This window comes from Aquarana catesbeiana, linkage group LG04 (genome assembly GCF_042186555.1).
Source record: "Aquarana catesbeiana isolate 2022-GZ linkage group LG04, ASM4218655v1, whole genome shotgun sequence".
In the NCBI taxonomy this organism is placed as follows: Eukaryota; Metazoa; Chordata; class Amphibia; order Anura; family Ranidae; genus Aquarana; species Aquarana catesbeiana.
This window is the reverse complement of record NC_133327.1, coordinates 568,839,032-568,983,210: the sequence shown is the minus strand read 5'-3', so window position 1 is coordinate 568,983,210 and position 144,179 is coordinate 568,839,032. Positions and strand designations below refer to the sequence as shown.

Below are 144,179 nucleotides of genomic sequence, written 5' to 3'. Positions count from 1 at the left end.
ATTTGTTGTGGGCCGGGCGGGCGGATGAGGGATCGTGCGGCTCCCCAAGCGGATGCGGGAGCGGGCGGCTCCGCAGGAGGACCGGGCGGCTTGGGTGGGTGAGAGCAGGCTAGGTGTGAGTGGGGGTGGCTAGCCAATCAGCGAGCCAGCGTGCAGGGGAGCAGAGAGATGACATCATCTCTCACTGCCCCGCATCCCTGCAGTAACTGTTCAGGCAGTGTGGGCAGCAGAAAGATTACATTATCTCTCAGCTGCCTGATCTGGGACAAGGAAGAAAGAGGCAAGCAAAACACCACCTTAGCAGCTATGTGACAATCTGCAAGATGTGTCAGGTGACATGGCAAGTGACAATCCTCAATGTGTGGCAAGTGACAATCCGCATCTGGTGGCAGGTGATGTGACAATCTGCAATGTGTGGCATGTGACGTGGCAAGTGACAATGTGCAAGGTGTGGCAAGTGACGTGGCAAGTGACAATCCACATCTGGTGGCAGGTGACGTGGCAAGTGACAATCCGCAACATGTGGCAGGTGACAATCTGCATCTGGTGGCAGGCAAATGACAATCCGCAATGTGTGGCAGGTGACGTGGCAAGTGACAATCCGCATCTGGTGGCATGTGACGTGGCAAGTGACAATCCGCAATGTGTGGCCGGTGATGTGGCAAGTGACAATCTGCATCTGGTGGCAGGTGACGTGGCAAGTGACAAGCCGCAATGTGTGGCCAGTAACGTGGCAAGTGACAATCTGCAAAGTGTGGCAGGTGACGTAGCAAGTGACAATCCGCAACATGTGGCAGATGACAATCTGCAACTGGTGGCAGGCAAGTGACAATCTGCAACATGTGGCAGGTGACCTGGCAAGTGATAATCCACAATGTGTGCCAGGCGACGGTGGCAAGTTGCACGCTCAGGGCTCCCTCTGATTCTGCATTATGGTGAGTTGAACCATTACATTTTATATTACAATATATTAATAGAAATAACAACCATGGTGCTGGGATAATTGAAGCGCCAACACCAGCCATTTCCTCGATAAATTGCCCACAAAAAAACGTATTTTCTGGCAGTGCCCCTCCCGAGACTAGACTCTGGATCCGCCCCTGCCTCCAACCCAGTCTCAAGTCTTTTGCAGACTCCTATGCCGCGTACACACAGCCGGACCTCCCGACAGAAAAAGTCTGATGGGAGCTTTCGGTCGGACATTCCGACCGTGTGTATGCCCCATCATACTTTTTCTGTCGGCTATTCCGACGGACTCACATATAGAACATGTTCTAAATCTGTCCATCGGATATGCCGACGGAGTTTAGCCCGTTGGCAAGTCCAGCCTTGTGTATGCTGCATAACAGGTTTTCTTCGAAGATTGCCCTGTATTTGGCTTCATCCATCTTCCCATCAACTCTGACCAGCTTCCCTGTCCCTGCTGAAGTAAAACATCCCACAACATGATGCTGCCATCACCATATTTCCCGGTGGGATGGTGTGTTCAGAGTGATGTGCAGTGTTAGTTTTCTGCCACACATAGCGTTTTTCTTTTCTCCAAAAAATTCAATTTTGGCCTCATCTGACCAGAGCACCTTCTTCCACATATTTGCTGTGTCCCCCACATGGCTTCTCGCAAACTGAAAACGGGACCTCTTATGGCTTTTTAACAGTGGCTTCTTCTTGCCACTCTTCCATAAAGGCTAGATTTGCGGAGCACACGACTAATAGTTGTCCTGTGGTTCTCCCACCCGAGCTGTGGATCTCTGCAGCTCCTCCAGAGTTACCATAAGGTAATGGGGAGCCACCTATAGATACTAGTCTGGAAACCTATGTCACATCCCAAAATACAGAGAAAAAACAGAGGAGGTGCCATTTGGGATGTTATGGTCAAAGAATAAAGATCCTTCTCAAAGCTGGCTGCTCAGCTGTCGGTTATTTGCCAGCTCGTATCTCTCCACAGTGACTCACTTGTTGATGATATCCTGCTTGTCAGTCCTGCCTACTTAAGCCGTCCAGCCAAGATGATCTCTGCCTTCGCCTTGGTCACATCTCTAGAGATGTTCTCCTGTGTTTCTGTTAAAAACTTGCTTGGCTGATATTCCTTTTGGCTCCAGATCCTGCTTCCTGTTCTACTACGCTCATCTTTGGCTCCCTGACGTTTTGGCTTGTCTGGCTATCCGTTACGGTTCCTGAACACTGGCTATGTTTTGACTACGTTTACTCTGTTTACCTTTTTTTAATTAGGTTTTTAGTAGGTTTCATAAAATCTTTGCTTTCTAAGAGAGCTTTGGCCTGGGCAAACCCTCTATGGGAGACGCAAAAACCTGTTGTCTTGAGTTACCCTGAGTTTGTAACTTCTTTTAAAAGGGTATTTGACGTTCCTGCATGCTCCGCTTCTGCTGCCAAGTGCCTCATGTCCATCAAACAGAGTATGAGAACTGTTGTCGATTACGCCATTGAATTCCATACTCTGGCAGCAGAGGTTGCTTGCAACAATGAGGCCCTCGTGGCTGCTTTTTCTCATGGTCTCTCTGATACCATCAAGGACAAGCAGCCAGAGATATACCCACTGAGCTGGAGAGATTGATCACGTTTGCCATCCTCATTGACTCCAGACTCAGAGAAAGACTCCCTTTTAAGGAGCGCTTTCGGAAGCCTCCTGTACATATGTCTCCAAACTTCACAGTCCCACCCTTGCCTCCCTCACGTCTTATGCCTCCTGGTACTGAGTCGGTCTGTGAAGATGGACCCATGAACTTGGGCTTCATGCATCTCTCTGCGGATGAGATAACCCTTAGGAGGAGGTAGAGATTGTGCCTTTATTGTGGCCAGGCAGGTCACTTTTTGAAGTCTTCTCCTATCCGACCAGGGAACGCCCGAACCTTGAGGTCCTGTCACAGACAGACCTTAGGTGGCCATGTTTCGTCCCCAGTTATCCACAAGGATAAGCCCCTGATTTCGGTTACCTTTTTTGGGTTGAGTCATCCGTCGAGATACAGGCTCTAATCAACTCTGGGGCTGCAGGTCTGTTCATTGATGCTGCCTTGGTATCGAAGCACTCAGTTCCGCTGCAGCTGCGTGACACTCCACTTGCCATTGAGGCTCTTGATGGAAGACCTCTACAGCCTGCCCATGTGACTCATGAGACTGTTCCATTGTCCATGGCCGTAGGAGCTCTTCACCATGAGATAATTCAATTCCAAGTTATTTCCTCATCTAAGTTTCTGCTGGTTATTGTTTATCCTTGGTTACAGAGGCATAACCTCTCTTTTTATTGGCTCCGTGCTGAGGTTCTCTGCTGGTCGCCACAATGCAGTCAGACATGCTTCCAGAGGGTAGCCAAGGTCCTGTGCACCTCTTCACTCTCCTCCCTGCCAGAGGAGTACCGGAATTTTAGCAATGTCTCTAAAAAAGATCAAGCTGGTAGTTTGCCTCCACACCGGTCCTATGATTGAGCAATTGACCTTCAACCTGATGCCATACCCCCTCGTGGCCGGGTTTACCCTATGTTGCAGACGCACTTTCTCAAAGTTTCATCCGCAAATCCTCGTTTCCTGCTGGTGCTGGTTTCTTCTTTGTGAAGATAAAAAGTGGTGAACTGAGACCTTGTACTGATTATAGGGGTCTAAATCATTTCATGATTAAGAATGCCTATCCGATTCCATTGATTATGGAGTTATTTGACCGCCTCAAGGGAGCAACGGTTTTCACAAAGCTTGGTTTGAGAGGGGCATACAATCTCATGGGGATTAGGGAGGGCGATGAGTGCAAAACTGCGTTTAATACCAGAACAGGCCTTTATGAGTACCTCGTAATGCCTTTTGGCCTTTGTAACGCCCCGGCAGTTTTCCAGGAATTTATTAACAATGTCTTCTGAGATTTGTTGCAGTTATGTGTGGTGGTTTATCTCGATGATATCCTCATATTTTCCAAGTACCTGGAGAGCCACCACACAGATGTCTGTCGTGTGCTTCAGAAACTAAGAAATAATAATCTCTATTGTAATGTCATTTCCACTGCTGGTTTTTGTTGGACCCAGAGAAACTTTCAGCAGTCCTACAGTGGCCCTGCCCCATGGGTTTACGTCCTCTGCAGCGTTTTCTTGGCTTTGCCAACTATTATCGGAAGTTTATTCATAACTTCTCGTCTCTAGTCAAGCCCCTGACTGATATGACCAGAAAGGATGGTAACACACAGAGTTGGTCTCCGGAGTCCATTTGAGAGTCTCAAGGCTGCCTTTGTTTCTGCTCCTGTGTTGGCACATCCTGATCCTACGTTACCTTTTATCCTTGAGGTTGATGCTTCTGAGACTGGAGTTGGCGCCCTTCTGTCTCAACGTCCTACCTCTGAGAGTGCTATGCATCCTTGTGGCTACTTTTCCAAGAAATTGTCACCTGCACCTGCAATTACGAGATTGGTGACAGAGAGCTGTTAGTGATCATTTTAGCCCTGAAAGAATGGAGACATCTCCTCGAAGGTACCACTGTGCCGGTTCTCATTGTTAATGACCATAAGAATCTCACACTCTGTCTGAGGCTAAATACCTCTCTCCCAGAAGGGAGCAATTGGCTCTTTTCTTGTCTAGTTTCTAGTTTAATTAAATTGTCTCATTCTTACCCGGTACTAAGAATATAAGCGCTGACACTTTGCCACAACAATTTTCCTCCACTTCCAAGATGGAGTCAGTTCCAGTTCCTGTGATTCCTCCTGATCATATTCTGGCTACGATTTGCACCAGTCTCACTTCTCCTTTGGGTGACAAAATTCTTGCTGCTCAGGTCCATGCTCCTGCTGAGAAACCTTGTGACCGCTGCTTTGTCCCAGAGAGTCTCTGTACTGCCGTGCTTTCGACTTACCATTCTCCCAAGGCTGCTGGCCACTCTGGGAAGAATCAACTCTTTTGGGCCATTTCCAAAACAATTCTGGTGGCCTAGTCTATGTGCTGATGTAACCGCCTTCATAGCTGCCTGTTCCGTGTGTGCTCAGAGTAAGACTCCATGACACCTTCCAGTGGGCCTTCTACAACCCATACCCAATGGAGAGAGGCCCTGGACCCACCTGCCTATGGATTTCATTGTGGAGTTACCCAACTCCCAGGGCAACACAGTTATCCTTATGGTTCTCAAAAATGTCTCATTGTATTCCACTTAAGAAGTTACCCACTTCTAAGGAACTGGCTTCCATTTTTACTTGGGAGATCTTTCACTTACATGGGCTACCCTAGGTGAATGTCTCGGACAGGGGTAGTCAGTTTGTGTCCCGGTTCTGGCGAGCCTTTGGTGCACAGTTAGGAATTCAGCTTGCATTCTCCTCTGCATATCACCTGCAGTCTAATGGGGCTGCAGAACGAGCCAATCAGTCCTTGGAGCAATTCCTACGTTGCTATATTTCTGGCCATCATAACAACTGGTCAGACCTATTACCATGGGCGGAGTTTGCGCACAATAGTGCCTTGAATTTTGCTTCCCAATTGTCCCCGTTTCTGGCAAACTATGGTTTCCAACCTTCCATGTTGCTTGACTCATTTGTTCCGCAGAGTATTCCTGCGTTAGAGGAGCATCTCCGTGGCCTTCGTTCCACTTGGGCACAAGTCCAGGAGGCTTTGCGACATGCTAATGATAGGTACAGACCCAATGCTGACTGCAGACACCTGCCTGCACTTTCCTATCAGGTTGGGGACAGGGTCTGGCTGTCATCTCGCAACCTCTGACTCTCCCTCTCTGAAGTTCGCACCTCAGTTTATTGGGCCTTTCCGTATTCTTCGCAGGATTAACCCAGTGGCTTACGCATTAGACCTTCCTTCTAATATGCTTATTTCAAATGTATTTCATGTCTCCTTAATAAAACTTTTGGTCTGCAACCGCTTTACCACCTAGGTGCCTCGTCCTCACCCTGTACAGGTTGAGAACCATGAGGATTATGAAGTACAGTCCATTCTTGACTCCCATAGGTTCCGTGGGCGTATACAGTATCTGGTGCAATGAAAAGGGTGCGGTCCAGAGGAACACTCTTGGGTCTCATCGTTGGACGTACATTCTCCTGTCCTCCTCAGTGATTTCAATAGATGTTTTCCCCTCAAGCCTTGTGGTCTTCTGAGGGGGAGGAGTCAGTGAGGAGGGGGTACTGTCAAGGCTGGGCTCAGCCCTTCCTTCTCAAAGCTGGCCGCTTAGCTGTCGGTTAATTTGCCAGCTCCTATCTGCTCATCAGTCCTGCCTACTTAAGCCGTCCAGTCCAGATGATCTCTCCCTTCGCCTTGGTCACATCTCTAGAGACGCTCTCCTGTGTTCCTGCTAAAGACTTGCTTGGCTGACATTCCTTCTGACTCCAGATCCTGCTTGCTGTTCTACTATATCTGGATCCCTGACGTTTTGGCTTGTCTGACTATCCGTTACGGTTCCTGAACACTGGCTATGTTTTGACTACGTTTACTCTGTTTACCTTTTTTTAAATATTATTAAACAAGTGTGTGAGATTTAACTGTACTTCTGTCTCAGTCTGATTCATGGTTTCTGACAGCCCCCTGATGTCCAGCTGCGCATCGCATCTGCCCTGCCCTGGCTGGCCTGGTGTCCGAATGCAGTTGTGATATCCCTCAGGCATCAGGGAACTACTTAGCGTGTGGCTGTAGAGAACGGAGGGGTGCGCGGCAAGGTCTCAGAGAGACAGAGAGAAGAGAAGACAGTGAGTGTCTCTGAGGTCCACAGTGCCAGCACTTACCTTCAAAGGCGCCGCTCAGGTCTCTCTGAATCTACCGCAGGCGCACACTAGTCGACTCCACCCCCACTGTTGCCAGGAAACCGGAAGTGAAGCCCGGCCGCAGTGGCGAAAAAACACCGCCCACTGTCCCCTCCACTGGACCTTGCCGCGCCAATCCATAACCAGCTACTGTATGACAATCTAGCAGACAAATGACAGCAGAGTGGGAGTGTTTGCGGGCGCATCGTGTGCACCCCGACCATACCCTAAACACAGGCAAATCAGCTTCCCAGCCTGCAATCAGCTGATCGCAGGCTGGGAAACTTCCCATAGACAGTCGTGTGTCCAGCGCCTGGTCACTCTTAAGGTGACCTCTATTTTTTTAACAGCTTGGGGGGGCGGCGCCTGTGTGCCCCCTTTGAACGGGCCGCCACTGGTAAAGAGGATAGGAGAGAAGCAGCACCAATCTAAGTGAAGTATGTAAAGCAAAAAGGAACATTTATTAGGTGTTGTACTTACAGGATAAGACCAAGTAAATGGCATGTAAAAGAGACCAAGCAGTGAAGTCCCTTTGGATGGAGAGCTGACCTTTTAGACCCTGTCCATTGTTTTTTGTTTTTTATTACTTTTTATTTTTATCATTATTTTTTTTTTATCCTAGTTTTTACTCCTTTTTATTTTGGACAGATAATTTTATGACATTATCTTTTACTCCTATATATTTTTAACTTTTTGATCCTATGTTTTTATACTATTATTCCTTACAGTTTGTGTCATGAATAAACCGTTTATTTATTGCATTATACCACTGGCATGTTCCCACAGCCGCCACTTACTGTGCCGTTTCTGTGGGGTTATAGCTGTCCTTGCTGTCCACCAGCACCACTGCCCCTATTCAACCTCAGCTGAGATGGCCACTCGGGAGGCCTGAGGAAGTTGCACGCATGCTCAGAACGTGCAGCACGCCCACTCCCTGCCAGCGTCATTTATACAGTGTCAGTGCATTTTTTTTTAGCACTGATCACTGTATTGGTGTCACTGGTCCCCAAAAAGTGTCACTTAGTGTGCAATTTGTACGCCGCAAAGTCACAGTCCCGCTAAAAAAAAAAATCGCTGATCGCCGCCATTACTAGTAAAACATAAATATAAAAAAAAAGTCCTTAAATCTAGCCCATAGTTCAGGGATGGGCAGAATTAAAAAGGTGGAGATCTACCTGAACAACATGGGAGAAGTCAAAAGATCACCATGCACAGTGTCGACCAGTGTCCTCCTCACACCTGATTTAAACCTCTAATTGTCATACTACCTTGTCGTGCATTGCACGGCAATCATGGATTTAAATCAGTTGGTGAGGAGACAACAAATCGCCTCCTCAACACTTGTCAATACACATTTGTATCGCTTTTCAAAGGAGCAGCAGTGCCTGCTGCACATGTGAATGAGCCCTTAATTGCACTTGGCAGCGGCACCCTTAGGGCTCCTTCACACCTAAAGTTGGGGGGTGGTAAAACAGCAGAATATAATAGACGTTTATGGCTAAGCGCAGCAAACCTGCAGGAAAGCTGCAGGTACACTGCACTGCACCTGGGGTGTGGGTAAACCGCAGCCCACCAGTGTAAAAGCAGCCCTATACTATTATGCCCAGTGTATTGCTTTACACTGACCTGAAGATCTCTCCTTTCCTGCTGCTGGCACCACTCTGGAGACCGCTAGCTGGGATAAGAGGTGGAGTGCAGTTGGTATCACTCCGCATGGGACAAGAGCCAGCACTACAGAGGAGCATAGTTGCCAACTGTCCCGGATTTCCCAGGACATTCCCGGGACTTAAAATAGAAAAAGAACTGCGCTAAGTGCATAAAAGAATGAGTGAAATGTGAAATGACAATGTAATGAAACGTCCTGCTGCTAAACACTAAACCTCGATATAAGGCAAAAAACAAAGTGGATAAAAAACAGTGCAGTGCTGGATAAAAATAAGAGTTACTCTAAAAATGTGTTAAGCTCAACCCCTAATATCACCAGATGCCTAGTGAGTTAGGTATCGGCAATGGAAAATGATGATAAATACACAGTGAATAAACAACGTGACATTAAATAAATAAATAAATAAATAAATAAATAAATAAAACAGTGCAGATAAACAATATAAGCACACCTGGTTTACTCATCAAAAACTATGTAAACTTAAAATAAAATCCATATAAGCAATAATGACCATTAATTGTGAAATTATACCCACAGGGTATATATGAAAAAAAACACAAAATATGTGAAAAAATGTTGTGAAATTGATATTAAGTTCATAAGTGTCCCAAATAAGGAATAAGTGATAATTCCAAAGAAATCCAGAAGATCCACAGGGTTCAGGATTGTTTGGTACACCTCGAGTGCGGCCCACCACCAGATGTAAGAATTAAAGGCTTACCAGAAAGCCAGCGACCACCCTTACTCAGGGGGGTCAGGTCAGGCTTAGTAGTGGAAGGTAACCAGGGATGGTAGACCTCTGGACTCACAACACACTTTGTTCATCCGACCGGTAGTCCACAGCGATAAGGGCTCCAGTGTGGAAAAAACCTGGGGTTCCTTCAACTCTCCATCCCAGGAGGCCAAAGCCACGGGTTCCAAAAAAACACAAGAGGGAACTCCAATAGTGCAGATTGAAAACGGAGATTCAATTTATTAAACTTAATATGCCAAAGCAGCACTTACAGCAAAATGACAGTAAAAAATTCCTAAGTTGTTTTAAAAGCGGTTCGCGCATGCGCGATGCATGACAACGTTGTGACCCTACGGCCGTTTCGTCACAACTGACGTCATCAGGGCTGACGTCATCAGGGCTCCACCGGGGACACCTGATGTGAGGGGGGCTCCGCCGGGGACTCCTGATGTGAGGGGGGGCTCCGCCGGGGACACCTGATGTGAGGGGGAGCTCCGCTGGGGACACCTGATGTGAGGGGGGCTCCGCCGGGGACTCCTGATGTGAGGGGGAGCTCCGCTGGGGACACCTGATGTGAGGGGGGGCTCCGCCGGGGACTCCTGGTGTGAGGGGGGCTCCGCCGGGGACTCCTGGTGTGAGGGGGGCTCCGCTGGGGACTCCTGGTGTGAGGGGGGGCTCCGCTGGGGACTCCTGGTGTGAGGGGGGCTCCGCTGGGGGCACCTGAGGCAAGGACGGACTCTGCTGGGACACCTGATGCAAGGACGGACTCTGCTGGGACACCTGATGCAAGGACAGACTCTGCTGGGACATCTGACGCAAGAGCGGACGGCTGGTGGCAGGCGACGTGGCTAGTGACACGCTCAGGGATCCCACTGATTCTGCATTATGGTGAGTTGAATGATTTCATTTTATATTACAATGTAATAATAGAAATAATGCACTTCAATCATCCTGACACCATAACAACCATGGTGCCGGGATGATTGAAGTACTAACACCAGGTGCTTGGAGTATCTTTATCTGCTGATTATTAAATTTTCTAGAATACACATATTTTTATTGTGTAGGATCTGGGGCTGCTGTCCTGTCATTTCCCTCTCCCCCTTTCCCCCTCTTTCCCTTTCCCTCTCCATCCCTCATTCATCTCAGACTCTAACCACACCCTCTTGAACCACGCCCATTTAAGCCACGCCCATTTAAGCCACACCCAGTATGTCACGTAAACCACGCCCATTTTGTGCGTACTTGTATATTTTTCCTAAGCCACGCCTACAAACGAATGCCCCGCACCCTAATTATTGTACGGCTCCGCCTACAGCCACAAAAGTGTCCCACTTTTTTTTTACAATGTTGGCAACTATGGAGGAGGCATTGGCTTATGCGGCTCTTGTTCCCTACTACAGCTCCAACTTTACAAGTAGTCCCTCTGCATTGCACTCACTGTTTGATGCTCTGGAATGGCAGATCAGCAAATGCAGACCTCGATCTACCGGTCACCTGTCCGCAATCTACAGGTTGCTGACCCCTGCCATAGTTTGTAGACACAATAACTTTTGCGCAACCAATCAATATATGCTAATTGGGATTTTTTTACCAAAAATATGTAGCAGAATACAAATTGGCCTAAATTGATGAAGAAATCAGATTTTTTACATATTTTTACTGGATATGTTTTACAACAGAAAGTGAAAAAGGTTTTATTTTTCAATATTGTCACTCTTTTTTTTATAGCGCAAAAAATAAAAACTGCAGAGGTGATCAAATACCACCAAAAGAAAGCCCTATTTGTGGGAAGAAAGTATATCAATTTTGTTTGGGTACAGCACCACATGACTGCACAATTGTCAGTTAAAGAGATGCAGTGCCCTATCGCAAAAAAATGGCCCGGTCATTAAGGGGGTAAATCCTTCCCGAGCTGAAGTGGTTAAAGGGACATTATCCTGAGTGCTCCAACATAACCATTGGACCCCAACAAGCTGGCCAGCAGAAGTGGGTTTATTACAGACTGTAAGCGTGAGTGGCAAAAGTCAGTATAGGGTTTAGAAGATGTTTCTCTATACACCCTTTGCTTTTATTACAGTATATTTATTTCTACTGCTCACCTATTTGCAATATATTCATTGCTATAACTTACCTGTTGCTGTATCATTCCTGTTGTTTCATATCTCTTTTGCTACCAGGGTACTGCATATATATCTGCAATAAATATTCCCCACCCAGCTTGATGTATCAGAGTTATGGGCACAGGAACAGGGGACCCAAGAAACAGTGGCTCTTTTCTGGAGTAAGCGCTACACACATATGGTGTGAATGAGGTCTTAGGATATGCCTGCCAACTTGTACAACTTACAACAAGCAGACTGCACACATTGTTCGTTCTGCATTTCCTCATTACATTAGCAATGTTTACTATGTGCTTTGAAGCATTGTAGTAATCTGAAAAAAGAGCCTCTATGTAAACCATTTCTTCTTTCTGGCACAGAACCCATTGTCTTTCTCTTCCCTCAGTGCCAAATCCAGACTTGTTGTAAAATCCCCTACAGTAGCAGTTCCTGGTGCTTTTGTTCTCTTGTACATCACAGATGACATTCTGTATTTACACTTCTCCCTAGACACCCTTAAGTGTATTTATGGTCTAAATGTTACATTTCCGCATTGTATTTCATGATTTCCAGCCTGCTCTTATTAAAGCAGTACTTTACTCTCTTAATCAACATTAAATATTTTTAACCCCCCCCATGCTACTAGTCTTAATAACAAATAAGAAAGTAAATTATATTTGTATTCATTTTTTTTTTACATTTCCTTTAGGGATGCACCAATACCACTTTTTTAGCAACACGTACGAGTATTGATACTTTTTTTTAAGTACTCGCCAATACCAACGCCGATACCAATTATCGATAACTGTGTTCGGCATTTAATGAGATCAAGATGAGGAGGAGGAAGAGGAACAGGAAGGTGTGTATCCATCATCTATCAGCACGCTGTGTAATATTACCACCTGGATGAAACCAAGTGATGAAGAAACACAGCACTCCCAACACTCAACACTGCTGGCCCCAATCTAGGAGGTCCATACTTTCATCCTACGTCTACCTCTTCATCCAGTACCATCTCCTTTGTCCTCCTCCTCCTGCAGTCCATACAACACTGGCCACTGTTCCCTATCTCATAAGGCCAATGAAAAGGGACTAAAACACAAAAAGGGGAGTGCTGTTCCAAAGTAGTAGAAATAAGGATCTCTACTGAAGAAGTCAATGCTTTGACGATATGCGTCTAGGGGACGGAGCTTGCGTATTTGCGTATTGACTTTACATCATGGCCATTTGGCTTAATCTTGATTTGACTCAAATGTGAGGTGAGCAGCCTGTGAGACTGGTGGAGGAAAGCACAAGCATTTTGGATTTTTGCACGGTTGATGTATTGATTTTTTTAATTCACCTCAATTAGTCACAGATACTATATATGAACTTTCAGCAATATATGTTTATTGATTACTATTTTTAGTTACACTTTTATTATCATTGATGTTTTTATAGCGCAGCACTGTCTATTGATTAGAAATAAGGATACATCCATGAAATCCAAAGCAAATATACAATTTATTGTTAAAAAATCATCATCACGGTCAGATAATTGTGTGGATGATAACAATGGGTGCTTGGAGCAAATAAAGGTGGAGATGTACAGGAGTGTTCAATAACTCACATAGATGGTAAGGTGCACTTCACTGCCAGGTTGAATGGGTGGATGGCTCAGCCCCTGGACCTTCTGAGAGGTCTTGACAAGGGACAGAGTCGGTGAGAGACCCGAAGGAGACATGCTTACGGCCGGAGGAGACCCGCACAGACTCAAAGGGGACATCAGATGCCAGCAGATGTTGATTCTTATAAATTGATTCTTATAGAAATAAGCATTACTCTCGAGTATTGGTTTAGTTATGCTGTGCCCTGTGGCTGTGCTTGTAGCTGTAGAATTTAAAAAAAAAAAAAAAAACTTCCTGTGAATGGCTGAGCAGTTTTTAGTCCGAATTTTGTTCTGGGAGTGGGACAGGAAGTACATCTGGCTGCTGAAACACAGCAATGAGACTGAACTCTCACCAAGAGCCCCAGGTCCCATACTAATGATTGGGAACCAGGAACCTAAACACCTGATTGCTGTGATAGCCTCTGATTGGCGATCAGTCACTATACAGCCCACCCCTGTTTTTTTTTTTATCCTCTTGAATAGAGAAAAAGATACATTGTACTTTTTTCTCCTTGCTCTCTGGGAGATAAAATTACAGCTAGTGAGTTTAAGGTAGGGAATAATAAGACACATTGTAAATATAAGGGGACATTTATGTGTGGCAAATGTAGATACTGTAAATATATGCTTACAACTAAAAACCCGATCCTTCCAAATGGTCAATCCTTCCACCCCAAACATTTTGCCAATTGCAGGACCTGCGGGGTGATTTACCTACTTCTATGTGAATGTACATGCTTCTATATAGGAAAAACTAAGACAGAATTTTGGAAGAGGGCATATAGACATATAGTAAGCATGGAAACTGGTGACCCGGACCTCCCACTGGGAAGACACACCCTTACAGTACACAATGGCATATGCCCAAAAATCAAATTTCTTATCTTGGATCGGGTACATCCAGAGTCGAGGGGAGGGGACTGGAACAAGACACTGCTGCAACTAGAGTCCCGGTGGATATACAATCTAAGAGCCACCGAACCCCCAGGCCTAAACGAAACCATTTGGTTTAAACCCTTCCTCGAAGGCTTTTCATCCGGTGGTAGAGAGCAGTAGGAAAGATCACCCCATAGACAATCATACGTCTAGGGATGGACTGGAGACTAGTCGTTTATCCCTAGTCCATCCATTACTACCCTTTATATAGGGGACACCGCCATTGGCCATATGGCCGTCTATACATCTGGTGAACCCCCGCCCACTTGCTATCTACACCTACTTATAGGTAAGGAAAGGCTCTAAACTTAACATCCTATGCAGCAGGTGAGCTTGACTATTATACACGGGCCCCCCCCTTAGTCTTCTTAGAAAAGGAAACCTCTACTGTACTACAGGACGTACGGTCGATATACTATACATTGTGCCACTCTGGGACATAAATAAAACTGTTGTTATCTATTCTGTATATTGCATTATATGACACTTAAGGTTATTAATGTCTAGATCATATGTATATATACCTGGTGTCATGTATGACTCTTATCCATGTAACATGCCTTCCAGCTGCACATCCCCTATATCTGTATGTAATTACCGTTTTTGCTATATGTCCCTCCTTTAGGTTACCTTCCTAACCCGTATCATACTGCCCACCAGTTCTGCTTCTCCGCTATAGCAACAAAATTCAGCATACTATTACTTTTATCTTTTTCTTTTATTAGATGCACATAATATGTGCTTTAACTCATTGCTTATTGGTCCTACATTACGATCTGCCATCCGCCCGGCACGAAAAGAGCCGCCTGAGCGAGTCTGGACTCATGGCGGCGCTGTGTGAGGTACAGTATTTACTGTCCTCCATCTTGCGACCCCAACGGACATGCGCAATCCGTTGGGGAAGCTAGACGTGCCGGCGGGTGCAGTGGGCGTGGCCACGCCTCATGACGTCGGCGCACGCACGCGCTGTGGGAGCCTGGCGGCGCGCACTCCACCCGGGGGGCCGGCTAGAGTGTGTCCGTCCCTCCCTCACCATAATCAGCTGTTGCCTTTTTTCATCAACAGCTGATGGATGGGGAGGGCTTTATATGTCCAGCTGTAGCTCACACCAAGCGTCATCTGCTGCAGACAGGACGCTATTGGTGTGAGCTGCTGTGTTATACGGTTAGTAACTTATTACATACTTATGGACTTAGACCTCTTTATTGACATCCCCAGCCATTACCCTATCTGTTACCTGTCTTGCTCTATTTATTTCATCGGTCACCTGCTATGTCCTATGGTTCTTCCTTCCTTTACAATACACTTAACGATCCAGTCTTTTCTCCACTAAAATCACAAGCCATTTCTGCTACTTGGATGTCCTTTACTTTTCTCCTGTTCTCGGTTTCTTCGCCTACTTTCTTTCTTTATTCCTCTCCCCTTCATTTTCCCTTTCTCCCCTTTTCCCCCCATTTCCCTTCCCTTTCTGTTTTTCTTTTTTCTTTTTCCCCCCCCCCTCCTTGTTTTTCCCTCTTCCCCTCCTACTTCCCATTCCCAAAAACCCCCTCCCCCCCCCCTCTCCTTTCCCCCCCCCCCTTCTTTTCTTCCCCCCCCTCTCCCCTTCCTCCTTTCCCCCCCCCCCTTCCCTTCCCCCCTTTCCCCTTCCCCCCCCCCCGCTGTTTTTTCTTTTCCCCCCCTTCCCTTGCCCCTCCTTTCCTCTTGTCTCTGTTTCTTTTCTTTTCCTTCCTTCCCCCCCCCCCCCTCCCCTTTTCTTTCTTTATCAATCAGGGTAGTGATATATTTTCTATTTCCATGTTGACTCTCCAGTGATCTGGGCCTTACCTGATCCACACCCACCATCAGCCACTGTCCTCCATACTATAGGCGGACCAGGTAGGATACACTTTTTTGGACTTTCCATGTACTACTCTGGCTGTTCATATGCATGCACATTTTTTTATATATATATTTTCATGACTTACAGGACACACATTCGGCCCCAGTGTGATCTCAGATCTAAACTGCTATACGCCCTCGATTAATGGGCCTCTCTTTCCATTGGAAGGAAGAATAAATTACTTCATATATTCATACCTATCCATTTCCACCTTGACAGTGGCTATATGAATATTTTTGCTATACTCTACTAAAGCTCTACACACTATGACCGGGGAATGCGTCTGACGGGCAGTATGTGTCAGTACATTTATGTTCTTTTAAACTCTTTCTGGAATGCATAAACCAATATCTATAGATACCATTGTAAGTATAAACAGAAAAATATATTTATACAGATTTATGCAATCATAGGTTTTCTGTTCATGATTTCTATTGTGTACTTACTATGTTTATGTTATATATACCATTTCCCATATAGATAATTCTATTGCAAACCCTACAATCACCCCTGAAGAAGGAGGCATAAGTAACTCCGAAACGCGTCGGGTACTAATGTATTGGTATCACTAGTTTTGTATCTATGGAACTGCATTCCGTGTTTTTAATTATGTGATTGTGTGATATTCACTCGATGATTTTTTGTAATAAATAAACTGTTATTTACTTTATATATTTTTCCAAATGTTTTTTTTGAAAGTGCCTTTAAAGTCCACTAGGGGATTTCCTTTTGCTTCAAATTTGAATTTAGGATGTGGCACAATTAGCAGATAATTGGTCGATCAAAACTTTTTGCTCTTAATTTAATTGGTAGTAGATACCGCTCCCCGCATCAGACCGACAATTATCTGTGCATGGCCGTCCAGAACTCTGATTGAGTACTCTGGACCGCCAAAAATCTACCTTTTTGTCTTTTATCTCTCTTAGTTTTAATAATATTATACACTTTTCCTTAAAGTACTCTTCTATTTGTTAATAGACAAAAATGACTAACTTTACGGGTGATGGATGGGAAACACTGATGGAGGGCTACCTAAAAGACTTTGGAGACAAGGAATCTGTTGACTCCGAGATATCTTCTCTTTTCTCCAGACTTTCTAAAACTCTGGAGAAAAAATCACTATTTTACTGGCATGTCAAATCATTCCAGGACTACATTAAAGAAGACATCAACCCTGCAGGATTGCGAGTCCAGATCTTCCCGACACTGGAGGGCCTGGACTCGGAATTCAAAAGCAGATGGGAACAGGCACTACGGGCATGTTCACAAAGCCTGATGGAAATTCTGATTGAGGAATACAAAAAGAGATCCAACATCCTAGACTCAGATATTGTAATTCTCTGCAACAAGCTACAGCAATTAAAAATGCAGAGATCACTTACTAACAAAGAAGATAGACTGAAAACACACTTAGAAACATTCAATAAGGATGTACTCATCAAAAAAAGACAGAAACTCATCCGTGACAGGAATGCGTTTAAAGATGGAAGGGCTTATAGATGGACCCAAAATAGGACTAATCAGAATAGAAACCATCAATATCAGGGACACCAAATCAACCCCTCACAATCCACCCCTAATCCACCCCAAATCCACACCCAAACACTCCAGAAACCCAACATGGGACACAGTATTAAACGCACATTCCGGGGTGACCCCAATGAGGGGCAACAAGCAAAGAAACTAACCCTTGAAATTCCTAAAAAAACCTATCCCCCCACAGGTACACAGGAACCAATTCCTAAAACACTTAATGCACAGAGCAATACACACACCCCGATAAGGGATACGAATCCCCAATCAAACCCCTCGACAGTCACAACATTGGACACAATTTCCAATGACCCATCTTTTTTAGAGAAAATCCTGATGGGTGTACAACCCACACAATCCAACCCCAATACCTACACTCAAATAGCACTTTAACTGTCCCTGACACTGATCAAGAATCGAAACCCAACAGTCTCAATATCATCAACCTTTCATCATATAGACTCTCCCATGACGAAACCAATGTCCTGCAAAAAGGCTTAAACTTTTGCCCTAATCAAAATTTGGACAAGTTTGAGATCTATAAGGATCTGCAACTGTTTATACGTAAGCTTATTCTAAAAAAACTATACCACAAGCAGGAAAGACCCACTAATTTGACGCCACAGGAACACCAAGCATTAGAGCAACTGGTATCCCTTCTTGACGAGAACGATCCAACTGATCTCATAGATGAAATTAATCTATCTCAAATACTAGATTCCATCGAAAGACCTAATGAACCCCCGAAGGGAAATACCTCCACACTTAAAAAGAAGTCTGATTTCTGCCCTGCGCCAAGTATCCATCCGAACGCAGCAGCCTTTTTAAGGTTAGTTGGCAAAGAATTGGATAAATTAAGAATTTACAACAAATCCCCTGAAAATCTCACTAAAAATTAGAAGATAGCACTCAAATCATTGTCAAAAAATGACAGTATTACGATCAAAAATGCAGATAAGGGTGGGAACATTGTAGTATTTGACAATAAAGATTATATTAAGATGTGCAATAGATTACTGGACAACCGAGAGTGGTACCGCCCTATACCGGTGTACACTGATAGATACGGCATATTCCAACTCTACTATCACTAAATCCCTATGGCAATTTATCAGAAATGATTTTCCACGTATACCGGTCTTCTATGCATTACCCAAAGTCCATAAAGACATCAAAAATCCCCCCGGTAGACCGATTATCTCCGGGATAGGGGCCATTAGTGAGAATGCGAGTAAGCTGATAGACGAAGTACTAAAACCATTCGTCCACGCCCTCCCCTCTTTTGTAAAAGACACAGTACATTTTCTACAAATTATCGACCAACAAACAATTCCCGAACATGCCTTGTTCGTTACGATTGATGTCGAATCTCTCTACAGCTCTATCCCCCATGAGAAGGGTGTAGCAGCCATAAAACATGTCCTTCGCACAGCACAAGATCTGGACCCTACATACAGTGAATTTATCACCTCACTTTTGGAACACATTCTTAACCACAATGTTTTTGCTTTTAACGGCTCCCACTACCTCCAGGTGCAGGGGGTTGCGATGGGGACATGTTGTGCCCCATCGTATGCCAACCTGTACCTGGGGGAGTGGGAGGCCATGTTCCTCAATGATGAGGGCTTGTCGATGTACACGGACCACATATTGTGTTGGTACCGGTACATCGACGACCTCTTCATCGTGTGGGACGGATCGATCGACCTCCTGAGGGAGTGTCTACTGAGGATGAACCGCAACGACTTCAACCTCAGTTTCACTATGTCATTCGACAAACAGTGTGTTACGTTCCTCGATGTAGAGGTCTGCAGAGGTGAGGAAGGCAATATCACTAGCAAATTATATAGAAAATCAACTGCAAGTAATGCCATATTACATGCAAGTAGCTTCCACCCCAAACCCCTCCTCAACTCTATTCCATATAGTCAGTATTTGAGAGCAAAACGAAACTGCTCCGATATTAATACCTTTAAATTAGAGGCAGATAAGCTACGTGATAGGCTACTACTAAGGGGGTACTCCCATGCATCTCTGAAACGCTCTTTTAAAAAAGCCCTCGGGCAGTCAAGAGAGGAGCTATTATACTCCAAAAAAGCAAATAAATCTGATAAGAATGATATCGATACTCTTAGAATTATTACTAAATTCAACAATCAACATAGACAGGTGAGGAACATTGTGACGAAATATTGGCACATGTTACAATGCGATCCAGCATTAGGACCATTGGTTCCACAGAGACCTCTTTTTACATTCAAAAGAACTACCTCTCTGGGAGATAAAATTACAGCTAGTGAGTTTAAGGTAGGGAATAATAAGACACATTGTAAATATAAGGGGACATTTATGTGTGGCAAATGTAGATACTGTAAATATATGCTTACAACTAAAAACCCGATCCTTCCAAATGGTCAATCCTTCCACCCCAAACATTTTGCCAATTGCAGGACCTGCGGGGTGATTTACCTACTTCTATGTGAATGTACATGCTTCTATATAGGAAAAACTAAGACAGAATTTTGGAAGAGGGCATATAGACATATAGTAAGCATGGAAACTGGTGACCCGGACCTCCCACTGGGAAGACACACCCTTACAGTACACAATGGCATATGCCCAAAAATCAAATTTCTTATCTTGGATCGGGTACATCCAGAGTCGAGGGGAGGGGACTGGAACAAGACACTGCTGCAACTAGAGTCCCGGTGGATATACAATCTAAGAGCCACCGAACCCCCAGGCCTAAACGAAACCATTTGGTTTAAACCCTTCCTCGAAGGCTTTTCATCCGGTGGTAGAGAGCAGTAGGAAAGATCACCCCATAGACAATCATACGTCTAGGGATGGACTGGAGACTAGTCGTTTATCCCTAGTCCATCCATTACTACCCTTTATATAGGGGACACCGCCATTGGCCATATGGCCGTCTATACATCTGGTGAACCCCCGCCCACTTGCTATCTACACCTACTTATAGGTAAGGAAAGGCTCTAAACTTAACATCCTATGCAGCAGGTGAGCTTGACTATTATACACGGGCCCCCCCCTTAGTCTTCTTAGAAAAGGAAACCTCTACTGTACTACAGGACGTACGGTCGATGTACTATACATTGTGCCACTCTGGGACATAAATAAAACTGTTGTTATCTATTCTGTATATTGCATTATATGACACTTAAGGTTATTAATGTCTAGATCATATGTATATATACCTGGTGTCATGTATGACTCTTATCCATGTAACATGCCTTCCAGCTGCACATCCCCTATATCTGTATGTAATTACCGTTTTTGCTATATGTCCCTCCTTTAGGTTACCTTCCTAACCCGTATCATACTGCCCACCAGTTCTGCTTCTCCGCTATAGCAACAAAATTCAGCATACTATTACTTTTATCTTTTTCTTTTATTAGATGCACATAATATGTGCTTTAACTCATTGCTTATTGGTCCTACATTACGATCTGCCATCCGCCCGGCACGAAAAGAGCCGCCTGAGCGAGTCTGGACTCATGGCGGCGCTGTGTGAGGTACAGTATTTACTGTCCTCCATCTTGCGACCCCAACGGACATGCGCAATCCGTTGGGGAAGCTAGACGTGCCGGCGGGTGCAGTGGGCGTGGCCACGCCTCATGACGTCGGCGCACGCACGCGCTGTGGGAGCCTGGCGGCGCGCACTCCACCCGGGGGGCCGGCTAGAGTGTGTCCGTCCCTCCCTCACCATAATCAGCTGTTGCCTTTTTTCATCAACAGCTGATGGATGGGGAGGGCTTTATATGTCCAGCTGTAGCTCACACCAAGCGTCATCTGCTGCAGACAGGACGCTATTGGTGTGAGCTGCTGTGTTATACGGTTAGTAACTTATTACATACTTATGGACTTAGACCTCTTTATTGACATCCCCAGCCATTACCCTATCTGTTACCTGTCTTGCTCTATTTATTTCATCGGTCACCTGCTATGTCCTATGGTTCTTCCTTCCTTTACAATACACTTAACGATCCAGTCTTTTCTCCACTAAAATCACAAGCCATTTCTGCTACTTGGATGTCCTTTACTTTTCTCCTGTTCTCGGTTTCTTCGCCTACTTTCTTTCTTTATTCCTCTCCCCTTCATTTTCCCTTTCTCCCCTTTTCCCCCCATTTCCCTTCCCTTTCTGTTTTTCTTTTTTCTTTTTTCCCCCCCCTCCTTGTTTTTCCCTCTTCCCCTCTTCCCCTCCTACTTCCCATTCCCAAAAACCCCCTCCCCCCCCCTCTCCTTTCCCCCCCCCCCCTTCTTTTCTTCCCCCCCCTCTCCCCTTCCTCCTTTCCCCCCCCCCCCCTTCCCTTCCCCCCTTTCCCCTCCCCCCCCCCCTTTCCCCCCCCCTTTCCCCCCCCCCGCTGTTTTTTCTTTTCCCCCCCTTCCCTTGCCCCTCCTTTCCTCTTGTCTCTGTTTCTTTTCTTTTCCTTCCTTCCCCCCCCCCCCCTCCCCTTTTCTTTCTTTATCAATCAGGGTAGTGATATATTTTCTATTTCCATGTTGACTCTCCAGTGATCTGGGCCTTACCTGATCCACACCCACCATCAGCCACTGTCCTCCATACTATAGGCGGACCAGGTAGGATACACTTTTTTGGACTTTCCATGTACTACTCTGGCTGTTCATATGCATGCACATTTTTTTATATATATATTTTCATGACTTACAGGACACACATTCGGCCCCAGTGTGATCTCAGATCTAAACTGCTATACGCCCTCGATTAATGGGCCTCTCTTTCCATTGGAAGGAAGAATAAATTACTTCATATATTCATACCTATCCATTTCCACCTTGACAGTGGCTATATGAATATTTTTGCTATACTCTACTAAAGCTCTACACACTATGACCGGGGAATGCGTCTGACGGGCAGTATGTGTCAGTACATTTATGTTCTTTTAAACTCTTTCTGGAATGCATAAACCAATATCTATAGATACCATTGTAAGTATAAACAGAAAAATATATTTATACAGATTTATGCAATCATAGGTTTTCTGTTCATGATTTCTATTGTGTACTTACTATGTTTATGTTATATATACCATTTCCCATATAGATAATTCTATTGCAAACCCTACAATCACCCCTGAAGAAGGAGGCATAAGTAACTCCGAAACGCGTCGGGTACTAATGTATTGGTATCACTAGTTTTGTATCTATGGAACTGCATTCCGTGTTTTTAATTATGTGATTGTGTGATATTCACTCGATGATTTTTTGTAATAAATAAACTGTTATTTACTTTATATATTTTTCCAAATGTTTTTTTTGAAAGTGCCTTTAAAGTCCACTAGGGGATTTCCTTTTGCTTCAAAGAAGAAAAATGTAAACAAGTGTGCATGTAAAAAAAATTTTAAAAAATGATTAAAAAAAATAACCATTTGCTGACCAGGCTTTTTCTGGCACCTTTTGCTTACAAATTTAAATCAGAATTTTTTGATAGAAAATGATGATGATGATGATAACTCACAAACATTATACTTTTTTTTTTTAGCAAAGACCCTAGGCAAGGCTGGCCCAAGACATTGTGCTGCCTGGGTCCAAGAATGAAATGCTGTCCCCCCCCCCCCCCCAAAAAAAAAAAAAAAAAATCACGCCCACCAAAAAGCCCTCACATCCTCTATTTTATATCATGATAATTAAAATTAAATTTATCAGGAATTCAGTTTTTGCACTAAACAGAAGTGTGAGCCTAGGTTAAGGGCTAGTTCATACCAGGCTCACATGGGAACACACGCTTTCCTGTGAGGAGCATTTTGACAGTCCGTTCATTTGAATGGGCTGCAAAAAGTAACAGACCTCGGAAAAAGTTGTGTTTGCACTACTTTTAAAAACACACTGCACCAAACCGCAAAGTACTGTGGTACCATGCGATTTTGTGCCTGTAAACACACTGCATTTGCGATCTGCGTTTGGGGTGCCATTAACAATACGATGGCACCCACATGCAGTAGATCGCAAGGGTCGTGTGTTCACCTGCTACGTAAAAAAGTGCACATAGCGCACCTTAGCCACAGTGACCATGTGCTGGTATGAATCGGCCCCCAATCAACCAGGTATAATAGGGAGCCCCCCCCCCAGACCCCTACATATGACATAGGCATGACATTTACAGTCGACTTTACAATTTACTACCCAGCGATCCCCATGGACACATGCAGTCTCCCTCCCAGGAAGGAGGACAGGCCAGGGTGTCCGGACAGGGACTCACCTGTGACCTGCAGACAGTCTAGCCGGGGTGATCCCTCTCTGGCTGGCCTGGGTGGTTCCAGACTAGGGTAATATATGGATAGGCTAGGGCAGGATAGATAGATAGATAGATAGATAGATAGATAGATAGATAGATAGATAGATAGATAGATAGATAGATAGATAGATAGATAGACTAGGGCAGTATATATAGACAGGCTTGGGTAGTATATACAGACAGGCTAAAGCAGTATATATAGACAGGCTTGGGCAGTATATACAGACAGACTTGGGTAGTATATACAGACAGGCTAGGGCAGTATATACAGACAGGCTAAAGCAGTATATACAGACAGGCTAAAGCAGTATATACAGACAGGCTAGGGCAGTATATACAGACAGGCTAGGGCAGTATATACAGACAGGCTTGGGTAGTATATACAGACAGGCTAGGGCAGTATATACAGACAGGCTAGGGTAGTATATACAGATAGGCTAGGGTAATATATACAGACAGGCTAGGGCAGTATATACAGACAGGCTAGGGTAGTATATACAGACAGGATAGGGCAGTATATACAGACAGGCTAGGGCAGTATATACAGACAGGCTAGGGCAGTATATACAGACAGGCTAGGGCAGTATATACAGACAGGCTAGGGCAGTATATACAGACAGGCTTGGGTAGTATATACACACAGGCTAGGGTAGTATATACACACAGTCTAGGGCAGTATAGACAGACAAGCTAAAGCAGTATATACAGACAGGCTTGGGCAGTATACACAGACAGGCTTGGGTAATATATACAGACAGGCTAGGGCAGTATATACAGACAGGCTAAAGCAGTATATACAGACAGGCTAGGGCAGTATATACAGACAGGCTAGGTCAGTATATACAGACAGGCTAGGGTAGTATATACAGACAGGCTAGGTCAGTATATACAGATAGGCTAGGGTAATATATACAGACAGGCTAGGGCAGTATATAAATACAGGCTAGGGTAGGATCTCTACACTTCTCCCTGACCCCCTCCCCTTCAGTGATATGCACTCACCTGGCGCCATGCCTGTTTTTTAGGATCTCGTGTGAGAAATTTCCTCTATCATATGAATGGAGTAAGGAGGAGACTCGCTCTCACACTGATCTCTGGCTGTGTGTTACTGAAGCATCGATTGCAGACTCAGTGAGAGTGCCGCAGCTGTGCTGTGACAGGCAGCCCACGACACTCTCATTGAGTCTGCACCTGATGTGGATGATGTAGGTAGCACCAGGCTCTGCTCTGCCACCCCTCTCAAATTGCCGCCTGGGTCCCATAGACCCACTGGGACCCATGGTAGGGCCGGCCCTGACCCTAGGGAATAAAATGGAGATCATTGCAAATTTTTGTGTCACACAGTATTTGCATATTTTGGAAAAAAATACACATTAATTAATAAAAAAAAACAACACACAATATTTACCCCATTTTTTTTTTTTTTTTCAAAAAGATTTGATTTTGATTTTCCAACGTACAATATAGTATAGTACTGTACACAGCCATTTTGTAAAACAATTTACAGAGATAAATGAGCTTCGGTACATACTGGTACTTATGTCTAACTGGGGGATATTCACAAGTGTATATACCCGGATGGGAAGGCTGGATAAACGAGTAACAACAGAACATAACACTCTAATAGTTGTCTATTAGTAGTGGATACCTGGATGGATCTGTTTAGGAAATCCCTTTGATTACTAGATTGTTAGATAACATTAGAGGCAAGGGATAACGGAAAGCAAAACAAGGGGGGGGGGTGTAAAAGTAGGGAATAAGAGAGGGGGGGCTACATGGTTGAAACATATACGATCGTCAAGATACATTTTACCATATTGGATAGCTGGTGATGGTAGTCTAATGATAATCTAATAGTGCTCTTGGTGAGGCAAGGAAAGCGGCCTGAGCTATGGTCGTTTTGACAAGAGAAGACCTTTTTATGAGGAAATTGCCTCTTTTGGTATTGGAGAATAGGAGTCATAGTAAGAAAAAGAGGATTGGTTGAACTTTGCTATTTCCTCCTGGGAGAGAGATGAGAGTATGAAGGAATGCCATTTGGAGTAGAAGCGGTCTTTGGATTTTTCCTGTTTGAAATTCGTGTTTAGGCGGTCCTTGATGAGTAGATGCAGGAGCTCTCGCTTGATGTGGGTGATGTTAGGGCTGAGAGGAGAGATCCAATATTTCAAAATGGTTCTTTTCGCAATTAGAAGGCAAATCAGAGACCACTCTTTGTGTGATGGGGTATCTTTTGAGAAACCTGCGTGACTTGTATTTGTAGTGGTGGTTTGGGACCAAGGCAACAGTTTTGGGTCCCAGTGACCAAAGATGAGGAGTAGTGGATCCGTTGGTAGTTTTAGTAGAGTCACTTCAAATACGTAGGAAAGTACTTGATCCCAGAAGGTAGAGATATAGGAGCAGTCCCAGAAGCGATGGGTCAGAGATGGTTTCGGTAGGTTGTAGAGGAGGCAAAAGGCTTTGCTCTTATCTGTTTTTGAGGTTAGGAAAGGCATGTATGCTCTGTGTACTATTTTCAGTTGCGTTTCTCTCCATATTTCGTTGGCTGTTAGTTTTTGTACTGTGTTGAGGCCTTGTAGGATTTTTTCCACTAGGTTCGGGTCAGGGAAATCTTTGCTCCAATTGTTGACTGATGATGATGAGAGAGGTAGAGAGGACTTGTGTAGGAGAGGTTTGTATATGTCCGAGATTTTGTAAGAGTTATTCAGGATCATTTGGTCTGTGACGTTAGGCTGGAACCTTTTGTTATCTTGTTTGCATGCGTCTTTTAGGAAGCTGATGCATTGACCATAGTAGAAGGTATGTGTTGTGGGTAGGGAAAAGGTTTCCACTATGTTGGCAAAGGGTAATTGCCACCCCATCACTGTGTTGCAGAGGGAGGAGAAATTCGTTAGGCCTTTCTGTTCCCATACTGTGAAGGGTTTGTGTTCCATGCCTGGTGGGAAGACCGGGTTCCCCTGAATAGGAAGGTGTGTCGACACGAAGGGAGATACCTTGAGCAGTTTCCTAGCTTCTCTCCATGCTACTGCTGTATCCCTTAGTAGGAGGTTATGTTGATAGAGATGGGGGACTGACTTCCATTTGCAGTGGAGGAGGGCCACTAATGAGTACGGATGAGCCATGTCAGATTCCAAAGAGAAGTTGGAGTAGCGAGAGGACTGCGTTATCCAGTCTAGGCTAGTTCTAAGCAAACATGCTAAGTTATAAATTCTAATATGGGGGAGACTGATGCCCCCTTCGCGCCTGGAAAGATACAGTTTTTTGAAAGCTATACGTGGTCTTTTGCTTTGCCATAGGAATTTAGATATAGCGGAATTGAGCGAAGTCACATCCTTGTGATAGAGAAGTAGTGGAATAGTTTGTAATGGGTATAACAATCTTGCAAAACTGACCGTTTTTATCAAGTGGCATCTTCCCAAGAGCGAGAGGGGTAGATCCATCCAGGCAGTCAATTCCTGAGTTATTTTTGACAACAGAGGAGGGTAATTGAGGTGGTATAGTGAAGAGGGGAGTTTCCCTATTTTTATTCCCAGGTAGGTAATATGGGATTTTGCGACAGGAAAGATGGAGTGTTGGGCCCAAGATGATTTAGAGTGAGTGCCAATGGGGAGAACTTCGCTTTTGCTATAGTTAATGCGGAGACCAGAGCATAAACGAAATTCGTCAAATACATTTTTACAGCAATACAACATATCTGATGGGGGGTTGGCTGAAAATTTAAGAACGTCGTCTGCAAATAGGGAAGTGCGCAGGTCGTGCGTACCGACTTTTATGCCATGTAAGGGAGCTGTTAATGTTAGGTACCTGGAAAGGGGTTCTAGGGCGATGTTCAAGAGGAGCGGGATAGGGGGCAACCTTGGCGTGTACCCTTGTGGAGGCGGAATTCTTCCAATGGAAGACCTGCTACCACTAATCTTGCTGCCGGAGCAGTGTACATGGTGGTAATAAGATGGTGGAAGGGGCCAACGAATCCCATTGCTGACATAGTCATGGATAACCAATCGAAACTAACGTTATCAAAGGCTTTCTCCTCGTCTAAAGTGATAATGGCATGATCTGTATCTGGGTGTTGGATGGCATGTTCTAAGGCCAGCATGACTTTGATGTTGAGGGTGGCGGTTTTGCCTTTTACAAAGCCAGATTGGGCGGAGTGGATCAATGAGGGGATGATGTCAGCTAACCTAGTAGCTACGATTTTAGAAAGAATTTTCACGTCTAGATTGAGAAGCGAGATGGGCCTGTATGATCCCGGGTCCTGGGGGTCTTTGCCCTTCTTAGATAGTAATGTTATAATGGCCTGGTTCCCCAACTGTAAGTGTCACGTACCTGAAGGGAGACTGAATTGACGAGGTCAGCCTCTCTTGTATCTCCAGTCCAGGTCCCGCTGAGAGTGAAACAGAAGGAGCCAATGAACAGGAGGCACACGAGTGCCTGCAGGTGGAAGCCAGGAACCCTGTTGCAGGAAGTCGCAGCTGGTCGCAGGACTGTGATTGCTGAGCAGGAAGTCCCAGCTGGTCGCAGGACTGTAGTTGCAGAGCAGGAAGTCGCAGCTGGTTGCAGGACTGTGATTGCTGAGCAGGAAGTCGCAGCTGGTCGCAGGACTGTAGTTGCAGACACTCAAGCAGTTGTGCTGGGCCAAGCTGGGCACCAGGGCCAGGTCACAGGGATAGCCAGGTTCGTCAACAGGTGGGCAGCAGGGTACCGGAACATCAGGCAAAGACGGGTCAGATGGGAAGCCGGGTTCGTCAACAGGCGGGCAGCAGGGTACCGGAACATCAGGCAGAGATGGGTCAGATGGGAAGCTGGGATCAGGAACCAGAGATCAGGTATAACGGAGTTCAGAGCCGGGTAAACGAGAGCCAAGGTCAGCAACGATCAGTAGCTGGGGCCTCCTTTAAATAGGCCCACTGGCGCCAACTGGCGCTAGGGCGCGCTCCTGCGCGTGCATGCCGCGCGTAAGCACGCAGGGGCATCTGTGGTCTCCCGTGTGCACGCACATGCGCACAAGCGCGCGCCAGGCGATTTCTGCTGGTTTCCTTACATTGCCCCCCCCTTAAGGGCAGCCTTTCGGATGGAGGCGAAGGTAGGCTTGAACCAATCATGGAGCATGCACATCGGAGCTGGGTTCCCATGAATTATCTTCAGGGCCGTAGCCCTTCCACTTAATAAGGAACTGGGTCTGGCCCCTTCTCTTCCTGCAATCCAGGACAGCCTCCACTTCGAACTCCTCATTCCCTTCCACCAACAGAGGAGCAGGAGTCTCGGATTCTCGGTCAGGAAAGGGATTAGTCACGGATCGTTTCAAGAGGGACACATGGAACCCCGGATGAATTCTTAGATTCTCTGGTAGGCTTAACTCGAAAGCAATGGCGTTAATCCTTCTTTTAATAGGGAATGGGCCAATGTATCTTGGTCCTAGCTTCCTTGAAGGGCAGGCCAGCTTTAGATTTGTGGTAGATAGCCATACCTTCTCTCCGAGTTTCAGATCCAGATTACCTCTTCTTCTTCTGTCATAGAATCTCTTGTCATCTACTTGAGACTTGGAGGAAGAGGTTGTTAACTTTCCAGAACTCCAGACGATCCTGTAATTGCCGGTACTGAGGATTCTTGGGGGACATCGGGCAAAAAAGATGGATGGAACCCATAATTAGCAAAAAAGGGGGTTCGCTTGATAGAAGAGTGTATTAAATTATTGTAGGCGAATTCTGCTAACGGCAAAAGAGACGCCCAATTGTCCTGTGCAAAAGAAGAGAAACATCGGAGATATTGCTCCAGCGTCTGATTTGTTCTCTCTGTTTGGCCGTTAGTCTGGGGGTGGTAAGCAGATGATAGGCAGAGTTTAATGCCTAAAACCTCACACAAGGATTTCCAAAATCTGGACGTAAACTGAACTCCACGATCCGACGTGAAGTTGACAGGGATACCATGTAGGCGTACCACTTCCAGCGGAAGGGGTACCCTTTAGGGGTACAAAGTGCGCCATCTTGGATAGGCGATCCACAATAACAAAGATGGTGGTAAACCCCTCGGATGGGGGTAACTCGACAATGAAGTCAATGGAGATCATGCTCCATAACTTATCTGGTACAGGGAGAGGTTCCAGCAGACCCCAATTCTTAGATCTGTCCGTCTTGTTCCGTAAGCACGTAGTGCAAGATCTTACATAGTCTCTGCAGAATTGTATTAAGTCTAGCCACCAGAAGGAGCGAAGGACCAGTTTTGAAGTCTTGTTTTCCCCCGAAATGCCCTGCCAGAGGATGATCGTGACACATGTAAAGGACTGCTGTCCGTAATTGCTCTGGAACGAAGACCTGTGTACCATGGAAGTAGAGTCCCTCTTTAAGCTGGAGATGGAGTTCTTGGGAGGGAGGTTGAATCAGGACTGCTGTTTTGATTTGGGAGATGAGATCAGTTTGTAGTAACAGGAAGTTCTTAGCGGGTAAGATGGTATCAGATTCAGGAGATGCCTCAGTATCTTGAAACATGCGGGAAAGAGCGGCAGGCTTCCCATTCTTTGACCCGGGCCGGTAAGTGATGTGGAAGCAGAATCTTGCAAAGAAAAGAGCTCACCTGGCCTGGCGAGGTCTTAATCTTTTTGCTGTTCTTAAGTACTCCAGGTTTTTGTGATCCATGAATACAAGAATAGGGTGCGCAGCTCCCTCTAGCAAATAACGCCATTCTTCAAGGGCAGACTTAACCACTTGAGCCCTGGACCATTATGCTGCCTAAGGACCAGAGGTCTTTTTCCAATTTGGCACTGCGTCGCTTTAACTTTTAATTGCGCGGTCATGCAATGCTGTACCCAAACGAAATTTGCGTCCTTTTCTTCCCACAAATAGAGCTTTCTTTTGATGGTATTTGATCACCTCTGCGGTTTTTATTTTTTGCGCTATAAACGGAAAAAGACCGAAAATTTTGAAAAAAAATGATGTTTTCTACTTTTTGTTATAAAAAAAATCCAATAAACTCAATTTTAGTCATACATTTAGGCCAAAATTTATTCGGCCACATGTCTTTGGTAAAAAAAATGTCAATAAGCGTATATTGTGATATATAGTGATATATTTCTCACACAGGCTATGGGCATATGTGGAATTGCACCCCAAAATACATTTAGCTGCTTCTCCTGAGTATGGGGATACCACATGTGTGGGACTTTTTGGGAGCCTAGCCGCATACGGGGCCCCGAAAACCAAGCACCGCCTTCAGGATTTCTAAGGGCGTAAAGTTGTGATTTCACTCCTCACTGCCTATCACAGTTTTGAAGGCCATAAAAAGCCCAGATAGCACAAAACCCCCCCAAATGACCCCATTTTGGAAAGTAGACACCCCAAGCTATTTGCTGAGAGGCATGTTGAGTCCATGGAATATTTTATATTTTGACACAAGTTGCGGGAAAGTGACAATTTTATTTTTTTTTTTTTGCACACAGTTGTCACTAAATGATATATTGCTCAAACATGCCATGGGCATATGTGGAATTACACCCCAAAATATATTCTGCTGCTTCTCCTGAGTACGGGGATACCACATGTTTAGGACTTTTTGGGAGCCTAGCCGCATACGGGGCCCCGAAAACCAAGCACCGGCTTCAGGATTTCTAAGGGTGTTAAGTTGTGATTCCACTCCTCACTACCTATCACAGTTTTGAAGGCCATAAAATGCCAAGATGGCACAAAACCCCCCCAAATGACCCCATTTTGGAAAGTAGACACCCCAAGCTATTTGCTGAGAGGCATGGTGAGTATTTTGCAGCTCTCATTTGTTTTTGAAAATGAAGAAAGACAAGAAAAATGTATTTTTTTTTTCTTTTTTCAATTTTCGAAAGTTTGTGACAAAAAGTGAGGTCTGCAAAATACTCACTATACCTCTCAGCAAATAGCTTGGGGTGTCTATTTTCCAAAATGGGGTCATTTGGGGGGGGGTTGTGCCATCTGGGCATTCCATGGCCTCCGAAACTGTGCTAGGCAGTGAAGAGTGAAATCAAAAATTTACGCCCTTAGAAAGCCTGAAGGCGGTGCTTGGTTTTCGGGGTCCTGTGTGCGGCTAGGCTCCCAAAAAGTCCCACACATGTGGTATCCCCATACTTAGGAGAAGCAACAGAATGTATTTTGGGGTGTAATTTCACATATTCCCATGGCATGTTTGAGCAATATATCATTTAGTGACAACTTTGTGCAAAAAAAAAAAAAAAAAAAGATTTGTCTCTTTCCCGCAACTTGTGTCACAATATAAAATATTCCATGGACTTGACATGCCTCTCAGCAAATAGCTTGGGGTGTCTACTTTCCAAAATGGGGTCATTTGGGGGGGTTTGAACTGTCCTGGCATTTTATGCACAACATTTAGAAGCTTATGTCACACATCACCCACTCTTCTAACCACTTGAAGACAAAGCCCTTTCTGACACTTTTTGATTACATGAAAAAATAATTTTTTTTTGCAAGAAAATTACTTTGAACCCCCAAACATTATATATTTTTTTAAAGCAAATGCCCTACAGATTGAAATGGTGGGTGTTTCATATTTTTTTTTCACACAGTATTTGCGCAGCGATTTTTCAAACGCATTTTTTGGGGAAAAAACACACTTTTTAAAATTTTAATGCACTAAAACACACTATATTGCCCAAATGTTTGATGAAATAAAAAAGATGATCTTAGGCCGAGTACATGGATACCAAACATGACATGCTTTAAAATTGCGCACAAACGCGCAGCGGCGACAAAATAAATACATTTTTAAAAGCCTTTAAAAGCCTTTACAGGTTACCACTTTAGATTTACAGAGGAGGTCTACTGCTAAAATTACTGTCCTCGTTCTGTCCTTCGCGGTGATACCTCACATGCATGGTGCAATTGCTGTTTACATTTGACGCCAGACCGACGCTTGTGTTCGCCTTTGCGCGAGAGCAGGGGGGGGACAGGGGTGCTTTTTTTTTTTTTTTTTCTTTATTTTTTTTTGCTTTTTTATCTTATTTTTAAACTGTTCCTTTCATTTTTATTTTTTTTTAATTAATTTTATTGTTATCTCAGGGAATGTAAATATCCCCTATGATAGCAATAGGTAGTGACAGGTACTCTTTTTAAAAAAAATTGGGCTCTATTAGACCCTAGAGCTCTCCTCTGCCCTCAAAGCATCTGACCACACCAAGATCGGTGTGATAAAATGCTTTCCCAATTTCCCAATGGCGCTGTTTACATTCGGCGAAATCTAAGTCATGAAATGCTCGTAGCTTCCGGTTTCTTAGGCCATAGAGATGTTTGGAGCCATTCTGGTCTCTGATCAGCTCTATGGTCAGCTGGCTGAATCACCGGCTGCATTTTTAGGTTCCCTGTTGGGACAGAAAAGCCAGAGAAAAACATGGAAGACGGTGGGGGGGGGGGGCATTCCTTCCCACTGCTTGCAAAAGCAGTCTAGAGGCTAATTAGCCGCTAGGATTGCTTTTACATGAAAGCCGACCGCTGGCTGAAAAGAATGATACCAAGATGATACATAAACCTGCAGGCATCATTCTGGTATAACCACTCGAAGTCCAGCAACATACCAGTACGTTGCTGGTCCTTGTTAGGCATATATTGTAAACTTTTTTTTCATGCAGCCTGTGGGCTGAATGAAAAAAAGATATTGATCGGTGGGTATGCCCACCATTAGAATACCTCCCTTCATCCACCCACTTCTAATGATGGGCATACATGCACCATTTATATATGCCGAAGCATGGGGGCATCCTCCCGCAAAAGGCAGGAGCAAATTGCTCCTCCACCCACTGCTGCCCCCACGCTTCGGCATATATGCTGAAGTATGTAACTGTGGTGGTGAAATCACCTCCGACAGCGCTGGAGTCACGGCTTTATATATCGTGGGAGCAAACGCTGTTGCTGTCAAGATAAATAAATCCGCGCTGCAACTGAATGGCGTACCTGCTAAGCAAATGATGGTTAACAATAAACCAAAGTAACATTACAGTATAACAGTAAGACTTACCATACCTGCAAAGCAAATACAAAAAAAAAACATAGTAAAAAATAAAACATTTAACGCAACCTGTGCCTAAAATATATATATGCCGAAGCATGGGGGCATCCTCCCGCAAAGGCAGGAGCAAATTGCTCCTCCACCCACTGCTGCCCCCACGCTTCGGCATATATGCTGAAGTATGTAACTGTGGTGGTGAAATCACCTCCGACAGCGCTGGAGTCACGGCTTTATATATCGTGGGAGCAAACGCTGTTGCTGTCAAGATAGATAAATCCGCGCTGCAACTGAATGGCGTACCTGCTAAGCAAATGATGGTTAACAATAAAACAAAGTAACATTACAGTATAACAGTAAGACTTACCATACCTGCAAAGCAAATACAAAAAAAAAAAACATAGTAAAAAATAAAACATTTAACGCAACCTGTGCCTAAAATATATATATGCCGAAGCATGGGGGCATCCTCCCGCAAAAGGCAGGAGCAAATTGCTCCTCCACCCACTGCTGCCCCCACGCTTCGGCATATATGCTGAAGTATGTAACTGTGGTGGTGAAATCACCTCCGACAGCGCTGGAGTCACGGCTTTATATATCGTGGGAGCAAACGCTGTTGCTGTCAAGATAAATAAATCCGCGCTGCAACTGAATGGCGTACCTGAAAACAATAAAATGGTTACCAACAAAACACAGTAAACGGTAAAGTATAAAAAATCTGAAAAGCAAACATGGTAAAACATAATAACAATAAAACATTGCAGAATAGAATAGAGTAAAAAAGAGCAGAACAATAGAGAGAGAATAGAGAGAGAGAGAACAATAAAACAACAACTATTTTTGTTTTTTTTTATTTTATATTTTTTTTTGTGTTTTTATTTTTTTTAATTTTTTTTTAATTTTTTTTTTTTACACTTTTTTTTAGTAACTTTTAACTTTTGTAACTCGTTCCAGGTTTGGGTCTCTCAAAATGCAATGGCATCTTGGGAGACCCTGTGTTAGTGTGCCTAGTCTGTGCAGTGCTGAACCCTACGCTAATACTCAACTAATGTATGGTAGCGTTCAAAGCATTCACCCATGCAAAGACCAGGATTGCCAGGACAGGAGGGACAATAAGACCGGGTGTCACGCCTAAATCCGCGCTTGCTACAGACACAACATCTTTTTTGGGGGGCTCGTTGGGTAGGGGTACTCGGGATGGCATAAAGAAAATGCCGCTCATGCAGCCGGCTTACTGCATTTGGTTGGGGAAGGTGAGGTAGAGCACCGTCTGGAAACAGAAGGGCTCTGACGATCTCTTCCTGGAATTTAAGGAAGGATCCAGTCTGTCCTGAAGCTCTGTATAGCACATGAGCGTTCAGCAAAGCCAATTGAAATAAATAAACAGACACTTTTTTGTACCAGCGTCTGGCCTTACGGGCAATTAGGTACGGCGCCAACAACTGGTCGTTGAGGTCCACCCCTCCCATATTAAGGTTGTATTCGTGGACACAGAGGGGTTTCTCCACAACACCAGTCGCCGTAGGAATTTGGGTCGTCGTGTCTGCATGAAGGGAGGTGAGAACGAAAACATTCTTCTTATCCCTCCACTTCATAGCGAGCAAATTATTATACTTCAAGCAGGCTCTCTCCCCCAGCCTAAGACGGGAATCTACAAGCCGCTGGGGAAAGCCCCGGCGATTAGGTCGCACGGTGCCACATGCTCCAATCTGCTGATCAAACAAGTGACTAAAAAGTGGCACGCTCGTATAATAATTGTCCACGTACAAGTGGTACCCCTTTCCGAATAAGGGTGACACCAAGTCCCACACTATCTTGCCAGCGCTTCCTATGTAGTCAGGGCAGTTTGTCGGCTCTACGTGACTATCTTTGCCCTCGTAAACCATAAAACTATATGTATAGCCTGTTGCCCTGTCACAGAGCTTATACATCTTGACCCCGTATCTGGCACGCTTGCTGGGAAGGTACTGTTTGAATGACAAGCGGCCAGAAAATTTAATCAGGGACTCATCAATGCAGACAACTTGATGGGGGGTAAACAAGTCTGCAAAACGTTGGTTGAAGTGGTTTACGAGGGGCCGAATTTTGTAGAGCCGATCGTATGCAGGGTCTCCACGAGGACGACAGAGTTCATTGTCGTTGAAGTGCATGAACCGCAAAATCTGCTCGTATCGTGCCCTGGCCATGGAAGCAGAGAACAAGGGTGAATGGTAAATTGGGTCAGTGGACCAATATGACCGCAACTTACTCTTTTTATTCAACCCCATGAGGAGGGAAAGGCCCAGAAAGGTCTTAAATTCGGAGACCGTAATTGGTCTCCAATCTCTGGCAAGGGAGGACTGGGGATTAGCGGCGATGTGTTGACCAGCGTATAAATTGCTTTGGTCCACAATAGATCTATAGAGATCTTCGGTGAAAAACAGTGAATAAAAATCCAGTGGCGTAAAGTCAACTGTTTCCACCTGAATTCCGGGTTGGCCAGTGAAAGGGGGAAGTACGGGTGCTGCAGAAGTGGAGGATTCCCAATTTGGATTGGCCAATGCAGCAGGAAGGGCACTATGGGCACGACGGGCCTGTCTTTGTCTTCTTGGTGGCAGCGGGACACTACTAGTGCTTGCCACCTCGCCAGCTTGAACTGCACTTATGGGACTCGCCACGTCACCACGTGATACTGCAGTGCTGGATGTACGACCAGGGTGTACTAGGCCGCTGGTGCTTGCCAGTTCACCAGAAGGAATAGCGGCGCTAGTACTTCTCTGCTCCATACGAGAGCCCTGCGGTTCTTGCACTTCAAGGACAGAAGAAGATTGGGGTCTGGTACGCCTGACCTTAGCAGGGACCACAACTCTGTCGTCAGAGCTATCTGTCATGGAGCCGCTGTCCTCTACAGGTTCGTATTCTGAGCCTGAACTTGACAGATGAGTGACTTCCTCTTCACTATCTGTCATACTCAGAAACGTGTAGGCCTCTTCACTAGTGTACCTTCGATTTGCCATTTTGGACTCTAAATTTAGGGGTACACTAGTGAGACACACAGGCAAAAAAGCTCCTGACTGTCAGCGACTGTATCAAAACGCTACCAAAAAACTGTTAGCGATCGCAGGGATCAGGCCTGACTCTGCGAACGCTGCAGTTATGTGTGCTTAGTGTTTTGTAAGTGTCAGTTATCGATCGATACTGCACTTGGGTGGGCTGGGCAGGGCTGAGCCGAGGAGCAAAACGCAGGTGCTAGCAGGTATCTGGGCTGATCCCGCTAACACTGCGTTTCAGGGAACCCTAAACTGCTGGGGAGTATAGATCTGATCGAATCAGATATCGATCCGCTCAGATACTATAGCACTAAGGGAGGTGTATGCTGCGTGCGTGGGGTTTTAGCGGTACTGGCGCTAACCTGACGCTGCCTGGGGCGACGCAGACCTTATCTGACCCTAAAAATGTAACTTATATCACCGCCGGGCAATTAGGGGGTTAAACCTTTATAGGGTAATAAACGGCGGGTGCCCTAAAACTATAATAAACTGTAATAAACTGTAATAAACTACAAAAAACAAACTAGCTAACCAGCGTCACCCGTAACACTTATACGGTGATCGCTGGTGAAAGGGTTAACTAGGGGGCAATCAGGGGGTTAAAACCTTTAGCAGGTAGTATATGGGGGTCCCTGTCGCTATAAAACACTGACAGCGAACCTATATACTTACCTCCCTAACTAGCGTCACCTGTGTCACTAATACAGCGATCAGAAAAACGATCGCTTAGCGACACTGGTGACGGGGGGTAATCAAGGGGTTAACTTTTATTAGGGGGGGTTAGGGGGGTACCCTGGACCTAAGGGGGGGTACCCTAGACCTAAAGGGGGCTAACCTAACTGCCCTAACACTTGTAACTGACACAAACTGACACCAATGCAAAAAAAATAAAAAATGCTATTGGTGACAGGGGGTACAGGGGGGTGATCGGGGGGTGATCGGGGGGTGATGGGGGGTGACAAGTGTGCCTGGCGTGTTCTACTGTTAGTGTAGTGTTGTGCAGACTTACTTGATGTCTTCTCTCCTCGGCGCCGGATCAAAAAGACCGACTCGAGGAGGGATGACATCACTTCCTTTCCCTCTGTTTACATTACAGAGGGAAAGGAAGCATTCTCATTCGCCGGGAGCGATCGGGAGGGGGTGGCCAACAATGGATGGCCTCCCCCTCACCTCTCATCGCCGGGAAGGAATGGCGACCGCCTCGGGCACCGGGGGGGGGGGACCGATCGGACCCCCCACCCGCGGAAGGCAAATCACGTATATGTACGTGATTTTGCCTGTCCGTGCCACCTTGCCGACGTAAATCGGCGTGAGGCGGTCGTCAAGTGGTTAATAGCGAGTAATTCCCGATCACCAACATCTTAGTTTCTTTCAGGATTACTTCGTTTTCTGAAGAAGAAAGCGACAGGATGGAGTAGCGATTTTGTCCCCTGTCGTTGGGACAATATCGCTCCCACAGCTATTTCGGATGCTTCAAGGACATAGGGCAGAGCAGGATCTTGGTGTTTCAGGATGGGTGTGGATGTGAAGAGGCCTTTCAGTTTTTCGAATGCTGTTTGAGCTTCAGAGGTCCATGTGAAGGTCGTACGTAGCTTGGTTAGCTGGGTGATAGGGCATACAATACTGGAAAAGCCTTTAATGAACTTCCTGTAAAAATTAGCGAACCCCACAAACCGCTGTACCGATTTCTTATCAGTAGGGGCAGGCCAATCGAGTACTGCAGATACCTTCTGTGGGTCCATGGCAATTCCGTCTGCAGAGATAACGAGCCCCAGGAACTGGATGGTGAGTTTTTTGAATTCACACTTCTCCACCTTAGCATAGAGATGGTGTTCCCTTAGTCTGTTTAACACTTTCTTCACGTGAATTCGATGGGATTCTAAGGAGGTGGAAAAAATTAAAATGTCGTCCAAGTAAACAATAGTAAATAAATCAAGAAAGTCCCGGAACACATCATTTACAAAATGCTGGAAGGTGGCTGGAGCATTACAGAGTCCAAAGGGCATCACTAGGTACTCAAAATGTCCGAAACGAGACCTGAAGGCAGTCTTCCATTCATCCCCTTCTCTTATTCTGATCAGGTTGTATGCTCCTCTCAAGTCTAGTTTTGTAAATATACAAGCTTCCCGAAGCCTCTGGAATAGTTCTGGAATAAGAGGTAAGGGATATCGGTTTTTGATGGTTACCTTATTTATGTCCCGGTAATCAATACAGGGCCAGAGGGAGTGATCCTTCTTCTCCACGAAAAATATTCCTGCTCCTGCAGGGAAAGAAGATGGCCGAATAAACCCCTTATCAAGGTTCTCATCAATGTACTTCTGCAACTCCTCCAGTTCTGGTTCTGAGAGTGGGTAGATCCTGCCAAAGGGAATTTCTGCACCGGGTAAGAGATCGATAGGGCAGTCATATGGTCTATGAAGAGGGAGAGTGTCAGCGCTCTTTTTATTGAAAACGTCCAGAAAGTCATGGTAAATAGAGGGCACAAGTTTAACGGTTTTGGGGTCTGTGTTAATGCAGAGGAGCGGTTCTTCAGACTTGGGTAGAGGAGGCATACAGAATTCATTACAGTATTTAGAAGAAAAAGTAACTTCCCATGTGATCCAGTTGATGAGGGGGTTATGTGCCTTCAACCAGGGTTGCCCAAGAATGACAGGAAATAGGGGAGATGTAATGACATTTAGACGTAGCAGCTCACGATGCCCAGAAGCTGTGAGGCACAGGATGGGTTCAGTCTCTAGAGTAACGGGCCCAGATTTGATGCCTGAACCATCTGCCAGGTGGACCGTGAAGCTGTTCTTCTTAGCACGCAAAGGGAGTGCGTGCGTATTTGCAAAGGCAGAGTCCACGAAACAGCTACAGGCCCCAGAGTCCACAGTAGCAGAAATAGTAAGAGTCTTTCCGGTTAACTGAAGGGAAACAGGCAGCAGGGTGTGGTTTTGACTAGAACTTAATGCCACGACTGTAGAAGATGGATGGAGGGGTCTTTTACGATGCCTTCTGGAACAAGTCTATAGGAAGTGCCCCTGCTCGCCACAATAAAGACAGAGATTATTGCGGCGATGATGAGACCGCTCTTGTTCGGTCAGAGGGGGCCTGGGAAAGCTGGCATGTGGAATTTCCCTGATGTCAGAAACTTTACTTGGCACGCTTGAGAAGGAGGCAGGTGATGGGTCCATCGAGCTGGTAGGTATTAGATGAAGATTTCCGGCTTTCTCGAACCGTCTTTCACGTAGGCGATGGTCAATTTGTATGCTAAGGTGAATTAAGTCATTCAGAGAGGTAGGTATTTCTACCCTGGCGAGTTCATCTTTGATGGCTTCTGACAGGCCAAGACGAAATCGGAAGTGTAAAGCTGAATCATTCCACTCAGTATCAGTGCTCCATAAACGAAAGTCCGAGACATAGTCCTCCATAAGCCTAGAGCCTTGTTGCAAATGACTCAGCGAAGTCTCTGCTGTCTGGTGGCGGAAAGGATCGGCATATAATTGAGCCATGGCACTGAAAAAGGATTTGACCGAAGCCAGGACAGAGTCATGTTGTTCCCGAAGCTGAAATGCCCAGGCCTGGGGTTCCTCCAGAAACAAGGAGATAAGAAATCCCAGCTTCACTTCCTCTGTAGAGAATGTATGGGGTAGCAAAGAAAAGTAGAGCTCGCAGGCATTCTGAAAAGTCCTGTACTTTTTACGGTCCCCAGAAAACTGTTCGGGCAAGGGTACCCTGGGCTCAGGAAGGTAAGACAGTTCAGTTTGGGGCGAAAGTCATAGTTTGAGTAAAGGAATCCTTGAGTCTTGGATGCTCGGAAGTGGGAGTAAAGCTGGATGTATACTGAAGTTGGTTATGGATGCGGGCAAAGTCCATATGCAACCCTTGCACTACGTGAGAGAGTGCGGTAACAGTTTGGCAGAGGGTTGACAGCAGAGAGGCCTCCCTTTCAGACTCCATTACTGGCTGACTGGTACTGTCACGTACCTGAAGGGAGACTGAATTGATGAGGTCGGCCTCTCTTGTATCTCCAGTCCAGGTCCCGCTGAGAGTGAAACAGAAGGAGCCAATGAACAGGAGGCACACGAGTGCCTGCAGGTGGAAGCCAGGAACCCTGTTGCAGGAAGTCGCAGCTGGTCGCAGGACTGTGATTGCTGAGCAGGAAGTCTCAGCTGGTTGCAGGACTGTAGTTGCAGAGCAGGAAGTCGCAGCTGGTTGCAGGACTGTAGTTGCAGAGCAGGAAGTCGCAGCTGGTCGCAGGACTGTAGTTGCAGAGCAGGAAGTCGCAGCTGGTCGCAGGACTGTGATTGCTGAGCAGGAAGTCGCAGCTGGTCGCAGGACTGTAGTTGCAGACACTCAGGCAGTTGTGCTGGGCCAAGCTGGGCACCAGGGCCAGGTCACAGGGATAGCCGGGTTCATCAACAGGCGGGCAGCAGGGTACCGGAACATCAGGCAAAGACGGGTCAGATGGGAAGCCGGGTTCATCAACAGGCGGGCAGCAGGGTAACGGAACATCAGGCAGAGACGGGTCAGATGGGAAGCTGGGATCAGGAACCAGAGATCAGGTATAACAGAGTTCAGAGCCGGGTAAACGGGAGCCAAGGTCAGCAACGGGAATCAGGCAGAGTAACACAGGTTCAGAGTAACAGGGACACAGCTGAAGATCAGTCAGCACCGATCAGTAGCTGGGGCCTCCTTTAAATAGGCCCACTGGCGCCATTCTGCTGGTTTCCTTACAGTAAGTAGGCGCCGCCTGACCATATACCCTTATATACTTGAAGGAGAGTCGGTTCTAGGAGGGTTTGTAGGGTCTTATAAAATTTGCTAGTGAATCCGTCTAGACCCGGGGCCTTGGAGAGGGTTACGTTGCGAATGGTTGTTGAAATTTCCGGAAGGGAAATAGGGGCATTAAGGGCCTCTAATTGTGATGGGGAGATTTTGGGCATGTTTATATTCTCTATGAAGACGCGCGCTGTTTGTATATCTATGGGATCTGAGGCGTATAATGTGGAGTAGAATTTAAGCATGACCTTATTGATCTGTTGTGGAGTGGAGTGGAGGGTACCTTTGTTGTCACGGAGAGATGTGATATGTGTCGGGCGGAAAGGGCCTTTGCAGAGTCTGGCTAAGAGTTTTCCTGCCTTGTTCCCAAACTTGTGGAAGGTGGCATCCAAGTGGGCCTTTTTGGTGAGTTCGAGGGTGTTTACCCAAGTATCGAATTCTCTTTTTGCTGCCTGCCATTCATTTCTGGCATCTGGGGGGTCTTTAGTGTATAAGGAGCGTTGTGCCTGGTGTAGGCGTGAGCTGGCTGCTCTATATTTAGTTAAAGTGATGCGCTTAAAGGAGGTAGCATATGAAATAATACGGCCCCTTAGGAATGCTTTGCCGGCGTCCAAGAAGAGGTCATTTATGTGGGGGGCGTTATTGGAGGAATATTCAGTCCATGCATTGGACATGTACTGTTGGAAGTCAGTGTTGTTGTGTAGGTAGGAGGGGAACCTCCAAATATTGGGGTGTGGGGTAGGTCCAGATTATCCAAGCTACAAAACTCTCAGGTGTGAATGCAGCCTTAGTAGTTGAGATGATATGTACGGTTTTACTAACATGTGTCAAAGTTGCAAAACTGTGTTCAGGAGTTAAGACCCGTACACACGATCTGAAAATCGTATGAAAAATACTGCTTTTGAATCGATCGTACGATTATCTGATGGTTTGTACAGAGCTTTCGACAGCCAATCACGACAGTTCATTTGATATTATCTGATGGTGCAAATACGAAAATTTTCCTTGTATCATATCAGATCATACGATTTTTGTTTAACCACTTCAGCCCCGGAAGGATTTACCCCCCTTAATGACCAGGCCTTTTTTTTTGTAATACGGCACTGCGTTATTTTAACTGTCGTGCGATGCTGTACCCAAACAACATTAATACCCTTTATCTCCCACAAATAGAGCTTTCTTTTGGTGGTATTTGATCACCACTGCGTTTTTTATTTTTTGCGCTATAAACAAAAAAAGACCGCCAATTTTGAAAAAAAAAACAATATTTTTTACTTTCTGCTATAATACATATCCAAAAAATATATATATATATATATATATATATATATATATATATATATATATATATATATATATATATATATATATATATATATATATATACACACATATGTATATATATATATATGTATATATATATATATATATATATATATATATATATATATATATATATATATATATATATACTGTAAATGTATTCATCAGTTTAGGCCAATATGTCTTCTTCTACATATTTTTTTTGGGGTAAAAAAAAAATTCCAATCAGCGTATATTGATTGGTTTGCGCAAAAGCATTTAGTGTCTACAAATTAGGGGATAGATTTATGGCATTTTTATTTATTTAATTTGTTTTTACTCGTAATGGCGGCGATCAGTGATTTTTAGCGGGACTGCGACATTGCGGCGGACAGGTCGGACACCTAACTGACATTTTTGACACTTTTTTGGGAACCAGTGACATTATTACAGTGATCAATGCTAAAAAATATACATTGTTACTGTACTAATGATACTGGCTGGAAAGGGGTTAATATCAGGGGCAATCAAGGGGTTAAACGTGTTCCCTGTTTGTGATTATGATCAGATTTTCAGACGAACGCTCTTCCATTTTTTGTTGCATGCTAGTCTCATGTCGAAAGTGAAGTTACTCACCATACGAAAATTCTCGTACGACAGAATTCAAGTGACGTAATGTGTTGAATAGTTTTGTATGTGTTCTTTCCTTTCTGAGCATGCGTAGTTTTGCTCTTACGATTTTTTTTCGGATGAAAACTGTACGATTTAAATATGATAGTCGGCACATCCAGTTTTTGTCGTACGAAAAATGGGAATTAACTGTCGAGAGCACCATACTAATGATTGGAAAGTCAGCAGATTTGTTCGTGGGACGAAATTTTACTTCCCATTTTCATATCATGTGTACGGGCCTTAACTGTATGGGGTACTGTGTGACTGGGAAACACACAGATCCATCTTCCTGCAATCTCAGTGTCATCCCCTGACAGAATGGGCCAATCAGAGCGCGCGCCCACGAAAGCTAGTGCACGAATTCCCGTACCAGTATGACAATTTGCACAGCAGAGTCAGTACATCTACAGCGGCTGCTCGGCAAGTGGCTAATCAGTACAGTTGTCGTCCGAAAATACAAATACACTACAACACATGACATCACTTCCGAATTTTTATTCTGTCCTACGAGAATTTTCGGAACTTTAGTAACCTCTTTGTTTTCTACTTACGACTAGTAAGCGAAAAAAGTTGGGCGTCGTCTGATTTTCGTATCGTGTATACAGAGCATAAGGATTTGCTCTCCCCTCCATCATCAAGATCTCCTTCAGCTGGAATGAAAAGAGGGGGAACGATTAAGTTTTCCCTTCATATGGGAATGAGACAGACATATGAACAGATAAAGCTGTTAGTGATAAAAAAATAAATAAATACATTTTAAAAAGCTTTGAAATGATTGGTTACGTACCTGTATGCATGAGTCCTTTCTAGAATATTCGTCCGTTGGGTCAGCTGACCTGGAGTACCTATATATAGGAGAGAAAAATTGGTTATTCATTAGAGCGGCGGTGAAGAAGAGAAGACACGCCCTCCCTCCCACCTGGTTGTCGCAGCCCGATGTTGTGTGGTTTGGTTAAGACCCCATACACACTATTAGATTTTCTGCAGATTTTTGTCTTCAGATTTACCAAAACCATGTAGTGCAAGGGCTTGCCTGATTGCATACAAATTGAAACTCTTATGCCGCGTACGGACGATCAGAATTTCGGCCCGCAAAAGACCGATGAGAGTTTTTCGTTGGAAAATGCGACCGTGTGTATGCTCCATCGGTCTTTTGCTGGCAGAATTCCAGCCAGCAAAAGATTGAGAGAAGGTTCTCAATTTTTCGGTCAGGAAAAGTTCCTATCTGAAAATGCGATCATCTGTGGCAATTCCAATGCGCAAAATCCCTACGCATGCTCAGAAACAGTTCGACGCATGCTCGGAAGCAGCATGAAAATCTGCAAAAAAACGAATGCCCCGTACACACGATCAGATTTTCCGACAACAAATGTTGGATGCGAGCTTGTTGGCGGAAAGTCCGACCGTGTGTATGCTCCATCGAACAAATGTTGGCTGGCAGGTTCTCAAGTTTTCCGCCAACAAATGTTTGTTGTCGGACTTTGCGATTGTGTGTACACAAGTCCGTCGGACAAAAGTCCAAGCATACTCGGAATCAAGTACGAGTCGGAAGCACTCGGTCTTGTAAAACTAGCGTTCGTAATGGAGATATCGCATACGTCTTGTACGTCACTATGTTCGTAATTGTTGGCCAACATTTGTGTGACCGTGTGTGTGCAAGACAAGTTGGAGCCAACATCCTTCAAACAAAAATCCACGATTTTGTTGTTGGAAAGTCCAATCATGTGTACAGCGCATAAAAGTGTGTATGGGGTTTAAAGCCTCATACACACGATCGGATTTTTCCACAGACAAAACCTCTGACTTTTGTCCGAAGGTGTGTGCCTGGATTTTGTCTTGCATACAAATGGCAAGGAATTGTCGGCCAACAAACACGAATGTAGTGACGTACTATGTGTTTTTTCAGCTCTTTAGCGCCACCCTTTGGGCTCCTTCTGCTAATTTTTGTGTTAGTAGAAGTTTGGTAAGTGTTGATTGGCGCTTTTCATTTTGCGCTTTTCAGTTCGTTTCTGAACGGCCGTTCGTCAACCAGCCATGTTGTATAATCGGAGGAGATTACGTGTTATTTATTATTGGCCTTGGAGTTATTGCTTTGACCCAAGTCCAGTGCAGAAACAGGAGGAGGAGGATTTCTTGGACCAAAAATTGGTTGCTTTATTAATCGTGACCAATTATGTCATATGCCTTTGCTGCGGGAGCTCCAGGAGAATAATCCAGATGTTTTTCAGAATTATCTCTGGATGACGGACCCCTGCTTTCACCAACTCTTGGCATTGTTGACCCCTTATATTAAGAAGCAGGACACATGCATGAGGCTTTTATTTTATTTTTTGGTTGAATAATAATGATTTGATTTGTTATATTTTCTATATTTTTGAATGCATAGAATGCACTTTTTGGTTAAGTTCTATTGGCAGATAGCATGTCTAATTTTATTTGTTTTCTTTTTTTTAATGCACAATAAAAAAAAATTGTGCAGAATAATACTTAGCTATGTGTTTTACTTCAAATGACAGTTTGGGAGTAGGCAGTTACATTTAAAAAAATACAATGTAAAATTGACAACATAGTTGTATCTTTGATCTTAAAAACTAGGGGATAATGGTGTTGTGGTAACTTGCACAAAAAAAAAACAACCCAAAAACCTAATAATATTATTCTTAATATCACTAGAAATAAAAAAGCCTTTGAAAATTTGTTTGCAATAACTTCATCAGTATCACCAGCAAAGCAGCTTCATTATTATCCCATTCAAGAAGAAAAGAATGTGTGCTGCATTTGGAGATTTCATAATTTGCCATGTCACAAATGTTAATTTTCCATTTCGAATGCTAGTTTACAAGACTGACTGCTTCCGGCTCGTCCTTGCTTCCGAGCATGCGTGTTTGTACTTTGGACTTTTGTCCGATGGACTTGCGCTTGGAAAGTCCGACAACACACATTTGCAGAAAATTTTAAAACCTGTTATCCAGCATTTGTCCGGGGAAAATCCGACAACAATTGTTCGATGGAGCGTACACACGGTCGGATTTTCCGCCAACAGCCTGACATCACACATTTCCCGTCGGAAAATCCGATCGTGTGTATGAGGCTTAAGTCTCTTCGTCTGAAAGGAACAGTTTATTGTTAAGTCATAGTATTATTCATTTGAGCTGTGGTGGCTGGACTAATTTATGTGTAATAAATAATTCAGTTATGGAGTATATGGTTGATAATATGCTGACGAGCCACCGCAGTTATACTGCGGCAACATGGCTCGGCTGCGCGAATCGCCGTCATGGTACGTCGGTACCATAGACGGCCCCCTGCTCGCCCACGGAGCCGATGCGAGTGCCCGGTGGTCGCGATCGCCTCCGGGCACTCGGGGGTGACCCCGCCCCCCTCAGATAACACGGGGAAAGCCTCAGGGTGACCCCGCCCTCCATTATATAAGAAGTGTCAGAAGAAGTGAAGTGTCATACGGCTGAAGATTCCCACTGAGGCGGATCGTGCGTACGGAGCAAAGAAGAAGCCTGGAGGAGAATGCGGGATGAGAAGAGCAGACGAAGAAGAAGAAGATGGAGAAGAAGATGAAGAAGAAGATGGAGGATGAAGAAGAACACCGAAAGAACACCAGAAGAAAGAAGATGGAAGAGGCAGAAAAAAGAAGAAATTAATAAAGGACTTGTCAAAAACCGTCTCTTGTGTTTTTGAACCTTTTTGACACTTTTGTTGTGAAATGGTAGGGGTACATTTGTACCACATTAACAATTCACACGGGGGGCCAGGATCTGGGCGTCCCCTTGTTAAAGGGGGCTTCCAGATTCTGATAAGCCCCCCGCCCGCAGACCCCCACAACCACCGGTCAAGGGTTGTGGGGATGAGGCCCTTCTCCCCTTCAACATGAGGACAAGGTGCTTTGGGGGGCTACCTCAAAGCACCCTACGAATGTTGAGGGCATGTGGCCTGGTACGGTTCAGTATTGCGTGCTCGGATAAGGGTCTGGTATGGATTTTTGGGGAGACCCCCACGCCATTTTTTTTAAAATTGTGGCGTGGGGTTCCCCTTAATATCCATACCAGACCTGAAGGGTCTGGTATGGAATTTAGGGGGACCCCCACGCCATTTTTTTTTTTTAATTTTGGTTCGGGGTTCCCCTGTGGGGAATTCCCATGCCGTTTTTATCAATGAACTTTTATGTGCATTGTCGGACTGACAATTCATTAATAGCCGCGAGTAGTTTTGAATGACTTTTTTTCCTTTGAAATGTCATTTTGCTGTCAGACTGTTCTAAACACGGGAAACATGCGCCCCTTTACAGGCATACTATAGACACCCCCCAGGTACGAAATTTAAAGGAATATTACACTTTTATTGTTTCACTTTAAGCATTATTAAAATCACTGCTCCCGAAAAAACGGCCGTTTTTAAAAATTCTTTTTGCATTGATCCATGTCCCCTGGGGCAGGACCCAGGTCCCCAAACACTTTTTATGACAATTTGCATATAAGCCTTTAGGCTGGGTTCACACTGCTGCAGTGCGGGAAGGCTGCAAATCTACTGCGGGTTCCCGCATCGCACCGACTCGCACAGCAGTTCACACTGTTCACACATATGCGAACTGCTGGGGAGTGTCGTACAATGTTAACGACACCCCCAGTTAAGCTCACATATCGCACTGCGAACTGACAGTTCGGACATGAATCGGATCGCATAGGTGTGAACACTCATGCGATCCGATTCTTGTCTGAACAAAAAAAGGGTCCTGTGCTTGTTTGGACCGAATGTGGTGCGATATTAGCCATACTATCTGTATGGCTGACATCGCACCGCACGGACATCGCCTGTGATGTGAACAGCAGTGCGCTGCGAATCACATGCGATGTCTGCCATCGCAGCAGTGTGAACCCAGCCTCAAAATGAGCACTTTTGATTATTCATGTTCGTGTCCCATAGACTTTAACGGTGTTTGAACAAAATTTTTGCCTGTTCACAAGTTCTGCTGCGAACCGAACAGGGGGGTGTTCGGCTCATCCCTACTTGTAAGCAACAAGTGTCAGAAATAGGCTTAGGCTGACCATTCATGGTCGAATCTTGAAAAAAAATTTCTTTTGAAAATCAGAAAATTTGTGCGTTTTGTGATACGATGGCGCCACCATTGATTTTGAAAATTCGGCCAACCAAGCCTTCAATTTCACCTCGTGTTGCTACAGAAAATAATTTTTTGTGGCTGGGAATCTTCTTTTCCTTCCAGGAATTTTCTTTTCTTGCACATGCGCATTTCTTTTTCAATTACATTTCTCACCACCATTGATTAGAAAAACGTTCGTCTTTCAAAAAATTCCCAACATGTCCGATTACTCAAATCTGATTGGCCGCGCGAAAATCGGCTGTCGCTGCAGCCCCACTAATGGTGCGAAATACGCACGAAAATTCTTAGATAAGATTTTCGAAAAGAAAAATTCTTTCGGAATTCGACCCGTTGTATGGCCTTGCCTTAGGCATGAAAGGGTTAACAAATCTTGCTCTGTGTTCATTCTTCCCATACAATGGGCTGGGAAGTGATGAACATTCCCCCGGAACACTGGGAAAGTTTTTGCTTACTAATGGAATTCCAGTCCAACAATCCATAGAGAAGGGAATGCTATGAGACGTCACTAGTAACGGTCCCGCACACAGGACATGACCCCCCCCCCTATAATGTGAACACCCCCCTTCCCATCCATGTAGTAGGAAGGTGGACCCCCCGATCCTGCTGAGCTGTTTCCGTTCAGTCACATGACCGGCCTGAGCTCGGGATGAGCACAGCGCTGTGTGTCTAGAGATCCGCTCCCTGATGGTGGACTGTATACCGGGGACTCCATATACCGGGGACCGGGGAGGACACCATACACCGGGGACACCGTGCACCGGGGAGGACACCGCTCTCATTCATCATGTCTGAAGGAGGAGTGAAAGCCGGGAAGATCGGAGCGGAGGAGGAGGAGGAGGTAGGTGGATTGGTAATGGACAGAGCCCCGGGATCAGTACGGAGAGGAGAAGAGATTACAGAACTTTTCACAAAGTATTTTGCGTTCAGGTAAAAGAAGAGATCGGATGAGTGGAGAGGAGTCCAGGACTTTCCTTATCACTACCTATGAATACACAACTGTGATGGGAAATTTGAGGGTTAAATGTGATGACTTTTTTGGTGGTGAAGTACAGCCGCCCATAGGAGAAGGGTCACGTATGTGCGGGGCGTGTTTACGTTCACACGTCGCAGGTACCAGCGACAAATGGGGGAAATCGCCCGACCCGCTTTAAGTGACACGTCACAGGGAACCGTCTGGTGCTGCGGCACCGCTTGGTTTCGCACACGCAGAAAACGTGCCGCGTTCGCTGATGCATGCGGGTGCCGTTAAGCGTTAGACCCCTTTCACACTGGGGCCCGCCCGTGTGTTAGCGGTAGAGCTGCGCTATTCTGGCTAAAATGAAAACCACGATTTTTTTGCTTAGAAGATAGATCACGATTCTCGCGGTGTAACGTCATCTTTCACATTAAAACAAAAAAAACAAAAATTGGGCTAACTTTACTGTTTCGTTTTTCTTTTTTTTTTATTCATTGAAGTGTATTTTTTCCCAAAAAAATTGCATTTGAAAGACCGCTGGGCAAATACAATGTGACATAAAATATTGCAGCTATTGCCATTTTATTCCCTAGGGTCTCTGCTAAAATATATAGAATGTTTTGGGGTTCCAAGTCATTTTCTAGCGAAAAATATTGATTTTACCTTAAGAAACAAGTGTCAGAAAAAGATTAAAGACTTTAAGTGGTTAAACTTCTTGTATTTACATGTTGTTTAAAAACTTGGCAGACTGCCTGGATTTTTTTTTCTTTACACAGAAGTTTATCCCTTTGATCTAAGAAGGAAGATTTAGTTACAATGTTTCATGTTAAAAACTTGGCAGACTGCCCAGATGTTTTCTTTTGACAGCTGAGTGAGCAGATAAGTCTCTCCACTTGCTATATGAAAGAATCGGCAAACTCTGCAATAGAGATCATCAGGGGGGTTGAATCGAGATCACGATTTTTTAACTATTAATTTTGCAGCTCTAGTTAGTGGTAAAGCACCCCTTTCACACTGGGGCGGCAGGTCTGTTAGCGGTAAAGCGCTGCTCGTTTCAGACCCCTTTCACACCGGGGCGGCGGGTCTGTTGGGCTACTTTCACACTAAGGTGTTGGCGGTAAAGTGCCACTGTTTTTAGCGGCGCTTTGCTGTCATTTTAGCGGTGCTATTCGCCCGCTAGTGGGGAGCTTTTAACCCCCGCTAGCACCTGAAAAGGGTTAAAACCGCCCACAAAGTGCCGCTGCCCATTGATTTTAATGGGCAGGGGTGATACATATACACCACTCCTACAGCGCTGCAAAATATGCGGCTTGCAGGACTTTTTTTTACCGTCCTGCAAGCGCACCGCTCCAGTGTGACAGGAGAGGCTCTTTACAGGCGCTGTATAAAAAAGCGCACCGCTTGCGCCTCAAAAGCTCCACAAAAGCGCTTGTCGTTTTATAGGCAGTTTTCAAGCGCCTCAGTATGAAAGGGGGCTAATGGCACCCCAGTCTTAGTCTGTAGGGTTCACTATTGAGTTGGCCCACCCTTTGCAGATATAACAGCTTCAACTCTTCTGGGAAGGCTGTCCACAAGGCTAGGATTGTGTCTATGGGAATGTTTGACCACTCTTCCAGAAGTACATTTGTTAGGTCAGGTACCGATGTGGATGAGAAGGCCTGGCTCGCAGTCCCAAAGGTGTTCTATCAATTGAGGTCAGGACTCTGTGCAGGCCAGTCAAGTTCCTCCACCCCAAACTCGCTTATCCATGCCTTTTATTAGTGATGGGCTCAGGTGTGTTCAGATCGAACCCGCCAGGAAGCCGTCACTGCACACCGCCAATCATAGGCAGTGAGGCATTTCCCGACTGGCAGCTGCACATACACATGCTGCCTATGATTGGTGGTGTGCAGTGCCGGGTTCGATCCAAACACACCCGAGCCCATTATAAGTCTTTATGGACCTTGCTTGTGCACTGGTATGCAGTCATGTTGGAACAGGACGGGGCCATCCCCAAACTGTTCCCACAAAGTTGGGAGCATGAAATTGTCCAAAATGTCTTGGTATGCTGACGCCTTAAGAGTTCCCTTAACTGGAACTAAGGGGCCAAGCCCAACCCCTGAAAAACAACCCCATACCATAATCTCCCCTCCACCAAATGATTTGGACCAGTGCACAAAGCAAGGTCCATAAAGACATGGATGAGTGAGTTTGGGGTGGAGGAACTTGACTGGCCTGCACAGAGTCCTGACCTCAACCCAATAGAACACCTTTGGGATGAATTAAAGCGGAGACTCGAGCCAGGCCTTCTCATCCACATCAGTGCCTGTCCTCACAAATGCTCTTCTGGAAGAATGGTCAAACATTCCTGTAGACAGCCTTCACAGAAGAGTTGAAGCTGTTATAGCCTGAGCAATCTTCACATGCTCCGTTTGATGTGCATTGCTAGAGCTTTTTTTTTTTTTTCTTGGGAGGGTGCATGTGATCAGCACAGGGCCAGTCAGCGCTGTCCAGACAGAGGGTCAGGGGTCATGCAGCCTCATAGGACAGTCAGAGTAGAATGAAAGCTTCTCCTACAAGCTTTAACCAGTGCTTGGCCAGACACTGATAGAAGTCACAAGACTGCTATATGCTGCGGGTGAGAAAAGGTATTTAGCAGTTTACATTTACTAAAATAATTGCATTCCATGTTCTGTGTACTGTGGGAGACCAGATATAGTGAATGCAGGCTCCTTTAAGTTTGTCCAGTTTATCAGGAATTGACTAAAATTTGCTCCGTGTATGGCATGGGCAGTGCAATGCTTTGTTACAGTGTATCGCACCATTAACTTTTTTAAAATTCTTTTGAAATGTCCCAGAAAGACATAACATTCAACTTTATGTACCAAACCTTGTTGGGATGCAGTGCAGTTCATCACAGCAAGCTGCGCTAAGTCTTGGTTCACATTATCAGCCGCATGTGTATCGTGCAGGAAGCACAACGCATTCTTGTTTAAGCCCATTCATTTTGAATGGACTCAAATCGCATCAAAGACGTGCATGCACCAATTTTAGAACTGCACTGCAAATCGCATGGTACTTTTAAACAAGCGATCTGGTGCCGGCAAGCGCACTGCATTTGCGACCTGCGTTTGGGTGCGGTGACTTTAAGATTGCACTGACATCTGCAGCAGATTGCGAGCACAGTGCGATTTGAATACCGCACAGGAAATGCACATGGATTGCTGCATTTCCCACACCACATTAGTGTGAACCTAAGTAAAAATTCATGCCCTACTTTTTTTTTTTTTTTTTTGTGACAATGTTTCATATTTGGAATGCAACACACAACATGGTCACATTCCCTTGTTTTTTTTTTTTTTAATATATTTTGTTTATTGCTAAAATGTATCAGTTTAACAACACTTTTTTTTCACCTACTGTGTGTATTTATTATTGGCTAACCTGGTACATCATGGTGATTACAAAGAAATTTCTGCAATTTGTAAGGGCTCCTTCACCCAACGGACTCGGCTTTACTCAGCGATCCGATGAATGACAAGTCCATCTCCGCTCACTGTGCTAATGACGGACCTGTCAGAGCCCCGCTCTCCTCTATGGGAGATCGGATGAAAACAGACTGCCTGTCCGTTTTCATCCGATCCACCAGGCAGATGGAAAATAGGGTCTGGATTTCACAGACAGGATCGAATTGGATAGCGGCAGATGTCAGCTATGAATGGAGTGTCCGATCAGGTCTGCCTGGAAAGCTTGTGTGAAAGGGGCCTAAGTTATACTGTATATGTATGTGTGTATATGTATGTATCTGTGTGTGTGTGTGTGTGTGTGTATATATACAAATATATATTACAGTTGTGCTCATAAGTTTACATACCCTGGCAGAATTTTACGATTTCTTGGCCATTTTTCAGAGAATATGAATGATAACACAAAAACATTTCTTTCACTCGTGGTTAGTGTTTGGCTAAAGCCATTTATTATCAACCAACTGTGTTTACTCTTTTTAAATCATAATGGCAACAGAAACTACCCAAATGACCCTGATCAAAAGTTTACATACCCTGGTGATTTTGGCCTGATAACATGCACACAAGTTGACACAAAGGGGTTTGAATGGCTATTAAAGTTAACCATCTTCACCCGTGATCTGTTGTGATTAGTGTGTGTGTATAAAAGGTCAGTACGTTTCTGGACTCCTGACAGACCCTTGCATCTTTCATTTAGTGCTGCACTGACGTTTCTGGATTCTGAGTCATGGGGAAAGCAAAATAATTGTCAAAGGATCTGCGGGAAAAGGTAGTTGAACTGTATAAAACAGGAAAGGGATATACAAAGATATCCAAGGAATTGAGAATTCCAATCAGCAGTGTTCAAACTCTAATCAAGAAGTGGAAAATGATGATGGGTTCTGTTGAACCCAAACCATGGTCAGGTAGACCAACTAAAATTTTAGCCACAAATGGCCAGGAAAATTGTTCGGGATGCAAAGAAAAACCCACAAATAACTTCAGGTGAAATACAGGACTCTGAAAACATGTGGTGTGGCTGTTTCAAGATACACAATAAGGAGGCACTTGAAGAAAGATGGGCTACATGGTCGAGTTGCCAGAAGAAAGCCATTAAAAATGCAATTGCCACATAGTATCCCGCTTACAATACACCAAACAGCACAGAGACAAGCCTCAAATCTTCTGGCACAGTCATTTGGAGTGATGAGATCTAAATTGATCTTTTTGGCCACAACCATAAACACTACATTTGGAGAGGAGACAACAAGGCCTATGATGAAAGCTACGGAGGTGGATCGCTGATTTTTTGGGGATTTGTGAGCTCCAAAGGCACAGGAAATTTGGTCAAAATTGATGGCAAGATGTATGCAGTATGTTATCAAAAAATACTCGGAATATTTGCATTCATCAGCCAAGAAGCTGCGCATGGGACGTACTTGGACATTCCAACATGACCATGATCTAAAACACAAGGCCAAGTCCACCGGTCATTGGCTACAGCAGAATAAAGTGAAGGTTCTGGAGTGACCATCTCAGTCTCCTGACCTCAATATCATTGAGCCACTCTGAGGAGATCGCAAACGTGCAGTTCATGCAAGACAGCCCAATAATTTACAGGAACTGCAGGCTATTTGCCAAGAGGAATGGGCAGCTTTACCATCTGAGAAGATAAAGAGCCTCATCCACAAATACCACAAAAGACTTCAAGCTGTCATTGATGTTAAAGGGGGCAATACACGGTATTAAGACCTGGGGTATGTAAACTTTTGATCAGGGTAATTTGGGTAATTTCTGTTGCTATTATGATTTAAAGAGTAAACACAGTTGATTGATAATAAATGGCTTCAGCCAAACACTAACCATGAGTGAAAGAAAAGTTTTTGTGTTGTCATTCATATTCTCTGAAAAGTGAACAAAAAAATCATGAATTCTGCCAGGGTATGCAAACTTATAGGCACAAATATATAATATATATATATATATATATATATATATAATAGAAATTAGTAAGGACCTATTCACGCCAGATGCACTGGGCTGAGTTGGACAGCCTTGCCCAACTCAGTCTCAACATAGGAAATGCAAGTAGCCTTATTTTGTGTTATTACAGTTCACACCACTATGCTGCTTTGTTGTGTGGTGAAAACTTATTATATGTAGTACTTTTTTCAGCAGTGTGGTGCAATGCAAGTCACTTCTTTGCATTATGTTATAGCTAATAGAACTGAATGAAATGTCACTTTGTGACATTTGAATAAAGTTCAAACAAGAAACATTACAGTGCAATGCATTGTTTACAGCACATTGGCACCATCACATGCCAGCGGGCGTGTGCAGCGATGGTGTGAATAAGCCCTAAAGCTGTATAAAATCCCACTGACCATGTGAATTTGGGCCGTGGTCACATTGTAAACTAGCACCTTGGAAGATTTTGATGAGAAACAGATTAACTGTTAAATTGTAATGAAGTTGGTAAACATTTACAGACGTTAGAGTGCCAGTGTCCTTTTCAGCTCAGAATCTGTTTATAGTGATTGTGGTGACCTTATGACTGCTCAGATGAAAAGGCTATTTGGCACAGATTTTTTTTTTTTTGCTGGGAGTTAGAAATTCAGGTTATTTTTGCAATGGTGGAAAAGGATTATGCACTATCCCACAAACCAATGAAAACATCCCAAAGTGTACTCCATCCACCCTGAAGTTTCTGCAGTTTCTGCAGTTCATGCAAAGTGAACTTTAACCCCAGAAAAAAAAAGTTTTACCATAGGAACCAGCACAAATAGTTTAGTTTTTTTGATGTGGCAAGTACATTTTCACACCCTTCACCTGGGTCCTCCAAAAGCATCCTTCGGCCCCCAAGTAAATTAACAGAGGCAGATGATACCCATCAGTCCCTGAACAGCCATTGAAGTAATGGATAGGGATCTGAATAGGCACACTCTAAAGAATAAGGAAGATGGGCCTAGAGACTTCTACAAAAGAGTTATAGTGGGGGAATCCTCATCCTAATATAGTTTTCCTGCTGATTTCAGACACCGTTTTCCACAGGTAGAAGGGAAAGTAAAACATTTCCAAAATTTGTAAACTTTGGAGCTTGGTTCTGCCCCCATACTTTGCTACCCTAGACACTGGCTCACAAGTTTCATCATGGTAAATATAGCCCTGGATGCAAGGAGAGTAGGTTTAACGGAAAAGATAATACCAAACCAGGGATGATGACAAGAGAGGTAAGATGGCAGACAATAGCAGCTGACCGCAGTCATCACATCAGGAGTCCAGAACAAGCATCTTACTTTGAACTTGATATTTCACATTGGGTCATAGGTCTCTTCTTCTGTGGATACCAGCAATAATTTTCAGGTTAGTGTGGGTATGTACATAAGATGTGGGGGACTCTGCCCTACATAACACCGAAGACTTCTTTGTCTAGTTTGACCTAGTTTGGTTTTGGAAAGAGTTGGGAAGGTAGAGGGACAGTGTCACGTACCTGGTGGGTAGAGCCTGGTTTATGCAGAGGAAGGCCTCTCTTGCACCTCTGGCCCGACGGGCCTGGTATGGACTGGGGGGGGGGCCAGGCCCCACGGCGTTTTTTTTTTTTTTTTATGTATATTGCCGAGATCTGGCAATACAATACACCGTGAGCAAGTTTTTAAATTACAGTTTTTCCTTTAAAAATGTCATTTTGCTGCAGTACTGTTATAAACATGGGAAAGATGCGCTACTTTACAGGCAGACTAGGGGGATCCCCCAGGTACAATATTTTAACGGAATATTTCATTTTTATTGTTTCAATTTAAGCATTATTAAAATCGCTGCTCCTGAAAAAACTGCCGTTTTTTAAAAACTTTTTTTGCATTGATACATGTCCCCTGGGGCAGTATTCGGGTCCCTAAACACTGTTTTTTGGCAATAACTTGCATATAGCCTTTAAAATGAGCACTTTTGATTTTTCATGTACGTGTCCCGTAGACTTTAACAGTGTTCGCATGTTCTGGTGCAAACCGAACCGGGGGGTGTTCGGCTCTTCCCTAGATAGAGGTACAGCTTGTCCATTTAAGCCTCATCCTATAGTAATTTCCACACTCCCATCATACATATTATTCATACAGTTAGTTGTAAACACAGTGTATGAAAGGTTCATCCAAGTGCTGGAAAGGGAGCTTGACTCAGTGCTTTTCTCAGTCTCCTATTGATGTTTCATCAGGCATTTTAATGGCGTTAAAGTCTATAGCAAATCATAGAACCTAGAACTTGCCTTGATCTTGTACAAATGAATTGTATATTTACAAGAATAGTTACATAGTTTTACCACATCATCTGAACAAGTACAGAAACTGTGTGTCCACTATACACCCCACACAAGCATCCTGACCTATTCAATTCTCCTCCTTGCAGATACAGGACTATCCCAGGGGGACCAAGGATCTCACCATCAATAGACACTAATAGAATAGTAAAGGTAGTGAACCCTAATTATTGGTTCAGACAGGGCATTGCCAATCAGCGGTAACAATGAGGCTTAAAACAAGTGTATAGAATAGCAAATTTAATTGTTACCTTAGTATTCCATTAGCATTGCAGAGGCTGTAGCACTAGCACCCCTCAATTTGCGGAGATGATAGCCAGACAATTGACTTCCATTGCTAACTCATTCAGCCCCTGAGTGTGGTGTACTGTACTTTAGTATCATTGACTACATACAGTAAGTGGCGCTATGTTCCACCACAATATGGCCAACTTGTCTGCTGCCAGAACTGAAATCAAGTCGTCCTGAATGCTTCTTTACCATTCAGGAGAAGCCTTGTAATTTTATCAATGAATACAAGGCTTCCTCTGGCCAAGGTAGAGAGGCGGGCTGATGACATCACAATTTCCTGGGCCAATCAGACAATAACTTGTAATAACTGATAAAAATACACACTGAACTATTTACAGTCAAAGTAAGCCTGGAATTCATGCAATGCTCATTATGAGTTGGACTTCTGATTGTACTGGTTACAGCCTCCAGGCTAATATGTTTGTCATGTCTTCTTTCGGTGTCAGCAGCATTCATTTACCACTAGGTCTGGACTTGTTAAAGTGGTTTAAAAGGCTAAAAGATGCATTATTTGCATTAATCATTTTCCACCCAGCCAATTTACATAAACGGCGGGGTAGGTGCTCCCTAATTCCGAAAGGACGTACCCATATGTCCTCCCAGAACATTTCCCTGTGCATCCGATGTACCCAGCTGTGTCCACCGGACACAGATGATTACCGATCATGGTACCTGGCCGATGAGAGCAGCCCATGGTAACATGTGATCGCTGTGACCAATCGCAGCAACCACAGTTACAATAGTAAGCGTGGCTGTCATTCATGATGCCTTCCTTACTACTGAGATGACCTCTGTAATTGGTCACAGTGATCACATGGTACCAGGGCCAATCACAGAGCCCTGTACCATGTGATAGCTGTTACTAATCACAGTAGTAAGCAAGGTTTCATGAATGAAACCTTTGAACAGTGTTAGAAATTGCTTATTATCATCATCACTGTAATAAACAATCGGACTGTGGAAAAAATAATCCCTGATTCCATTACCTCCTCCCCATGCAGAGTAGTACAGTGTTACTATGGTAACACTGCACTGCCCCAGTCAGTGTCCCTAATCAACGCCACACCAGTCAGTCAGTTATAGTGTCCCTGATCACCGCCGCACCAGTTACAGCCATAGCGATCTGAAGTGGGAGCGGGTACATGTCAAAGCCAGGTATTTGGGTCCCCCCCCAAATGGGGCGGGGGAGGATGCAAACAAGCAGAACTCCCCTTTTGGGTGGAGTTCTTCTTTAAGTTAAAAAAAAACAAAATCTTTTTGCCTTTTAGAACCAATATTATTACCGCATTAATGAGCCAGAATTGTTCTCTTTTTTTCTCTGCTCAGAATCTTCTCCTGGCTGCCGCTTATGTTTATGATGCTCAGTACAACAGAAACATTCCTTTTGAAACATCACCCCAGTCAATAAGGTTAGTATATTTCAATCTATGACATGAAAAGCTTTTTTGTTGTTTTACAGGAATGGACTGACAGCCTAATAAGCAACCAAGTGCTCTATATGGACAAAGTCTGTCAAATTCCCTGTATTCCAAACAACCAACCCGTGGTTGAAGGAAAGAAAATCGACCCATCTATGGCCAGGTTTACTGTTTTTGACAATTACCCCCAAAAAATATTATGCTGTGCTGTTCCCACCAACTACATTACCTGCCTGCAGTTTGTATGTTAGTTGGGCAGTTTCCTTCCACAATCCAAACGCATACTGGTAGGTTAATTGTCCTCCACCCAACGTTGGCCCCTCTTTGTAAGCTCATTTAGGAGAAGGAACTGATGTGAATGCTTCTGTGTTTTCTGGTTACTAGTCTAATATATAGAAATTTCATATACTGTAAATGCATTAAGGATTAAGATGTTAAATTAAATAGTTTTATCTGCTTTAATTACTTTATGTTGTCACTATGATGTACATTTTTGTTTTGTAGACTTTACTATTTCTATAACCACTGGGCTATGCAGCTGGCAACCTATGTCTGTATAACGGTTGACTTAGCTCTGGCAGTTTTTGAAGAGCCTGCTGTATATCCACTTCCATTCCTGGTAAGATTGGATTACTGAACCTGGTATAAATCTGACCACAGGCAATATATTATAGTTAGACATGCCCTGGATCTCTGTCACATAAACACATAGTCACATAAACGTGTATGTTTAGGTTACTTGAGTTTGCTTCTTTATGCTAGGGGAAGCTGGCAGACATCGTGACCCGTGGTATCTTGGTGTGCCGCTCAGGCTTTGCTGGGAGTGCCGCTGGTGGGGTGGAGCTTGTCCTAGTTCCTGCTGTAGCTCAAAGGAAAAGGGAGGAGGTAATCCCTAAAGCCGGACAACCGTGTCGTCCTGTGGTTGGTGTCAGTGTCAACCTCAGCCTAGGCTCCAACCAGGCTACGTCCCAGTGTGTTTCACCCCCCCCGAGCTTAGTCACAGTAATCATGACAGGGCGGAGCGAAACGCATTGGGGTGTGTGGCCTGGTTGGAGCCCATGCTGAGTTTGCCGCATGACACTCCGACACTAACCACAGGATGAGACGGATGTGCAACTTTAGGGATTACCTCCTCCCTTTTTCCTTTGACTGGCAGACATCACCAGCATTTTTTTTTTAAATCTCTAGCTGGGAATAGTAGTGTGCAGCTATGAGGTATTTGTATTTAAAAAAAAAAAAGTGTCTATTCCAGCTACAAAGCATAAAATTGTGGCCTATGGCCATCTTCTACAAGATGACAAGATAAATATCACACAGATCAGCTAATACAATCCTACATTTTGATGCCAGAAGACAGTTTGTGATCACAATAAAGGGGAATTGCAACTTTATTAATAGTCTGATTGCAATGTGACAAAATTAGTCAAACCAGCTGTAAATTATATATTAGAGTGTATGTATAGGCAAAACTTTTTAAAGGTTTAAGGGATAAGTTCACTTTAGGAACATGTCATATGTTCCACCCGTTTTAAGGGTGGAACATGTAACCTGTTCCAGCATCTGAAGTGGGTGCGGGCAGAAGGTGATCTTCTGCCCGCACCCGCTGTCACTATGTGCAAACAGGACGGCCTTGTGTAGCACCACCCACGCGGCCGCTTCATTCATTTGTAGTTTTCTGTGAGTAAATGCTTACAAGTACCGTCGCCTATTGCAGCTGATGGCTTTTCGTTTTCAATGAGCTACAAGGGCGCTGGTAAGCATCCCCATAGTCCATTGATCTCCCTGCTCTCAGGTAACTGCCTACCTGTACGAGGTACAGACAGACAGACAGCTATTCTGAGAAGTCTGTAGGAGCTCGACATTGCTCCTGTGATCTGCTGATCATGGGTTCAATGCTCTGCAGGCTCCTTAGAAAAAAATAAATACACTTTTTATTTTTTACCTATGCATTTATTTTATTTTTTTTTTAAAGGTGAGCTTATCCTTTAACACTCCTGTGCATTTATAATATGCTGTCTAGGGAATGCTCATTGGAAGATTCCCTCCACCTCTAGGGACAACTCTAAAATTTTGGATTCCCCTCCGCTCTTTTTATAGGTGACAATGGTCACCAGTTCAATTTTTTTTTTTCTTTTATAATTTGTATTTGCTATAGCTGTACATAGGAATACAGAGGAGTGAATCTCCCCTATGGGAATACAGACACCAAAGATAACTTGACAGAGGTATTTCTTGCTGTATCCAAAAAAGAAGGTTTTTGCCTAGAGATGCACCTTATCATAAGTAACTGTACTTGATCTTTATCTGACTTATTATTCTTTGTTTTTCAGGCTACTTCCATTGTCGAAGTTTTCTGCCTAATGGCTTTCTTTGCGCGCCTTGTACATTTTAGTAAAGTCACTCCTCGCAACGTGTTCTGGAAAGACACCAAGAATATCTGTGTAATTGTCACAATACTGGTAGGTAATTTATACTTGTGTACGACCAGCCTGTCCACACATGGATCAAAATTTGGCTGATCCCTGCTGAACCAGCCAACTTTCAATCCATGTATGGCTGGTTTTAGTCTTTTGTTTGTGGGTGTGGTAGGTGTCAGTTCAAAGTTCAGGTCACTGGCCACCACCCCCCACTGATTTTAATTTTTACCTTTTATATTAATGCATGCTGTTTTCAGGCAGCCATTTTACTATTTGTTTGGGGTCCTGGTGCAAGCAAACATACAAAATAATGTACATGCACCATTTGTGACAACTCATCACACCACAACATACACACTGATATGTGGTAAAACAATATAGTGCAGGTATATTTGTTTTTACTGTATACAAAAAGAGGTTTAACTTTGCATTAATATTGTATGTTTTATTTTGGACAGCTTAATTTAATCGATCTTATTATCTATGGATGTTTGAGTATAGCTCACATTCACAGCATTCGATGGTCAAGAGTGCTACGTCCCATTTACTTGGTTAACTTTGCTGAAAGTCGGCAGGTACGTTAATGCTCCCATATTTTTGTTGTGTTTTCTGTTGCATTTTTTTCTCTTTCAATTTAACCACTTGCTACCCAGGTCAATTCTGACACTTTGCTCCTACATGTAAAAATCATAATTTTTTTTTGTTAGAAAATTACTCAGAACTCCCAAACATTATATATGTTTTATAGCAGAGACCCGAGAGAATAAAATGATGGTCGTTGCGACTTTTTATTTTGCACGGTATTTGAGCAGTAATTTTTCAAATGCGTTTTTTTGGTAAAAAAAATCTGATTCATGCATTTAAAAAAACAAAACAATAAAGTTAGCCCAATTTTGTTTGCATAATGTGAAAGTTGATTTTATGCCAAGTAAATAGATACCTAACATGTTGCGCCAAACTTCGGTACTTAAAAATCCCCATTGGCGACTCTTGAAATTTTTTTTTACAGGTTACCTGTTTAGAGTTACAGGTCTAGCGCTAGAATTATTGCTCTCACTCTACCGTTTGCGGCGATACTTCACATGTGGTTTGAACGTAGTTTACATATGTAGGTGCGACCTACGTATGCGTTCGCTTCTGCACGCGGGGACAGGGGCGATTTAAATGTATTTTTTTTTGTTTGTTTATTTTACTTTCATTTTTCTATTTTGACATTTTTTTTTTCTTTTCACTTTTTTTTTTAATCATGTTTTTTCCTATTACAAGGAATGTAAACATCCCTTGTAATAGGAATAGTTTGTGACAGGTCCTCTTTACAGCGAGATCTGGGGTCAATAAGTCCCCACATCTCGCCTCTAGGCTGTGAAACCTGGAAAAAAACCAAAACATCCTGGCTTCCCAGCTGAGGCAGCGGGAAGGGCATCATAACATCGCACCCGGCCTCCGAGAAAGTAGAGATGTCCGGCTGCCGTCAGGCCCACTGGATTCTGTATGGTAAACTTCCGGCATGGACTAACTATTGTACGGGTGAATCGGAAGAAGCATCGTAGGGCATCTTGCAAACATCTGCCTGCAAGAACGATCAAGTAGCTGAAAAGCCGCTATGATTGTTCTTATGGTGCAGGGAATTGCCGGCTGTAAAAGAAGATATCTGAATGATGCCTGCAACTGCAGGCATCATTCAGATATCCCCACTCAAAGTCGATGACGTAGTTTAGCAGGAAGTGGTTAAAGAAGTTCTTCACTTATTTATAATGTTTTTATTGTACTTGAGTACCACTGTTGGGGACTTTCATATATTGGTAGTTAATTCTATGACTTCGAAAACCTCTTTAAAAAAAAGTCTCTCGACTTCCATAGAATTTAGTAGAAGTAATATAATTTGTGCTTTTTAAAGATCTTAATTAGAATCTGGTAGAAAAAAAGTTTAGAATAGTACAAACCTAAAATCATAGTCATGTTAGAGATTTTAAGCCGCTTAAATAGCAATTACTGTTTTTTTGTGGTTTTTTTTTTTTTTTTCTTAATTTTTGCAGTCTTCACAAAATAACATGCCCCAAGCCAGAATGTGTATGTGGACCATTTTTTTTTCAAAAACGTGATCAAACCAAACCCATTTTTATGATAATTCTAATAGACTACTTGACCTTACACAATAACAATACACAGCAATAAAAGAAAATGGCCCTGTTGAAAAGTTTTTCTCATCATTAATTTCATGCATTTCCCCCTAAAGCATCAATGACAGCTTGCAGTCTCTTGCGATAGTTGTGAATGAGGCCCTTTATTTTCTAATGTGGTAACACTGCCCATTATTCTAATAAAAAAGCTTCCAGGTCCTATATGCTTCTTATGTAGCATGAACTACAACTCTGCAATCCTCCCAAAGTGGCTCAATGGTGTTGAGTTTAGGAGACTGTGATGATGGGCACTCCAGGATCTGCACTTTTTCCCCCTTCGTCTTTCAGGACAGCCACCATGAGAGAGATAGTCTCCTCCTCTTCCTCTAGGAAACACTGCGCCAGCCCATAAATTCTTACTTCCCCCTGCCAGACCTCAGTATTAGTGTTTCCTCCGGTGGGGAGACACTGTGCAAGGAACCAGGCCACTCAGTCAGGGTGACTGTGGCTGTTTATATTTTTTGGAGCCTGTAATGGGAGCAGGGGCTTCCTAGGGGCATGGGGGGGACTTACCCCTCGTTCTGTTGCCACCACTTCCTAGCCGAGCGCGGCTTCAGGCTGTGGGGGCTCCCTATCGCGGCTACAGGGCTGCAGCATGCAAGCGTTCACCTTTCCTGTATACTATACAGACTGCTCTCTTTTTTTCTTTTGGAACTAGGCGGGCCGGATGATGGGCGACGTCATTTCCGGCGGAAGGGCGAAAGCTTGCCTTTGACCCGCGGCTTCCGGTTCCGGGTCGCGGCGCTGATAGGGAAGCCAGGCACAGGCTGGAGACGAGTCTGGGACGCGCACAGGCAGCGTAGGACTCGGTAGTAGCAACCACCTGCAAGTCATGTCGGAAGCAGATGCTCAGCCAACGGACACTACCTCCAGCCTTCCTAAGGTAAGAGTGCCCTGGGGAAGAGTACTCTTTATCTAGGACTGTTCCTCCATGTATAGTTCCTGTCATGGGGGGGCAGACACCCTGGGTGGTCAGGGGGAGGGAGGCTCAGATCCCCACATATTAAAGAGGGTCTAGTGCACTCCCAGGGTTGTATCCTTGTTTTAAAAAAAAAAAAAAAAAAAAAAAAAAGTGACAAAATGTTTGTTTTTTCTTTTCATGTATTTCAGAAAGCTACAGAGAAGTCTAGGTCTACACATAGCTCTAAGAAGAGGTGTGCCTCTTGCAGGGACACATTAGGGGAAGCATGGACAAAGGTCTTGTGTAGGGAGTGCATAGACTCCCTTGTTAAGGAGAGGGACTCTGAACAGGAGTCAGGACTTGCAGCCTCGGTTAAGGAGCTTTCGTCCACCTTCTCTTCATTTAAAGCCTTATTTGAAAGGTTTCAGCCTCCCATTAGTCCAGCTCCCCAGGATACAACCCCGCCTCAGGCTCAGGGCTCTGCTCCTGCCCAACCTGCAACTTCAGTTAGGGCAGAGGAAGCTCCAGGGCCCTCCGGAGTGGAACAAAGACAACCAGACAGTTCCTCCTCCGATTCCCAGGATGGTTCAGAGGGGGAGGACCAGGACGGGGAGTCCAGGAAATCCTCCAGATATAAATTATCCCTGGAAGAGGTAGAGGACCTCTTAGGGGCTATTTATACAAACCTCGGTATTCAGGAAGACAGGAAACCCCTGACCCTTCATGACCAAATGTACAAGGGCTTGGGGGAACAAAGGAGGAAGGTTTTTCCAGTACATGAGGTACTGGTTGAAACTATTAAAAAAGAGTGGCAAGATCCCGAAAGGAAACCCTTTTTTTCTAGATCCTTAAAGAGGAGATTTCCATTCTCGGGTGATCCTACATCTATCTGGAATAAAAATCCCAAGTTAGATGCCGCCTTCTCCCAGGTTTCCAGACACACAGACCTGGCTTTTGAGGACATGGGGGCCTTGGTGGATGTCATGGATAAGAGAATAGACTCTCTCCTCAAAAAGACTTGGGATTCAACAATTGGTAACTTAAAACCCGAGTTGGCTGTCACAGTAGTGGCTCGCAATCTGGAGCACTGGCTCTCTAAGATTCAAGAGCATATTGAAGCTGGAACGGCAAAAGAAACCATTCTATCTTCTTTCCCTACGATTCTGCGGGGTATCGCCTACATAGCTGATGCCTCAGCAGAATCAGTCCGTATGTCGGCCAGATCAGCGGCTCTGGCCAATTCGGCCAGGAGAGCCCTCTGGCTAAAAACTTGGCCGGGCGATAGCGCCTCTAAGGTCAAGTTGTGCAGCATACCGTTAACGGGAGACCTTCTCTTCGGCCCAGGGTTAGAGACCGTCTTGGACCGCACAGCAGACAGGAAGAAATCCTTCCCAGTTAAGCGGAAAACCCCTACACATACAAAGAAGGGGTTTCGTCCGCAAAAGCGTAAAGAAACTCCAAAGCCGGAAGGGCAAAAGAAGTTTTGGGGTCAGAAAGGCAAGGGCAGGGGAGGGGCGATTTTTCGCCCTCCTGAACAGCCCCGTAAAAGCCAATGACTCCCTAACCAGGGTGGGGGGAAGACTGGGGGCCTTCCTCCCACAGTGGGAGGCAATATCCCCCAATCGCTTTATCCTAGGGATTATAAGAAGGGGGTACCATATCGAATTCACAAATCCTCCTCCACGGAGATTTCTTGTCACGCACCTACCCAGGTGTACAGCAAAAGCAGAGGCTCTGTTGGAAGCATTAAGAGATCTGGTAGATCAGAATGTGGTTCTCAGAGTTCCAAAGGCCGAGGAGGGAGAGGGTTTCTATTCACACATCTTCGTAGTGAAGAAACCCACAGGGAAATTCAGACTGATTCTGAATTTAAAGCCCCTGAACAGGTCAGTGACGTACAGGAGATTCCGTATGGAAACAATTTTCACAGTCAGAGCCCTGTTGCCCCGCAACTGCTTTATGGTATCTCTGGACCTAAGGGACGCGTATCTACACGTTCCTATAACAGAAGCCTCGCAGAGGTTTCTTCGGCTAGCGGTAGATGTAGGTGGAACAACGGTACATCTACAGTTTCAGGCGCTGCCTTTCGGGCTATCCCCCTCACCCCGCATTTTCACCAAGGTCTTGGCGGAGGTGATGGCCTTTCTTCGGCTCCAGGGAATATCAGTGATAGCATACCTGGACGACCTGCTCCTATTTGCAGCGTGTCCACTGCAGTTAGTCAGAGATCTAGAACTAACAAAGAGGGTTCTTACAGGTCTAGGGTGGCTAATGAACTTGGAGAAATCCAGTTTGATTCCCTCTCAGCGCATTACGTACTTGGGCTATCTGTTGGACTCAGTGCTACTGAGAGTGTTTCTTCCAGCAGAAAAAGTACAAAAACTGGACAGGGCAGTGGCTGTTCTCCAGTGCAGCAGTCAGGTCTCCATAAGAGTTCTGATGTCGGCCCTGGGACTATTAATCGCTACCCTCCCAGCAGTGCAATGGGCAGGTCTGCACTTTCGTCCCTTACAGTCCTTTGTCCTAAGGGTGTGGGATCACAGTCAGAAAGATCTGGACACCTTGGTACAGGTTCCACCCCAAGTAAAGAGATCCCTCTGGTGGTGGAGGAGGGTCTCAAACTTGTCGCAGGGTCGTCTGTGGTTCATCCCAGTTTCTCAGGTGGTAACCACAGACGCAAGCGTCAAAGGTTGGGGGGCGCATCTGGGTTCCCTTTTAGCACAGGGCACCTGGGAGGGCGACGAACTAAGAAGGTCGTCCAATTGGAAGGAGCTGAGGGCAATCGGGCTAGCACTCAGGTTCTTCAAAGAGGAGCTACAGGGCCACCATGTTCAGGTGCGGTCGGACAACTCGTCCGCCGTGGCCTATGTAAACAAACAGGGCGGCACAAGAAGCGGAGTCCTGTTGGCCTTAGCATCAGACATTCTGAACTGGGCCGAGACTCACACTCTCTCACTCTCAGCAGTCTTCCTGAGAGAAGAAAAGAATGTGATAGCAGATTTTCTCAGCCGAACCAAACTGAGAGAGGGCGATTGGATCCTCAACCAGGAGGTTTTCAATCTCATTTCAGAGAAATGGGGTCCTCCAGAAGTAGATCTGTTCGCGTCAAGAAGCAACGCGAAAGCCCCTTGTTTTTTCTCCCTAAACAGAGGGGAGGGAGCGCGAGGGGTCGACGCGTTGATCCAGAACTGGCATTTCAGAATCTGCTATGCCTTCCCGCCCCCAGCGTTATTACCGGCAGTTCTCAGGAAGTTCCAGATGGAAAACACGTCCCTGATTCTAGTAGCACCACATTGGCCAAAGAGGGCTTGGTTCTCAGTACTCAAGCAGCTAGCGGTCGAACCTCCCTTATTCCTGCCACCTCGAGAGGATCTCCTCTCACAGGGCCCAGTCCTCTGTCCACAGGTTCACCAATGGCAGTTAGCGGCCTGGCTACTGAGGAGGGTATGCTAAGAGCTAGGGGTTTTTCTGAGAAATTAATTTACACCCTCCTCAACAGCAGGAAAAAGGAAACACGCCAGATTTATAAAAAGGTCTGGGTACGTTTCAATGAATGGTGTGCAGAAGGCTCCTTTGCGGTACACAGTCCCACAGCTGTGTTGGAATTCCTTCAGTGCGGGGCAGATAGGGGTTTATCCATAAGTACCCTTAAAGGTCAGGTGTCAGCACTCAGTGCTTATTTAGAAAAGCATCTGGCCACCAATCCATGGGTGGTCAGATTCTTTAGGGCTCTGTCTAGACAAAGACCGGTTCAAGGCCCTCCCTTTCCCAAGTGGGACCTATCGTTAGTTTTACAGGGCCTGACGGGAACCCCCTTTGAACCTTTAGAAGAATGTCTACTAAAGGATCTTACGTTAAAAACAGTTTTTTTGGTAGCAGTGACAACTGCCAGGAGAGTCATTGAGATTGAGGCCTTATCGGTTAGACCTCCTTTTTGCGTTATTTTCCCAGATCGGATCATCTTCAGGACTGATCCAGCATTTTTACCTAAGGTGGCTTCTGGTTTCCACAGAAGTCAGGAGGTAGTTCTACCCTCATTTTGTCCCAACCCCTCGGGGGGAAAGGGAATTAAAATTTCATTCTTTGGACGTAAGGAGATGTATCCTTCAGTACCTAGAGCTGACCAAGAGGTTTAGAAAGTCAGACTCTTTATTTGTTTTGTTTTCTGGGGCCAGAAAAGGATGCAAAGCGTCTCGACGCACTATTGCCAGATGGCTCAGAGTAACCATTGGCCAGACCTATACATTAACAGGGAAAGAAATCCCAATGGGTATAAGGGCACACTCTACCAGAGCTATGGCAGCTTCTCAGGCAGAAAAGGCTGGAGCAACGCCAGAGCAAATATGCAGGGCTGCAACATGGTCCAGCTATGCCACTTTCGTAAAGCACTACAGAGTGGACCTGGTGTCGGCTAGTGAGCAAGCCTTTGGGCGAAAGGTATTGCAAGCTGTAGTCCCACCCTAACTGGTAAGTGCTCGTTCATCCTCTCATGGTGGCTGTCCTGAAAGATGAAGGGGGAAAATTAAAGTTACGTACCGGTAACGTCTTTTCCAGTAGTCTTTCAGGACAGCCCTAGTTACCCACCCGAAATTTTGGGGTGTCTTATAAAAGACTAGAACGCAGCATGATAATGATATGGAATAGTATGTTATTAATGTGTTCTTGTGTCTCCCCAGCTGACCGGAGGTAATCTTGGAATATACTGAGGTCTGGCAGGGGGAAGTAAGAATTTATGGGCTGGCGCAGTGTTTCCTAGAGGAAGAGGAGGAGACTATCTCTCTCATGGTGGCTGTCCTGAAAGACTACTGGAAAAGACGTTACCGGTACGTAACTTTAATTTTTTTTTTTTTTTTTTGCTGCAACCACTGCGCGGTCTACTTGGCCTTATGATTCTGATCATTGCCAAGCTGGAATGTGTGAATTCGCTCCATGGGTAGGTTCCAGACTGATGCAAATTTCCAATTTTCCTAAATGATTTAACTCCTGCTATTTTAACTAAATTCCCTGCCTCTGTAAGTCTCATAACCCCCAAAACAGCAGAGATTCTTAATGGGAAAGGTGTGCTTCTCTTCATAGGCCTTGTTGACTTCTCTCCAACGATAGCGTTATAGTTGTGACCAAAAAGTTCTGTTTTATGCTTATTTCAAAGTTTCATTATTTTTGGGACGTTTTGTGGCTTATCTAAGTGCTGTTTGGCGCACAGAGCCATTTGTTTACTTTTTTCACTACTACTGAACTGCATACAGGCAGCCTGTAGACAGTGAATTTGTAAGCATCAACTGTACGGACTCATTCTTACAGCCAGATTAGACAGATCTACAGGGGCTGGTGCACGAACCCGGATGCAGAGCCTGTACATCCGGGTCTGTGCACCCATACTTGTCAAACTCAGCTGTGTGTGTGGGTCTGCTCAACCAGTGCATACCCACCTACTGTACACTGCTGGCAGGCAGCTTAGCGGTAGTGATACAAAAGTAAACAAATGGCTGCACAGGACTGAGAACCTGTGTGAATAACCCCTTAGTGAAAAAGCAGATCATTCGTTGCTAATATTAAAAGCCACCCAAAGGTGGCAAATAGACTGTGAATTTTACAAATGCAGTTGCACTCATTTTTTCCCAGAGTTTAGTGAATGTGGAGAGCTTCACTACATTCACTGGGCTCTGGGGAAAATGAGAGCAACTGCACTTGTACAGTTCACAGTCTATTTACCGTTTCGTTCTAGTAATGATGATTCATTTCCAGGATTTCTGGAGACAGAGATGCCAAAGGAATTGGTTTGATAAAAACGTAATAAAGCAACGATCCATGGCGATATTCATCCCATTCTAAGAGTCCTTTGAGATATAGTTGTTGGACCATTTACTGAAATTTTTAATCGGACTTCAGGAACTTTATTTGTACAGTTTGGAGGAAAGAAGAAGGGAAGTAGGAGACATGAGGTTCGTGGAGGGCAGTATTTTCAATATGAAGCCAATATCAAGAACATGGAGACATGATTTCAAACTAGCAAGAGGAAAGTTCAAAACTAATCTTAGAAAGTGTTATTTTAATAAAAGGGTAGTTGATGCTTGGAATAGACTTCCAGCAGAGGTAGTGAGTTAGTCAGCAGTAAGACCTCGTGCATACTGGACGTTATAAATGCCAGTAGCTTTAGCTGTAGAATACCACATTAAAAACGCGAGTTTTGCCGCATTTTGCATTAGCATTTTTTAGCTTTAGCGTTCTTTAGCAAAACTATACTCCCACAAAAGCTTATGGCTCAAAAACGCTCATAAATGCTGAATGGCTGCATTTTTCAGCTGTTTTCAGTGTTTTTACACTGAAAAACACCTTCAACCTCGCTAGTTCTGGCTTTTTTTCCAGCCAGAAAACGCCCCTGCCAAAAAACATTGATAAAAACCTATGTGTACATGGACACATAGGATAACATGCTGGAGAGTTTACTGGCTGCAGAAAAACACGGCTGAAGCCAAAAACGGCAGCTGTAAAAACGTCCAGTGTGCATGAAGCCTAAATATATTCAAACATGCTTGGAATAATGTTAACAAAAAAATAATAAATATATATATATATATATATATATATATATATATATATATATATCTGTGTCCTGTTGGGGAGATGTGTATTTACTTCTAGTCCTGGAGACACAACAGGAGGCGAGAAGAAATCCCCCAATAGTGAGGCAGAAATACCAATATAAATTATTGGAACAGGCGTCTCTACTGGAATATTTCCCATTCCCCCCCACCCATATAATTTTTGGGTGACAACTAAAACTTTTTATTTGCCATCACTCTTTATGCAGGTGACATTGTTCACCTACACAAATAAGACACTGTACTGCCAAAATGTAAGATTGTTGGTCCATTGTGGTGCCTTAGGCCGCTCATTCTAGTGAAAACACACCAAGTCCAGAGAGTGAAGTCCTGACAGGGGTTCTAATCCCTCTCCGCTTTTATTGCTGCCTGTGCCCATGTTATGGAGATTCCCCCGCTATTTGTCCTGTTTACCATTATCAGTGAAAGTTAAAGAAAAACCCAAATTTGGGGTTGTCCCCAGAAAAGTAATAGAAGGGAAATACTCCAATGGGGACAGTAGTTCTGGTGACCTGGGGTTCCCCAAGGAAACCCTTAATTTGCAGGGATTTCCTCTTACTTCCTGTTTGGCTATGGGACAGGAAGTGATGGTAAATCTCCGCAATGGGACATAGATAGTGAAAAAAAAAATCTGACGGGTTATAACCCTCCCTTGCTCTATCTAAAATTAAAAAAATCTAAAACTGAAAAGCAAAAAGGAAATGGATCCCAGAACACAGGAATTTGTCAGCAGGTAAGGGCACTAAAGTCAGATTCAGTCAGTCAAATTCAATAGAGATTTCACATGCACAGAATTCTTTGCGGCATGCAATGCTTCATTAGACCTATTAAGTTCTGTTTTATTTATTAGATCTCTAATTTAATAAACACTTGTTTGAACTGTTTGTGCATTTGATATTTTTATTGCAGATTCGTCGAGCATTCCGCAGCATTAGAAACACTTTACCTGAGATCCTCTATGTCTTCCTTCTCTTTATTTTCAGTGTCCTCATTTTTTCGCTTATGGCTTTGAAACTTTTTGTGAACAGGTAAGCAAACCTCATGACCTATTATTTTTTTTTTTTTTTCATCAATAGATTTTTATTGTTTTTTGAAATAAAATAGTACAATGTGAGCATTGTAAAACATTGTACAAATTAGTGTGTACATGTCAATACATAGAAATGTGTTATATAAATTGTGTTAACATAAAATAGATAACAAAAGATTATGAAAGGTAGAAACTTATACATCTGGTGTAGTTAAATGGTTACCATGAAGTAGTGGTACTTACTCCCCCAAGGGACCCCCACTGGGACCTCTTTTGTCTCCTGGGGGGGGAGTTAGACTTGGTGATACGTGCGTAACCAAAGTATGTGTCTTTACAAAGTAATCATATACTCAAATATTCCATACTGACTATATCATGACCAATCTAAGTGTAAGTGTTCTTATATCACAGAAATTTTTCAGCACCCGCCCATTGTTCCCATAGTAACCACAGTCTTTTTTCTTTCGTTAGACGGTTTCCACTGGAAGCCGTGGCTAATTCATAGCTGTAATGTATGTTTACCAGCTCGAATGTGTGTTCCACTGAAGGAATCTTATCAGATTTCCATAGCCTTGTTATACTCAGTCTTGCAGCTAGTAGGATGTGTGTCATTACATGTCTGAAGGACTGTGGTACGGAGTCTATATTCAGGTTTAAGATCGCCAAGTCAGGTGACAGAGGGATGTGTTGTGTTGTAATGTCCGTTAGGACTCTGAAAATAGTTTCCCAGTAATTTTTGAGATGGCTACACTGTCAGAATATGTGTAGCATGTCACCTTTAGTTGAATTGCCTCTCCAACATAAGTTTGGGGAAATTTTACTAAACGAAGCCAGTTTTGATGGGGTTGAGTACCATCTGAGGGACAGTTTTTGGGCTTGTTCCCATAAGGCAGAGCATTTAGTTGCTTTGTAGATTGTTTGTAGTGCTTGTTGCCATTGGTATTCTGTGTATTTTTGTCCTAAGTCAGTCTCCCAGTGTATATGGGGAGGCGCCTTAGTGAACCTGCATTTTTGGTGTAAAACATTATAGAACAGAGAAACCCTTTTGCGTTTGGAGACAAATTCCGTAAGAATTGCCATGCTATTGGATGTATTGTATATAGTGGGAGGTGTAATTTGTCAAGGCAGTGCTTCACTGTAATATATGTGAAAAGGTCCGTCTTTGGTAGATTAAATTCACGTTGTAAAAGAGAGAAGGATTTTGGCCTGCAGTTTTGAAATAAATCTTGAATGGATTTGATTCCCTGGAAGGACAATTTGGACAATGATAAGTCTGGTGATATGTGGTGGAGAGATTCAATTGGAATAGGTATTTGTGGGGTATTAGGGTAGGTATGACTAGTTTGGGCCCAAACTTTCCATGCTATGGCTGATGTTTTCATAGTAGGTGGTAGTGCCGATGGTAGTTGTGATCCTAAGGGAGTGCTCATCAGCCACCATTGTAGATTTGGGCGTATTAGTGATGAGTACTCTATTTTGCCCCACCGTTTACCAGGACATGGGTGGAACCAGTCTTTGAGTTGGCCTAGTGCTGATGCTAAATAGTAGTCCTCAAAATCAGTGGTTCTTGATCCTCCCGCTAATTTGTGTTTCATGAGTGTCGAGTGTGCACTTCTTGGTTTGGTATTTTTCCATATACATTCATTGAATAAGGTTTCGAGAGATTTAAAAAAGTACTTCGGTATGGGGATGGGGAGAGTCCTGAACAAGTAAAGAATTTGTGGCAGGTGGAGCATTTTAAATGCTGCAAGTCTACCGGACCATGATAATTACAGCTTTGTTATGGTTTGGCTTTCTGTTCGTAATTTGGTAAGTAGTGGTTTGAAATTGGCTGAGAAGAGGTTTTTGACCGATCGTATGAGAAGGATCCCGAGGTAGGATATGTTTTTGTCTGGCCATGCAAAGGGGTATTGGGCTTGTAGTAAATTTTTAGTTGTGGCGTCTAGTTTAAGATCTAAGATGTGTGATTTGGTTGTGTTCAATTTGTAGTAAGAGACCTGTCCAAACCATTCTAGTAATTTTTGGACTTCTGCCAGGGAAGATGTTGGATTAGTGAGAATCAGGATCACGTCATCCGCGAAGAGACTGATCTCATGAGAGGTTTTACCTACCGTTAAGCCGGTAATTGAGGGATTGGAGCGTACGTGTTCCGCCAAAGGTTCCATCATCAGGTTAAATATAATTGGTGACAGAGGGCACCCTTGGCGTGTACCGTTTGTTATGTTAAATGCTTGTGATAGCATATCTGCTGAATATACTTGTGCTGATGGATTGGAATAAAGTGCCATGATGGCTCTGAATATGTGTTCTTTGAAACCAAATTTAAGAAGTACTTTCTGGAGATAGGACCAGTGAACCCTATCGAACGCCTTCTCTGCGTTTAATGAGAGAAGCAGAGAAGGCGTTCCGCTGGATTCAGCATGATGTATCAAGTTTATCATGCGTCTTGAGGCATCTGGTGCTTGTCTGCCCTTAGCAAATCCTGACTGGTCTATATGAATGAGGTCTAGCATGAACACCATCAAGCGTCTGGCAATGGTTTTGGCATATATTTTTAAGTCGAGGTTAAGTAATGATATGGGATAAAAATTTTGAGGGGAGGACAGTTCTTTTCCTGGTTTTGGTAATGTGATAATAATAGCATTTAATGATTCCTTAGCGAATCTTGAAGAGGAGGCAGCGTTGTTGAAACGTTGTGTTAAGTGCGGGGTTATTTGATTGGAGAATTTCTTATAGTACTCACCAGACAGACCATCAGGTCCTGGAGCTTTCTCTGAAGGTAGCGAGTTTATCGTGTCGAGGATCTCTAATTCAGTGAAAGGTTAATTCAAAGAAGACAATTGTGCCACGGTTAGTGTAGGGAGTGTAATCTGCTGTAGGAATGTGTTTATATCTTCTTCCGAGGGTTGAAATGAGGAGGTGTTTTGTCTGATATTATAAAAATCACTCTAGTAAGCACTGAAAGCGTTTGCTATATCCTGGGGGTTAGGCAGTTTTTCCTTAGTGTGGGGGTGAAACAAATATGTGATTTTAGATTTGGTTCTTTTCCCCTTGAGACGTTGGGCTAATTTTTTCCCCGCTTTGTTGGATGTAGAGTAAGAGGTGGCTTTAATCTTACGTTGTACGTGTTCAAAGGAATGGAGGAGAAGCATCCTCAATTCCTGTCTCGGTGTCATTAGCTGTGCCAAATATGAAGGGCGTGGGTCAGCTTTGTGTAAGGTCTCAATACTGGCAATTTGTGAGGTGATTTTATCAAAACGCTGCGTCCGCGATTAGGTATCTCCCGTTGGGGTCAGTTATTATTTGAAGCAGGTGGAAGTCTACATCGTGTTTTACCACTATTAGCACTCCTCTTTTTTTTTTTTTTTTTTTGTGGAATAAGTAGCATGATAGATGTGAGAGTACTTGTTGTTGGAGCAAAGTGCTACGGACATGGGCAGTAAGTGTGTTTTTTGGACACATATTATGTCACTTTGTAGTTCTTCAGCAGTGAGCCATAAGGAGTGTCGTTTAGCCGGGTGATTTAGGCCCTTGGCATTAGGGACAGTATGGTAAGCGGCATGACTGGTTGTTAGGGGTGCATTTGGAAGTGGAGTGATCTGTAGTCACTTACTGTTAGGAGTTTGGAGATCTTCAGTTCAGTGCTAGAGAGCAACAAGTCAGTTTAACTTTGTTACATGCAAAACTGCAAAGAAAGAAAAAATAAACAAGAAAACGCAGAACTTTTTTCTGCTATGCCTTATTTGAACAGAATAAGTTTGTAAGGCGGCGTGGGTGGTGGCTAAATTCAGCTGTGCCGCTATGAGGGGAAAACAGTTAGTAACTGAGTGGACTTAACAATCAACAGAATGCAGTGTTCAGTGAGGGAGAAATTTGTTGTTGAGGTTGTGGGCCCATCCGGGACTTGAGTCAGGCAGTGTTTTGAGAGGTCTTTTGATCCCTGGTTGCGGCGTGGTTGTGAGGGTCGACGTTGTTGCAAAGGTGGGATCTCATCCTTGGGTGGCTCCATTATGATGCCCCAATCATGCAGGAGGCACATTCCTGTTTGTAAATCGCTAACTGTATGTGTGGTGCCATTCTTGGTGATGAGGAGGGTTGCTGGGTAGCGCCATTTGTATAATATTTTATGGTTGTGGAGGCCTTTAGTGACAGGATTCAGGTTCCTCCTGAGTTGTAGCGTGTATTTGAAGAGATCTGGGAAGATATGGACTCCCTCGTAAGGTCTTGGCAGTGGCGATTTGGACCTGGCTTCTGTCATCAACTTTTCTTTGATGTGAAAGAAATGTACACGCATGAGTACGTCTCTTGGTACCGATGCTGCCAGATGGGTAGGTTTTGCTATTCTATGGATCCTGTCTATAATGATGTCTCTGGGGGATGCATCTGGTAGGATGGTGTGTATAAGGTCTTTAGCATACTTGGATAGATCTGCCGGTAAGATAGTTTCAGGGACGCCGCGCAGCTTAACATTATTCCGCCTTGAGCGGTCTTCTAAGTCGGCCAGCTTGGCCCAGACCCATTCCTGCTCTTCTTTAATCTCATCATGGGCATCTGTTTCAATGTTAGAGACCCTATTTCCCATGGTCCACATGTCAGTAGATATTTTACGGAACATTGATGATAGGTCTGTCATCTGTAAAGACATGAGCATGTCCTTCAGAGTTGTGTCTATCACTGGCTTTCCTGAGGTGGGGAAGGATGCCATGGAGCTGTGTAGGGCCTGGCTGGATAGCATTGGATTGTAGGCCCGGGGCTCGATTAGGGCTGTGGGCAGCCTCGAGTGCAGTGCATCCATCCGCATCCGAGCCTTGGCGGGGTTGCTGGTGAGGGGATTGGTACCTGTGTCTTGTGTAAGGGATGAGGGCAGAGCTGAGAAGCCCATTTCTCCCTGGATGGCATCTAGAAGGACTGTGTATGCTTTGCCGCCATCTTGCCAGTCACTGACCTCCATGGGGAACATGAATGTAGTTAGCTTCTTGGGCTTGTGTTCTCCCATCCTTTTGCGGGACATCGTCAGTGGCGATGTGCTGTGCCCCTGGGGTGAGGATGGTGCAGGATGGCCTATTTTTATTTGCATATCTCTCCCATTGTTTCCATGCTGTTCCTTAGTTGCATGCCCTGATTGCTTTACTGTTAATAGTTATTTTTCATTGTTTTATTGCTTTATCCTTTAGAGAGGCCCCGGGGCTGGATGCGGCCCTTTGCTTGCCTTTATCTGGCCTTTGGGGCACTTTACCTCCCATTGATACAAGACACTAATACTCCCACTGACACCAACAATGGGGCATACTTGTTGCTACTGACATCAACAATGGGGCACTATTTCTTCCATTGACGCCAATGATGGGGCACTATTCCTCGCACTGACCCCAATGATGGGGCACTATTCCTCCCACTGACAGCAATGGTGGGGCACTATTTCCCCCACTGACAGCAATGGTGGGGCACTATTTCCCCCCACTGACAGCAAAGATGGGGCACTATTCCTCTCACTGACAGCAAAGATGGGGCACTATTCCTCCCACTGACAGCAAAGATGGGGCACTATTCCTCCCACTGTCAGCAAAGATGGGGCACTATTCCTCCCACTGACAGCAAAGATGGGGCACTATTCCTCCCACTGACAGCAAAGATGGGGCACTATTCCTTCCACTGACAGCAAAGAAGGGGCACTATTCCTCCCACTGACAGCAAAGGCGGGGCACTATTCCTCCCACTGACAGCAAAGACGGGGCACTATTCCTCCCACTGACAGCAAAGACGGGGCACTATTCCTCCCACTGACAGCAAAGACGGGGCACTATTCTTTCCCCTAATAAATGTACTAGGTGAAGGAATTGTTTGCATTGTTTACTTCCCCTGATGCCAGGACAATATCTACTCCCAATGGCCACAATCCGGCCCCCCTAAAGTCTGAAGGATAGTAAACTGGCCCTTTGTTTAGAAAGTTTGGAGACCCCTGCTTTAGAGGATGCAATGTCAGAAAACTGATAAAAACAAGATGAGGTTCAGTCAAAATATGTGATATACTCCGCGCTCAGGATACCAGCGGGTTGCATCCCCCCTACTCGGTTCCTAAGGGAACTTACAAAAGATAAAAAGAGAAATAAAAGGGGTAGTGGCGCTACCCTATTAGAATGGGAAGAATGGTAGGTTAGATAGCTCTACCTAAATGAAGGGAAATCCTTATCCTAATGGACTAGAAGTATGTATGTGTGTCCTCCAGTGGTGGATATAAAAGTGTGTGATATAGCAAAAGTGGACTAATCAGGTATCAAAACTATTATACCAAATAGAAACACATAAGTATAAAGTGATCAGAAAAAACTACCATAAGCATATAATGTGGTATATATAACATAAATGGTCTAGTCTAATAAGCATAAATGTTTCCCAGAATTAACATCGGTTCATCCAGGAAGAAATTATTATACCAAAAGTATCTATATATCTATCACGACAATCAAGACAATAGTGAAACCCTAAATAACCATATTATATGTTGGTAGTGTTACATAGGTGAAGCTTCAAAATGGCCAAAAATATATATATTATAAAGAATCTGTATATATATTGTAAAGAAATAACCAAAAATTAAGAATAACCAAAAATAGATCCCAAACAGATGTGTGTAAAAAGTATAAATAGTCCCTACACAAAATGTGTATTAGAAAAAGTTACTCAAAATACTAGTCCCAAAAATAATGTATATATGACATGAGAAAAACTCCAGACTAGCCAAATGTTCAACTTGTTCAGGTGACTCTTGTGCTCAGCAAGTAAAGTGACTCGTTGTGCTCCCCCTCTTGGGTCTCCACTCACCAAATGCTGTTACCCCTGCAGGGGTGGTAGGCATATGTGGGTAACCGTGGATGGACTTCCTCCTCAGCTTCTCCCAGTGACCCGTCTGTAGTTTATCGGGCTCCTGCAGCTGTCTCCACAAGGTCTGGGGCATCCACACCAGTCAGCACCTCACCAAGTACTCACTCCACAGCTACTCAAGACTGGGTCCTCATAGGAAGGGAAAAAAGGGGCTCCCATAGTGTAGTCATTTAAAATTAATTTATTAAAAATAAGTTAAAAACAAAGGCTTCCCATCAAAGATGTGGAAAAGCCCAAAAATACTACAAGAATGTTACAATAGCTGACAATGTAATGTGTAGGAGAAGCCGGTTCGCGGCGTGCGTTCCACCTGCGTTCCAGGCTCCCTACTTCCGTACCGGAAATTACGTGAAAGCGTAGCCCCAACTTACGCGTTTCGTCATTGGACGTTCTCAAAGGAGGCCGCCTTTCCCCTACTGCACGGGGAAAAATACATTTTGCCTGGAGTTCTGCTTTAAACTATTTAATTGTTAAGTAAACCCAATAAACTGTTCCAGCAGCAGCAAGTTTTACAGATTCGCTGTAATTAGTTGCTGCTAAGGACCAGCCAACACAGCCCATTATTTGTGAATTCTGTGCAGCAGAATCAGTGGCAGCTGGTGCTCAATTTTTTTTTTTTGGGGGGGGCAAACAAACCTGGCCCTTCACTCCCCCCAAACACCCCCACCCCCTAATTGATCAATCGCCAGCTCTATCGCTGCTTCCCGGCGGTCGCTTCTCCTCCCGGCCAATCGGGTCTTGGGGAAGAGAAGCAGAAAGACATTAGTGAATATTAATTCGCTAATGACACACAAGTGGGTGGGCTCAGAGACACCGTGCTCTGCTCCCCGAGCCCACCCTCTTTTAAGCCAATTGGAGCCTCAAGCTCTAATTATGTGCTTCAAAAAAAAAAACATTGAAATCCATGCGCCCTGCATGGAGGTTAGGGGCCGGGCGCATGGATTAGAGGAGCGGCTCCCTGCACCCCTTATGAGCGGCAGCCACTGGTTTACATACAAGTGATAATCAGTAGTGGTGTGTTCTGTTGCAATGGAGATTTTCCAACATTTTCGGTAAACTTTGACCAATTACTTCTATTCAAAAGAAAAAGCACTGAGGATTGACAGATATGTCGATATGTTTCCAATGTGCCCCCCCCCAAAAAAAAAAAATTGAGCACCAGCTGCCACTGATTCTGCTGCACAGAATTCACAAATAATGGGCTGTGTTGGCTGGTCCTTAGCAGCAACTAATTACAGCGAATCTGTAAAACTTGCTGCTGCTGGAACAGTTTATTGGGTTTACTTAAGTCAACGACAAAGTTACAGAACCTCCTGATTAATTTAATCATTTATTTCTAAATGTTTAAGACTGATGACACATTTTAGACTGGTTCCCCTTGCATTTTTTCCAGGCTGCTTGGATGTTCTTTTTTTAGAAGTAAGGAACATATTTAGTGTGTCTGCTGTAGTTCTTATTGCAGCCATGTGTTATTTGTGCTGTGCTGAGTTTATTTAAAACCTAAAAATTTAATTTGCAGAAAACTCAAGACAGCCGATGGAGAAGCTTACTTTGAAAACTACCTAGAAGCTGTATTTAATCTTTATGTGCTGGTGACTACTGCTAATAGCCCTGATGTCATGTAAGTTGTAACTGTAATAATTTAACAGTTTTATTAGCAGGATACCTAATATACAGTTTCCTAAAATTGGATCAAAGAACATTAAGTCTCGGTTTACACTGATGCAGTGTGGGATTCACAGCGATTCCTGCGTGTTTCCATCACATTACAATCGCACTTGACCAGGCCATTTTCTGCTATTCAGCACTACGTGGCTTTAACTGGCAATGGTGTGGTCATACAACACTGTACCCAAATTACATTTATATAATTTTTCTAAGCTTTCTTATTGTGGTATTTGTTACCACAGTGTTTTTTTATTTTTTGCTATATAAATGAAAAAATATTGAACACTTTGAAAAACGTTTTTCTGTTATATAATTTTGCAAACAAATAATATTTCTTTATAGTCTACAAAGTATGGTATATATATTTTGAAAATTGATCAATCCTGATGTACTGAACATCTATCATTTCTTGAGGCCCTAAAATGCCAGGACAGTACAAATATCCCCAAATCACCCCTTTTTGGAAAGTAGACTGTCCAAGGTATTTGTCAAGAGACATGTCGCGTTTTTGAAGTCGTAATTTTGAGCCACTTGGGAAAAAAAATGAAGAAATTATTATTTTTTTTTTTTTAACATACTGTCACCAGTGCAGTACAGTATCTTCATGTGACTGGTGTGGCGGTGATCAGGGATACTGACAGGTGACTATATATATATATATATATATATATATATATATATATATATATATATATATATATATATATATATATATATATATATATATATATATATATATATATATATAAAATAAATAATATATTTATTAACTTTTTATTACATTTTTTTCAAATGTATTATTTGGCCCAGGTACCCTGTGATAGCTGTGGGCCAATCACAACTTTACAATAGTAAACAAAACAGTCATGAATAGAAGCCATTCATGACTGTTTTGTTGACATTGTAATTGTGATTATCATGACCAATCATAGCAATCACATGATACTCTGGCTGCTTACGCTGGCTGGGTACCGAGCACCATGATCCACTGTGTTCAGCAGACATAGGATCATGTTCTGAGGGACGCATTAGTGTGCATGTGCACTAGGGGTGCAACGGATCGTCACCGATCCGTGATCGGAACGGTTCAACCTGTTCGAAATGGCACACACGCGATCCACGGAGCACTCCGCTGCCTCTGCCTTAGGAAAGGCCGTGGCTTCGGCCTAGCTTCGGAGTGGCGGCCATCTTGGTAGACCCGGCGGTGGCCTAGGTGAGCGGCGTGCTGACGTCATCACCCTCCTCAACTGCAAGCAAGCAGACAATCGTGGGGGAGATGTGGATGTTACAGTGGGAGGAGATGTGGATATTAGTGGGGGAGATGTGGATATTAGTGGGGGAGATGTGGATATTAGTGGGGGAGATGTGGATATTACAGTGGGGAGAGATGTGGATACAGGGCCGTCTTTAATTTTGATTGGGCCCTGGGCAAACATTTTCTTGGGGCCCCCCCCCTCCATTCTTAGACAAACAAAAAATAGCAGGTAGACTCAAAATCAGTTTACTGCAGCAGATCATGCAGCGATTGCAATTGTTTGCCAGAGGTTACAGCCTATCCTTACTGCTCATTGGCTGGTTTCTAGAGGTTACAACACATAATTTCTGTTTGCCGATTGGTTGCTAGAGGTTAATGTACATTATTAGCGCTCAATAATTGGTTGCTAGGGGTTACAGCACATCATTACCACTTACTGATTGGTTGCTAGAGATTAAAGCAGATCACTACTGTTCACTGATTGGTTGCTAGAGGTTAATGCACATCATTACCTCCCACTGAGCAGTGGAGCAATCCCAAATAATTGAGCTAGTAAAGGGGCACATTAATACACATACTACAGGAGAGTGTCAGAGAGTGAAGACATACTACAGGAGAGGTTCAGAGACTGCGGACATGCTGCAGGAGATTACCAGAGACTGCAGACATACTGCAGGAGACAATCAGAGACTGCAGACATACTGTAGGAGACAATCAGAGACTGCGGACATACTGCAGGAGATTACCAGAGACTGCGGACATACTGCAGGAGATTACCAGAGACTGCGGACATACTGCAGGAGATTACCAGAGACTGCGTACATACTGCAGGAGATTACCAGAGACTGCGGACATACTGCAGAAGATTACCAGAGACTGCGGACATACTGCAGGAGACAATCGGAGACTGCAGACATTATACAGGAGATGGTCAGAGAACTTTCAGCAATGCACAGCTTTACAGTTGAATAACACAGCTCAGGGTTTAAACATTCAGGCATTTTATGGGTGTAAGGACATACCTGGCCAGCCAAACTAACTACATACATTCAGGTGTGTGGGCGGAGCTTTCACTCTCTGCTCTCACTACAACAGCCGGGAGCTCCACTGATGCTTTGTTGGGGGGCCCACGTCACCCGTGAATTGGGGCCCCGATGACAGCTTTGCAGAGCGCATAGAGGACACGGGAGGATGTATTCCCGTGCTAACCAGCTGAGAGGGGCGGGGCCGGGAGCTCCACTGACGCTCTGACCTCGCCCACGTACAGCCTGTGTACTCGGAAGAGAGCGTCTGTAGTGAGAGCCAGTGATCGGAGTGGGAGTGTCATTGGAGCTCCCGGCCCCGCCCCCGGACCTCTGTATTCACCAGGCAGTATAGAGGGGGCGGGGCCGGGAGCTCCACTGACACTCCCATTCCGATCACTGGCTCTCACTACATACGCTCTTTTCCAAGTATATAGGCTGCACGTAGACGGGGTCAGAGCGTCAGTGAAGCCCCTGGCCCCGCCCCCCCTCAGCTGGCTAGCACGGAATACATCGTCCCCTGTCCTCTGTGCGCTCTACAAAGCTGTCATCGGGGCCCCAATTCATGGCTAGCGCAGGCCCCCCAACAAAGGTTGGGCCCAGGGCAAGTGCCCCGTTTGCCCTGCGCTAAAGACAGCCCTGAGTGGATATTAGTGGGGGAGATGTGGGGAGATGTGGATATTAGTGGGAGAGATGTGGATATTACAGTGGGGGAGATCTCCATTACAGTGAAGGAGATGACGTGGATATTACAGTGGGGTAGATGACGTGGATATTACAGTGGGGGAGATGACGTGGATATTACAGTGGGGGAGATTGCAAGAAAGCAGACAATCGTAGGAGAGATGTGGGGAGATGTGGATATTAGTTGGGGAGATGTGATTATTACAGTGGGGGAGATGTGGATATTTGTGGGGGAGATGTGGTTATTACAGTGGGGGAGATTGTGGATATTACAGTGGGGACTATATGGTGGTGGAATTTTCACAGGTTTTTGTAAATTCAATTAATTTTAATTAATGAATGAATTACCAGCAAGTGGTTAAAGCTGAACTTCGGGATAAGAAAATATTGTCCAAATAACAGGAGGCATCTTTAATCATTGTATGCTTTATGTATTTTTTACAGAAGTGTGTAGTAATCCAGTGTGAGACAATGCTTTCAAGCAGGAGTTTTCCGTAATATAGACCAGACTGGTCATTGCTGCTCTCTCTCATTGTGCAGGGTTTCTAGCCTTGTATCCTTGTATCCTTCCCCTCCTATAGTTTTCTGCAGGCAGCCTTTAGTGGAAGGGCTTGCCGGACCCTTCCCACAGAGATCTGCCTTCTGCACAAGCTATGAACAGCAGTGATGATGGTAATAACAGGCCTTTTGTAGATATTTGATTCTCACAAAAGAGGATTTATATCCTTTGTGGCTATTATGGAGTTCAGTTTTAAAATGCGCGTACACATTTTGTACCTCGTTCACAACCTGAGCAAGTTTTATAAACCTCTTATTTGGGAAAAGTGATTACATTTATAATAAATGGAGTGCAGCATGGTTCTGTGTATATTTTTTCTTGGTGTAAATAATAGAAAAAACATTAAAAATCATAGTTTTTCTTTATGTAGGTAAATATAAAATATTGTATAAAAATATTATGTAGTCATCTTTCCTGGCAAAAGCTGTAACTAGTCGTCTTTTTGCTTTTTTTTCTCTTTTCTTTTAAAAGACATGTTGTTTACCGAGTTCAGTAGTTCAGACAGAAAGTAATACACAAATAAGTCAGAAAGTGATTCTTCCTTTTTCTTTTGGCAAAAGTAGGCAGGTTCTTCTGTGTTGTCCTTTTTAGGTGAACCATATTGCTCTGGGAGTCATTTGTCATGCATTTAAATGTATTTTTTCTTAACCAGGATGGATGTGTGTGTGTGTGTGTATAAAATACTGTATTTATAAAAACAACCATAACTTTATGACCAGCTTAAGTATAATGGCATCTGAAAGTCAGTGGGATATATTGGGTACATGTTGTCCCTGAATTTGATGTGTTGAAAGCAATAAAAATTGAGATCGTAGTTTTCTGTGTATGGGGGTGAGGCTCAGACCAACTAGGGTATCCATGCTGACTCGTGTCCACAGCCTAAAGAGCCTACAATGGACACATGAGCATCTGAGCTGGACCACGGAGCAATTGAAGAAGGTGGCCTGGTCTGATGAATCACGTTTTCTTTTACATCATGTTGATGGCCGGGTGCATGTTTGTCGCTTACGTGCCAAAGAGATGGCACCAGGATGCAGTATGGAAGGAAGGCAAGCTGGTGAAGGCAGTGTGTTGCTTTGGGCAATGTTCTGCCAGGAAACCTTGGGTCCTGCCATTCATGTGGATGTTACTTTGACACATACTGTACCACTTACCTAAACATTGTTGCTGACCAAGTACACCCCTTCATGAAAACCATATTCCCTGATGGCAGTAGCCTCTTTCTGAAGGATAATGTGCCCTGCCACACTGCAAAAAGGGTTCAAGAATGGTTTACTGAACACAAAATCAAGTCACACATATACACACACACACCCCACACACAGTATATATAATACTTTTTTCTATATATGTAAACTTCTGTTGACCAAAACTGCTTTAGTCTCTTTTTAACTCAAACACAAACTGAAAAAAGCACCTGAACCACTGCCAGCTCATCATAGCAGGCACTTCAAGATGACTGCATGTCCAGTCAGTTTTTCTATTTGGCATCTCCAGTGTTCTGGTATGGTATGGTATGCAGATTGCAGCCAAGCTTCCCTGGTTGGGAGTTAGGTCTTGCCCCATTTCACTTCTCAAGCCTAAATATTAGCTGGTGCAGTTGCACATCATTGATGAGAGATTAGTAAGGCTTTGGAGGTAAGAGGGTGTAGCTAAGCTCTCAACTAGGAATTCTGCCTGGAGCACCCTGGAATTATGAACACTAATGCCCCGTACACACGGTCGGATTTTCCGATGGAAAATGTCCGATCGGAGCGTGTTGTCGGAAATTCCGACCGTGTGTGGGCTCCATCGGACATTTTCCATTGGATTTTCCGACACACAAAGTTGGAGAGCAGGAGATAAAAATTTTCCGACAACAAAATCCGTTGTCGGAAATTCCGATCGCGTGTACACAAATCCGAAGGACAAAGTGCCACGCATGCTCAGAATAAATAAAGAGATGAAAGCTATTGGCCACTGCCCCGTTTATAGTCCCGACGTACGTGTTTTACGTCACCGCGTTCAGAACGATCGGATTTTCCGACAACTTTGTGTGACCGTGTGTATGCAAGACAAGTTTGAGCCAACATCCGTCGGAAAAAATCCATGGATTTTGTTGTCGGAATGTCCGAACAAAGTCCGACCGTGTGTACGCCCTATAAGGATGCTAAATAGAAGAAATGAACTGCGGTGAAGGTAATTGGAGGTTCCAGGTTCAGGTTCTTTTTTTACAGCGCTACATGCCATTGTGGTGGAGCCTGTCTTCCCCTGACACACACATTGCTTACAGATTCCAGGGTAGTAAAGTACCTTTTCAGCTTCAGTACAAGTGAGCTGACAGTTCTGGAATGAGTTAGAAAATGGTACCCTCCAGCAGACCAGTATATAGCCTAATACAGGATTTGTGGTTCATATGATGGTGTTTTAGAAACACAGTATATATTTTATTTTTGATTATCTATCTATCTATCTATCTATCTATCTATCTATCTATCTATCTATCTATCTATCTATCTATCTATCTATCTATCTATCTATCTATCTGTATATCTCTTGGTTTATATATTTAGTGGTCTAAAATTGCATTGCAATTTGTATAGCTTTTAAAGATCTCACTGTAAAACTTAAGTGAAGGGTAATTATCCCATTTTCTGTATTTTTGTAATTAGTATGCAAAGTATTGTTGTTGTCATGTCATTCTTAATTATCTTGTTTTCAGGATGCCAGCTTATGACTACAACTGGTGGTATTCCATTTTCTTCATTGCCTACATCATTTTGAACACTTACATCTTCATGTCAGTCTTCTTGGCTGTTGTGTACAACAATTACAGGAAGCACTTAAAGGTAGATCACTCCTAATACAATTAAAAGAATAAAAAAGAAAATGAAAAAGCGCTATACTAAAAAGATCAGTAGAAAGACTCTGGTTGACTATTTAAACCACATTAAGAGCCCATTCACACCAGAAGCTGCACATTTTTTGCATGCACAGTGATGTGCATTGCGCATTTACATGCATTTTCAGTGCATTTGTCTTAAACTTGCAAGTCTTTTGAGCTCTTTTCTTTTTCTGCTCTTTTTACTTTTGGCTTTTATGTGCACTGCGTTGCAGTGCATATTCGTGCGTTTACATTTGTTCACTGCATGCAGTAGTGTGAACTATGCCCATAGGATAACCTGGGCTGTCTATGCAGTTGGAGTGCAGTCAGAAATGCACCCCACTGCATCTGGTGTGAAGGGGCCCTTAATCTGATCTTATTAGAAGTACAGCCATGTGAATGCACAAATGTACAAGGCTTTGGGAGCTATATCTTTGTCAGCTTTTTGAAGGTGTTTCCTTTTTAACTTGAAAAGTAATCTAAAATTCAAATGATTAAATGCCCATTGTATCCATTCTTTAAGGGTCCTCGTTTAGGGTATAGGGTTAATATCAAGAGAGGCTCCTGATATTTTTAACTTTATGTGGCTCGGTTTTTGAATTCATGTAATGGATGGGCGATTCTGTCTGTCTTCCTTGAAAATAGTCCTATCCACACAATCCTGGTGGTTGGCATATCCTATATATCCCTGCACCAGAAATGGTACTGCATGGGTGTAGGGGTTCGGGGGTGGTTGTTTTTTTCTTTTTTTTATATAATCTATACTACCTCCTATTTGTACAACTTAAGTGTACTTGGTACATTGTGCATACAGAAAGTATTCACAGCGCTTCACTTTTTCCACATTTTGTTATGTTACAGCCTTATTCCAAAATGTATTAAATTAATTATTTTCCTCAAAATTCTACAAACCATACCCCATAATGACAACATGAAAGAAGTTTGTTTGAAATAATTGCAAATGTATTTAAAAATAAAAAACCAAAAAAAAAATCACATGTACATAAGTATTCACACCCTTCACCATGACACTCGCAATAGAGCTCAGGTGCATCCTGTTTCCACTGATCATCCTTGAGATGTTTCTACAACTTGATTAGCGTACACCTGTGGTAAATTCAGTTGATTGGACATGATTTGGAAAGGCACACACCTGTCTTTTATAAAGTCCAGTAGTTAACAGTGCATGTCAGAGCACAAACCAAGCCATGAAGTCCAAGGAATTGTCTGTGGACTTCTGAGACAGGTTTGTATTGAGGCACAGATCTGGGGAAGGGTACAAAAAATTTCCTGCAGCATTGAAGGTCCCGATGAGCACAGTGACCTCCATCATCCGTAAAGAAGTTTGGAACCACCAGGCCTCTTCCTTGAATTGAATGGGCCGTCCAGCCAAACTGAGAGATAGGAGGAGAAGGGCCTTAGTCAGGGAGGTTACCAAGAACTGGTCTCTCTGACAGAGCTACAGCGTTTCTCTGTGGATAGAGGAGAACCTTCTAGAAGAACAAACCATCTCAGCAGCACTCCCCCAATCAGGCCTGTATGGTAGAGTGGCCAGACGGAAGCCACTTCTCAGTTAAAGGCACATGACAGCCTCCTGGAGTTTGCCAAAAGGCACCTGATGAAACAAAGATTGAACTCTTTGGCCTGAATGTGGCAAGCGTCATGTCTGGAGGAAACCATGAACTGCTCATCACCTGGCCAATGCCATCCCTACAGTGCAGCATGGTGGTGGCAACATCATGCTGTGGGAATGTCTTTCAGCAGCAGAAACTGAGAGACTAGTCAGGATTGAGTGAAAGATAAATGCAGGAATGTAGAAAGACATCCTTGATAAAAACCTGCTCGAAAGCGCTCTGGACCTCCAGAATGGGGCAAAGGTTCATCTTCCAACAGGAAAACGACCCTAAGCACACAGCCAAGATAACAAAGGAGTGGCTACAGGACAACTCTGTGAATGTCCTTGAGTGGCTCAGCCAGAGCCCAGACTTGAACCTTATCTTGAACATCTCTGGAGAGATCTGGAAATGGCTGTGCGCCGACGCTCCCACCCAACCTGATGGAGCTTGAGAGGACCTGCAAAGAAGAATGGGACAAACTGCTAAAAAATAGGTGTGCCAAGCTTGTAGCATCATACTCAAAAAGAGGCTGTAATTGGTGCCAAAGGTGCCTCAACAAAGTATTGAGCAAGGGCTGTCAATACTTATGTACATTTTATGTGATTTTTTTTTTTTTCGTGTAATTTTTAATTAATTTGCAAAGATTTCAAACAAACTTTTTTCATGTTGTTATGTGGCATTGTTTGTAGAATTTTGAAGAAAATAATGAATTTAATCCATTTTGGAATAAGGCTGTAACATAACAAAATGTGGAAAAAGTGAAGCGCTGTGAATACTTGTAAATGGAATTATTGTAACAGTGGATTTTTATTTTGAAATTTTTTTTCTTTTTATTGTGTTGCATGAAAATGTCGATTTGTCAGATATTGATAAAGGAAATTTTAAAAATGGTTTATCATCTTCAATGCGCTTATCTTTACTGCCCTTTTTAATAACATGCAATTTTACTTGCTTTTTAACTAATGTTGGTTAAAGCCATTGTATTCACATCATAGAATGAGACGTGGAATCTCAAGATAGATTGTAATGTGTGTTTAAAATAGATTAGAGATGATCATTAAACCTTTTTATATAAAGGATACCAGTTTTTTTTTGGCTGTGTAATTTTGAAGCGCATATGTAATTTTTCATATGGTTTAAGAGATCTGAATTTCATCCATGAGGCTTAAGGTGTACCTGTGCCCAGACTCTGGACATTAAATTATATACATCAGGGGTGCTCAACCTGTGATCAGCGGAGCCCTTTGAGGTGGTCCGCGACCTCTTGCTCTGGGATGGTGGGTTGCCAACCTGCCATCCCAGAAAATCAGAGTGGATGAAGCCAGCGCTGGAGGGAGCAGGATGCTTCCTCCATAGCGCCATCTCCTGTCCCAGGCGAAGTGCACTTGGTATCACTCTGCCTGGGAGAGGAACCTTTCTAACAGCCAGCGATGCCAGCAGAAGCTGAAAGGTAAAAGGTCGGTTTATTAAACATCACAGTTTAGCAATGAGCATATTTTGTTTTAAACATCATAGTTTTGTAATGGGTGTACTGTATATGAGCACTGTTGGAAAAAAAAAAGAAAAAAAAAAGGTTATTAGGCTGCTTTCACACTTATCTGGAGGTGCAGCGCAGTGTTACTTACCTAGTTCCCTTAATCTGTGTGATCAGTCAGCCACCTCTGTAAGCTGCTCTATGCAACAGTTGCACTTTTGCCTCCACCATGTATAATACAAGTTTATTAGCCCTTCACTGTACGGGTTGATTCTGTGGTTTGGTCCACAGACCAGTGCTTGTACTGGGGAAAAAGAGGGCCAGAACTTATTGAATCAGGTAAGTAATGCATCCTCTTTAGTGTATAACACAAACAAGGCACAGCGTGCTAGATATCTGACTTAACCACTTAAGGACCAAAAGAATTGTCCAATTAATGACCAGGCCTTTTTTGCGATACGGCACTGATTGCGCGGTCATGCAACGCTGTACCCAAACAAAATTGACGTCCTTTTTTTTCCCCACAAATGGAGATTTCTTTCGGTGGTATTTGATCACCTCTGCGGTTTTTATTTTGTGCACTATAAACAAAAAAAGAACGACAATTTTGAAAAAAACCCAATATCTTTTACTTTTTGCTATAATTAATAACTATCCAAAAAAAATGTCTTTATCAGTTTAGTCAATATGTATTCTACATATTTTTGGTTAAAAAAAATCGCAATAAGTGTATATTGATTGTTTTGCCCAAAAAGTTATAGTGTTTTCAAAATGGGGGATATATTTATGTTATTTTTATTTATTTTTTATTTATTTATTTTTTTCCCCGGGACTGTGACATTGCAGCGGACAGATCGGACACTTTTTTGGACTCTTGACATTTATACAGCGATCAGAGTTAAAAATAGCCACTGATTACTGTGTAAATGCCACTGGCAGGGAAGGGGTTAAAACTAGGGGGCGATCAAGGGGTTAAGTGTGTCATAAAGAGGTGATTCTAACAGGGATCACTGTTCTTGATCACTAGGAACAGCAGATCACTCTACTTCCCTGACAGAACGAGGATCTGTCTGTTTACATTGACATATCCCCCATTCTGGATCTCTGAGGAGCGATCACAGGTCCCTGACCACACGGATCAGGTCCAGCCCCCTATAGCCCTTAAAGTGCCCGGCATACAGCTATGGCGATTCACGCAGGGGAGCTAACCTGCCACCGTTTAACGACGGCGGCTGGTCGGAAAGTAGTTAAAGTGGTTGTAAACTCCATTCATGAACTCTGACCTGGGTACATATATCTGTAGTATTTACTTATCTCTATTAAAATCTCTACATCCTGTGTCTTTCTGCTGGGAGGGAACTAAGAATAGATAAGAGAGCAGAGAGCTTGTCTATTCACAGTACAGCTCTGCAAGTTTCTTTGTTCCTCTGCCTATGTGGAGAGGGTGTGTGCCTTTCCACCAATCAGCTCTCACACAGTGTATGCCCAGACTCCATACCCACTGCTGAAACAGGAAGAATGTTTTAGAAATCTATGTGCACTTTCTAAAGAATGTAGAAAGCTAAAGGCAGCAGATAAATACTGTATGTAAAACTTATGTAGGGAGATTTGTTTCATCTCTTTGTATCATCTGAGGCTGTTCACTTCACTGGGTATAGGAGAGAATTTACATCCACTTTAAGCTGACAATTCACATAGATTATGAAAGCAGTAAGTGTGCCTTACACTAACTCACCCTGAGCTGTAGATCAGAAAATTATTTTGGGAATTCCCTGAGATCTCAAATGTTTTTCAAGGGTCCCTCCATGGTAAAAAGTTTGAGAAAGGCTGGTTTACTTTTTTTTTTGAAGTTACACTGAATACGTAAAACACCTGATGCCAGATTTACTGTGCCTCTAAAGCAAACTGTTTTTTCAATAGAAAACTTGAGAGCAGAAATCCATAGCAACCAATCAGAACTCATGCTGATTTAGTGAGACCAGTACAGAATGAATCATGATTGAATTCAGTGGGTTGCTGCACTTACTGTATATCATAAAAGCTCTAAGGTATTTTTTTTCTACTTGGTTAAATTGGTATTTAGCAATTGCCTATCAACTGAAAATGTGTACATCTTACTTCCAGAATGAAATCCGTATGCTAGCTTACATGAAACGCCGCAAGATGGCAGAGGCATTTAATGCACTCAAAGTGAAAGAAGGCTCAGATTTTGTTATAACAGAGGCCACATGGAACAAACTGGTGAAGTTGGTTGCACCAGATATCAGTAACTCTCACAGAGAACTGCTGCTAAGAGTGTCTACAGAAGAAAACCAAAGATGCGTGGGTGAGTAAATACAAGCTGTAAATCCTTTTAGAGGCTCTATGATAAATCACTGTTTAGATTAGAAATTTATCAAAATTACCTTTAACAATTTCCTTCACTGGATAAGAACATTTTTGTTTAGCAGGTTCTCAGGTTTCTCGGGGGGAGACTTGATGATCAAACAGGAAAGGGAATGCTTTTTAAATATCTAATCCATCCTTCCCTAGTATCAGGTGAACACGCCTTGTATAAGAGAGTGGCTCCCTTTTGTCATCTGTATTTTCAGGGTACTATGGTAATGCATACCTGTGATTTAAAAATAACCTCTGCTTCTTCTGTAGATCTTAAAGTAGAAGGCTAGTCAAATACAAATAAGCTTAAACCTGCCCCAACCCCCATTCTAAGCCCTATTCTAACTACCCTATCCTTTAATATGGACCATGCGGTCTCTGCTGTCCCTCCTCTAAACTGAAGATGGTGCTGGGAGCTGATCATGTCACCGGAATGGAGTGCCTTCGGAATAGGTAAGTATACAGATCTATCCCTTACAGGATAATTAGAATGGGGGTGAGAACAGGTTTAAGCTTCGTTAGTATTTGACTGGACTTCTACTTTCATGTGTCACATTTATTTTGTGGAGAAAAAAAACATATCCCGGTATCTTTTTTCCCCCTCCTTTACCAAACAATTTTTGGAAAAAACAAATAGGATGTTTTGGCTCACTGTGATGGAGCCACCCAGGTATACAATGAATAAAGGCAGGTGTAAATAAAAGTCTTTAAAGTCCAATGAGTCTCAGTGGCAGTGGATTCATCAAGAGCTAGAAGATACTCTGTGCGAATGCAAAATGTAAGAAGAGAAACAGTGTCATCTAGGTGTAGCAAAAAAAACTAACTATTTTATTTCCACAACTAAGTAACTCACAAGAAACAGTATGGAGAGCACTCCTCTAGCTACAAGCACTACTGTCTGGTTCCAGTTCGATCCCGCTGATTGTAGATCCCTGGAAGGCTGTCTTGGGCTGTACTGGTGGCTCTCAGCACTTCTTGGCCAGCTTCCTTTTTGTGACGTTATCTCCGCCTGTCCAGTGGACCCAAGCCGGGCCAGGAAGTTCTGGAAGAGTTATGTTTAGGCCTTTCAAAGATTGAGTATTTTGATTATCTACAAACCTCATGAAATTAACACAGGTCCTTTCTTACACAGGGAAGAAAGCCTTTATCCGTTTAGCTGACTTGTTGAACATTAAAGTTATCACAGTGAAGGCTCGAAAACATCCAATTGAATGCTGGCTGCCTCATTTGTACAGAAGTGCAGCAAGTCGCTTTATTCGCCAGGTCGTCCATCATAAGTACGTTTCCCTGATGAAAGTGCAGTAATGATAACAGATTTTCTCATGTGCTTGCTACACGTTTCCTATAATTTTTTATTTATTTTTTTCCATTTCAGGGGGTTTGTTTATGCTTTTGATGTTATCATTCTAATCAATGCCATTTTTATCGCCCTGGATGACCGAAACCCACTAATATCTAATGCAGAGTGGGGGTTCCTCTCTCTCTATGTTATAGAAATTATCCTGAAACTCTACACATATGATCCTAGGACTTTCTTTGCCAAGAATCAGTTTTGGAACTGGTATGATGTTGGTGTTTTACTTTTTTCAGTTCATAATTCAGTGATAAATTTATTTTCTCTGTGAAAAATGGTGTCTACTTAGAAGCCCAGATATGCCCATTTGTGATTCAGAGTGGATAAACGTTAACATTTGGGTCCTGACATTGAGCTCACATTTCTTCTTTGACTATTTATACTACAAGCAAATGAATGCACAGTACATATTACTGAAATGTGAAGCTATACTATTGTGGAAACATGAGTTTCTTACAAATGCCTTTTCTGACTGGTCCGCTTTAATTTACAAGCATTGTTGTTTTCTTTAAATTATCTCATATTAATATTAATACATAAATAATTAAAGTCCATTTAAACTTGGCTGAATACATTTCAGGTGCATCAAAACAAAAGGTTTGCAAATTCTTAGTTGCCAGAATGCTGTCATGAATGAACCCTGCTTCCTGTGTTAAAGCAGTGATCTCTCTGAAGAGATCCACCATGCCTCTTGGAATCACAGCTAGAGCTCTCCAGTCAGCACGGTGTGTGAGCTTTGCTGTTTGCAGAGCTGTAGGCCTGACTCAGCAGGTAGTGTCAGACCTCTGCATAGACCACTGCCTCTGCTTAGAGAAAGGGTCTATTCAGCATGTTGGCAGGGGATATGCTTTTCTACTCAGAATGTGGCTGCTTTTCAAACAAAACACTCTTATTTAAAAAAAAAAAAAAAAAAGTTTTTTTTATACAAATGGTTTATTAAGAAAGGAAGAGTATTGACATTGGCATATTATAAACCTACAGTAGGCTTGGTGTCTGTGGATCAGATTGTCATTTACCGTATATACTCGAGTATAAGCCGAGTTTTTCAGCACTTTTTGTGTGCTGAAAGTGCCCCCCTCGGCCTATACTCGAGTCAAGCACTTTTCTGGTGCAAAGAATGACATTTTCCGAACCGATTTTGGGGCCCCGTATCTCGGGGCTACTTGGTGCTAAGAACCCCAAATTTGGTGTGCAAACCCAGTGGAACTAGCACTACAACCTATCCAAGCTGGGGTTCCTAGTACCAAGTGGCCCCAAAATGTCATTCTCTGCTGCAGAAAAGTGCTTGACATTTTCTGAACTGATTTTGGGGCCCCGTATCTCGGGGCCACTTGATGCTAGAAACCCCTAGCTTTGGATATGTTGTAGTGTTAGTTCCACTGGGTTTGCACACCAAATTTGGGGTTCCTAGCACCAAGTGGCCCCGAGATATGGGGCCCCAAATTCGGTCAACTGTGTCCATCTGCAGCAATGTCATTTCGGGGCCCTTTGGGTCCAGAAACCCCAAATTTTGGCTGCTGCTAGGGGGCATCTAGGAACCCTTAACTACCAAGTTTGAAGTTCGGGGGACCTATGGCTGCAAATGGGCACAGTGAGGCTGCAAATGGGCATTGTTGACCCTCTTTTCCACTTACAGTAGCTGCGCATTTCCCACCCTAGGCTTATACTCGAGTCAATAAGTTTTCCCTGTTTTTTGTGGTAAAATTAGGTGCCTCGGCTTTTATTCCGGTCGACTTATACTCGAGTATATACAGTACTTTCACAATGTGTGAGAGTAAAAGGGAAGGAATGGAGCAGAGAAGGGTATTATAAAATGCCTAAGTTGGATATAGTGGAAGTGTTGCCTCCTGTCTGGCAAAGACAGTATTTTCTAGGATAAAAACTATCTTACTTTAAAAATCAATTTAACCTGTATTGAAAAAAAAAAACACTGATTCCAGTTTGTCTTCCTTTTTTTTTTTTTTTTTTCTTTTCTGGCAGAGCACTTTTTTCCCCACTTTGAATTTAAAAATGACGCTGATCCATACAATGTAAAGCATTTTAAACACTGTATTGGATCAGATAAACTTAGATTGGATTTATTTTCATTCAATAAGTTTATATTATAATTTTTAACAGGATTACGTTCAAACAATAAAGAAATCGTAAATGTGGAGTAACAATTAGGAAGGTAATGAACTCGTCTCTAGAATTAACACAAAGTAGTTGTCAATTGCTGTTCAATCCCATGTTACACTATCATAACAAAGTATTAAATGATTACAGTATAGACAATGATGAAAAAGGTAAGTTTGCAAGTGACATAAATAGAGCATCTTAACAAGTATAACCTATTTTAGTTTCAGTTTGGGAGGGATATGTAAACATGTCTAACATTGGATAATGTGTGGAAGAAGGAAAATAAATGGAGACCAAAAAAGGGGGGCGTAGTTGGGGGGAATTCCAACCTTGCCAGTTTAAGTTTTTAGGGTTGTTTTATTGAATCAGACTGAATTTTTTTTAACAATAACTAATTTCTGCAAACTGATGCCTACTAAATTATTATATATAGGCTTCAATTTAATAGTCCTTGGCAGAAATACAAACCAGTATTTGCTGCATTGAATGTGTGGTTGCTTATGTACCAACCCCTGTCAATAAAGATGTTTAACATCTTCTATACTATTTTGATAGGTTTGACACCTTTATCATCATTGCTGCCCTTATTGCCACCATAGTCAACTCAGGACTGAAATCAGGTATGTGTCTCATGTATGCAGCTGGAACTTTGTTTAAATGGACTTTGCATATCGTTAATACAAAGTTTTCCTATCTGATATGCACTGTTTTGTTTAATTTTAATGCATATTGTCTTGTCAAGCAAGTGCTTATTAAAGCTAGTTTACTCTGCGTATACTGCTATCCTTCACTTAGTATTTATTGCCTGTAAGTTACAGACACAAAAATGGTTAAAAATGTATAGGGACACTTTTTTGTCTGTAGGAGGAGTCTTATTATAATTAGGGGACGGGGCAATCGTTTGTAGGTGTGACGCAGTGCGGGAAATAAAAATGCAGCACGCTGAGGCAAAAAATGGCCGTGGTTTAAGCTAAATATTGGGCGTGGCTTAAAGAGGCGTGACTCAAAATGGGTGTGGTTAGTCTGAGCTGAACGAGGGATGGAGGGAGAAAGAGAGAAAGAAAGGGATGTAGGGACAGCAGGCCAGATCCTACACCACAATAGAAATGTGTATTTCAGAAAGTTTAACAGTCAGCAGATAAAGATACTCCAAACACTTGGTGTTAGCGCTTCAATCATCCCAGCACCATGGTTGTTATGGTGTCAGGATGATTGAAGCACATTATTACATTGTAATATAAAATGAAAAAGTTCAACTCACCATAATGTAGAATCAGTGGAAGCCCTGAGCCTGTCCCTTGCCACATTGCCTGCCACCAGATGCCATCCCCAGCCGAGTCCCCCCTTACATCAGGCCTCCCCAGCCAAGTCCCCCCTTACATCAGGCCTCCCCAGCCGAGTCCCCCCTTACATCAGGCCTCCCCAACCAAGTCCCCCCTTACATCAGGCCTCCCCAACCGAGTCCCCCCGTACATCAGGCCTCCCCAACCGAGTCCCCCCTTACATCAGGCCTCCCCAGCCGAGTCCCCCCTTACATCAGGCCTCCCCAGCCGAGTCCCCCCTTACATCAGGCCTCCCCAGCCGTGTCCCCCCTTACATCAGGCCTCCCCAGCCGAGTCCCCCCTTACATCAGGCCTCCCCAGCCGAGTCCCCCCTTACATCAGGCCTCCCCAGCCGAGTCCCCCCTTACATCAGACCTCCCCAGCCGAGTCCCCCCTTACATCAGGCCTCCCCAGCCGAGTCCCCCCTTACATCAGGCCTCCCCAGCCGAGTCCCCCCTTACATCAGGCCTCCCCAAGTGGAGCAACCCCCCTTACATCAGGTATCCCCTAGCGGAAACTCTCCGCCGCCATTACAGAACACTAGAACAAAGTAAGAGGCAGAGTGAAACAGAATAGGCGGAGCGGGCCAGGTGGCTGCCAGTAGAAATTTTCCCACAACAGGTCACAGACAGACCGGCAGCCGGTCGGGGGGTGGGTGGCGCCGCAGCTCAATTTCTATTGGCAGCCACCTGGCCTCTTGTTTGTTCTCGGTGTTCTGGTCTTCTGTAAAATGGCGGTCGGTGGAGACAATGTCTCAAAATCGGGAAAACAAGGATTTCCCAGGAATCCCGAAAACCAGGAAAAAGGTCTGAATCCCGGGAAATTCGGGACAGTTGGCAAGTATGCATCAGAGCTGTGAATGAAGTTACATCATTTGCAGAGTCTGAAAGACTACAAAGGGGTGTTACAGACTCTGGTCACTGCGGAAAGGGGCTGTGGAAGGGACAGAGTCTATCAGCAGGATATACAGAATGTCACATGACACAAAGCCACAGTTAAACCCAGAATATCAAGGATCTGCAGACAAGAGAGCAACATAGTACAGAGGTATGATCTATGCTGGGATTGATCATTCCATTCAGTTCTAGTGAAAATAAACTTGAAGTTAAGCTTTAAGCACAAAGCCAAAATGCCAGCAAGATATAACCTGTTATGTACTATATTTGTAGGGACTGTGTAACATCGAGGGGCTGTATAATGTTAGTCTTTTTTATCTACTCCAGGTTATCATGCCAGGAACATGCTTCCTGTCCTATGATAACAACGCTCACTATACTGTATCTAAGGAGCAGCAGCATTGTCACCTTAGTACAGGAAATGTGTTAGGACTATAGAACATGGGCAGGTGTTCTATAGTTCTCAGAAATGGCTTGGATCAATACTAACTGAGAGTGCAGTACAGAAAGAAAAACTCAGCAAGTATATCAACTCACTGGATTTCTAACAAGATCAACAGTTTTTTATTTTTGTTGTGAACCAAATATTTTCAGTACAGTATATATCCAAAGAGCACAGAAATTGAGTTTTAAAGTGCAGAAAAATCAATCAAAAGCAATATTTAGCAAAAAATATAGAACATTTTTATTACATAGATATTATAAAACAATTTCTAAAATTCAGGCCATAACAACCCAATGATCAAGGTACAAAAGTGTGATTGCCTCTACATGTTTCACCACAAACGTGGCTTCTTCTGGAGCTTTTGTAGAACCTTGTTGTTTAATATTTACCACCTTTTACAATGATCTTAGTTCCAAATGATCCCCTAGACCCATCAAGAGGTTGTATGGGGAACGTCTGTGCCAAAAAAAGAAGAAAGCGGGGCATTGCCCTGCAATGACACCTAATGTTTGAAGCAGTTTTAACGAATCGATCAATCAAAAATTTCAAATCTTTTCTGTATATGTACTTCTGATGCCAACAAATTTTCAGGGTAATTATGCCATCTGAGCACTTTCCTTTTTCAATTCACCTCTGTTCCTTGGCTCAGTGTCAGTATGACACCACTTTAACCAGTGAAGGTTGAATAGTTTCAATATATCACAAGGGGTTAACCCTTTTGAACAAGTTAAGAGCCTCACCAGTAACATGGTACATGGCCACAGGCTAAGGCTAGCCTTTATACTGTTTAGTGTTTTTTGGTGTGTGTGTTTCTTCTTTTTTTCTAACAATCAGCAGTCAAATAGAAGATTCCTCTGGTGGATGGCGGCATCTCCCGTCAGCACATTTTATTCTGACAGTTGCACCTGCAATTTTAAGAAAACACTGATCAGCCACTGCAGTGGCTGATTGAGAAATGTTTTCCAGCTTGCCCCCTTGACAAAAGTCGATCAAACGACGTGACTTCTGTCAGGTGGGGGTGGTCACAAACTGATCAGAATGTGGTCGGTCCCTGCTGAATTTCAAACACTGTATATAGCCAGCTTTATGGTTTTAGGTGGCTTTTATTAATATTTACCTGGTGAGTTTATTTCTCTACAGGGAGTCAATACAACAGCCAGCAGATACTAGACATTGTCTTCATTCTACGGGTTCTCCGACTCATCAGGATCATTGACAGTATTCAAAGGTATCTATAGCTTCTGTCTACTGTATATGTTGGATACTCACATAGGCTGATGCATGCATATCATATATACCTTCTGTTTTAGTAAATTTTTATATCCAGGGCTGTAATAACCATTTAATGAGGATGCAACTTCCAAAGGGTAATGTACAATAATGTGGCATCATTTCAATCACGCCTCTTCTCAATCTCTAAAAAAGAAGGGGATATTGGAGTCAGCAACATTTAAAGGATAATAAAACATTAATATGGATTTAGAACATAGTGGAGCCAATGCAGAATGATCTGACCAATAACCAGCCAGGTGGTAATTTAGGCGTAGTATACCTTCCTGCTAGTCATCTTCCTTCAACATCACAACCTAAGCATTTGCAATCAGTTTTGTGTTTTGAAAGTAAAAGTGGACATTATGGGAGCAAACACAAGAATAACAAATCTCTATAAAGTTCAGATTTTAAATTTCAAATATATTTGCATGTATTGTATTGAAGCACGCTTCTGAAATAAAGGATTTGCATGCACTTCTCTTTTTCAGGTTTCGAGTCATCATGAATACGCTGATCAACATCCTACCCTCCATGCTGACATTTTGCGGTATTATTTTCGTACGTAGTTTTGTTTTGTTAACATTGTTAGCATTATCTCAACATAGGTAAAGCTTTTATTTTGTGTGCAATATCATAGATGTTTAACAATGGCCTGATATAATGTGCAGCAAAGGTATGTGGAGAATAAGCAGTGCAGCTGTTCCTTACCCCCGGTCACGTATCTATGTAGTTCCCAGGATATCAAACTTGAAATCTGATTGGCTGCTATAGGTAGCTTCCCCACAGTTTTCAAAATGTGTGCTTTTTCCTTGATCAACTTTTGTTCTTTTTTTAAGAAAATAGCTTGAGAATGTGTTTGTAAGAAAAATTTGTATTTTCTACATCCCCTCTGCAATGACTCAGTCTCTCAGTAGACATAATCAAAGATCTGTTTAAGAGACATACTACATGAGATGGTCAGAGACTGCAAACATTTTGGGAGCATGACCGGATGTGGGAGTGAGATGCTGTGAGTGTGTCTCTCCCCGCTCTGTCCTGAGATCCTGAGCTCCCTGGAGGGTTCCTACCTGGTCCGCTTTGCATGCCCGTGCTTTATGCGGCTCGTGCTGAGGTGGTGGACGGAACCCGAATGGAGCAGGAGGTGTTCCGCCTCCCCTCGGCCTGTGACGGGGGAGAAGGAGGCAGTGGAGGTAGCCATACAGCCACGCACGGAGGGACATGAGATCTCTCGAGAGAGGACGGAACACGCACAGTACAGTGCATTCAGCACAGGGCGGCTTACTGGATTATTCTGGGCTGCTTTCCAGCGCTGGTTGAGGATGAGAGAGCTGCTGAAGTTGAAGCCCTGTCTCTGAAGTGCAGGCCCGACTGGGCGGCCATGACAAGAAAGAAAGGTGAAGAGCGGCCACAACAGGAGAATGTGGGGTCCCAAGCAACACGCTCGGCAAAAGAAAAGGGGAACAAGACAGCACCAACAGCCAAGCTGGAGCAGTTCGCTCACACTGGAGCAGTTCGCTCACACTAGAGAAATGGTTCAAAGAAGTGTTTGGGAAGGACACCTTTTCGCCGCTCTTTGCAATAGAAAGAGCTCATAGAAACAAGGAAAAATACCCCCTAAATGGGACTTTAATAGACCACCAACTCTGTGATAAAAAATGTATCTTTAATAATATAGAATAAAAAGACGTGTGTCGTCTACACATACTGTAAATACATCAAACAGAAAAACAAAACATCAATACAAAAGTATAGATCATCATATGTACTCTCCAAGGGGTGGTGTACCCTGATACCCGACACGTTTCCAGTATTCTGATACCTTCATTATGGGTAGAGAGTTGGGTATATTTACATGTGTTTTAATTCCATTGGAATGATTCCATGTTCAGGGAGCACCAAAGGCTATTCAATCAAACAAAATGTTTTTTTTTTTGTTTTTAGCTACTTCAGCGAGTTCTTTTGAGGGGCTTAATTCACCATTATAGTTAATTTTTGTCCCATCTCATTATCGCATCGTAGTAGCTTAGCCTTTTCTTTCCTTATATTTTTTTTTTCTTTTTTTTTTTTTTCTTCCTTTTTTCCTTTTTTTTTCCCCTTTATTCAGTTATTATTTCCTTTCCTCTTCTCTTTCTCCAAGAGTTAACAAATCAATAAAAAGTAAGTACACAAACGTTCTCTTTCACAATAAGGTTAATAAATAATCAAAAAGTGAAGGCATATTGTGTTAAAAGGCAGTAAGATGAGTGATAAGAACAAAATGTTAACTGGACGCCAGACCACGATGATGGAAGATTTAAGGTGCACTCTGTTTCCAGCATCAGTATATGTTAATAAAGAATGGATGGGACAGATTGTCATTAAAGCTTAGAATGTGGGCTGCGTAACGGGCAGATAATATCCAAGCGTCCCTGGTTCAATGTGTCCTGTGGATATCAGGGTCCAGTGTCTGGCGTGCCTCCTCTGTGTCCAAGAGCTCATAGAGTTCCTTTTAGAGCCCCGTCATCGGGTGGTTATCCTAGGCCAATACTTCTGACATTTTTCAATTACAAAGATAAAGAGACCCTGTTGCAATGAGCCAGAGAGATGGGGAATATCCTTTACCACGGAGTTAGGATCTCGCTGTATCCAGATTACTCTCCAGACCTACAGAAGCGCAGAGCTGAGTATATAGCAAATAAATGCAATCTACAGAAATATAAAATCACGTATGCTTTTCTGTACCCAGCATGTCTACGAGTAACAGCCTTGGGGGGAACCCAGTTTTTTTACTGTCCGGTGAATGTGGTACAATGGCTGGAAGATGATAAGAACTTATAGACTGTTGCTTTATAGTCAAATCAAAATTTAAAAAATAATTATGGGTTTTATTCTTTTTTTTTTTTTTTTTCTTGGTCTATATGTTTTGCCTGCAGTCACAGGGTGTTTTACACCAGATAGAGGATGGAGTGGGGAGTTACACGAAGGTAGAAAGTACAATCTATGAGTGGGGTATCCAAGTGCTAAAGATGCTTTGGATGTATTTGATGCTGGTGGGGGGGGGAGTGAGAAGTGTGAAAAGGTGGGAGAAATAACAAAATTTTGCACATCACTCGATTGGTATGAGTGGATGGATTGGTATGGGAAACGGTCACTTATAAAGCCCTCGGGGCTAGCCAATAGGAGGGGGCTAGGTGGGGGGGAGGGGGGTAGAAAGGGGGGAGGGGGGAAGTGTACTAAAATTATTACAAATCATGCACAGGATTGGGATATAAATACAAATGGAGTAAGCTGGGCAGTATCACAAATTTTGAAAGTCGCAATAATACCAAAGCTTTCACCTGTAGATCAATCATGCGTAAATGATAATGAAGGTAGTATGACTCAAGGAGTAACCTTAGGAGGTTGGTCCTCTTCTTGGACATTTCCTCCGATTTCTCTCTTTCTATTTCTTCTTCTTCTTGTTTTTTTTCTTTATATTACTTTGTTTTTTGGATGCAGTCCAACACATTTAACATAGGCAGGCTCCTGGAATGTTGGGGGGTTGGGTGACCCAGTCACAGTCTTTTCCATACTGGAGACGTATGGAGTGGGCCTAATTTGCCTGCAGGAGATTCACCTGATGAAGGATACCATGACACAATTCCACAGCAAGAAATTTCAGTGTCAATACCATTTGGTTTACTCCTCTTATTCTAGGGGGGTGAGCATAATGGTGAGGAACAGGGTGCTTTTCTCCTGCGGGAAAATCAGTATAGACGAACGGGGTTGTTATGTTTTTGTCCATTGTTTAATAGAGAATAAGCCGTATGTGGTGGCAAATCTTTATTTTTCACCCTCCTTTTAGACTGGAGATCCTATATCGATTAATGGAATTTTTGGTGGATAAAGAAGGAATTCTGGTTATAGTAGTGGGGGACTTTAACAAGGTCCTTGATAAGAGACTAGATGGGTTCCCACCTGGGATGCAGTCAGATAGGGTGTCAGAGGTTCACCTACCCCAATTTTTGGAAGAGGTGGGATTGTATGATATCTGGAGAATCCGGCATCCAAAAGGGCAGCAGTATTCATGTTTCTCCAGTTCACACTCTACACTATCTAGAATAGATATGGTCATGGGGAATGGGGTAGCACTGCCGTTAGTAAAAAAATATAGTATACTGGCTAAGGGGGGTGTCGGACCACTCGCCTCTAGTGCTGACGGTGTATACAGGTGGAAAATGTCCCCAGAGAGATTGGAAAATAAGCCCATTTTGGCTGGAATTAATGGGGGAATCAGACAAGGTAATATCAAAATTAAAAGAATTTGTGGCACTTAACACAGGTACAGCACTGTTGGGGAACGCCATGAAGGCCTTTCTCAGGGGACTATTAATCCAGCAGGTGGCAAAGATTAAAAGGAGGTACAGGGATTGGGAGGAGAGCATTAGGAAAAAAGTGATAGTGACAGAAAAACAGTATGTGGAAGATCCAACCCTGGAGAAACAAAGGATGTGGCTTAATAAACAACAGGAGTATAAAATAGCTGTCACAAGGAAAGCAAAGAATAAGCGCCTCTTCCAGAAACAATGCGCTTTCGGTGAGGGGGAAAATTTGGGCCGTATGTTAGCGCTTTTTGGTTAAAACTAATAGCCCCCCATCTGCAATTTCTGCGGTTAGGACACTAGGGGGAGAGATCTCCTTTCAGACACCCGTGATCATAGACACATTCAGGCAATACTATGCAAATCTGTAAAAATCAAGACGGGAGGAGGAGGTTGGAGAAATGGATAACTTTTTTAGGAGTATAGAAGTTTCAGAGAGCGACAGAGGTAAGATGGAGGCCCCTATAACTCTAGAGGAGTTGCAGCAGGCAGTAGCCGGGATGAATAACCAAAAGTCCCCCGGGCCAAATGGACTTCCAATAGAAATTTACAAGCGGTATGGAGAGGTGTTACTCCCAGAGTTGAATGGATAAAAGAAAAGATTACTGCGCTATCAAAGAACAAGAAAGCAGCTACATACGAATGTGACAAAAATTCATGAATAGAAGTGGCTTCAAAATGTAGCGCTGGTGAACAAATACTATAAAGCTGTGCAGACATATGAAGTACATATATAATGCTATATAAGTGTAAATAAGTCCCAGTAATAAACAATACAGATCAATATTGAATCCAAAATGAGTGGATCAGGCAAACTCATGATGGATAAGATATATAAAAAGAAAAAAGGGCTCCCAATGGTGCAGATCAAAAAACAAATCGGGTATTTTCATAAAACAAGCATACAATTAAAAATGTGATCACAGATAAAACAAAGCAATGTGGAGAGCGGAAAAACCAAGCCCCGGAGTAGGAGTAGGGCTTGGTTTGTTTTTTGATCTGCACCATTGGGAGCCCTTTTTTCTTTTTATATCCATCATGAGTTTGCCTGATCCACTCATTTGGCCATCCATGGTCCACGGTTCAGTTCTGTCGTTCTAATTATATTGGGAGAATACCAGATCATCGTGGACATCGGTGTTTGTTCCAGTCCCCTTACCGGATACTGCAGGATTCCTTTGGATCGCTCCTGTTACACTGAGACGTCCGTTATCCATGCCTGTTTGATCTGGTGTCGCTGACATCCAGGTCCAATGATTCCGGTAAGAGTACCCATTTACTTTCTTCTGTGGTATTTGCCGATAATATCATACCTGGTGTTTCTGACTCCTTATAAGAAGAAAATCCCCATTTGTGGTGCCCTTGACTCCCTCTATGAACATTCCTTCACTTGTGGTGTACCCATAACCCTTTAGGACTGACCTTTTTTGGATTCAATATTGATCTGTATTGTTTATTATTGGGACTTATTTACACTTATATAGCATTATATATGTACTTCATATGTCTGCACAGCTTTATAGTATTATTTGTTCACTAGCGCTACATTTTTATCTACTCCCAGATTTACTAAAGACATTGGGTGGGGCAGCAGTAGAGGGGAGGCTGCCCTCCTCAATAACGGAGGCTACGATTATAGTATTGCAGAAGGATGGAAAAGATCAGCTGGATACATTTTCTTATAGGCCGATATCATTATTTTGCTCCAATGTTAAAATATTGGCAAGGGTGTTGGCAGCCAGGGTGAATAAATGTATCCAAAATCTTATACATCCAGATCAAACTGGATTTATCCCCAATAGATCCACCAGTATTAACATTAGGAGGGTATACCTAAACCTGCAGAACCCGAGTGGGACTATCTGTGGCGGGCTTTGGAGATATTTGGGTTTGGGTCCACCTTCATTGGATGGGTTAAAAACACTCTATAATGCTCCAAGTGCCAAGATGAAATTCAATAATGTACACTCTGAGTTGATTCAGCTTGAGAGAGAGAAGAGACCTTATCGCCCTTGCTTTTTGCTCTTGCGATGGAGCCATTAGCAATTGCGATTAGATCAGCAACAGAGGGATGCAGGGGTTCCAGAGGAAGTTGGGGGAGGATAAGATTGCCTTATATACAGACAATATCCAGTTTCTTCTTGGCGACACTGAGTCATCTTTAACTGCGGCAATTAACATACTTGAGGAATTCGGACGGTTTTCGGGCCTGGTAATAAACTGGGAAAAATTTGCACTTTTGCTGGTTGATCCATTAAGAAATTCTATACCGTTTGGAATACCTCAATTAAAAGTGGTGGAGAGTATGAAGTATTTTGGCATATGGTTAATGAGGGAACCAAATAAATCCATTAGCAATAATTTAGTCCCACTCCTGCTCAAATTTAAGCGCAAAAGCGACATTTGGAGCCGCCTCCCCTTTTGTGTAGCGGGACGAAATAATTTGGTCAAAATGATTTGGATGCTGCAATTATTGTGTTTGCTGCATAACTCACCAGTCTGGATAGGTAAGGAATGGTTTAAGAAAATTGAGTCCCTTTTCATGGAATTAATCTGGAAGAAGGGCCAGGCCAGGATTAGTTTGCAAACACTGCAGTTACCAACAAATGAGGGAGAAATGGCTGTCCCACACCCTCACAGCTATTTTTTAGCCGCCCAATTGCAGCATCTGGGGGGTGTATCATCCCAGGAGGGGGGGATGCCAGTTATAGAATGATGTTACAGGGAGCTCGACATAACACTGTAATAGAAGCATTGGAAGTAGACTCTTTTCCCCTTAGGAGTCCTACATTAAAGTTGGTTATAAAGGTATGGCAGTTAGTCAAGACAGTAATGGGGTATAAGTGGGTAACAGACTACGCCCCCCATTTGGAATAACAAACATCTGCAATAACTAGTGCCCATGGGGAAGATCAATGAATGGGAAGAGCAGGGTATAGGACAGCTAGCCCAACTGTATGAGGGAAACACGTTGAAATCATTTGCAGAATTAAGAAGAGAGTACGGTATACCAAACCAAATTTTACAAGTACCTTCAAATTAGACATGCTTTGCATGCTCAGTTTAAAACGCAAGTAGTGGAATGGAGTAGGACCCCCCTTCTTCAAAGGTTAATCAAGTCAGGAATATCTTTGTACAGCACTACAAGCCACGTAATACTTACCGTTTTAAAGAACAACTGCCAAATTTTGCAGTGAATATTGAGTTTGTGGAATTGGTGTAAAATCCATCAGTCTGAAAAGTTTAATTTCCCTTTCTACCAATAGTCAATATTTTTTTTATTTTACAAATCTTAAAAACAGTGCTTGGACGTTTTCTGAGTCTTGATGTAGTGTTTGTGTGTGTGTGTGTGTACATAAATAGAGTAAGTTTCTGTTTTTTTGTTTTTTTTTCAGTATGTTAATCTTGTTTTTCTTTATCGTACATCATGGGACACAGAGCCTTAAGTAATTACTTAATGGGTTATAAGCTACCTTCAGGTGTTGACACTGGTAAACCCAATCAAGGAAGTTTACTCCCTATATAACCCCTTCTCCTTCCAGGAGCACAGCAGTTTTTTCACCAGTGTCTAAAGGTGCTGGTTACGAGTGAAGATGTGCTCTGAGGAACTCCAGGAGGGATCCATGCTGGATTTAAATAGCCTCCATACTCCAGATCCATCCAAAGTGCCATTGAGGCCTAAAGGAATGGTACCTGGGGCCTCGTATCCGAAGCATGAGGTTTTGCCTGTACTGCCTCTTTGTAGGGCTGGACCCCAGGACCCCAGGGCTTAGGTCTTGTTACAATACCTTAACTTCCTGATGGGCTGCTTTACAGCTCCAGGGCAGTTGGAACCCTGTTTTAGGAACCCAGTCCTTGAAGGTTTGCTACACAGCCCACCATGATGGGTGAAGGTTGGATTGTTTGTTAATTCAGCAAGCCTGCGGCAAGGATAAGGTAAGGGAAGAAACTTGGGTATTAAAAATATCTATGTATTTATTCCATTTGGAAAAAAATTTTGTCATGCCTTAATTCTCCACTAGAGGGAGTCTATGCACATACCTTACTCTGTTGTCTTCACTGTAAGCTCAGTCTGTGCCTGGTTGCAGCAGCGTGTAGAGGGAGACTCTGCAAGGTAAGGGAAAGCTGCAAAAGTGCTTTCTTGGGACCAGAGGGTTAGGGGGACAGCAGCATGCAGTTTGGGGGCCCCGCTAATACCACCAATCTTTTACTGTGGCTGTTTTTTTACTATGTTTGTGCCTGCTGCTGCTGAATGGTCTCTGATAAATACCACAGCTGTGACAGTCTCTCCTCGGCTGATGAGGAAGGGACAAGCAGCCTGCAACACAAGGACACGAGCTGTGGGACACATATGGGTTGCAAAACTGGCATTCCTAATACAGGAACGACACTCTTTTTCCAGCACTAGGCTGAACTGTATAGCGGCTTTAAAAGTCATGACTATTTTCAGCAATTAAATGCAAATTTGTATAGTGCCTCTGTTTTTGTACTTAGGACTATGCCTGCCAAAAAAGACACTACAAAAACCAAAAAGATACTAAAGGTTTCACCCCCTGGCATTAGGATCTCGAGTCGCATTTCCACGCTGTCATCCTCGCCTGAATTACCAGTTATGGCAAGCCAGGGTGAGCCATTGTAACAAATTGATGGTGCAGCTGCTTCTCACATCTCAGCCCCTGTATACATGACTGAAGATGTCCTTTCCTCCTCCCTGCAGGGTCTGGAAGGAAGATTAGCGGCTTTAATCACAACCTCCATTAAAAAGGATAGGAAGTGCGCTAGATCCCCTTCCCCCACTTCAGAACCTTTGCAAGGGGAACAATGGGCACAGGATGAGGTGTTACCCTCAGTCGATCAGAAGGATAAGCAAACCAATGATTCCTCTGTGGAGGTAACAATGGTAGGTGAACCTTTTTCAGCCTCTCAATCTGAGAAATTGCTGATACAAACTCTTACAGAGATGGTTCGTTCTACTTTCATGCTACCCCTAACGGAGTCTGCTGAAAGCTCAGCTTCTTCCTTAGGTTCCTTAAAACCTTCTCATCCTTTGCATGCATTTCCTGCACATACATTACTAGAAAAGCTTATTTTTGCTGAATGGGATCACCCAGATAAGCATTTTCTCCCTCCTAAGAGATTTTCAATTCTCTATCCTTTGGAGGAGAAATTTTCCAAAAAATGGAAAGTGGCAGCAATTGACGCTGCGATTTCCAATGTGAATAGTAGCCTAACTTGTCCTGTAGACAATGCACAGATGCTTAAGGATCCAACAGATAAAAAGTTGGAATCCCTGCTAAAATCTTCCTTTTCCTTGGCAGGTGCCGCTACTCAGCCTGTAGTTACTGCGATAGGCGTCTGCCAATCCCTAAAGGACCAATTTAAACAGGTCCTTAGAGAGCTTTCTGCACAACAAGCTCGGGATTTGGCTGAACTACCAAAGGCATTATGCTTTGCCATAGATGCCATTAAAGATTCTATTCACCAGGCATCCCTGCTGAAAGGAAAATCCTTCAGACCAATCATCTCGAAAGTGGTAGGAAAGAAGCTTGCCCATCAATATCCTAGAGATTCAGGCAGTACGTCTGGCTCTAAGGGCCTGGACTTTCAGGTTACGGAATTCCCCTGTCAGGATTCAATCCGACAATGCCACAGCTGTGGCCTATATCAAACACCAAGGGGGCACCAGAAGTCTCTCAGCTCAGAGAGAGGTGAACCATATTCTAACTTGGGCAGAAAGGAATGTTCCGTGCCTTTCAACAGTCTTCATTCCGACAGTAGAAAATTGGCAGGTGGACTAAAGTCACCAGCAGTTATTCCCGGGGAAATGGTCTCTTCACCCTGACATATTTCGGGCTGTTTTCCAAAGATGAGGGACTCCGGACGTAGATCTTCTAGCGTTCAACATGAAGTTGGTCAACTTTCTGGCCAGAACAAGGATCCACTCGCATGCGGAACGGATGTGTTGGTGACCCCATGGGATCAGTTCTCACTGATCTATGCATTCCTCCCTATTCAGTTGCTGCCTCGACTTCTTTGCAGGATAAAACTGGAAAGGAAGCTGATAATTCTGGTGGCACCAGCATTGCCCAGAAAGTCATGATATGCAGAAATCGTAAGGATGGCAGTGGAGGGCCCATGGTCCCTCCCACTATGGCCAGATCTGCTCTCACAGGGACAGATATTCCATCCTTCCTTATGGTCTCTAAATTTAACAGCTTGGTTATTGAAACCCACATTCTGAAGAAACATGGGCTCTCCGGGTCAGTTATCTCTACCCTGATTAATTGCAAGGAAGTCACCTTCCAGTACTATATATTAGAGTCTGGCGGGCTTATGTTACCTGGTGTGAATCTAAGGGTTGGCACCCTCGGAGGTATATCATAGGCAGAATTCTTGCCTTTCTACAATTAGGGGTAGAAATTAAATTGGCCTTAAGTACTATTAAAGGCCAAGTCTCAGCTTTAGGTCTTCAGCTTTTTAGGTCTTATTTAAAAGACCACTTGCTACTTATTCTTTAGTTCAGGGCTATATACAGGGTATATACAAGGGGTGACACGGCTTAATCCGCCCATCAGACCTCCCTTGAACCCTTGGGACTTAAACTTAGTTTTGTCTGTGTTACAAAAACAGCCATTTGAACCGATACAACCTATTCCCCTAGTCCTTCTGACAAGGAAGTTGGTATTTTTGGTTGCTATATCCTCAGCAAGGAGGGTTTCAGAATTGGCTGCTCTTTCTTGTAAAGAGTCAAATTTGATTTTACATGAGGACAGAGTGGTGTTACGCCCTCGTCCAGGCTTTTTGCCAAAAGTAATTTCAGGTTTTCACCTGAACCAAGATATTGTCCTGCCATCGTTTTTTCCAAAACCATGTTCCAGGGAAGAAAAGTCACTACATTGTCTTCATGTGGTGAGAGCAGTGAAAATCTATTTAAAGGCAACTGCTCAGATTCGTAAGACTGATGTCTTATTTATTCAGCCAGAAGGTCCTAAGAAAGGACAGGAAGTGTCGAAAATCCACTGTTGCTAAGTGAATTCGGCAAGTGATAATTCAACCTTATGATTTAAGGGGTAAGATTCCCCCGTTTCAAGCTAATATGCATTCTACCAGGTCTGTTAGTGCTTCTTGGGCAGTGCGTCATCAGGCCTCCATGGCTCAGATCTGTAAGGCCGCAACTTGGTCTTCAGTTCATACATTCACAAAATTTTATCAGGTGGATGTAAGGAGGTATGAGGATTTAGACTTCGGGCGCAGTGTGCTGCAAGCAGCAGTATAGATCCTCAAGTCTGGGTGTACCCTGCGGGTTGTTTCTCCAACCCCTCAAGTGGCATTGCTATGGGATGTCCCATTAAGTAATTACTTAATGCTCTATGTCCCATGATGTACAATAAAGAAAATAGGATTTTTATTACAGCTTACCTGTAAAATCCTTTTCTTGGAGTACATCATGGGACACAGAGGTCCCTCCCCTTTTCTTTGGGATTTAAGTATATTGCTTTGCTACAAAAACGGATGTGCTCCTGGAAGGAGACGGGGTTATATAGGGAGTAAACTTCCTTGATTGGGTTTACCAGTGTCAACACCTGAAGGTAGCTTATAACCCATTAAGTAATTACTTAAGGCTCTGTGTCCCATGATGTACTCCAAAAAAAGGATTTTACAGGTAAGCTGTAATAAAAATCTATTATGTCTCCATAGGTTATATATTATGTGTTTGCCATTATTGGAATGGAAGTCTTCAAGGACAAAATTCGTTTCTTTCCTGAAAATTCCACAGACCCTTCTGCACTCGAGTGTGGAGCCATCGTCTTGAGGGACTCTGCTTTTGCTAAAAGCAAGTACTGCAAAAATAACTTCAATAACATAGGATACGCATTCATTGTATTAGTGGAGCTGACTGTTGTCAACCAGTGGCATAATATCCTTTTATTATGAATGCGTTTAAAGCTGAAATTTTAAACTGCTTATATTTTGCCATCCCTGGTTCCTCCTTACCCCCTCATTAACATGCTAAAACCTTTCCATTTTCATTACATACCTTATTTTAAACCCAGTAATGTCACCACTGGATCTCTGTGCATGGCTGGTGGGAGGTTCCAGCAGAGTGCTGTACTTCTCTCAAGAGCTCCGCGCCCCAATGAAAGCAGTGTGCTGGCTCTTAGGGAATAGTTATGTCAGTATCAAAATGCCTTGATGAGTTCCTAGGCACGCTGTATTTGCACTGTTACACCCACATGTGATGCTGAGCCTCTGTGATTTAAAAAACTGAAATTCAATGAATGAAAGATACAGACCAGGAACCGTAAGGCTGGCGAGGTAAGTTCTAGATAATGCTTGATGTCCTTCAGCCAAAAAGTGAGGTGGGCTGACCTTCTTCAGCTTCTAATTCACACTGTGAGAAGCTATGAGTGTGCAATCAAATCAGAGTAAGCAATTTCAATACATGAGTAACCTGTACAAGTGTGAGAGTAAAGCGGAGTATAGTGGGGGGGGGGGGGGGGGGGTTTGAGGGGGGGGGGGGTTCAGCCAGTGGGCTGAATATATATAAAACCAAATGGATTCCCTTATCCACATAAGTGTAGTGGATGGAGGAATCATCCCCACTGCAATATTGTCTTCTGACAGTGGGGATTCTCTGCAGTCAGAATACACCTATCGGTGACTGCAACCGCTGATGATTAAAGTTTTTTCCAGCGTGGCCATTGATCTACTGGTCAACTTCTGTCAAACAGGGAAGGCCACACAGCTCTAAAACCAGCTGGTCCCTGCTGAACTGGCCACATTTTAATCTGCCTGTACATTCCTTTAGGTTATAATTCAGCTATAAAGGCTGAGTGAGATGCTGTTTGACATTAGAGTTGTTCTAAAAGATACAGTAGTGATTGGTTAATGCTTTCTAACCTTCTTCAGCATTGTCTGTTGGTATCTTTATAGTACCCTTACAGCTCTTGAAACAATGCTTCATTCCTCCTATATTGTGATGGCATTAAACTCAATTGTATCATGTATGCCAGCATGCCTTTGGTATGTCATAGGGAAAAGCAAAGAAAGTGTGGAAAGAGGTAAATTATTGCTTTTTGCATGACAATATTGTAAAATGGCCCGGACAGATTTGTTGGTACCCATAGAAAAAGATCAAAAATAATTAGACCATAGTGAAATTTTCAAGTAATTAGCATCAGACATGTCTTCTATCTTGTAATCGGTCAGTCAGCCTTTTTAATGAACAATAATAATTACTCTGCTGAACTCCACTGAACATAGACCACAGAAAGCAAAGCAGAGTTGTGTGAGGAGATCAGAAAGAAAATGATAGAACAGCATGTCAAAGGTGTAGGCTATAAGGCTATCTCCAAGCAGCTTGATGCTCCTATGACTACAGTTGCAAATATAAAGATGTTTAAGACCCATGCGAGTGTAGCCAACCACCCCTGAAAATGGCTACAGGAAGAAGATTGACCCCATATGTGAACAGAAGCTGAATGGTAGACAAAGAACAAAGGAAAACTTCCCAAGAGATACAAAGCTGAACCCCAAAATCAAGATACATGAGGGTCTGATCGCACTATCCATCCCTTTTTGCGTGGGCTCAAAGAAAGAAGACCCAGGAGGACTTGACTATTCAAAGAAAAAAAACAAAGCCTGACTGGAATCTGCCAAAGCATATTGACAAGCCACAATGCTTCTGGGAAAAAGTCCTTTGGACAAATTAGACATAAATGTAATATTTTGGCAAGTCGCAACAGCTGTGTTCACCAATGAAAAAAAAATTAAGCTGTGCCTACTGTGAAACATGGAAGAGGTTTAGTTATATTTTGGAGCTGTCATGCTGTGTCTGGCACAGGGTGCCATGAAAATGTGCATGGCACATTAAAAATCTCCAGACTATTAGAGAATTCAAGAGTAAAACATACTGCCCAGAGTCAGGAAGCCCTGTATGAGGACATGAGTCCTCCAACACAATAAAGACAACACACAGCTCAAAGAACCCCAGAACGGCTAAGAACAAAACACTGGATTATCCTAAAGTGGCCTTCTATGAGCCCTGATCTGAATCCTATCAAACATCTATAAAGAGCTGAAACACACAGCATGGAAAAGCACCCTAAAAACCAGAGAGAGCTAAGCAGTTTGCTCAGAAATAGTGGACCAAAATATCTGCTGACAGGTGTAGAAGTCTAATTGAGATCTACAGGAATCAGTTGTTTGCTAATTTAATTCCCCCAAAGGTTGTTCAAGAAATGTTAGGATAAGGGTCTCATAATATTTTGTTCATACCATTTTTTAATTTGTTTTAATATTTGAAATTTTCGGATGTGTCTGATTTTTATTGAATAAACCGTGATGGATGCCAACTAATTTGGTAATCAACAAATCTGTCTGTTCATAAGTACAATACTAAATTGTTGCCTTTGGAATGCAGTCAGAGGTATAATGCTTTAAATAATTTCACCATGAAGATGTACAGCTATGAAACTTACTAATTTCTGGAGGAATTCATTTTTTTAAGCACAATTAACATAGGTAAATGATCTATCTAATATTGTAAATCTTCACTTCACTTTTCTTCACGATGTTCAGGTCCATTTTAAATTATCCTGGAGTGGGGCTTCAACATGTCTGATAAGAGAATATGATGAAACATGGCCATTTTTGCATTTATAGTGTGTGGTGGCATCAGTGCATTTCTTTTTTTAATGTGCAGATATCTACCACTATGTAGAATCTTAGTGAACTTTCCTCTGCATGGAAGCTTTGTGTACTGAACAGATAAAGGACAAGTAACTTGGGAAAAAAAACATGAGGTAAAGATTTAGGGTAGGTTGTCGAAAATATTTAATCTGTATAACAGCAAGTTTTAAAATGTATTACATTTTACATTTTGATGTTACCTTTCTTAACATCCTACTTATCGCCACTGGGTTTTCTCTGGTAACCCACCCAGCAGCTAAAATGTATTTTCTTCTATTCCATGTGGTGGTTGTCATCATGATAATCAAGTAAGTTTTTTACTGTTCTCGCTCTCTCTCTATCTATCTATTATCTATCTATCTATATATATATATATATATATATATATATATATATATATATATATATATATATATATATATATATATATATATATATATTAAATTTATTCCCCATTTTCCTTCGGAAATATAAAATTATTCAGAGTTGTATACAAAATGTTTTTAAGAATTTATGCTTTCTGTCATTTTCTGCGAGAAGAAGCTAACAAAGCAACAAACCAGGGGAACCGCTGGAGCCTGATCTACTATTAAGCATAACATATGAGCACTGGAAGGGACAAACCTAGATTAAAATAGCTTTCACCAAGTTGTTTTGAAAATAGCCACAGTATTTTTAAAGCAAGTTTTGTTACTATATTAAATTTTATCTCCAATTAGAAAAAAAAAAGGTCTGCCACTCCACCCCATGTACCCAAGCTAAACCTTTGGTTTAAAAATAAAATCTAAAAAGATCTAATTACTTATCTAAAACTCCAGTCAAAACAGTCTTCGGGGTCCTGGGTCTTTGATATTCTGGCCCATAGTGTGAGAGGGGACCTGTCTGCAATAATGAAATGGGAGACATGCATTGGCTGCCACAAATATTAATCACAAGCGCCTCTCTCGATCCTTTGCTGTTAGACCACAAATTGTGCTGGCAAGGTAAACTGTTTTGCAATCGGGATGCCAATTCAGAGAAATTATGTGACCGTGATGCTGAAGTGAGTGCATGTACACAGAAAGTGTCTGAAAGGCTTGAGGAGATGAGCGGCACTGAGATATTCATTCTCCCCCTCTCTCCCTCTTTATCATGTGAAATCAGCCATAGGGTTCTTCACACCTCCAGACCAGTTGTCTGTCTGATTTAGTGCCCCCAGTCTTTGAAGACCCTATAACTGCATTCTCACTGTGTAAAGGTAACTCTTTGCTCCTGCTGCTGACATGGTGAGTAAACAGGGCAGAAGTCCTTTACACATTCAATTCCAGGTACCTTCTACACCCCCCCCCCCCCCCATTTATGGTGTGGTTTTGCAATCCACGATGGTCATGGCGCCATTTGGGTGTGCTTCCAGGTTACACCTGTGGTGGTGCTATTGCGCGTGTGCTCCTTCTTGATTGTGGTTCAGTTATGCAGAGCTCATCACTAGACCCATCTTACAGATTGGAGTACCTGGGTCTGAGGTTGTACATAAAATTGTCCAAAATTGTTCTGCCTCGAGCCAAACTTCTGTCCCATCATTTTAATTCAAGTGCCCATCGACCTCCAGAGGACTTGATTCGTGCATGCATGACAGTCTTGGGTATCAAGAAGGCTTCTTAAGATGTGGCGCCATGCACCTAGTTTCTTTCCAGATGATAACAGCTCGGCATTCTGATCATGTGGGACAAATGGCCCCAGTCCTTTGACCGCCGGATGTATCTGAACCCCAAGGCCAGACATTCTCTGACCTGGTGGATTTCCAATCTGGCAACAGAGTTGGGGGAAACCTTTTTCCTCCACAGTTGTAGATGGTTCTCATGGATGCCAATATGTTGGGCTGAGGAACAGTCTTGAACACCTTCAAGATTGAACGTCAACATTCTAAAACTCGGGACTATTTGGTTATCTGTTCAATGCTGGACTCCTCTATTGTGGGGACAACTATCTAGAATGCGAGTGAACAATGCCATGATTATGGCTTACATCCATCATCAAGGAGGCACCAGAAGTCGCACTGCACTATAGGAAATAGATTAGATACTCTCTTGTGCAGACCTTCTCTAAACTGGACCGGCTCCAGGGATCCCCAGGCCTTCACGGTTAGTGCTCTGGTAATGCTGTGGGATTAGTTCAACCTGATGTACCTTTCTGCCCCTCTAGATTCGCCCTTGCTTACGTCACTGGATTGAGATAGAAAGCATCCCAGTGATATTTATTACACTGAATTGGCCCAGGAGAACCATGGTATTCCAACATACTCAAGCTCCTGGCAGAGGCTCTGTGGGATCTTCCTATCATCCAGACATCTTGTCCCACAGGCCAGTGTTCCATCCCGCTGGCTTTGACAGCATGGGTGTTGAAGATATGGTCCTGTGCGAGTCGAGGAACTTTTATCCTAGAAAGCACTAGGACTTATTCTGACTTTTCAGCCTGCTCTGCATCAAAAGTTGACCATCCGTACCATTTAAGGGACAAATCTCAGCCTTGGCCATTCTATTTCAGAGGCCTTGGCATCTCATTCTCTAGTTAATGCCTTTGATCAGGGAGTAGTACGCATCTCTACCCCTGGTCATTCCCCTGCTTTTTCCAGTAAGGAGCCTTTCTTAGTGTTTCACAAGGACAAGGTTGTTTTGCGACCTAAGACCTTTCTCCCAAAGGTGGTCGCTGCCTTTCACCTTTAATCAGGATATTGTTTATTCCTTTCTTCCTGTTTTCGGGTGTAAGGTGCTACAAGCCTCTCAGTCGAAGTCTTTCACGTCCTTCTTGACTTGTATGTTTTGTGGGCCTGTTAGCATGGTTTCCTTTTTTGCCCACCCCTCAGTTGGATTGTTTTTTTGGAAGTCCTAGACAGTCATTTTAAAAAACTTGTGTTTTGTACTGTGCATCAAGAAACAGATTTTACTGGCAAGTCAAGAATCCTATTGTTATGAAAAATATGTAAGTTTGTATTAACCGCTTCCGGACCATCCACCATAGTTATACTGCGGCAGGCTGGCTCCCCTGCGTGAGCCATTGTAGCTGTATGCCGGCTCTTTAAGACGCCTCCGGCGGTGCCGGCACTCCCGAGGCGTGTCCCTGGAGCCAATGCGAGTGCCCGGCGGGCGCAATTACCACCGGGTACCCGCGATTGCTCATTACAGAACGGGGATGTGTGTCCTGGTTCTCTCAGGGGAGATGAGACAGATCATGTGTTCATACTATGTATGAACACCGATCTCTCTCTTGCCCTAGTCAGTCCCATCCCCCTACAGTTAGAACACACCTAGGGAACACAGTTAACCCCTTGATCGCCCCCTATTGTTAACGCCTTCCCTGCCAGTGTCATTTATACAGTAATCAGTGCATTTTTATAGCACTGATCGCTGTATAATTGTCACTGTTCCCAAAAATGTGTCAAAAGTGTCCGATCTGTCCGCTGCAATATCGCAGTCCTGATAAAAATTGCAGATCATTACTAGTAAAAAAAAAAATAATAATAATAAAAATGCCATAAATATATTCCCTATTTTGTAGACACTATAACTTTTGCGCAAACCAATCAATATACGCTTATTGCGATTTATTTATTTTTACCAAAAATATGTAGAAGAATACATATCAGCCTAAACTGTGGAAAAACATTTTTTTTTTAATTTGGGATATTTATTATAGCAAAAAGTAAAAGATAGTTTTTTTTTTTTTTTTTTCAAAATTGTCGCTCTTCTTTTGTTTATAGAGCAAAAAATTAACCGCAGAGGTGATCAAATGTCACCAAAAGAAAGCTTTATTTATGGGAAAAAAAGATGTCAATTTTGTTTGTGTCGCACGACCGCGCATTTGTCAGTTAAATCGACGCAGTGCCGTATCGCAAAAAAGGGCTTGGTCAGGAAGGGGGTAAATACTTCCGGGGCTGAAGTGGTTAAGCAATATTTTAGGAAACTCAATGTCATCTAGTTAGGGCTTTCTGTTCTTTAAGCATAATGGCATCATGTGTGGATAGAACCGAAGCTTGTCTAAGTTATCTAATACCTCTTTTAGGTGAAAAAGTGACCCAACACCAAAAGAGAATTTTAAGATTTTTTTTGTTTTTTTTTTATGTACCCACCGCCATCACAGATATTGATGTATGTCTTTATTTCTCAGCATCTTCGTGGCATTCATTTTGGAAGCTTTTTTTGTGGAGTATTCGTTGGAAAGGAGTGAGGTTGAAACTACTATTGAGACCAAGATTCAGGAGCTGGGTATGGCTGTGAAAGAGTAAGTGATATATGAATTTGTATTTTTCATTTTAATTACTGTGTACAAAGTAACAAGGTTACTTGCATTTGTAAATATTTACTATATAACTATTTTTAACCACAAAATGGATATAATGTATTGTAATGGCCAACCAGTGGTTAAATAGCCATTGCTTATGCAGCCACACAGCATTGTTTGAATTTGGTTACAAATGACACTCCAGATAAATTCAGCTTTGAAGCACCTGACTTTTCCAAATACAGTAAAATTGCATTTTATTACAAAAGAAGACAATCACAGGCTGCTACCAGCTGGCTAACCAGTCACACATGTAACCACTGAGTAAACTGAACCACTGCTCTAAATATCAACCAGGTTGTCCCGGCACTCTGGTGTGTCACTGTGGTTTGGCAGGGATGCCGTGCTACTTCCAGAATTTTTTTTCACATTTATGTGCTTCCATGGTGCAGGTAGGCCAGCCTCTGGTGCCATGGAAAGGCATAATGCTAATCCAGAGCAGGGCAACATTGAGTAGCCCCAGCATTTAGAAGGGGACGGAGATCCACTTCCATTTAGATCTGCTTCACTTTACAGCTACTGCCATGCTGCCGCAGTCGTTCTGTGGTGAAGAACAGAAGGTAGGACTCTTTCTTGTGTAAAGATGGGGGGGACTAAGGACTCTGATGTGATAGGATGGGAGGAATTGAGGTCTCAACCCTTTCACTGCCAGAAGTGCCTGCAGGTGGCCAAGTCCATACGGCATACGGACCTCATGTCTCCCCCTCCTATAACCTCATGATCACTTCAATCACCATAAGCTTATATCAGAATTGTTCAGCAGACTCTGCTGAACAATTCTATAACTCTGATCAACGAATTACAACCCGCTGTTTAGAGTTATTAACCTTAAATGTTACCACCTCCCCCCCCCCCTCCATGCTGCCCCTAACCTGTCCCCTGCTTCTCTACCTGCCACCACTCCCTTCCCCTAAAATTGCCCCCCCCCACTCTCCTTTCCTATTCTTCATCCTACTTCTCCCTCTTCCAACCCCCCCCCCCCCCCCCCCCCAAGGGATCTTCTTTAGAAGCCAGCATCCCTCCACTGCTGCTCCCGCCGGCTTCAGGTGCTGCATGGGGCTGGGGGGGTCCAGATGTATCAACCCCCCACACCGACCCTCGATCCATCCCTGCTCCGGCGACATCCCTCCTCCCCCTCCCGCAGCCTGCAGATGCTGGCCACATTGATCTCCGGCGATCTGACAAGCTGGGGATCGTAGGGGGGGTTGTGGGTGGGGTTGAAGTTGGGGCTTGGTAAGCATGTGTTTACCAAGCCCCCCCCCCTGTAGTACAGAGGGCGCAGGCAGCGATCACTATAGATCGCTCCTATGTGTCCCACTGACAGCTGATGCAGTATATAGTAACCGCGAGTGTTTCTATAAATCAGAATGTCATTTTATGAATGAATGAGGAAGTGCTACAGAAAAAGGGACAATCTTCAGTCCCTTTCCTCTGTCTCAACAAAAGAGATATGGGGGTCTGTTTAGACCCCTGATATCTCATCAAAGACCCCCCCCCCATTAAAAAAATATTATATATATATATCTATATATAGATATATAGATATATATATCTATATATCTATATATATATAGATATATAGATATATATATCTATAGATAGATAGATAGATAGATAGATAGATAGATAGATAGATAGATATCTCTTACAAAAAGACGATGGGACACGATCTCCAATTCAAATGTTTTTTACTGAAAAATCTTCAAGACATAAGCCTGATGAAGAGCATGGTAACTGTACAGTAGCTGCCATATTATATACATGGGGACGAAAGTATTCAGACCCCCTTAAGTTTTTCACTCTTTGTTATATTGCAGCCATTTGCTAAAATCATTTAAGTTCATTTTTTTCTTCATTAATGTAAACACAGCACCCCATATTGACAGAAAAACACAGAATTGTTGACATTTTTGCAGATTTATTAAAAAAGAAAGACTGAAATATCACATGGTCCTAAGTATTCAGACCCTTTGCTCAGTATTTAGTAGAAGCACCCTTTTGATCTAATACAGCCCTGAGTCTTTTTGGGAAAGATGCAACAAGTTTTTCACACCTGGATTTGGAGATCCTCTGCCATTTCTCCTTGCAGAGCCTCTCCATTTCTGTCAGGTTGGATGGTAAACTTTGGTGGACAGCCATTTTTAGGTCTCTCCAGAGATGCTCAATTGGGTTTAAGTCAGGGCTCTGGCTGGGCCATTCAAGAACAGTCACGGAGGAGTTGTGAAGCCACTCCTTTGTTATTTTAGCTGTGTGCTTAGGGTCATTGTCTTGTTGGAAGGTAAACCTTCGGCCCAGTCTGAGGTCCTGAGCACTCTGGAGAAGGTTTTCGTCCAGGATATCCCTGTACTTGGCCGCATTCATCTTTCCCTCGATTGCAACCAGTCATTCTGTCCCTGCAGCTGAAAAACACCCCCACTGCCACCACCATGCTTCACTGTTGGGACTGTATTGGAGAGGTGATGAGCAGTGCCTGGTTTTCTCCACACATACCACTTAGAATTAAGGCCAAAAAGTTCTATCTTGGTCTCATCAGACCAGAGAATCTTATTTCTCACCATCTTGGAATCCTTCAGGTGTTTTTTACCAAAATCCATGCAGGCTTTCATGTGTCTTGCACTGAGGAGAGGCTTCCGTCGGGCCACTCTGAGGGCTGAGGGCTGCAGTGATGGTTGACTTTCTACAACTTTCTCCCGACTGCATCTCTGGAGCTCAGCCACAGTGATCTTTGGGTTGTTCTTTACCTCTCTCACCAAGGCTCTTCTCCCCCAATAGCTCAGTTTGGCAGGACGGCCAGCTCTAGGAAGGGTTCTGGTCGTCCCAAACGTCTTCCATTTAAGGATTATGGAGGCTACTGTGCTCTTAGGAACCTTAAGTGCAGCAGAATTTTTTTGTAACCTTGCCACAATTCTGTCTCTGAGCTCTTCAGGCAGTTCCTTTTGACCTCATAATTTTCATTTGCTCTGACATGCACTGTGAGCTATAAGGTCTTATATAGACAGGTGTGTGGCTTTCCTAATCAAATCCAATCAGTATAATCAAACACAGCTGGACTCAAATGAAGGTGTAGAACCATCTCAAGGATGATCAGAAGAAATGGACAGCACCTGAGTTAAATATATGAGTGTCACAGCAAAGGGTCTGAATACTTAGGACCATGTGATATTTCAGTTTTTCTTTTTTAATAAATCTGCAAAAATGTTCTGTGTTTTTCTGTCAATATGGGGTGCTGTGTGTATATTAATGAGGAAAAAAAATGAACTTAAATGATTTTAGCAAATGGCTGCAATATAACAAAGAGTGAAAAATTTAAGGGGGTCTGAATACTTTCCGTCCCCACTGTATGTCTTGAAGATTTTTCATTCAATCCTGTCCTGATTGGCCGGGAGGAGAAGCTGGAAGACAAGAGCGAATATTATTTTGCTATTGTCACAAGTGGGCCCAGGAGCCCAACCTTTTTCAAGCTAATTAGAGCCTCAAGTTCTAATCATGTGGCTTGAAAAAAACTCATACAAACGTATAAGTCCAGCACCCCGCAGAGGAGCGGCACCCCTGCGCCCCTAATGGACCGGCCGTTCCTGGTAAGACCCCTTTCACATGAAGCAGACTCTGTCCAAGCAGATCTGCTTGCTCAGCTGGGGATCTGTCTGCTGATCCCCACTGAGCAGGCAGATGACAGGTCCGTGTCCTCTCCGCTGATGCAGAGCAGACACAGCTGCTGTTTTCTATGGGGCGGTCAGATGGAAACGGACCACCTGTCCATTTCCATCCAATACCATCCGATCTGATCTGCTAGATGGATGGGGAATGGAATCCCCATCCGTCTGTTTTTAGTGGACTGGACACATTGGGGTGGTCCGATTGGGCCCGCCTAAAAAACGGACAGGCAGACCCGATCGGTCTGCTTATGTGAAAGGGGCCTAAGGCTTTGTTCACACAAAGGACATACACAGCGTACCTTTACAGGGATGCATAGGTGTTGCATGCATCTCTGTGCAGGCAATCCCATTGATGTCATTTGTTATGCAGCAACTGCACGCACAGAGCCGTTGCTCCCAATTTGACATCCATGTAGGTCCGTATGCATGTCCCTGAGCTCACACTGCCTGTGTGGTCAGGGTCATGTACCCACACAGATGTCAGATTGGGAACAGCAGCTATGCCTGTGCAGCCTTTGCATCCAAATTGACATAAATGGGACTGCCTGTACGGAGATGCATGGAATACCTGTGCATTCCTGTGCGGGTAAACATGGCCCTCTATGGGCGTACGCTTTAGTATACCACATGTGACTGATGCTTTAGTAGTAATTTAGCAGGAATTTTGTAAGTTATGTTGTGTTTATGTGCACTATTAGTGATTTTAGTGTATTTTTTGCGAAAATATTGTTTTGATAAACATTTCCGCAAACATCGCGCTGCCTTAATCAGTAGCACCTTCTTTTATTCTTCTGCCCATGTGCTTTCAGAAAATGTACGGTTTGGGGGGGTCTTTTACAAATTCTGAAAGCTGTAAGTGAAAAATGAAAACCTCCAGATTTTTAGAGAAATTTTTGGGTACGTTCGATTTTCACCATTTTGCAAAAAGGCGCAAATTAAAATCTACAAATATTTGTTATTTATTAACCCCATACAGGTTAAGATTTTATATTTAGTAGGGATGATTTAGCAGGAATTTTGTAAACTTAGCTGTGTTGTTATTTGCTAATAATGGTTTTAGTGTATTTTTTGGGAATATATTGACAAACATTTGCGCAAATACCGCGGGGTATAAAAAAACAGTAGCACCTTTTTTTATTTTTTTATTCTAGAGGTCATATGCTTTCAGAAAATATATGGTTTTGGGGGTCTTTCACAAATTCTGAAAGCTGTAAGAGAAAAATGAAAACCTTCAGATTTTAAGAGAAATTTGGATATTTACACTTTTGCTTCTGTTCAGTTTTCACCATTTCGCAAAAAGGCACAATTTAAAAGTTTACAAATATTTGCTTTTTATAAACTCAAGGTTTATAAATACAGGTTAAGCTTTTATATGTAGTATGAATTTTGTAATATTTGCTATGTATTTATCTGCTAATCATGATTTTTGTCAATTTTTAGCAAAACTATTGTTTAAATAAACATTTGCGCAAATATCGCGGGACCTTAGAAATCAGTAGCGCCTTCTTTTTATTCTACTGGTCATTTGCTTTCAGAAAATATATGGTTTATATATTTATAACTGTGAAAGCTATAAGTGAAAAAATAAAAAACCAAAGGGAAAATTGCAAAAATGGTCTGGCCACTTGAGTGTACAAAATGGAGCACAGGACATGGCAGCGAAAGGGTTAAATGTGAAAGGGAGCAGAAGAGAAGGGGTCTGAGGACTCTAATGTGATAAATGGAGAGGGGGGAACAGATAACTTATGTGAAAGAGGAAGGGGGCATGAAGGATTCTGATTTGAAAGGGGGGGCTCTGATGTGAAAGAGGGGGTGGGGCTAAGGACTCTAATGTGAAAGAAGAGAAGGGGAAAGTGAGAACTCTTATTTAAAGGGAGGGGGTTTACTGAGCATTCCGATAGAGGACGGGGGGTACTGAGGACTCTGATGTGGAAGCGGGGATTCTCATGTAATACAAGGGTGCTTTACAATTTAACATATTTTTAATAGGGGACAATGACTGAAAAAAGCTTGAAAATGCTGTGCTGTAAATAATAATGCTAACAGTGAGGTAGTAATACATACTGTATTAATACTTCATGTTAACATCAGTTTGTCTTTAACACTATTTACCTTTTTATATTCAGTGTGGTTCTTGAAAAGTAAAGGCTACTAATGATGAAGTTGATCAAATTAAATCTCCTTGTACAGATTACAATCTGATTGTAAACTTGTACAATATCCTTTAGATTTGGCAGCGCTACTGCAAAATAATATGCTGTACTGTATTTAGCACCCTCTAGCTTAGTGTGCTAATGTGATTTCTGTATGGTTTTCTGTAGTGTAGGTAAATTGTTTGTTTGGCTTGGCTGTCAGCTGGAATGACTCATTAGGCAGCATCTCTGATACCTCCCCCTACTTGCTGGAACTTTGCAGAAACTTCCAGAAGAATGGGAGGGAGGTTAGGAGGAGCTGCCTGGAGTTTTGGTGAGGGTCCCAGCCAATCCCTGGCCAAATGGGCTGGCAGACTTAAATACTCAGGGTCAGACCAGCAGGGGCAGTAGAGTTCAGGTGAAAGCTGGAAATGGAGTGCTGAGGAGGCTGTTGGAGGCCCTTGAAGGTAGCCCCCTAGTCTGGGGGGGGGGGGTGACCTCGGCCTGGGGCTTGGGTGCAGGAGGTATCCTCTGATAACACAAGGAGGAGTCCTGTCCAGTGGCATGGAGCAGGTGTGAGGACAGCAGGAGCCAGCGAGCATGACCAGGAGATCTCCAGGGAGAAGACAGCCAGGTGACTGGTGAGACAGTCAGGGAGGACTGAGGGACCTCCTGAGAGGACTGAGGAGTGGCAGTCTGAGATGGTGGTACAGTCAGTCTGGGAGGACTGTGGAAGATTAGCCAGGAGGGCTGGTGAAAGGGGAAGCTGCAGCCAGGTGAGCTGGCAGCTCCTGAAGAGGTGGTGTTGGGATCAGTAGCCACAGGAAGGTAGCTGGACACTAGGACTTTTTCTACACACCAAAATGACTTGCGGTTCCTGCCTGTAAAGGGCTATTACTGGACAAAAGAGGCTCTGACATTCGCATCCACATTTTTCCCCTCTGGGTTCTTAACTTCTAGCCCTAAAAAAGAAAGCAGCAGTGGCCATTTTGATTAAAAAGGGATCCCTTTTCACGCCCACATCCTCTTACTCTGATCCCTAGGGGCAGTATCTAATTATTAGAGGCAAATGGCCACAATCTGATATAACTTTCTGTAACATTTATGCCCCGAATGCGAATCCGATGTCCTTTGTCACTAGGGTTAACAATCGGTTATTTAGAGTTGCACATTCATTCTTGGTGGGGGGGGGGTGGGGGACTTTAACCTCTCATTTTCCCCGACGTCGGACGGGACATCCCTTTCTAAAATACTCCCCCACGCCTCTCTCGACAATCCCAACAGTTTAGACAGACCAGACAGACAGACGTTGCTCACCTGAGGGAGCGACAATACTCCTACTCTCATCCATTCCATACTCACGTGAGTTTTAACTACTTTTTCATAAACGCCCCTTCCCTGAGGGCATTTAATACAGTGGATATCCTCCCTATGTCCTGGTCCGACCATGCTCCGATACTACTGAAGCTTAATTTAGCAGCCTCTAAGGTCAACCGTCTCTGGCAACTTAATGACGACTTCTTAAAAATATTGGTACCAAAACAGACCTGGAGACAGCCTTAAAATGTATACTTTGCTGAGAATAACACCCCAGATATTTCCACAGGGACTCTATTGTAGGCACATACATCAGTAATACGTGGATAATGTATAGCTATCTCTAGTGCATGGAAGAAAAACACCAAACGGCTGTGACAGCAGACTGTAAAAAAGACTGCGGGACCTGGAGTCCTGACTTTCCTCTTCATTCTCGATCCGTCTCCTGAGGGAAATAATACACCTCCAGGCTGTTTTGAAAAGTATTGATGTAAGCAAAGTCGAAAAAGCCCTCCAAAGAATGTGTCAGATTTACTATGACAAGGGTAACAAGGCCCACACCTTATTAGCACATAAACTGCAGGAGCACACTCACACTTCGGCCCCCCAGGCTCTACGTGACCCTAGTGGGATTTTACATTCCTACCCTGATTGTATTGCCCATTTGTTTCGCAATTATTTTTCCAACCTTTACATTCCATCCATACCGCTTTTACCAGTGCAGTTGCATTTCACTGACTGCGTGCGAGCCTACCTTATGAGTAGTGGTGTGACCACTCTGCCGGAGGATGCTTTACAGTCTCTCAACTCTCCGATAACTGAAGAGGAGGTGACGGAGACATTGAGGCTTCTGCCAAACAACAAGGCCCCAGGGCCTGATGGCCTCCCACGTGAATACTATAAGACTTTCTCAACTCACTTTCTCCCATATATGACTCGATTATATATATATATATATATATATATATATATATATATATATATATATATATATATTTTTCTTTTTAACAGATGAATTTTATTCAAAAAAGAAACAGAATTATACAGGTTAATGGTGACACAATACACAGTCAATACAGCAAAGTAGACTAAGGAGCTAAGGCAACTTAGAAGTCAGACTTTAACATTTCTTCTGGTATACAATCAGGCATAGCCATCAATACGACAATTATAGTCACCATAGTGCCCTATTAGGGAGGAAAGGAGGAGGGAGGGGGAAGGATACGATTATAGGAGCATCTCATAGGACAATATAGTCATAGGATATCAGCATAGGAACATCTCACAGGATAATACAATGCATCTTAAGAGATTGAGCCATGTGTGTTGATCCATTGTGACCGGACCTTATCAATTTTTTTCTACTACCTACTCTGATAGGTTTGTTTATACAGTGGCAATACAGAGTTAATCGTTGCTATCCAGTTGAGCATTGGCGGTGTTGGCTGTTTCCACCTAAGGAAAAATCTCTCTTCTGGCGTAATATAGAGTATAGAAGAGAAATAATTTCATGTGCTTGGAGGCCACAATATCCTCCATGGTACCAAGTAGCGCTAAGGCTGAATCCTGCCTAAGGGACCAGTCTCCAAATTTATTCAAAGCCCCAATTACTTTCTCCCAAAACTGACGGATAAGCGGGCACTCCCATACCATGTGGAAGAACGTACCCGGGAAGGAACAACACCTACAGCAGAGGGGGCTCGTCTCGGGATAAACGCGCGGACTAGTGCCCATTTGAAACGGGGCGGCAGGTAATGGCGAAGGGGCGTGGCTAAGGCAGGTGCAGACGCTGAAGACGCCGAACAGGCTCACATCTGAGGCTTGTTAAAACAGACTCTTACTCTGTCAGAAGATCTTTATCAGAGCAACTAAAGAGATGGAAGTCTGAAACACACAGGACACAGGAGCGTTGGGGCACGTAAGGGATGTATACAGGCATTACTAGTACAGGAAATACATTGTTAGTCAGCACCAAGCTGATTTTTATAGCGGCATTGTATTGCTAGACTATTGCTCAGCAAGTAGTGCATTTATTTAGTGCCTCTGCTTTTGTGCTTAGCACTATGGCTTCCAAAAGAAATACCACAAAGGTACCAAAAACTCCACCCCCAGGCACTGGGAACTCCAGTCATGCCTCCACACTGTCATCCTCTCCTGAGATACCAGATATGGCAGGCCAGGGTGAGTCATTGGAACCAATTGGTGGTGCAACTGCTTCTCACACTTCATCCCCTTTATACATGACTGAAAATGCATTTTCCTCCACCTTGCATGGCCTAGAAGGAAGATTACTGGCTTTAATCGCATCCTTCATCCAAAAGGATAGGAAGCATGCTAGATCACCCTCTCCCACCTAAGACCCTTTACCAAGGGAACAGTGGGTACTAGGATGAGGTGTTACCCTCAGGCGATCGGGAGGAAAAACAAACCGATTATTCCTCTGCGGAGGAAACGACAGTAGGTGAACCCTTTTCAGCCATGCAATCTGAGAAATTGCTGGTACAATCTCTTGCGGAGATGGTTCTTTCCACTTTCATGCTACCCCTAACGCAGTCTGCGGAAAGTCTGGTTTCTTCCTTGGGTTCTTTTAAATCTTTACAGCCTTTTCATGCGTTTCCTGTCCATGCATTACTAGAAAAGCTTATTTATGCTGAATGGGATCACCCGGATAAGCATTTTCTCCCTCCAAAGAGATTCTCAGTTCTCTATCCCATGGAAGAGAAATTCACCAAAAAATGGAATGTGCCAGCAGTTGACGCTGCGATTTCCAGTTTGAATAAAAGTTTAACTTGTCCAGTAGACAATGAGCAAATGCTTAAGGATCCAACAAATAAAAGGTTGGAATTCCTGTTAAAATCCTCTTTTTTTTTTTTTTGGCAGGTGCCGTTAGCCTACAGTCACTGCAATAGGAATCTGTCAGTCCCTAAAGGACCAGGTCAGACAGGCCCTTAAAGAGGTCCCTGCACAACAGGCCTGCAAGTTGGCCTAACTACCAAAAGGCATTATGTTTTTCCATAGACGCTATGAAAGACTCTATTCACCAGGCGTCCCGCCTTGTGCTTGTGCTAGTATACATGCGTAGGATCCTTTGGTTAAAAAAATTGGTCAGCCGAAGCACCATGCAAAAAGCTCCTGAGTGGCTTTGCTTTTCATGGGGATCGGCTATTTGGGGATGATTTGGACAAATACATTCAAATGATTTCTAGTGGGAAGAGTACTCTTTTGCCAGTCAAAAGAAAGTAGAAATGTCCTTCATTTAAACTGACTTTTTCTCCTGCGCCAGGGGCATCCGCCTCTAAGCAGTGGCGACGGTCTCCGCCCTCGGACTCTAGAGGAAAACCTCAGGGTCAGGCCCAGGCACAAAAGAAGGCCTGGGGCTGGAAATCTGCAAAGCAGAATTCTAAAGCCTCATTATGAAGAGGCGCCCCCCCCTCACCAGAGTGGGGGGAAGACTTCTGCAATACTCAGAAGTCTGGCAAGAGGAAATTCAGGACAGATGGGTCATCTCCACGGTGTCTCTAGGATACAAACTAGAATTTCGGGAGCTTCCACCATCTCGTTTTCTGAGATCAAACGTTCCCAAAGATCCAGGGAAAAGGCCATCTCTCTTTCGGTCATTAGACCGATTACTGGCTCAGGGGGTGATCATACAGATCCCAACAGAAGAGCAAGGTTTGGGGTTTTATTCAAACCACTTTACGGTACCAAAACCAAATGGAGATGTCAGACCCATTCTAGATCTAAATCAGTTCCTGAAAATTAGCTCCTTTCGCATGGAGTCGATCAGGTCAGTAGTTTCTATCCTACAAGGAAGAGAACTTCTGTCGTATATCAACATCAGGGATGCATATCTGCATGTCCCTATATTTCCAGCTCACCAAAGGTTTCTGCGGTTTGAAGTAGAACAGCAGCACTTTCAGTTTGTAGCCTTGCCCTTCGGGCTAGCTACAGCACCCCGGGTGTTCACAAAAGTGCTGGCCCAACCTCTAGCCAGGTTAAGGGCACAGGGCATAACAGTTTTGGCGTACCTAGATGATCTATTGATAATAGACCAGTCGGTGGCTCGTTTGGAGCAAAGTGTACGCATTACAACCAGTTACCTGGAAAGTCTGGGTTGGATTCTCAACCTAGAGAAGTCTTCCTTAAAACGCAGCTAAAAAAGCTGGAGTATTTGGGCCTCATCATAGACATGGCCCAGAAAAAGGTGTTCTTGCCTCCGGCAAAAATCAACTCCATAAGAGAGCTGGTGTGGATGGTCAGGTCGAAAGGAGATCCCTCCATTCGCCTTTGCATGAGGTTGTTAGTAAAGATGGTGGCTTCGTTCGAAGCGGTTCCCTATGCCCAGTGCCATTCAAGACTGTTGCAAAACAGTATCCTGTCTGCTTGGAACAAAACGATTCAAGCTTTAGACTTGCCAATGCGGCTGTCTCCAAGGGTGTCCCAAAGCCTCAGTTGGTGGTTACTAACCCAGAATCTGCTGAAAGCAAAATCCTTCAGTCCAGTTATCTGGAAAGTGGTAACGACAGATGCCAGCCTTTCAGGCTGGGGAGCAGTACTAGAGAAGACAACTGTCCAGGGACAGTGGTCAAGAACCGAAAAAGCCTTGCCCATCAACGTCCTAGAGATTCAGGCAGTGCGTCTGGCTCTGAAGGCTTTGACTTTCAGGTTAAGGGATTGTCCTGTCAGGTTTCACTCTGACAATGCCACAGCTGCGGCCTATATCAATCACCAAGGGGGCACCAAGTCTTGCAGCGCAGACAGAGGTGAACCATATTCTAACTTGGGCAGAAAGGAATGTTCTGTGCCTATCAGCAGTCTTCATTCTGGGAGTAGAGAATTGGCAGGCGTACTACCTGAGTCGCCAGCAGTTATTCCCAGGGGAATGGTCTCTTCACCCTCTGACATTTTTCGGGCTGTTTGCCAAAGATGGGGGACTCCGGACGTAGATCTTCTAGCGTCGAGATTCAACATGAAGTTAGTCAACTTTGTGTCCAGGACAAGGGATCCACTCGCATGCGGAACAGATGCGTTGGTGACCCCGTGGGATCAGTTCTCACTGATCTATGCATCCCCCCTATTCAGTTGCTGCCACGACTTCTTTGAAGGATCAAGCTGGAAAGAGAGCCTGTAATTCTGGTAGCACCAGCATGGCCCAGAAGGTCATGGTATGCAGAAATCGTAAAGATGACAGTGGAGGATCCATGGTCCCTTCCACTATGGCCAGACCTGCTCTCACAGGGGCCAATATTCCATCCTACTTTACAAACGCTACATTTAACAGCTTGGCTATTGAAACACACATTCTAAAGAAACGTGGGCTTTCCGGGTCAGTTATCTCCACCTTGATTAATGCAAGGAAGCCAGCTTCCTGAACTATATATTACAGAGTCTGGAGGGCTTATGTTTCCTGGTGTGAATCCAAGGGTTGGCACCCTCGGAGATATATCATAGGCAGAATTCTTGCCTTTCTACAATTAGGGGTAGAGATGAAGTTGGCCTTAAGTACTATTAAGGGCCAAGTCTCAGCTTTATCAATCTTATTTCAAAGACCGCTTGCTACACATTCTTTAGTCCGAGGTTTTATACAAGGGGTGATGTGGATTAATCCACCAGTTAAATCACCTTTGAGCCCTTGGGACTTAAACTTAGTTTTGTCAGTGTCATTTGAACCGATACAGCATATTCCCTTAGTCCTTCTGACAAGGAAGCTTTTGTTCTTGATTGCTATATCCTCAGCAAGGTGGGTTTCGGAATTGGCTGCTCTTTCTTGTAAAGAGCCATACTTGATTATTCATGAGGACAGAGTGGTGTTGTGCCCTTGTCCCGATTTTTTGCCAAAAGTGGTCTCAGGTTTTTACCTGAACCAAGATATTGTTATCGTATTTTCAAAAACCATGTTCCAGCGAAGAGAAGTCGCTACATTGTCTTGATGTGGTAAGAGCAGTCAAAGTCTATTTAAAGATGACTGCTCAGATTCCAAAGACTGATGTCTTATTTGTACTGCCAGAGGGTCCTAAGAAAGGACAGGCAGCATTGAAATCCACTGTTGCTAAGTGGATTCGGCAAGTTATAATTCAGACTTATGATTTAAGGGGTAATGTTCCCCCTTTTCAAGTCAAAGCGCACTCTACCATGTCGATTAGTGCTTCTTGGGCAGTGCGTCACCAGGCCTCCATGGCTCAAATCTGTAAGGCCGCAACTTCAGTACATACATTCACCAAATTTTATCAGGTGGATGTTAGGAGGCATGAGGATATCGCCTTCGGGCGCAGTGTGCTGCAGGCAGGAGTATAAGTCCTCAAGTCTGGGGGTGGCCTATGGGTTGTCTCTCCCTCCCCTCAAATAGCATTGCTATGGGACGTCCCACATAGTAATTACTATGGTGTTCTGTGTGCCATGATGTACGATAAAGAAAATAGGATTTTTATAACAGCTTACCTGTAAAATCCTTTTCTTGGAGTACATCATGGGACACAGAGGTGTTCCGCCCCTCTTTTCTGGGGTTTAACTATATTGCTTTGCTAAGAAAAACTAAGGTACTCCTAGTAGGAGGAGGGGTTATATAGGGAGTAAACTTCCTGTATTGGGTATGCCAGTGTCCATCACCTGAAGGTGCCTATATACCCAACATAGTAATTACTGTGGTGCTCTGTGTCCCATGATGTACTCCAAGAAAAGGATTTTACAGGTAAGCTGTTATAAAAATCCAATTTTTTTTTTCAACCTAACAATGTAAATACACTTTCCGCTGCCGGTGTTGTTTCCTAATCTTTCATCATCCACACTTTCATTCACTCGGCATCTGCCCAACCTTCCCCTGTTGTGTGCACCTCTGGTATTCCTCCTCCGGTCCCAAATTCTTTCCTGAAAGCCTTCTATGCATTTCCCTCACTACCTCTGCATCTATGACCTCTCCAATTGGCTTCTGTATTCCTCATGCTTCTTCTATCCTCCTTCATATCCCCTTGTGTTCCCCCTACTGTCCAGGTTGCAGAACTCATACACATTTATCATCCCTACCAGCCACCGTCACCTAAATTCGTTCCACCCCCATCTCAATTTCCCAACACGCTGACTGCAACCCTGCTTTTCCTTTCCCCTCATTCTGTTTCTTTTTGCTGCACTGATGCCAATCCTGGGGGTTTATTATTGCAGTCTCTGACACCAGTGTTGGGGGTTGTTATTGCAATCACTGACACCAATTTTGAGGTGTTTTATTGCAGCAACTAATGTTGGGGAACAGCGTTGGATTTTTTTGTTTATTATTAATATATTCTAGTTACAATTCACTTGCCAAATATTCCTTTTCCTGAATGAAAGTGTGAAGTAGACATATTGTTCTATACTGTATGTCTGACTCTTTTCAATTTCTTATAAATATGTTTTTGGCACACTAGGCTTAAAATGTTGCCTACCCCGATGTAACTATTAGTCTTATATGGTATTGATTTTTCCAAAGGGAAGATCATCTTTCTGGAAACTTGACAAACAACATGGAAGACTGTGAAAATGATATTGGAGCATTTGGAGAGAGAGAGCAAAATGGACTGATGTTTCGAATAGCTTCAAAACGTATGTATTTTTATTATAAATGATAGGATTACTGTACCTCAGAAGTGAAATTACCGGGTGAGTGGGCAGTATTAATGCACTTGTACTGGGTGGGGGAGTTATTGCACTTCTTATCTATTATAAACCACCGTATATACTCGACTATAAGCCGACTCGAATATAAGCTGAGGCACCTAATTTTACCACAAAAAACTGGGAAAACTTATTGACTCGAGTATAAGCCTAGGGTGAGAAATGCGCAGCTACTGTAAGTGGAAAAGAGGGTCAACAATGCCCTTTTGCAGCCTCACTGTGCCCAATTGCATGTCTCACTGTGCCCATTTGCAGCCATAGGTCCCCGAACTTCAAACTCGGTAGTTAAGGGTTCCTAGATGCCCCCTTAGCTGCAGCCAAAATTTGGGGTCTTTGGACCCGAAGGGTCCCAAAATGACATTGTTGCAGATGGACACAGTTGACCGAATTTGGGGCCCCCTATCTCAGGGCTACTTGGTGCTCGGAATCCCAGATTTGGTGTGCAAACCCAGTGGAACTAGCACTACAACATATCCAAAGCCTGGGTTCCTAGCACCAAGTGGCCCTGAGATACGGGGCCCCAAAATCGGTTCAGAAAATGTCAAGCACTTTTCTGCAGCAGAACAAAATAATCAAAACACTGCGCTTACTCAATTAAATAGCAGCTCACACGACAAACAAGGAGATTTGTAAAAGGTACAGGTGCATATATAGTGTAGCGCTAACTTAAATTACAAAGATTTTTAAATTGAAAAAAATGCATACACAAAAAAACTCTGTTTTTTGTCTCCTGAGACAAAAAACAGTCAGACTATCAAATCCACAGAAGTACACAGCATAACAAGGGAGCAAGGGCAGCACATCCAGAGACAGAAAGGAGTCAGAATCTGAGGTCATCACACGGAGACCAAGTTACGTGTAGAAGAGCTCTGCCCAGAGTCCTAGATGCAATTTGGATTCCATATCGTTTGGTTGGGAGACCCCACTTCATTGCCTATTGGCAATACAAGCTTTACTGACTCATGAGACATATGTTTGTATGAGTCCAACTGTTCTGGTAAGCCTGCATTGCTTCTACGCGGGGGACCCATTATACCTGTGTCACTTCTTTACCAGCTATCCACGTGGTGAACAACACTATCATGTCTATGGGACTTTTACCCTTTTTCAAAATCTTGTTTTTATAGATGCCTATTAGAGTATCTCACATCAATATTTGTGATATATGCAGTCATTTGCGTTTTTTGTGTATGCATTTTTTTCCATTTAAAAATCTTTGTAATTTAAGTTAGCGCTACACTATATATGCACCTTTTCTGCAGCAGAGAATGACATTTTCCGAACCAACTTTGGGGCCCCGTATCTCGGTGCCACTTGGTGCTAGGAGCCCCAGCTTTGGATATGTTGTATTGCTAGTTCCACTGGGTGTGCACACCAAATTTGGAGTTCCTAGCACTAAGTGGCCCCTTGATATGGGGCCCTAAAGTCGGTTTGGAAAATGTAATTCTTTGCTGCAGAAAAGTGCTTGACTCAAGTATAAGCCGAGGGGGCCACTTTCAGCACAAAAAAATCTGCTAAAAGACTCGGCTTATACTCGAGTATATACGGTAATTGTCCCATAAGCTGGTTATATACTGCTCTATAAATTGACAAATTCTGCCAAACTGGACAAAGCTTGAACTGTTGGTTGCCCTGCCGGCATCACCTGGCTCCAAAAAAATTTGAAAAATTGAAGGAGCCAGGTGGAAAATTGTCAGCTGAGTCCCATCGGATGCAGTCACTGTTCTGGTACATAAGCAGCCGTGGGTGTTGCAGCTGCTTGAATGAAATAGCCAGCGGTATTCCTCCATCCACACTGTGGATAGAGAAACCTGTACATGTAAGGCTGGCCTTAGACTTTGAATGTAAATTGGGAAAATAAATTCTAGATGGACTTTTTAGGCACCACAATATACACAATAATCTAAAAATATAGTAGTTTATTATAACAAAAATATAACATTGACAAACAAGGTGCAATTTAAAATTCCTAGTATTATATGCTAGAGAAGCTACGACATATGCACCTTAGGCCACACTGTAATTCAACATAGAACTTGTGTAGATATGATCATCAATATCAAAGATGGGTCTGGTGTTGATGTCAAGGGTAGGGGAGCTTAACACTCAATGCTCTACATGTTTTGCGCTTCTTCAGGAGATTTAGGTGAGTACTATACAAAGTATAGTCCTGCAGTAGTAAAAAGGCATAGACCAGGGGATATAGCATTCAAGCAGTAGTCAGCTAAGAAATGGATGGCGGCAGGGGGAATGGGTTTAAGGGGAAAAAGAAAGTATATGTTAGAGAGTATATCGATATTATATGGGGTCCATCAGAAACCCCAGGTACTTATGAAGTAACCTCCACCCCAATAGATCACACTAAACCTGCTGCCCACTCCAGCACACAATGGGAGCCAATCCTCAGTGTATTATGTAAATTCCCATTGTCCACTGTCCCGGGCAGCGGGGGTCAATTTTATATTTTTGTGATTTAATAAACTACTATTATTTTTAGATGATTGTGTATATTGTGGTGCCTAAAAGTCCATCTAGAGTTTATTTTCACAATTTACCTTCAATTTAGGTTGTGGCACCTGTTTCTCATTGCATCCACAGTACCACCCTGTGGGGATGCCCCTCTTTCAAATTCAACTTTAGACATTGAATGGTTATGTGCACCCCAAGGTACCAACCTAATGCTACCTGTGTAGGATCAATATAAAATCAATAAATTTGTAGACTCCCACAGATATTTTGATATTTTAAGGAAACAGTTTTTTTTGTTGTTTAAAACAGGTACTTGTCTGTATTAACTGTTTATCGCTCAACTCGGGTAATTTGTGAAAACGTTCCCTCTAGAGCAGGGGTATGCAATTAGCGGACCTCCAGCTGTTGCAAAACTACAAGTCCCATCATGCCTCTGGCTCTGGGTTTCATGCTTGTGACTATCAGAGTCTTGCTATGCCTCATGGGACTTGTAGTTCTGCAACAGCTGTAGGTCCGCTACTTGCATATCCCTGCTCTAGAGGTTTAAAACAATGGAGCTTTAATACTACTCAATTCAGTGCCCAGCATTCAGTGTATTTATGCAGAGAAGATGGAAAAAGACATCAGAAGAAAGAAAAACACAGAATACTGCTGGGGGGGGGGCTCAAGTGGGAATGGGGGAGCACAAAGTTCAGATTTGTAATTGCTTGTTGAAGTGTATCATTAATACTTGTTACACTGGTTAACTCTACAGTGTATATGTATGTGTGCAGTTTATCTTTTATGATATAATTATAAAAATGGCGCCCCCTAAATTGAAATGCTTAATAGTGCTATTAGTAAGCTTCTGCCATCTTTTTAGTGCAATCCCCAAAGGTTTTATAAACCATGTCTTGAGGCGCTAGCTTAATCCTGTGATAGCTAGTGTATGTACTAGTACAATTGACAATGCAATTGTATAAACATCAAAGCAAATTTGTGCAACATAAAAATTAATTAACCAAACTTATAACAAGTAAACTTTTAGTGTATTTCTGAAAAAGATTCTATTTCGCCAATTTTTCCTTCACCATGTGCAAATCTAGTGAAAAATGCTCTTCACACTCAATAGTGCTCCACCACCTATTGTATGTGGGGGCCACTAACTAGAGATCTATCTATAGGATTGTAATTGTCTAAGCTGGAGAGGGTCCTGGCGGCCCAAAGATATCTGGTGAGTGGCCTCCTTATAATAGGTGGTGGAGCACATAGCAAGATGGAGCACTATTGAGTGTGAAGAGCATGTTTCACTAGATTTGCACATGGTAAAGGAAAAGTTGGCGAAACTGAAGATTTTTTGCAGAAATACACTAAAAGTGGACTTTACTTGTTATAAGTTTGGTTAATTCATTTTTATGTGGCACAATTTTTTTGTGATGTTTATCCCTTTCACGCCTTTCTGACATTTGTTGCTTACAAGTAAAAATCCATATTTTTTGCAAATTGACTGCAGGCATCACCCCGGTATAACCCCTTCAAGCCATGAATGCAAATTTGCATACGGTCGGCGTTAAGGGGTTATACAATTTATTTTCTGTTCAATAAACCAATATTGAAAAAAAATATTTGAGATAAGGTTCCCAAAATAGATGTTTTGTAGAGACATATATACATTATTATTAGCCTGGTACCTTGAGCAAGGAGAAAGGGCAGTTGTGTACACTTGTCAACCAGTCATTAAATTTGTATGGTTCTAGTTATATCTTTTTCTTCCAGTTATGTTAAAAAAAGAACTTGAATTACCTCTTCTACCACCCAATGTAGTTTCATGGCTATTTTGCTCTTCCTTGCTCCAGTTTCTAGAGGGTCTTACTTTGTATTTGGCACTCCTATCATAGTTTACCCTTATAGTCTTTGTACTCCCTCTCGTGTTGAAAATGACATTGCACATAGTAAACTTTTTTCCATCTTCTTCTTCCATGAATTTATTTCTTTATTGTACATCACGGGACACAGAGCACCATAGTAATTACTATGTGGGTTATAGGCCACCTTCAGGTGATGGACACTGGCACACCCTAAACGGGAAGTTGCCTCCCTATATAACCTCTCCCACACAGGGAACACCTCAGTTTTTTCGCCAGTGTCTAAGGTGTTGGTCACGAGTGAAGATGTGTTATAAAGAGCTCTGCTGGAGGGATCCTTACTGGATTTAAACAGCCTCTACAGACCGGATCCATTAAAAGTGCCACTGAGGCCAAAGTGGATGGTACCCAGGCCTCGTATTAGAAGAATAAGGTTTTGCCTGTAATGACTCTGTTTGGAGGGCTGGACCCCGGGACACAGTGCTTTGGTCATGCTCACATTACCATAAAGTTTTCCTGGTGGAGTGCTATACAGGTCCAAGGGAGTGGAACCCCGATAAAAAGGGACCTTAAAGGTTTACTAAACGCAGCCCGCCATGATGGGTGAAGGTTGGATCTGTCTGCAGAATCCTATATCAGCAGAATCCTGCGGTGGGGATCAAGTAAGTGAAGAACCTCCTAGGAACTAAGTCCACCTATGGATTTCTTCTGTGAGTAAATGTTGTCATGTCTAATTTCTCCACTAGAGGGGTAAAATGCACATACCTTTTTCATGCTCCTCAGATCTCACCCTGTGTCAGCAGCAGACAGCATGCTTAGTCTCAGCCACCAGGAGGATACTACAGGGGGGGATTCTTGGATATTCCATGAAAAGTTAGCACCTTACTGCAGCTTTTCCCCCCTTGGGGAGCAAGGGTGTTGAAGGCTACAACAGATAGCTTGTGTCCCCCTTCCCTCGGGGGTGCAGCGGCTCCCCGTGTTTCTTCCTTTATGTTGCCCCTTTTATTCTCTCCCCTCACGCCAGACCTGCCAAATGGCAGATCCAAATGGCGCCTGCACGTGCGGGAATTGTAAATTTTAAAAGTAAGGAAGGGCGTGTTGGGGGACGGAATGGGACGTGGCTTAGCACTGTGCCTTGTGCAGGACGGTGTACAGTGTGCGGTGTCCATGTGTATCGGATGGCTGCTGAGTCCATAAGACAGCCTTGGAGCATACAGTGCAGCTGGCTGAACGGACACAGGAGCAGTAAGGTCATGTAAAGCTGGTGCATACAGGCATGCATCACCAAAGCCTCCATGACTCAGACTTGCAAGGTCGCAACTTGATCTTCGGTCCATACATTCACTAGTTTCTATCAGGTGGATGTAAAAAAGGCCTGAGGATGCCGCTTTTGGGTACAGTGTGCTGCAGGCAGCAGTATAGGTCCTCAAGTCTGATGACGCCCTGATTGTTTGTGTCTCCCTCCCCTCAGATAGCATTGCTTTGGGACATCCCACATAGTAATTACTATGGTGCTCTGTGTCCCGTGATGTACAATAAAGAAAATAGGATTTTTATAACAGCTTACCTGTAAAATTCTTTTCTTGAAGTACATCACTGGGCACAGAGGTCCCTCCCCTCTTTTGGGACGTATGTATATTGCTTTGCTACAAAAACTGAGGTGCTCCCTGTGTGGGAGGGCTATATAGAGAGGCAACTTCCTGTTTGGGGTGTGCCAGTGTCCATCGCCTGAAGGTGGCCTGTAACCCACATAGTAATTACTGTGGTGCTCTGTGTCCCGTGATGTACTTCAATAAAAGGATTTTACAGGTAAGCTGTTATAAAAATCCTATTTTTAAGCTATTTCTTCAGAATGTAAATACAGGAAAAGAAAGCAGGCACTTGCCGGGAGCTGAAAATTCACAACACTGCTTAAGAGCCCTTTCACACTGAGCCACGGGCAGCGTTAACGGTAAAGCGCCACTAGTTTTAGTGGCGCTTTGACGTAGTTTTAGCAGTGCTGCTCAGCCGCTAGCGGGGTGCTTTTAACCCCCGCTAGCGGCCGAAGAAAGGGTTAAATTCGCCATGTAGCGCCGCTGCCGAAGCGCCTGCAAAACGCTTCGGCAGCGGCGCTACATGGCGAATTCATTTCAATGGGCAAGGGCGGTGGAGGAGTGGTGTATACACCGCTTCTCCACCGCCCCAAAGATGCAGCTTGCACTTTTTTTTAACGTCCTGTCAGCACACTGCCCTAGTGTGAAAGCACTCAGGCTTTCACATTGGGGTGGCAGTGGAGGCATTTTTTAAGGCGCTTTACAGGTGCCTCATTGTGAAAGGGGTCTTAGTGAAACAATAGATGTGACAGCAGTGGGGAGGCAGCATGAATGGATTACATTAAGCTACTGTCCAGTCTATGTAAGGATCCCTAAAAATAATTTTAAAGTAATCCCCACTGAAGGAGGAAAAATAATAAAGCATGTGTGGCAGAGAGAGACCTTAACCGCTTCAGATCTGTGCTATAGCCGAATGACGGTTACAGCGTGGACCTACTTTGCCGGGAGGACGTCTATTGACACTCGAGCAGCCTGTGCACCCCTTGCAGAGCGTATGCGGCACGCTCTGTGATCAGCGAGTCTGAGATTCGCTGGATCACAGATTGGAATAAGGGGGTTGATCCCGACCCCTTACCATGTGATCAGCTTTTAGCTGATCGTGTAATGTAATCAGCTATGGTTTCTCCTCACGCTGATAGCGTGAGGAGAAAAAAAAAAAGCAGATCACCGGCAGCTGTCAGAGGGACATCAGTCCCAACAAAATCCGTTGTCGGAAATTCCGATCGTGTGTACACAAATCCGACGGACAAAGTGCCACGCATGCTCAGAATAAATAAAGAGATGAAAGCTATTGGCCACTGCCCCGTTTATAGTCCCGACGTACATGTTTTACGTCACCGCGTTTAGAACGATCGGATTTTCCGACAACTTTGTGTGACCGTGTGTATGCAAGACAAGTTTGAGCCAACATCTGTCGGCAAAAATTGTAGGATTTTGTTGTCGGAATGTCCGAACAAAGTCCGACCGTGTGTACAGGGCATTATAGTTTAAATGTTAGAGTTATTTATATACTTCTTGTCTTTGAGGATGGTACAATATACTATATATCCTAAAGTATATATGGCTGCTTTCCTTAGGGTACAGAACAGTGGATGCCCTGTTACTGCGAATGTTTGAAGCCGAAATACCTCCAGAAGATGAAGGTCCCCCATTGGAGGATATTTTAAATCTGTCTCCTAGCGATTACTACATTGAAAATCCAACATTTAATTCTGCATCCTAGTGTTACCATATCATCTCTGAAATTTGACTTGAATCAAGTGGACTAATAAGGTTTATGTGGGTAAATATAGACACCACAATGCTTATCTGATAGAAATATTTTATTTTTACAGAGAAACATTTTTATTATAAATATAGTAAGAAAATCATGTAAGGAAAACGCCAAAGTAAAGCTACCTGTTTCCAATTTTATAAAAATATAAATGGTCTTATTGTACAAAGCATAGAATTATTGTACAACAGTCAAGGGCTTTCCTTATGAATACATATCCACACTGAACTTCTGCCTGCCTTGTGCAGGCACTAAAGCTAGCTATAGAGAAATAAATCTGTAGAAATCAAATAACTATCCCATACCTGTATTCTTTTTAGCACTGGTTCTGCTCACAAAATGCACCGTGGACAGTGTATGTACATGTACTTTGCAATGTATGGAATTATTGCTGTTCAATATTATTGATACCCCCAGCACAAGGATTTGGTAATTTTGTTGCTACACTTTTTGTAAACACTTTTCCACTGGCACTGTCTGGAAAGCACCGCTTCACTAAAAATAAGAGATGACACTTTTTTATTATGATTATTGAATAGATGTGTTTATATGTTGTCTAATGTATGTGACCTTGACTGTTATCACAAAAATTCACTTGTCTCCACTGAAAACAATCTGCAAAAAAAAATGTGTATTCTTAATATACAATATTTGATATACTGTACTATATATGATACAATATTGACCAAACAATGTTTTTGACTAGACCAGTGTTGGTTTAGATCCTATTACTTCCATGAATAAATTAGCTAGTTTTTAGGATCTTCAAGGATACAGTCTGGAGGAAAGGAAGGTGGAGGTGTTATCCACAGCATCCAGCCACACTCTACTTTTTTTTGCATTCTTTATGAAATCTTTTACCATCTTAAACAGCAGATCTTATAGTCCGTAGGAAAGAAAACCAAATGGGAAGCAATACAGCATCAATCCACCCTATGGCAAGTGCGAAAAATCTAACAAAATCAACAAACCGAGATCTGGACCATGTGATTTATAGGTTATCTAGGTGAAATTTAAATGACAAAGTTATTAGCCATCCAGCAGATAAGATATTTCAGATGGCTGCCTACATTAAATATACACAGCTCACACTCTTTCCTTTTTAATGAATGAATCTAATCCATTCCTGTTCTAAATATAACCCACCCAGATAGCGAATGTCCATAAAAATCTAAATCCCCTTTCCTACAAAAAAAATACCGGTAATTGTAAAAGTCTCCTGTTTGTACACATCATCAAGTTAACCTTAATGTTTTTTTTTTTTTTTTTATCCCATTTTATCGACAGATTCCGTAAAGCTATGAAATTGTTACTAATGACAATCTGATATGTAAAAGATGCAGCTGTCTGTATGAGGTTTATGATGATACTCAGCTACTTTAAAACAAAGCAATAGTAATAAAAGATGAATCATTTGCAGAATATATAAATGTATTGTAAACAAGAAAGTGCAGCGCAAAAATTAATTCTAAAAGAATAAAAGTCAAAAGGGAAACTGGTGAAGTACAAGTCCCAAAAGAGATGAGCCAGTATGATTCCACAAGTGAAGATCAGCAGACACAAATCAGTGGTGACAGACCCTCCACCTTCAAATTTATCGCTATGCTCACCTCAGTGTGGACCCCTGAACTAACAGGCAATCACACCAGCAGGTCCCACACAATTAGGTAGGCAGCAACAATATGCAGTGAATCTTCTCCTCCAAAGCGATACCGCCAATGAGAGCAACAGAACCATATACAAATAAAGAAGGGGAGATCTAAGTGCTCACTGTATGAATCCTGAAAACTTCTTTTTTTGAAAACAAGGTATCCTACTCACATGTTAACAGATATCATCGAGCATGTAGCACAAAAATGGTGCTGTGTAAAACTAGGATGGCAGTGGGTGATGTCATCCATGCGTGGCTCCTCCTTTTAATAAAGTTCAGGATTCATACAGTGAGCACTTAGTTCTCCTCTTCTTTATTTGTATATGGTTCTGGTGCTCTCATTGGCGGTATTGCTTTAGAGGAGAAGATTCACTGGACATTGTTGCTGCCTGATCAATTGTGTGGGACCTGCTGGTGTGACTGGCTGTAAGTTCAGGGGTCCAATACCGTGAGGTGAGCGTAGCGATAGGTTTGAAGGTGGAGCGTTTGTCACCACTGATTTGTGTCCGCTAATCACTTGTGGAATTATCCTGGCTCTTCTCTGTTGAGACTTGTAGTTCACCAGTTTCCTTTTGGACTTTTTATTCTTTTGTAATTGATTTTTGCACTGCACTTTCTTGTTTATAATACTGTTAAGGATTTCTATGAAGATCTTTTAGTGTTCAGTTTGCATATTTGTCTTGAAATTTTTTGCATTGATTGCATTTTCTATATAATATATAAATGAACTGTATAAGTACATTTTTTATGCCAAATAAATTATTTATACATACATGTCAGTCTGTATGATTCGCTGCTTGGTGTTTTAGTATGTTAGTTTTACAGTATACATAAAATAAGAGAATTGTGGATTATTTAAACAATATGCAGTAACCAACAGCAGACAGTTGCATGTAAACATACCTTGGGAATATGATGGATTACAATGTGGCTGGTCGTGTCTGGTTGTTTAAATGGTAATGGCTGTTTTAGTGCAACCCTTACTGTGTGTCTGGA

At 43.4% G+C, this 144,179-nt stretch overlaps 1 protein-coding gene across 1 annotated transcript; it reads left to right on the top strand.

Moving 5' to 3' along the window:
- Nucleotides 1-48,925: 48,925 nt before the first annotated feature.
- LOC141140656 (two pore channel protein 1-like) lies at nt 48,926-143,030 on the top strand. The gene is made up of 19 exons (XM_073628053.1): nt 48,926-49,199; nt 58,728-58,810; nt 59,324-59,438; nt 61,150-61,278; nt 61,695-61,811; nt 71,829-71,947; nt 80,351-80,452; nt 86,721-86,847; nt 92,097-92,298; nt 93,481-93,625; nt 93,724-93,909; nt 96,376-96,440; nt 99,624-99,711; nt 100,244-100,313; nt 111,794-112,013; nt 115,005-115,095; nt 118,931-119,044; nt 133,669-133,781; nt 141,336-143,030. Exons 1-19 carry the CDS (start codon nt 49,146-49,148, stop codon nt 141,479-141,481), a joined length of 2,286 nt encoding a protein of 761 aa, XP_073484154.1. The 5' UTR covers nt 48,926-49,145; the 3' UTR covers nt 141,482-143,030.
- The last annotated feature ends 1,149 nt before the right edge of the window (nt 143,031-144,179 follow it).

Bases quoted from the DNA above. Each gene is read 5' to 3' on its own strand.
- LOC141140656 (XM_073628053.1), top strand. From the start codon at position 49,146: ATGTCTGAAGGAGGAGTGAAAGCCGGGAAGATCGGAGCGGAGGAGGAG. The intron at 93,626-93,723 runs GTACGTTTCCCT...TTTCCATTTCAG, and splicing joins CGCCAGGTCGTCCATCATAA to GGGGTTTGTTTATGCTTTTG. The intron at 133,782-141,335 runs GTATGTATTTTT...TGCTTTCCTTAG, and splicing joins GTTTCGAATAGCTTCAAAAC to GGTACAGAACAGTGGATGCC.